Source organism: Mustela erminea, chromosome X (assembly GCF_009829155.1).
Source record: "Mustela erminea isolate mMusErm1 chromosome X, mMusErm1.Pri, whole genome shotgun sequence".
NCBI lineage: Eukaryota > Metazoa > Chordata > Mammalia > Carnivora > Mustelidae > Mustela > Mustela erminea.
In genome coordinates, this window is record NC_045635.1 from 99,192,199 (window position 1) to 99,336,060 (window position 143,862).

General features: G+C 46.7%; 2 protein-coding genes across 10 annotated transcripts; one reads left to right on the forward strand and one right to left on the reverse strand.

Moving 5' to 3' along the window:
• The first annotated feature begins 12,206 nt into the window (after window positions 1-12,206).
• On the forward strand, window positions 12,207-16,179 carry LOC116582985 (cancer/testis antigen 47A-like). Of its 3 annotated transcripts, none has more exons than XM_032330881.1 (4): window positions 12,207-12,835; window positions 13,067-13,643; window positions 14,401-14,544; window positions 15,563-16,179. In XM_032330881.1, the coding sequence occupies exons 1-3, from the start codon at window positions 12,485-12,487 to the stop codon at window positions 14,502-14,504; spliced, it is 1,032 nt and encodes a 343-aa protein (XP_032186772.1). In that variant the 5' UTR covers window positions 12,207-12,484; the 3' UTR covers window positions 14,505-14,544; window positions 15,563-16,179. The 3 variants fall into 3 exon arrangements, with proteins under 3 accessions (XP_032186772.1, XP_032186771.1, XP_032186773.1); XM_032330880.1 differs by having other exon boundaries at window positions 12,207-12,802; window positions 12,902-13,643; XM_032330882.1 differs by having other exon boundaries at window positions 12,207-12,802; window positions 13,034-13,643.
• A 3,730-nt stretch (window positions 16,180-19,909) lies between these two features.
• KIAA1210 (KIAA1210 ortholog) lies at window positions 19,910-90,796 on the reverse strand. 7 transcript variants are annotated; one of them, XM_032331553.1, is made up of 14 exons: window positions 70,688-70,799; window positions 69,765-69,837; window positions 68,697-68,767; window positions 62,525-62,693; window positions 55,843-55,969; window positions 55,384-55,521; window positions 51,846-52,001; window positions 36,827-37,024; window positions 33,909-34,017; window positions 29,548-32,606; window positions 27,048-29,484; window positions 25,949-26,148; window positions 23,995-24,100; window positions 19,910-21,810 (listed from the first exon to the last, which is right to left on the reverse strand). In XM_032331553.1, coding segments are annotated over exons 1-14 (7,017 nt in total). In that variant the 5' UTR covers window positions 70,689-70,799; the 3' UTR covers window positions 19,910-21,637. The 7 variants fall into 7 exon arrangements, with proteins under 7 accessions (XP_032187444.1, XP_032187445.1, XP_032187446.1 ...); XM_032331554.1 differs by having other exon boundaries at window positions 27,048-29,481; window positions 29,545-32,606; XM_032331555.1 differs by having other exon boundaries at window positions 27,048-32,606; window positions 69,765-69,821.
• Between the last annotated feature and the right edge of the window lie 53,066 nt (window positions 90,797-143,862).

A 143,862-nucleotide genomic window follows, 5' to 3' on the forward strand; every position in this document is an offset into this window, starting at 1 on the left:
TGTACTTATATGCTGGCTAATTGAACATAAAAGAAAGAAAGTTAAGGAGGTAGATTGCATGTGGTGTTCTTACCACAATTAAATAAAATTTTTTAAAAAAGATAACTAAAACTGATGTCAACTACCATGCTGGAAGGAAGAGCTTTCACTTTTGTTTTGCTAAAGGTATGCCATTAGTATAACTAAAGAGAATTACACTCTTCGAGTTATAAAACAAGTAAGAAACTGAGATGAAAGTACAGCCTAGGAAATATAGTCAATCATGTTGTAGTAACATCGTATGGTGACAGATGGTGACAACATTTATGGTGGCGAGCACTGAATAATGTATAGAATGATTTAATTAATTTTTTTTTAAGTAACCTCTACACCCAGTGTGGGGCTTGAACTCACAACCCTGAAATCAAGAGTTGAATGCTCTGCCGACTGAGCCAGCCAAGTGCCCCACTGTACAGAATTGTTGAATCAATATGTGGTACACCTGAAAAGCAAATGATATAGTTAATTATACGACAATCAAAAAAAAAAAGGAAATAAGACCTAAAAACAGAAAATTATACTGCAGTCAGAAAGACATTTTCAAAACCACACTACATGGAATCCTGTGTAGAACACGTTGAAAATATGAAGCTACAGAGAACTGCATGAGAACAAAGTATGTGAAATGTTATAAATAAAAATAAGCATGAGACTACATATCTATTGGAATTGCTAAAGTAAAACTTGGTGACAACAAACGATGACGGTGAGGAGGAGTATCCGTCATCTGGGACAGGTGTGGGCTGGAGGATGTCCGGGATCGAGGAATTCTCCCTGGCAGTCACTTCAGATATCGCAGGCCTTTGTATGCTTCTGAGTCTATGATTTTTCCAAATGTAAGGAAAATTGATATTTGATGAAATGTGCAGATAGCTGCTTGGCGGCATTTCCCAGGAGCTGGGATTGCAATAAAAAGCGAACATTTCTAGCACATCCCACGTTGGTTCCACTTGTCCTAAAGGAGCCTGTACAATCCCCTCAAAATTAATTAGTTATCCCACTCCTATGTATACTAGAGATAAATTAAAGCATAAAATTCTTCTTCCTCCCCCAAACCCTTGGATCTAAATTGTATTTCTCCCTCTGTTCCTCCTTCCTAGACTCACCCGGCCTGCCATGAGCTCTTGCTAGGAGAATTCCTCCTGCATTTATGGCACGAGTTCAGATGGCATTTGAAGAACCATGTGATTTTGCATCGTCTTCTGTGCCCGTGTTCTTGCTCTGTTTGCCAACGATTTGCTACCTCCCCAGTCAGTGTGTACACTCCCTGAGAATAAGATTAGTGTCAGATACTTTATAAAGATTTTATTTATTTATTTTGAGAGAGAGCGAGAGTGAGAGAGCACGAGCAGAAGGGAGAGGGGAGGGGCAGAGGGAGGAGGAGAAGCAGGCTCCCTACTGAGCAAAGATTCCTAATGCAGGACCCTGGGATCATGACCTGAGTCAAAGGCAGACGTTTAACCCACTGAGCCACCCAGGCATCCCTAATGTCAGATGCTTTAGCTACACCGCCTCTTCCACCACCTCAATGGGTTAGCATGGTTTGGAACCAAACAAATCTTCAGGAACAACTGAGAACATGCTTGGGGAAGTCACAAACACGATGTCTCTGTCCCTATAAAGCATTTTTAAAATAGCTACAGGGGTGCCTGAGTGGCTCCATCGGTTAAGCATCCAACTCTTGATCTCTGCTCAGGTCTTGATCTCAGGATCGTGAGTTTGAGCCCCGTGTTGGGCTCTGCACTGGTGATGGAGCCTACTTAGGAAAAAAAGTAGCTACAAGAGGGCTCCTACATGAGCACTAATTGCAATTTTCTCCTGACACTAAAGCCATAAGCAAATTATGTTGAGTTCTGTATTTAACCAGCTTGAAGTCGCCCCATCTCCCCTGGACCCTTAGTCAGAGATCAGAGAAAACCCAGCCTCAGATGAATGCCTTGTTGGGAAGTGCAAAGCCGGTGTCCAGGTATTGGTATAGGACCAGCAGCAGGCAGGAGTCTAGTCATCTCTGGAACTGGGGCATGATCAAGATAAATGGAAAATACTTTGCCTGATGGATTGTGAGATTGTGATGGGTTGCTACTGGAAGGCTTTCTCTTGTCTCTGCCACACCTGGGATTGCTTCTGTCATTTTATTTACCATGCTGTGTCATAGGAGCTGGGGCTGCTTTTGCTTCCAGGTTGTCTTCAACTGCTTCTGGGCACTTCTGAAATGAAACGGGGTGGTGGGTGCTGACCCACGACCCTCAATCATTTTAGTGTGGATATCGATGCTCTCTGGACAAAGACTACCAGGAATACACATGTACTGACCGAACTGGATTTAACTCTTGCTGCAGTGAGAGAGAATGTACACCATGGAGAGCTTTGAGGCATCTCAAGAAAGAGGTATCTATACGACTTATTATACTAGGATCCAAGCTTTGGTTGGGTGACTCGGGTGAAGGTCAAAGGAAGCTATGCTTTGCTCTAGATCAGGCGCTGTCTGCAAGCAGGACAATCCCGTGATTGTTATTACTGTTATTATTATTTCTGTGCATTTTATCTGGGGTAAGGGAGGTCAGACAAGAAGGAAACAGAAGTTGCCATTGGTAAAGAAGGAGTGATCACTCATATTATCCGAGAGAGAGAGAGAGTGTTGGTCATTTCTGTGGTTTGAACAATGCTCTTATTTTGTCTGGGTTCAGACAGTATGGAGTCGTCTTGTTTTTGTCTTCATCCATCACAGTCGTGGAGTTGCCCTATCTGATATTGATGTCCTGGGAAATTACTTATGTTCAGCCAAACACCAAGCCCTAGTTTGGTGTTGCTCCTAGAGATGGGCTAGCCCCTGGCGCCACCAAGGCTTAACTGATGATGTCAGGCTAGCTCTTGGATGCTAAGACATGCTCTTCTTTTACTTAGTTAAGTGTTTCAGTAGAAAGCCACGTGCAAGGGGTTCCCATATGCATGTTTCAAATAGGTCTCTCCTCCTTTTTCACCCCACAGGCATTTCTGTCCCTAAGTCCATGTTCTATTGCTTTCACTGCGTCTACATCTACCACCACCGTCTCCATCTACCCAGCCCCTGGCATCTTCCTAGGGCCTACCCCAAGTCCCACCTCTTCCGTGACGCTATCTCTGACCATTCCATCCTGAAAGACTTTCTCACCACTCTCTTCTTGAGGTCTTTATTGTTTGCTTTATTTCATTGGTACTTTTAGAGTTATACCAAGGCTATCTGGCTCACTAGCATGTCTTGGGCCTAACACCAGGTACGTTCTCTATGTGTGGTGCTAAGTGGTGGCATGTACTGTTAATTGCATTATACTGCAGGAGTCTTACCTCTCCGACTGATCTCGAAGCTACCTGAGGGCAGGAATTATGTGCTGAGAGCTCCTTTATACCCCAGACTCTGTTCTGAGGTTTTTGCATTTAACGCAACAGGCCCGTCAAGTAAGAACGAAGATGAGCTCCATTTTCAGATGAAAAGGAAACACGTTTTCCTAGCCCTTTCTGTCACCCTTTCTGCCCTTCCCCCATCCAGGACAGTTGGAGGCTGGTTCATGATGGATGGCAAAAGGCAGGGAAGCAGTAGACATGCATTTTCCTCCCCAAATACTATTCAGGTATAACTCATGTTACGTGTCACACGTTCTTGAAAAATGGAATTAATAAACTGTGCTTGCTTAGCCAGCATAGCTGTTTGGGTCAGGGTAACAATATTATGAGAGTCTATGAAGACACTATGTGCCAAGTTAGATCAATGGGATTTGCACATAGTATCTCCTTAGACTCTCACGATGCTACCCTTATCCTCATTTTCTGGGTAAGGAAACCAAAGCACAGAGCGGTTCCCAGGAAACGAGGAAGACAGGTTAAAGAAGTAAGAAAGAGGTGGGGCACCTGGATGGCTCAGTCAGTTAAGTGCCTGCCTTCAGCTCAGGTCGTGGTCCCCAGGGTCCTGGGATCGAGCCCCATGTCAGTCTCCCTGCTCAGGGAGCCTGCTTCTCCCTCTCCCTCTGCTGCTCCCCCTGCTTGTGCTCTCTCACTCTCGATTTCTCTGTCAAATAAATAAAATAAAATAGAAATTCCGTAAAAAAGAGGGCGAAAAAGTGGGTCTAGAGATCTGATACAATCCTATTAAAATCCTAATCACATTTTTCATAGAAATACAACAAACAATCCTAAAATTCACATGAAACTACAAAAGAACCAAAGTAATCCTGAGAAAGAACAAAGCTCTGGGCATCGCATGTTTGCATCTCAAACTATATTATGAAGTGACGCAAAACAAGACGGTAGTGGCCTAAACCAGATACACAGTCCAATGGAACAGAATCCAGAGCCCAGAAATAAATCCACCTGTATATAGTCATATCATATTTGTGACAAAGGAGCCAAGAAGACTCAGAGAAGGATAGTTTATTCAATAAAAGTTAAGAAAACTAGATATTCACACACAAAAGAAGGAAATTAAATCCCGTCCTTGACATTGGTCTTGGCACCAAAAGCACAAACAACAAAGGCAAATGTCAGCAAGTGGGACTACCTCAAACCTTTTAGTGCTATCATGCTTTTGCACAGCAGAAGTAGCCATTGGAAAAATGCAAAGGCAACCCCACGAAATGGGAGAAAATATTTGAAAGCCAGGTATCTGATAAGGGGTTAATATTCAAAATACATAGGGAACTCATACAACACAATAGCGAAAACAGATCAAAACAAACAAACAAAAAAAACCCTAATAGTCTAATTTAAAAATGGGCAGAGGACCTAACCAGACATTTTTCCAGGGGAGGCATCCAGATGGGCAACAGGTACATGAAAAGATGCTCAACACCACTCACTCATGATCAGGGACATGCAAATCACAACCGCAAGGAGACATGACCTCACACCTTGAGAACGGCTGTCACCAAGAGATCAGAGATGACAAGTCCTGGGGCCGTGGTGGAGGAAAGGGAAGCCTCGTGCCCTGCTGGTGGGAATGCAAGCTGGCGCAGCCATTCTGGAAAACAGTATGGAGTCTCCTCAGAAAGTTAAAAATAGAACTACCCTGTGATTCCAGCCATCCTACTTCTGGGTGTATATTTGGAGTAAGTAAAATCACTGTCTCAAAGAGATAATGTCATCGCATGGTCATGGCAGCATGAGTCACAATAACCAAGATATGAAAATCACCTAAGTGTCCGTCGATGGATGAATGCATAAAGAAAATGTGGAATATACAATGGAATATTATTTAGCCATTAAAAAAAACCCAAGGAAATGATGTCATTTGTGACAACATGAATGGGCCTTGAGGGTATTATGCTAAGTGAAGTAAGTCAGACAGAGATGGACCAATGCTGGAGGCGCTCTCCTATATATGTGGACTCTAAAAAGGCCAAACTCGGGCGCCTGGGTGGCTCAGTGGGTTATGCCTCTGCCTTCGGCTCAGGTCATGATTTCAGGGTCCTGGGATCGAGCCCCGGATTGGGCTCTCTGCTCATCAGGAAGCCTGCTTCCCCCTCTCTCTTTGCCTGCCTACATGTGATTCTCTCTTTCTCTGCCATATAAATAAATAAAAACTTTAAAATATATTTTTTTAAATTAAAAGGTCAAACTCATAGGAACAGAGTTGAATGGTGGTCAGCAGGGGCAGGGGCTAGGGCTGTGATGGGGGAAATGGGGAGATATTGATCAAAGAGCTCTAACTTTCTAAGACGAATAAGTCCTGCGGTTGCAATGTACTGTCTTATATACTTGAAAGGTGCTGAGAGTAGATCTTGAACCTTCTCAGTGGGAAAAGTGGTCATGATGTGATGTGTTGAAAGTGTTAACTAATTCCGTTAGTTAACCTAAGCGAACGTAATCATTTCCGAATACATACCAGCATCCAACCATCCCATTATAGACCCTGAATTTGCCCGGTGCTCTCTTTCAATTGTATCTCAATGAAGTTGAGGGGAAAGAGGTCAAGAGGAGGCCCAGAGGTGAGAAAATGGTGGCTGAGTTTTGTGGGGGTGGGTGAGGAGATGTGAGGGAAGCTCTGGGTCCGTGACCTTTTACTGTGAACCTGGAAGGAAAGGGAGACCCCAAGACTATAGCTTTCCTGAAGGCACTGGCTGGCTAGCCAAGCGCCCCCAGAATGGGATCTGAGTTCAGGGTCGCCTAACAAACACGCAAACAGAAAACAACAGCAGCAAACCGCCCCCCCCCCCCACCACAAAACCGGATTTGTCTTCCCTGTGACAAAGCCCAGTCACTATCCCCAAACACAGTCATACCGCTCCACCCAGTGGCAATCTCTCGACAGGGCAGGCAGCCGGAGCCGGAGCCTCGTTCTCTCCTCGGACTTTCCTTTTCTCTCATCACATGCCGCCCCTCCGTGGGTGATTCTGTATCTGGTGCTGGAGATACGGTATTCCGCGCAACAAACGCCATCCCTGTTCTCACGGAGCTTACAGTGGGAAGGACAGAGAGCAAGTCTGTGCTTTCAGGTGCTGACGGGCCCTACGAAGGAAAGAGGTCTGCGGCTGCGTAGTGCCTGAAGTCAGAGCAGGCCTCCTGGAGGAGGTGACATTGGAGCTGAGACTTGGAAGAAGGAGCAGTCAGCTATGGGAAGAGTTGACCCAGGCCCTCTGCTGGCCGCTACAGTGCCTTTGTTCTCAAGGGAAAAGGAACTGCCCTCTGAACACACATAACATAAATAAATAAATATTATATATATTTTATATAAATATATACCATATATTATATCTAATATATCAATAACATATTAATTATATATTAATATATCATATATTATTACTATATCATATAATATATTATTAATATATCAATATTTGATTAATGTATGATTTAATGTATTGTTAATATAAATATAATATATTAATATAGCATACATTTATTATATACTAATATATTAATTACATCTTTATATATTAATTATATATTAAATGGATGATATATAAGAAAATGTATTTATATATTCTATAATATATAATATAATTTATGAATATATTTTATATATTACATATATTTTTTATATCTATAACTTTTAAAAATCACACTGGTTGTCATGCAGAGGATCTACTGAAAGGAACAAGACCCCTCACTAACAATCCTAATTCTACCTGCACCCTGAATTCCCCTTTGCCATGTAACCAAATAGAGTCCCGGGGTCCCAGGGATGAGGGCACCGCGGCCGGTGGTTATGACGAAAGTCAGCAGATGGAGTCTAAGGCGGGTAAGGAGGCAAAGGCAGAAAATGGTAGGCGATGAAGAGGGAAAACTGGTAGGGAAAATGGGTTGCAGAAGTATCTGACGGCACTGACAAACTGTAGTGCTGGAGGAGAAACTGTTTCACGGCTGTTTCTGGTGATTGGGGAAGAAAAGGCCAGGGTAGGGTCCTACGGTGGAGAAGAGGAGGCAATGTAAGGTTGTCGAAAAGGCTAGAGGAGGTCAAGGAGGTGAAAGCCCAGGGTGAGGAACGGGCAGTCCGTGTGGCTGTTAAGATCACCCGGAAGGCTGAGTGAGCCTCAGTTCGGGGAGGACAGCCGAGCTTAGGACGGCCCACGAGCTAGGGGAGCCTGGGAGGGAAGAGGGGTCTTTGGCCATGCCCCCTCACCCAGGACCAGCAAGGATGGAGAGCTGACGATCCGCCCCACTCCCAGGGCCTGGGCTCCAGTCCCGGGCCTGTGTGGTGACCCTCTTGGGACGGCACAGGCAAGGTCCCCCGTCGCCCCTGGCTTCCATCAGCAGCAAGGGCCACTGGGCTCCAGGCCTTTTACCTGAGGGCTGCAGGTTCCTGTGGCGGGTGGGGGGGGCAGCACCCTCACATGTCTGCACCCCTGGGAAAGGCTCAGGAAGTTAACTGAAGCCCTAGGCCCTGTCCCAAGGACCCCCGGGGCCACATACTTGTCATGAAGAGAGCCTCAGTGTCAGAGCTGGGAGGACACTCTCCTTCAGTTTTGCTTCAGGTCCTTTCCCAAAGGCTCAGCTTTTTCCTTCCTCTGCTGTTCGCCGCTGCTAATTAGGTCTCCCTCCCAAAGACTTGGCGGCCAGCTCCAGCCGCCAGGGGAATCCGCTCGCCGCAGCAGTGAGAGGACAATCTCTTGCAGGGTCCTCCTCACCTCCTGTCATTTCATGGCCGTCGTTTGTCATTGATGGCAGCTCACTCTGTGGCATCCCTAGGGCCCTGGCCCTCCTCCCTGAGCAAAGAGGAGGCTGCAGGCGCCCACGTTCTTTACCAGAGACTTCATGAGCGACAGCCTTCATCACCCCGTGTTTCAACCCCGCTGATCAAGGAAGGAGGCGACTGGAGAGGATATGACTGAGTAGATACAGAATCTTGGCGAATCTGTCACAACGCTGACACTGCGTGCAGCTGGGAAAGCTCGGTTTCCAGAGGTCTTGGCCCTCTCCGCCGCTACCCCAGAGGGGCACAGGAGTGATGATGGGGGAGACTCTAGGATGGGGACCACGGACAGTTCTTCCATCTTTGGGTTGCACGGGTCAAACAAGGACAGGTACGTGACAGTTCCAATGGGACACAGCACTGGAACATCGGAAAGTACCCTATAAATTTGGTAGATGTGTAGATGTGTGATTGCATGATTATAGCTGATGAGTTTAGGTAGGAGGTGACGTGGATGGGAGGCAGCATGCTGGGCGGGAGGGGAAGGGAATGGTGGCACAAAGAGGGATATGTGCTTATAAAGGAAGCAGAAGACTTTATTAGTAATAATTATTTTAGTAATAATTAATTATTAGTAGTAATAATTATTGATAATTAATTATTAATTAATAACATTAATCATTATATTAATTAATAATTAATTATTAGTAGTAATAATTATGGCCTCAATCTGATTTCCAGGCCTATCTGCCACTCTGCCCATGCTGGAGCCATTTAATTCCCTGGACTGGTACACATATTTTCAGACACACACACACACACACACCCCCCACACACACACGCATACCTCTTGTACTATTCATGCTGTTCCCTGCACCTGCAGTGACCTCCCTCCTACTTCCCTTGCCATCCTTCATTGCTAGGTAAACTAATGATCCTTCAGAATCCGGGTGAAATGCCTCCTCCTGGGCACCTTCTCAGGCACCAGTCCACTCCCTTCACCCCCGCCACTAATCATTCTCTCTCCCGTGCTCCCATAGTGCTCTGTGTTCATCCCTGTTTTAGCACTTGCCACCTGTGTCATCGGTGTCCAAGTGTCTGTTCTGCCCCTCTAGACCAGGAACTAAGGCAAGCCACGAAACTTAGGCGTCTGTGAATGGGGACTCACTAGTGAATGAGCATACAGTAGGTGCTCAATACATGCCTGGTGAATGACTGAATGACTGGAGTCTGCAGTTTATGTCCTGAAGCTTCCTGAGCCATCAGATATTATTAATACGGCTAAGTTGTTCTTTATTTGAGGAGTCAATGCTGAGTTGTTGGTGGTTGAGGGTTTTTGTTTTTATTTTGATTTGGGTTTTTTTTTTTTTTTTACACTGTGTTTCTGGGGTTTTGTGACGGACAGAGTGCACTGGACAGGATTGTTTTTAACAATTCCATAAACTATTGTGAGACTTCTCATTTCTGATCATAAGAGGCAGAGAAATTTTCTGATGAACTGGATGCAGTGAAGTACGGTGCTCACTCATGAATAAAGTGCTTACCCGATAGCTAAACTTATTGACAATAAACTGACAAAAAGAAAAGGCAGAAATCACTATGTAAAGGCCAGCCCACACCTTGTGCTTTTCTACCAATAGCGGACATTTATTACTAAGTATTTTGACAGTGGTTTGAGTTCCTTCAATGTCTTCGGTTTAACTGTTGCATGTCCACTGCATACTGAGTGACATAGAGAACGGACTCTGATGCTGTGAAGCCATGTAACAGTTTATTGTTAAATCAGGGTCAGGGGTAAGGGACTTGGAGGTCACTTGGACTCAGAACGGAAGCCCACTTTTCATTGTATGGACTGAAGCACTGTGTTAGCACCAAAGCCTGTACTTGCACTACAGCCCCTTTTGTGTGACTTAGTCACTAGTGACTCAGCTCTGAAATAGCTACTCACGGTAATCTCCAATCATTTCATAGCCATCGTTTTCCAGTGGCAGCTTCCTAATGAGCTCATCTTTGGGATGCCCAGGGGCAGGGCTATGGGCTTTTCTTAAGAGATTTGAGGGGTGTAGCCAGCCAGAGAGCATGATTTACTTTGGGAGAGCTTTGAGTCTCAAGACCTGCCCGACACTGTCCTGACAGGACTTGCACACTGACAAACCTTGTCAAAAATGTCATACTTGCCAATCCCAGGAAACTGGCAATAATGGGACTGAGCAGAGCCGGACTGAGAGGTGGGTGGCTGCTGAGTTTAAAGTGACTGGGGGCGCCTGGGTGACTCAGTGGGTTAAAGCCTCTGCCTTCGGCTCAGGTCATGATCCTAGGGTCCTGGGATTGAGCCCTGCATCAGGCTCCCTGCTCAACAGCAAGCCTGCTTCCCCCGCACCCCCCCCACCTGCCTCTCTGCCTACTTGTGATTTCTGTCTGTCAAATAAATAAATAAAATCTTTTAAAAATTAAAAAAAATAAAGTATCTATGAACAGTCCACTGGGAACTGCTCTGGGGAGAATATTTTTGAAGAAATTGAAAAAACACGTAGGATAAACTGAAATGGAAACTGCTATGACGTGTTACAACTGATGGAGCACAAAAAAGGTTGGTGAACAAATATTCAAAAGCTTGTGAAAATATAAGGTCTTTATCTCTAATGGTTATTCACGATATTATTTATTATTTTACTTTATTTATTATTTTGATGATGCTTGAATGCCTGGTGTGTTACTAAATCGATGGGGAAGTTCATTCACTCTCCTGTATTTAACCATTGCAGTTCTGGGAACCTCTAAGTGGAAGCTGGATATCCTGACTTGCATTATCACACAGCAATTCGATGGCTTCACAGTGGTAAAAGGATGTGTGAGTGTGTGTATGTGTGTGTGTGTGTGTGTGTGATTTTTCTTTTTTTTTGAGTTCCAGGTGGAGATTGAATCATTTTTGATTGAGAAAATTCTCCTGCAACTGTTATAATTGAACAGGGAATGTTTTTGGAAATTAGCTTTTGTTGTGGATTTGGTAATATTTCGTAATGAATTCAACTTAAAACTCCAAGGCAAACAGTGGTTATGTATGAAACTTACACTGACAAAGTCATTTCAATGACAACTAACATTGCTTGAATCAAAGTACGTCAGGCTGCTTTTTGTACTTGCCATGCTGTCAAAAGTTAAAATAAGCGAGATCTCTATTCTCACACAGATTTGCAGTGGATAAGTATCCAAGCTCAGACTATAGTTCCAGCAGCGTTTTTTGGACTGCTATGCAAGTAAAAAGGACATTTTCATATTTCAAATCCACTTAACTGTGCAGTTGAAGACTTCCACGTAAATTTCAAGCGGGAGTGATTAATCTGTAATGTAATGACATGCTAAAGGCAAATATAAAAAAAAAAAAACCTCTAAAAGAATTCTGTAAATGCCTTCCAAGAGATGAATAGGTTCAATGAAAATCATATGTTTGTGAACTGATATCGGTATTTGCCAGTATCTCTGTGAAAAGACATTTCCAAAGGTGAACTATGGAAAACCTCATTAGAGATCAAATGGACATTTGTAATCAATTTTGATGACAGAGAACACTGTGAACCCCAATTAAAATGTTATTCTCCCCAAAGAATTCCATTCTTCTCATTAATAGGACTTTACTATAAAAAAAACCTATGCAATTATTATTATATTTTTAGTTTCAACAATCAAATATTTGTGGAAATTTGTTTTCTCTTTTTATGTAAGTAACTAAATAATGGTCTTATCTTTACTTCTGAGCTTCCCCAAACCCAAATGTTCACTTTCTGTCCCCAACCTAGGTGGTCAATGTATTGGATCACTCTACTTTCTCAGACACTGGTTCAATTAAAGGGACAGGAGTCGTGTGGACCTGAAAGTCACGGAGAACCCTAAGGCCTCAAAGAACACGGAGGTAACCACGAGCAACCCTAGAACCTAAAGGCCTCGGTCACTCATTGGAGGCTGCACATGTCAATCCTCGCTTCTCGACAAATGAGCCCGGGTGTCCAGCAGCGGGACGTAGGCCCACTGTTGACGCTTCTGGCCCCGCCCCCCGTCCCTGGTCTAGGGGCCCCTTTGGAACCCTGTCCACTGTTACCGGAGGGGAGGCCTGGGTGGGCCGTTGGCGACATCCGCCCCCTTCCCTTCCCGTCGCGGGCCTCCTCAGGTACCGCCGCAGACTGTCGTCCCCTCCGTGGACGTCTCCTCGGCCTCCCCGTCCACCTCACGTCGGGCCCGCTGCCCACCGCCTCCCGACAGCGGTGGCCCCCTCGGCGGCCACCATCTTTGCGGTTGGCTTTGCCTCAGCCCCGTCATCGCCCCACTGAGGTACTTCTTGTTGCCATGTCCTCCTCCGGGGATCCCGGCCAGGCCTCTGGCCAGGATAGCCCCGTGAGCGCTGTGGGGGCATGGTCCCTGGAGGCCCGAGGTGGCAACGGGGTGACCCCCGGGGTCGGGTTTCCCCAGATTGAGGTGGCTGGAGTGGCGGGACCCGAGGTGGCCCTCGAGTCCGGGCCCCCCGGGATGGAGGTGGCCCTCGAGTCCGGGTTGCCCGAGATGGAGGTGGCCCTCGAGTGCGGGCCCCCCAGGATGGAGGTAGCCCTCGAGTCCGGGCCCCCCGGGATGGAGGTGGCCCTCGAGTCCGGGCCCCCCGGGATGGAGGTGGCCCTCGAGTCCGGGCCCCCCGGGATGGAGGTGGCCCTCGAGTCTGGGTCCCCCGGGATGGAGGTGGCCCTCGAGTCCGGGTCGCCCGAGATGGAGGTGGCCCTTGAGTCCGGGTTGCCCGAGATGGAGGTGGCCCTCGAGTCAGGGTCCCCCGGAATGGAGGTGGCCCTCGAGTCAGGGTTGCCCGAGATGGAAGTGGCCCTCGAGTCCGGGCCCCCTGGGATGGAGGTGGCCCTCGAGTCCGGGCCCCCCGGGATGGAGGTGGCCCTCGAGTCAGGGTTCCCCGGAATGGAGGTGGCCCTCGAGTCCGGGCCCCCTGAGATGGAGGTGGCCCTCCACTCTGGACTGCCCCCGATGGAGGTGTCCGAAGTGGAGGGGCCTGTGGGAGGCCCCGGGGAGGCTGCCTTGGGTCTGGGTCTGGCCCGTGGCCCGGCGGGCATGAGCGTGGAGGCCGAGGAGGACGACTCGGATTTCGGGCCTGCGGAGGAGGACGGGGAGGAGCAGCAGGAGGAGGGTCTGGACATCCTTGTGGACGCCCACCAGTTCCCAATGGTTGGCTTCCGCTTCATGTTCCTGGACCTGGTGCACTCGCTCCTGCACCGGATCTACCACAACAACCACATCCTTGTGCGGCCCCGCCGCGGCCGCGTGATGGTCCGGCCTCGGGCCCGGCCGCCCGACAGCCCCCGTTGGCACCCCGCAGCCCCCGCAGGCCCACCAGCATGGGCAGCTCCGGCCGCAGCCCACGAGTCCGAGGCCTCGTCCGAAGAGGAGGCCGCCTGGGAGACCGCGGAGGAGCCGGACGAGGAGTCTGAGGAGGGCCCGGAGACCGCCAAGGGTGAGGAGGGACCCGGGTGCCCGAGGGGCGGGGGCGGCGGGCGGCCCTGCGGGTGGCCGGGACGCGGAAGCCGGGGTTCCCCCAAACCCAAGGCCGAGGGCCCGAGCGGGAGCCCCATTCCCTGGGGACCTACAGCTTTTGAGAAGGAAGCGTGCGGCCCTCTGGCAGCCTCCACTAAGACAGCTAAGGGCCCCGGGGCAGCGGGCAAGCCGCAGGCCACTGTCCGCCCGGGGGGCGGGGCGGGGCGGGGCGTGGGCGGGGCGTGGGCGGGGCCTGAAGGAAAAGCGCCAGCCAATGGCACACCTGGTTTCTGCGCGTCGCTTTGAAAATGTCCAGAGTCTCAGAGTTCTTCCCCCATCATTAGGCACTGATGCGCGTGGGCCTAGTACAAGTGAAATATTCAGGGGTTGAGTGAATGCGCTTCGCTATAGAATGTGTCCTTGAGGCAAAACGTTTTTGCGAGAAATTTCTGACGAAACCTTAGAGAAGGCCGCAGACCCTGATGATTCTGATCCCTTCTTCGGGGAAGGGCCAGAAATAGTCAGCTGCACAGGGTGACTGGGGAAGAATGTCACCCTGAAAGTAAGGGATCGAGCGGCAGAACTATCAACCCGGAGGAGGCTTCCCACCTCTGCTTTTCAGAGTTTCTTTTACGCTCCTGCTTCGGGGAGAGGACTGGGTGTCACTGGTCCTTATGCATCGGGATGGTTTTCCCTGGGAATGTCTGCTCCAACGTCTGTCTTATTCTTTACCAAAGGAACAACTAAATTTCAGTATGAGAAGCCTGCCAAAGGGGCCAACGACTCTGAAAGGGAGGAAGAAAAAGACAAATTTAACAAAAAGCAAGAAGGAGCCGACTAAAGAAGATCTGCCCCAGCAGAGAACAGCCCCAGAAGATCAGGTATCGCAATAGCTTTGCACATCACCCCACCTTGCCTGGCATTTACCTGCTACTGACAGTCCTTTCCCCACCCCCCAGGTCTCCCAATAAATTAAGAAGTTCGTTTAGAATTAGTTTAAAAATTCAGTTTTACCAGCTTAGACCATTAACAGAAAACTCATGTACCTAGTAATAGAAAATACAGTATATTCTGAAATATATTTCATGGTTGCTCATTCGTTCTTGTGAGGTCTTTTGTCCTCTACCTGAAAGACTACTAACAAGTGGTAAGTGTCTCAGTAACCAAGAAAAATATTTCTTTAGAGAACGGTTAGCAGAAGCAGTAAGGAAATTGGCTGGCTGGACACTAGTCAGACATTCATAGGAGAGACAGTGCCTTTGCAAAGGTGATTACATACAAATAGCAAAAAGTCAAGAATTCCAAGTAGGACCACACAATGATTAATACCTAAATATTCAGGTGTGGATGTTTGTATTTTATGTGACAGTCCAAAGACACTTAGTCATCGAATGGCTATTACTTATCACTGAATTGGCAATTAGGTCTTGAAGAATATCTTATCTTTGAATATTTGGAAATGATGTACACTTCTTTGCATTTTCACAGCTGTGTATTTCATAATCACAGCCTCATTCTTGTATGGTAGATAGAGAAACTGAAGGTCTGGGAGAGTAAGGGAGTATCATTTGTGGAATGAGCAGAGGCTTTTAAGGTGAAGAGATTTCCACTAATTCCAGAATGGCCTCTAGGGGTGAGGGTGGGGGGCAGGGAGGGATTTATGGTGTCAGGCCAGAGGGAGGCAAGGTTGGTATTATCCCAGAATTGAAGCCATGGGTTGCACGAGCGCCCTCTACACAAGGGCGCAGGTTACAAGAGGAAAGTGTGTTGTCTTCTCCTTGCTAAGATACAGCACACAGATGGAGCCCACGGACACAGGGCTCTGTTCATAGGTCTAGAAGGTCACTGGTGCTGGTTAATGCTGCCTCATGGTTCCTTTTCTCTCATTTCATCCTGCAGTTGGCGTAAAAGAAAGAAGATGAAGAAAAAAGAAAGAACCTGTTGTTTGTTATTTTTAGGTTTTTCATTTTTTAGAAGCCCATGGGAATTTTATTAACACCGATGTCATTCCAAACTGCATCATCCAAAAACTGATATCCAATGAAATGTGACTCTTCGCTTATGTTTGACAGACATATCTGATAGCATTTGTTCAAGTTAAAAATAAGTTTGTTTTAAATGAATGCAATGGAGTGTAGGCAGATTTTGCTTAGATAAATTATCTTGACTCAGATCTCTCTTTTTCCTCTTTGTTTTAGCCCACTGTACCTTCACTGAAAGGTATCACTCTCCACCATTTGGTGAGCCTGTTTTAAATTAATTTCTTACAGCCCCAAATATAAGAAAATGTCAAGTTTAAAACAATTGTTGTAAGGAGAGAGATGTAGGTCAAGTCTTTAGAGCTACACTGTCCACGACATTAGTAACTAGCCATATGTGGTGACCGAAATATGACTAGTCTAACTTGATATGTGCTGTTAAGTATAAACATGTTAAATTAACTCACTGATAATTTCATATGGATTACATGTTGAAACGATAATATATTGAGTTAAAATGTACTATTAAAATTAATTTTCCCATTTCCTTTCACTTTTTAAAAAAGGTTTTATTTATTTATTGGGAGGGGGTAAGGAGCAGAGGGAGAGGGACAAACAGACTCCGTGTTAAGTGCAGAGTCTGACATGGTGCTTGGTCCCATAACCCTGAGATCATGACCTGAGCCGAAATCAAGAGTCCCATGCTTAACCACCTGAGCCACCCAGGCACCCCTCTTCTTACTTTTTAATGTGGCTACTAGAAGACTTAAAATTACACATGTGACTTGTGTTATATGTCTATTAGACAGTGCTGCTCTAGAGTATGGTTTTGTTTTGTTTTAAAAACTTTATCTACTTATTTGAGAGAGAGAAAAAGCTTGACCGGGGTTGGGGGGGCACAGGGAGGGGCAGACTCCCCGCTGAGCAAGGAGCCAATGCTGCTCAATCCCAGAACCCTGGGATCAGGACCTGATCCAAAGGCAGACGCTTAACTTACTGAGCCCCCCAGGTGCCCTAGAGCCTGGTTTTGAAGGAAACTTCCCTGCTGGCTCCACTGGCCTTGAGGCCAGATTGTGCTGCTGAGCCTGGGCCCAGACACTGAGTTAGAGCAGTGGTTCTCGAAGTTCGGTCCCCACAACAGCATCACCCAGGAATTCTTAGGTTCTACCCAAGAGCTACTGAATCAGAAACTCTGAGGGTAAGGCCAGCACTCTGGGTTTGAACGAGCCCTTCAGAGACGCTGATGCAGCTGAGGTCTCGGAAGCACTGGTTAAGAGCCACAGGAGAAGAAGCCGAGACTCATCTATGGTAGAACCAGCCTTCATTCACGGGCTTGGGACTGGCAGGTAAACTGAAAAGGATGTGAGCTGGCTGGGGGGAGGAGGCCAGAACGCACAGGGGGCTGAGACACAGGGGGCCTCCGATGGGGAGATGGCAGCTGAAAGCTGCATAAGGAGCTGTTCCAGAAGGATACAGACATGATACCACATGTATGACGTCTAAGACACATGCAAAATGACCACCAGGTCTGGATTGTAGCTACAGATGTCTGGGGTAAAAAGCACACACAGGAGAGAAGCATACAAATGCAGCATGTGTGACAGCATGCTCAGGAAAAGGCAAAGAACTCATTTAGGATGGTGGCCCCGGGGGTTTGAGAGGAGAGGGCCTATTTCTGCATTTAGTTAAGGCTTCCTGCTACCCCCTTGACAGCACTGATACCTTCTCTCACATTCTGTGCCAGCACATTTCCTATGCTAACTTACCCGAGCATTATTTTTTTTAATCGAGGTGAAATTCCCTCTAAATTAACCATTTAAAAGCGAGCACTTCAAAGACATTCACAATTTTGTGACACCATGGCCTCTTTCATTCCAAAACGTTTCCATGGGCCGCAAACTCTGTACCCATGAAGTAGCCACTCCCCATTTGCCCCTCCCCCAGCCCCGGGGCAGCCGCCAGTCTGTTTTCCATCTCCATGAATTTACAAACATTTCCTAGAAAGGAAGTCACAGGATATGTGACCTTTTGAGTCTGACTTCTTTCACTTGGCATCACATTTTCAAGACGCCCCCATGTCCTACCAGGCACCAAAACGTCACTCTTTTTTTATGACCGAATCATGTTTTATTGTGTGTCTATGCGGCAATTCGTTGATCCATTCTTCCGTCCGGAGAAATTTACATTGTTCCCGGCTGCGGTGAACAGTGCCTATGAACAGTCCTTCTCAAGTATTTGTGCATTATTCATACATGTGTGTATTGACCCCTCCCCAGCTCCCCACTGCCCCACCACAGTGAACTTCCAAATGATTGGGACCTTATAAGCTTTAATCTTCCCCCCACCCCCAGAACCCTAGGCCCTGAGTTTTTCGCTTAGTAGGTATTCCACTACTGCCTGTTAAAGTAAACTGAACACTTTCTCTTTTAACTGTTGTTTTAAAATGGATTCGCACGTGTTCCTTATGACTAGACCCAGGGGGTGACACAGAGGCACAGACGCCTGGTCATCAGCACCTAAACGGAGAGGGCAGGTCAACAGCACGGTGTGATTCGAGGGTCTTCAAAGTGGTTCCAGTTTGTTGGTGTTTTTGCGGTGCTAGCTGCGGTAGACTGTTGCTTTAAGACCCAAGGGAGAGGGACCTGTGTCCTGGGCCCCACTTTGGTCCTCTTCCGGCTACGCCCCCCGCCACGCCCCTCCCTACTGGACCAGAAGCCCAGTCCCTGGGGAACAGGGACAGGGCTGTGTCCCTGCTCGCCCACGCTCCAGGGCCCTGCCCCCGCCCCACATCCCTGGCCTGCTGCCAGGGCCTGTGTGCTCCTCTTGGAGCTGTCCCTGAGTGGGCTGACTGCACGGGGCGGGGCTTGTGTGCTCCCAGGCCTAAGGGGGAGGGGGTCGTGTGCCTGAAACAGGGGATGGGGTGTGGTCTAGGAAGAGGGGGTGGGGGCAGCTCTTCCTATATCATGGGAGCAGGATTTAGAGGAGTCTGAGAATTCTAAATACTTTCAGGTCATTATGGAGGTACTTACGTCGTGGAAGGAGATAAATCATTCAATAAAACGTGCTGATTTCAACATTTCAAATACATAGATACATGGTATGTGGGTCCCCAGCTAAGCTCTTTTTCTGACTTGATTTTTTTGTAAAAATAACATTTTGCAGATGTTACAAATGTTCAGAAAGTCCAGGTTAAATATCTGGCCCATCACCTCTTTCCCCCTCTTGGCTCCGGGGCTGGGGAGGGGCGCTTGCTTCTGAAAGTACTTGTTCTAATAGCCCATCTTGCTAGAAGACTTGGATCTTGTCCCTAGCCCAGGCTGGAGAACAACCACCAACCACCTCCCACCCCTAACCACCCCCCATACCCCTCCAACTGCAGTACCCTCTCTTCCCACTAGTCCCTTTCTTTGTTCTCCAGGTGTTTATACACCACACTTCTCTAATACCCCTTCTTCCCCACCCAAACACCCACCTGCTGGCCATCAGCTTGGCCAGGTGCCCCTGTGTGGAAGTCCTTTGTCCTCCACACAATCTCTCTCTTTTTTTTAAAGATTTTATTTATTTGACAGACAGAGATCACAAGTAGGCAGAGAGGCAGGCAGATGGAGAGTGAGAGAAGGAAGCAGGCTCCCTGCTGAGCAGAGAGCCCGATGTGGGACTCGATCCCAGGACCCTGAGATCATGACCTGAGCCGAAGGCAGCGGCTTAACCCACTGAGCCACCCAGGCGCCCACAATCTCTCTTTTTAAATTGTCCTTTTTATTATTATGTTCAATTAGCCAACATATAGTACATCATTAGTTTTTGATGTAGTGTTCAATGATTCATTAGTTGTGCAGGACGCCCGGAGCTTGGCACCACATGTGCCCTCCTTAATGCTCATCCCCCTGCTCACCCCCGCTGGCCCCGTTACCCCCATCCCCTCCCCCCCCCCCCCTTCTGAAACCCTCAGTTTCCCCACCCCCACCCCCGGAGTCCTGAGTGTCTCCTGGTTTGTCTCCCTCTCTAATCTCTTCCCATTGAGTTTTCGCTTCCTTCCCTTATGGTCCTCTGTGCTGTTCCTCATGTTCCACGCATGAGTGAGACCCTATGATAGTTTTCTCTGCTTGACATACGTCACTTAGCATAATCTCCTCCAGGTCCACCCATGTTGATAAAAATAGTGGGCATTCATCTCCTAACGTTTTGCTTCTCAGACAACCCTGAGGTCTGACTTGTCCGTATCTTATTCGTTTCCCTCCCCACGTGACCAAGACAGACTGCAGAACAAGCTTTATTGAATTTATTTGTGTTGCGTATATACAGTGAAAACCACAAATGCTAAAAGAAGCTGAAAACTTGTAAGAATGCGCATCCAGGCATTAAAAAAACTTAACAAAACTCTGTTTTTAAGTAAGGAGGTTAACTGTGGAGAAGAAATTATTAATGGATAGCTCTCAGAGTGAGAAAAAAAACTAATACTGGTCTACTCTAAAGAAAGGGGGTAGGAACTAATTACCAGGGTCACTGGACTAAAGGGCATCTACCTAAATAAACTGTTCACTATGGAAGTAGAAAGGAAATCAAACTCAATCACTCTAAAACCTAACATTATCAGAATGGCAAAGATACAGTATCAGAAAAAAGAGATGTTTTATCAAGAAAATGCAAAAGCCAGCATATGACTCTACAATGTCATGTTATACCATCAAAACCAAGCCCCAAGTATTTAAATTTGCTCTGGCACCTCACTGCTTCTATGATTTTTTTTTCTTATAGAAGGCAGCACCCCACTCAGAATTTAAAGTTACGGTTAGATGGCAGACACAGTGAGAGGTATAGCGAGAAGAAACTTCTGGATCTCCTAAGAAAATGAGCTAGGGCCTGTCCAGGCATCCAAGGGGAGCGCTCCCTTAGTGTTTGGTATGTTTGGGAGATGGAATAGAGGGAAAGGACTTGGGGGACTGGCTCACTGGGGACAGGGTGTGCAGGGACATATCCAGTCTAGTGAATTCTGAGGTATGTGCCTTCAGGAATGAGGGGAAGTAGAAGCTTATCTGATTTCATCACCTAAGGCTTCCAGTTTGCAGAAAGTTAATTGTTCTCAGGCTTTGGGGTTGCAATCTGGCTTTGGGCTAAAATCTTGTGAAACAGAAGCTGCTGAGGGGGAGAGACTAGAAACTGGGCTATGGGAAGGTGTCTTCCTTAAAGCTGGCATCAAGAGCTCTCCAGGAGCCCGGGGTCTTAAGTGCTTAAAAAAACAGCATATATACAACATTTGGTTATTTCTCAGCAACTAGAGAGTCTCAATGGTCTTGGGATAAGAGGTCAAATACTGATGAGCTAACCATCTAGGGGAGCACGAGAATCATCAAGAAAAGTTCTGCCTCCTAGGGAGGTGCTCACTTGTGCGAAATTGGCAATGTGGGCGTGTGCAAAGAGAGAACGTTCTAGAAGTTGCAGGGATTCGGGGGGCTGTGCAGGGATACGAGGGTGGTGTCTCAAAGGGCAATGGCTAACTGGGGGACTGGCTGTGCAAAACTTTTCTCAGAGACCCAGAATTTTCCGTCCCACCACCTCTTCTCAGGGCCTTTGTGAAGCTTGGAGCAGCAATCAAAGAACGGAAGCATTTAGCCAGGCTCCTGACCTGAAGGCCAGTCCTTGGGCCAGATCATCTGGCCATTTCCATCCGAGGAAATTTATTTGATCAAGGGAAATGACCACCACCTCTCAGTAGCTCTCACAAAATGTTTTTTGCTTCCTCTCTTCTAAAGCTCGCTGTCCAGAGTGAAACATGTCGCATTGCTTTTGTAGAGGAAAGGCTGGGTTTTCAGATGTTGGCGGTGACTGTACCGAGTGAGGGTTAGGCTTTCACGTCATTTGTTATGTTAAAATACTTACTGGCTTTAATTGTGCTTTTAAGGTGCTTTTGCTTAATAGAAAGTGGTTGTAGGAAATAAATCACTACATAGCGTTAATGCGACTATTGGCAACAATTCCTCGCACCGGGAGCTGTTTACTGCAAGATTTCCGATATATGGGTCCAAGCTTTGGCTTTCTCCTTGGCCAGGGAGAACCAGACTGGCTCTTCCGGCTCTGCTGGCGCCTGGACCACAGCTGGGAGAGTGGAAGACCGCCTGGTATCTTTGGCCATGGCAGGCATTTGAGCTATCTTCTGATCTTTGAATCCTGCAAGAACCACAGCGAGTGACACACAAGCGGTAGGAAGCTCCCGAGACAATGGGGGAAGTGTATGGGATACAGTAAAAGTTCTCCTTTCAGGTTTCCTCGAGCTTCTAACAGTCCCGTGCGTGTGGCCTGCTACGTGCGGCCTCTTGAAGGGATAAAATCTACCTGGCTCTGGCCACGGGGGCCTGGGCATGGGAAGGCCCAAGAGAAAATACCAGCCAAGCTTTGGGTGGTTATTACTGGACTGGTTCACACTTATAAATTGAGACCAGAGAGGAAACATAAAATATGTCATCTATTCATTTTTTTTACATTTCAAATCAGGTCATGTTATCTCTGTTTTGCTGATCCTTGTCATGTGAAATGACTAGTAAGGACTCAGTAGATCCACCCAGTACAAGTCTGTGCTAACGAACACTGGACCAACTACTGTGGCCGAACACAAGACCTCCCAGTCCCTGCTTCTATTCCTTCCTTCATCCTGCTTTACTGCTGACTGACTCAGTGCCTTTGACTCAACCCACATGTGGGGGACGCATTAGAATTGCCTAGGGCTCCCTCTCTCTCTCTTTTTAAGCAATCAGACATTTATTTGGTCAATTAGTAGCTCAGGAGACACAGATTTGGGTAAAAGCCTGACTGCTGCTTTACAACTAGAGCTCTTTTTTTTTTTTTTTGAGAATTTATCTTTCTGACAGAGAGAGCATGAGCAGGGGGAGTGGCAGGCAGAGGGAAAGGGAGAAGGAGACTCCCTGCTGAGCAGGGAGCCTGCCGTGGGGCTTGATCCCTGGGATCAAGACCTGAGCTGAAGGCAGATGCCCAATTGATGGAACCACCCAGGCGCCCCAGCTAGAGCTTTTTTTTTTTTTTTAAAGATTTTTTATTTATTTGACAGACAGAGATCACAAGTAGGCAGAGAAGCAGGCAGACAGAGAGGAGGAAGCAGGCTCCCTGCCGAGCAGAGAGCCCGATGTGGGGCTCGATCCCAGGATCTTGGGATCATGACCTGAGCCAAAGGCAGAGGCTTTAACCCACTGAGCCACCCACGTGCCCCCCAGCTAGAGCTTTTATTTAAAACTACCAATGCCCGGGGGTGCCTGGGTGGCTCAGTTGGTTAAGCATCTGACTCTCAATTTCAGCTCAGGTCCTAATCTTAGGGTCTCAGAATCAAGCCCTGCATCAGGCTCCAGACCTAGAGCCTGCTTAAGATTCTCTCTCCCTCTCTCTCTTTCTTTCTCTCTCTCCCTCCCTCTCCCCGTGCCCCTCCCTTCCATCTGCAAAATAAATAAACAAATCCTTTAAAAATATAAAAATAAATAAAAACACCAATGCCCACACCATTTCCTGAACTACAAGAATTAGAATCTTTTGCAATGGCGCCAGGGCCATCTGTAATTTTGTAAATGCTTTAAAAGCTCAGCAGATGATTCGAATGCACAGTTGAGAACCACCTGACAGGAGCAGAGGGTCCGTGAGGTTGTTAACAGCTATCAGCAGGCCAGGCCCCATGATTTCATGGCCAGATCATGGCTTCCTAAGTTCCTGGTCCAATTCCTTTATGAAGGGGATCAAGGCAGAGGACAAAACTGATTCTGTACAAATCCACCCTCCCCTCCCCCTGCTCCTGCTGTAAAGAAAATCCCCCTGGCACACACCTGTACTGCTGAGACCACATTCTATTCTATCCGAGTCCTGTGTTCGCTTGGCTTTCAACATCTTCCCTGCTTAGAAGGTGGAGAAGCAAGCCTCTGAAATAGTGAAAAGGAGCAATTCGATACCACTGGGCCCATAGAGTGGATTATTTTACAGTGTCCCTGGGGCTGTGGAAGGTGAGAAAGTACTGCTTTGCTAAGAGCTGGAAAGGAGCTTGGTGTTTTCCTCTGGAATCACAGCCATGGGAACATTTTAGTGAGTGATCACAACTCTGTGTCTATTCCAGTGTCCTTGATGAGGCAGAGGACTGGGAGACCCTGGGAAAGTCACACAGTGGACCCAGAGTGGTCCTCACAATTGGATTTTCCTGAAACAAGCTAATATCTGTACCTAATGGAAGAGCCATGTGAATTACAAGGCTGATTTGGGGCGGAGGAGGGGTTGGGGAAAGACATATTTTGTCTGAAGTGGAAATTGCAGAAGTTTCCCAATATGCTGCCAGGACTTTTTTTGGAGGGGGGTCGTTTTTACCTGCTTTGGTAAACTTAGGTAGCTTCTTCTCCGCCGTCTTCTCCAGTTTATTGACATCAGAAGCAGAAGTCTTTCTGGACTGGTTTTCAGTTGCAAGGCCACCTCCCTTTAATACAACAATGAAAACAAAAACTTGTTAAGGCCTGACACGGAGGAGTGATTGGTTATTCAGCGGCAAGCCCTGTCCTATTATGAGCTCCACATTAGGCAAAAGGAAAGAGAGCGAGGGAAGGAAATAGCACCGAGAGGAACTTGGCTCAGAATTTAGGTTCGGGGCACCTGGGTGGCTCAGTGGGTTAAGCCGCTGCCTTCGGCTCGGGTCGTGATCTCAGGGTCCTGGGATCGAGTCCCGCATCAGGCTCTCTGCTCGGCGGGGAGCCTGCTTCCCTCTCACTCTCTCTCTGCCTGCCTCTCTGCCTACTTGTGATCGCTCTCTGTCAAATAAATAAATAAAATCTTTAAAAAAAAAAAGAATTTAGGTTCACAAAACCTCAGCTGGTTCAAGTTTACCACTTTTTTTTTTTTAAAGATTTTATTTATTTATTTGACAGACAGAGATCACAAGTAGGCAGAGAGGCAGGCAGAGAGAGAGAGAGAGAAAGAGGGAAGCAGGCTTCCTGCGGAGCAGAGAGCCCGATGCGGGGCTCGATCCCAGGACCCTGAGATCATGACCCGAGCCGAAGGCAGCAGCCCAAACCACTGAGCCACCCAGGCGCCCCAAGTTTACCACTTTTGAGATCTGGAAGAAAAGGTTGTCTAAACATACAAATAGTGTAAACAGGTTAATGTAATCATCTAACTTGAAAACAACCTTCTCCCTAGCACATTACCAACACTTAACAGCACACTAACAGAGTGTGGGGATTACGAACAAATCTTATCAAGGAATTGAAGTGAGTTCCACAGGATCTCACTTAGCAAAACTGTTGACCTCTGACTTGCACTCCTTTTACCAGAAAGAGACGTAGCTACGGGTCTTTCCAGAATTGTACAGTTTAAACTTTTTGAATGCACCTCACCACAACTGGTCTAAATTACTGAGTCTAGGTACCCTAGTGCATTTCCCCCGATGAGAACTTCGACCAAGGCACGCTTTGCCCTTGTATGTCCTACTCCCATAAAAATACTAACGATGAAAATGAAAAAAAATCTTTCAAGGAGAGTTAAACAGATCCTAATGTGATCCCTTGACAGATAGAGTGAGCAGTTAAAAAAGTACAGGAACATAGACATATCTCTTGGTATGTAAATGTGATATGTTTTCTTAGGTCAGGGTTCTGCGATTTTGACAAGAGGGGCTCTCATCCCAGCACCTCCAAAGACATGGCAAATGGGATATTGAAAGCTAGACGCCATCCCGTCATCCCTGATCCACAGGTGGGACCGTTAGTCTAGTTCATCACGTAACTCTGCTTCTTGCCTCTAGGGATGGGCCCCCCTAAAGCGAACCAATAGTCAAAGCGCCAGATATCAAGTGTTACTTTTATAAGGTCAGTCATTCTGGATGATATGGAAAGGTGCCCAGAAATGAAATGTCAAATGAAAAATAGTATGTATGGTTCGATCACATTTATATCTTCTTCAATACACACATATTCATAGGCCTAAAATACCTGTAGGGATAGTTATTCAATTCTTCCCCCAGTGGTTACCTTTGGGTTTTTTTTTTTTCTGTAACTTACTGTTACTGTTACTTTCCTCACTGCTCAACCGATTTCACGGAATCCTGCTCTGGAATAATAATCAGGACAGGGTTTGATGTACAGAAACATCTCATAGCCATTACATTTCACAAACCCTTTCAGAGCATAAATTGGACACGTTATTGTCTGAGTACCAAGCAAGACTCTTCCCCACAAAGAAGCCCGCGCCTTGATTAGTGCACCCAGAAAGGTGGGGAGCTGTGGGCTCAGCAAAGTTTCCAATGCAAGCTTAGCCAACAAACTCTAGTAACCTTCTGGAGTGTTCTGTGGGTTGCCGCAAGTTCTCCCCCATGTCTAGGCTCTTTGGCCTCAGGCTTGGCTCCAGCTTTGTTCTTGGTTTTTGTCTCTTTCTTGGGAATTTGGACCTGGGAACTCCTCTGCTTCTGCTTTACCATGGTTATCCAAGCTGGCTCTGAGGCTGTGCAATCTGAGTGTTGGCCCAGAGCCTTCCCTGAGAAAGGAAGGAGAGCAGTTAGAACAGAAGTGAGGCAGGCAGGGTCTCGAGCCGGGCTGGAGCCCACCCACGTTAATGTACCAGATGGGATCCTTGTTAATTGCCAGATGAAAATGAACAGAGATTCCTTCGAATAGGGTCCCCTTCTTTGGTGCCATCCCCACAACCTGGCAAGGCAGGAGCTCCTCGCATAGATCAGTTTGCGTACCATCCTCTGACTGGCCCCTCGCCCTCCCTTGTCCATCCCTCTTCCCATCCCCAGATTAGGGTAGGAGTGGGGTGGCCGAGTGGGCTGGGAAAACTACCAGGAGGCCAGAGGCTCAGGCTATTGATATCATTCCTCGAAGTCCAAGCAGTATCTTATGATATTTGACACTACATATTCCCTTATACAATCATGTGATTACGTGGGTGTGGTTCTAGGTGTGAAGACCATGGGATGGTCCATGTGAAGGTACAAAGGCTTTGAGAGAGATTAGTGCTCAAAAGATCACCTAGCTCTGGATTCTTAGGCATTTCAGGTGTGGGAAGCAGCTGTGGAAGTAAATTAAGATTTCAAGCTGAGAGTCTGAATGTAGTGTTCTACTAATGAGTTGGCTTTTAAAAAACACATGGTGTTGTGGGGAGAGCATAATATGTGTCTAAGTATTTCGGGAAAGGCATAATATCCTATTGAAAGGGAAGGTGCCCAGAAAGAATAGGCAGATGGTGGTGTGTCCATCACAGAATGTGGATGGATGGATGCCCCCGGGAAAGGGAAGACTCAAAATTAACTATCCCCAAATCCATCAAGCCACAAGCCAGCCCTATCAAAATGACAGCTCAGCAGGCAAGGCTAGAACAGACTTTGATCTCTACTTGGTACCTCCTTGTCCTCCAGAGAGAGAAAGTCTCACCTGGGACCTTGTAAATGGGTTGCTTCTTGGCCATGCTTTCAGACTGGGGCCTGGTCTGTTGCTTCTCTGCAAGGTCAGATGCTGTGCTGGGGTTTTCTGCAGTGCCCTGGAGCCCCTGGGAAAAGCTTTTGATTTGCTGTTCTGTGGAAGATGAAATCGGGCCCAAGGAGAGTGAAGAAAACTTTAAAATGTCATCTTGTTTCTCACTCTTGTACTTCTTCAAGGAAGGGACTTTTCTCAGGCGAACTCCAAAAATGGTTTCAACACCAGTCTCACGGGTGGATTCATATGGATGGCTATTATTTCGATCACTGCTCTTGAGACCTTCTCCCTTGGAGTAAGTGCCCCCCACAGTGGAGGTCTGCCTGGTAGAAGCCGTAGTGAACTTCATGGGTTTGGGATCTCGAAGCAGGGTATTCTTATGGAGGTCTTCAGAGACTTGTCGAAATTTCCTGGTCTTGTTTGGAGAAGCTGGGCCTCTTGAGAGGGACCAGCTTCCTGGATGGCTCTCAGAGGTGGCGCCTACAGCGGCAGCACTCACAGAGCCCGGACGCACCTGTGGCAGGTACTCAGGCTCTGTCAACACCTGGCAAGGGTATCTGCGATGGCGAGGCTGGTGCTCCTCAGACATGTTCCAATCTCCAGGGACGCTAACTGGACCTGCCAAGAAAAGCCGTGGCTGTAATTCAGCCCCCTCCTTGGCTTGGTGAGGGCCTCTGGAAGGCAGTGGCTCTTCAGAACTCTTCCATATTTCAGGAGAGCTCTGAGAGGCTGAGGAGACTTGCTGGTACTCGAGCTTGGCCGGTGCCATGAAAAGGTGTCTGGGGGGCCCCTGCTCCTTGGAACTGCTCTGCTTCGGCTTAGTGGGGACACTTTCTGAACGTGGGAGAACTTCCCTGGGGCCTTCTGGCCTCCCCAAGGGCTGTAAAGGGTGTGCGAGGGGCAGCAGCTTGGAAGAGACGGCTCCCTCGGTACTGGCATTCTCTGGGCCCAAGAAAACTGGGTACTGGACTTTAGACCTCAAGAAAGATTTGGAAAGTTGATTTGTAGATAGAGAATTAGCAGCGCTCTCCGTAAACACTTTTTCTGCCATAAACTTCACAAACGACTGGGAAGGATGCCTGGACACTGGCGGTTTCTTAGCGGATCTTTCAGCAACGGTATTCTCTATACGTGAGGACATCTCCTGAACCTTAGACCTTGATGAGAACTGGGTAGGATATTTGGAAGCCACTGGCTTCGCATACATGGCTGTCTGGGCGGCAACACTCTCAAAATTGTATGATATTTGCTGGACTCTGTATCTCCCAGGGGACTGGGAAGGCTTCTTGGAAGGCCAGGGCTCTGTAGAAGCAACCCTCTTGGTGGCAAACTTTTCTGGAGCTGCGGAGACTTGTTGCCTGACCACTGCCTTGGTCAGGGCCTGAGAAGCCATTCTGGAAGAGAGCTGATCTGTGGAAACGCTCCTCTGGGTCAGGGAGCCGTCTGGAACCAGGAAGGCTGGTTGTTTGACCACTGTTTTTGTCAGAGCCTGAGAATGCATTCTGGGAGACAGCTGATCTGAGGAAATGCTCCTCTGGGCCATGGAGCCCTCTGGAGCCAGGAAGGCTGGTTGTTTGGCCACTGCTTTGGTCAGAGCCTGAGAAGCCATTCTGGAAGAGAGCTGATCTATGGAAACACTCCTCTGGGTCAGAGAGCCATCTGGAACCAGGAAGGCTTGTTGCTTGACCACTGTTTTTGTCAGGGCCTGAGAAGCCATTCTGGGAGGGGGCTGCTCTGTAGAAACGCTCTTCTGGGCCATGGAACCATCTGGAGCCAGGAAGGCTGCTTGCTTGACCATTGCTTTGGTCAGGGCCTGAGAAGCCATTCTGGAAGAGAGCTGATCTGAGGAAACACTCCTCTGGGTCAGGGAGCCGTCTGGAACCAGGAAGGCTGGTTGCTTGACCACTGCTTTGGTCGGGGCCTGAGAAGCCATTCTGGGAGGGGGCTGCTCTGTAGAAATGCTCTTCTGGGCCATAGAGCCATCTGGAGCCAGGAAGGCTGCTTGCTTGACCACTGCTTTGGTCTTAGAAGACCTTCTGAGAGAGTGCTGCTCCATAGCAATTCTCCTCAGGGCTTCTGCGCCCTCTAGAGCCTCTGAGACAGGTTGCTTGACTTTTGTGCTGCCCCGGGACCTGACAGAGCATCTGGGAAGCTTTGGCTCGGCAGGGGCACTGCGTCGTTCTGGAGGCGCGCTCCTTTGTTCTGGAGGAGCACTATGTTGTTCCAGAGGCGCACTCTGTTGTTCTGTAGGAGCACTGCTTAGTTCTGGAGGCGGGTTCCACTGCCCTGGAGGTCCGCCCTGTTGTTCGGGAAGCACGCTCTGTTGTTCTGGAGGAAGACTGTGCTGTTCTGGAGCCGCGTTCTGTTGTTCTGGAGGAGGACTGCGTTGTTCTGGAGGCGCGCTCTGTTGTTCTGGAGGAGGACTGCGTTGTTCTGGAGGAGGACTGGGTTGTTCTGGGGGCGTGCTCTGTTGTTCTGGAGGCGTGCTCTGTTGTTCTGGAGGCACGCTCTGTTGTTCTGGAGGAGGACTGCATTGTTCTGGAGGCACGCTCTGTTGTTCTGGAGGAGGACTGTGTTGTTCTGGAGGCGCGCTCTGTTGTTCTGGAGGCGTGCTCTGTTGTTCCGGAGGCACGCTCTGTTGTTCTGGAGGAGGACTGCATTGTTCTGGAGGCGCGCTCTGTTGTTGTGGAGGAGGGCTGCGTTGTTCTGGAGGCACGCTCTGTTGTTCTGGAGGACTGCATTGTTCTGGAGGCGTGCTCCGTTGTTCTGGAGGACTGCATTGTTCTGGAGGCATACTCTGTTGTTCTGGAGGACTGCGTTGTTCTGGAGGCGTGCTCCGTTTTTCTGGAGGACTGCGTTGTTCTGGAGGCATGCTCCGTTGTTCTGGAGGACTGCTCTGTTCTGGGGGGGCACTCGCTGATCGCCGGGAGTTGGCTCGCTTCACTGCCCGCCTCCTGGGGTTCTGAGAAGTCTTTCTGGGAGGCAGTGGAGGCAGGGGAGCTCGAGGCTCCAGAGAAATGCCCCACTCCAGAGCAGCGCTCTCTTCGCGCTCGGAGTCCTGCTGCTCGAATGAGGAGCTCAACCAGGACCTGTAGACGGTTCTGGGAGATGCCGGGCCTGGCACCAGGGCAGCACCTGGGGTGGAGGCACCCACCGGCTCTGGTGGGGCAGGCTGTGGCGGGACTTTGGGCCACACGGCGGGCTGCGAGGGGTCTCTGGGCGGCAGCTCCGCGGATGCGCCCTCAGTGCAGGTGCCATCAGCCTCCGACGCTTGCACGCCTCTCGCATTGGTCAAGGCCTGAGCAGAGTATGTGGGGAGCAGGGGCTCCATCGAAATGACCTTCTCCGCGGCGGCAGCTGTGGCCTCCAGACCCGAGAACACACTGGGCTCCGCTATGGGGTTCACGGAGGCCTGGGCAAGGCCTTGCGGAGACCAAGGCTCCGCAGGAGTGGCCGGCATTTCTGGACCGTCGGGGGCCTGTTGTGGGACCAGAGGTCGCGTCGGGGACTGAGAGTCGAGTCTGGGGAGCTGTGGTGGCTGCACCAAGGCGTTCTGGTCGACCCCAGCACTTTCTGCTCCCAGGCACACCTGCTGCTCCACGACTGGCCTCAGGACCGTCTGGGAGGGATGTCGGGGAGGCGGCAGCTCCACACAAATGCTCCCCTCGACAGCCGGGACCCACACAGGCTCCTGGAACGCTTGCTCGGTGATGGGTTCCAGCAGCGGGTGGGAATGCGGCCTCGGAGGCAGCGGTGGCAGCAGCTCCGCGGAAAAGAGCCCGACAGCGGTAGAAATTTCTGGACTTTTGGAGACTGCTTGCTCCACCCAAGGCCTCCCCAGGTGCTTGGAAGAGATTCTGGCAGGCAGCGGCTCCGGAGGAATGTCCCACTGTGCAGCCGTGCTGTCGGGGCCCGCGGAGGTCTGTGGCTCTGCCTGAGGGCTCGGCCGGGGCTGGACCGGTTGCCGGGTGGGCGTGGGCTCCACAGGGCTGCTGCTGGGGGCAGGAGGCCTCGCCGAACCCTTGGACATTTGCTGCGGAAGGATCGGCTTCGAGAAGGACAGAGCCAGCCGCTCCACGGACACACCCCACTCTGCCGAGAGGATCTGGGAAACTGAGGCCACCTGTTGCTGGTCTGCGGGCTTCGCCGAGGCCTGGGAAGGGGGTCCGGGAGGCCCTAATTCGTCCGCACTGCTCCACTCTTCAGCGCTGTCGTACTTCTCCACGTAGCCATCGGATTCTGTGGACATTTGGTCTTCAGGTTCCCCCAAGGCCTGGGCAGCCGAGGTGGGAGTCAGCAGCTCATCAGAACCGCTCGAGTTGCTGGAACTTTCTGAGTCTGAGGCTTCTTGGTCATCGTCAGGCTCCTCCAAGGGCTGGAAGGGGTGGCTGGGAGCCCGCTGCGGCTCGGACCCACTCTCCTCCTCCACCAATGCACTCTCTGGATCCGAGGATGCTTCCTCGGCTTCCGTGCTCCCAAAGGCCCCCGCCGAGTATCTGGCGGCCAGCTGCCGCTCGGGGCTGCTCAGCTCCCTAGCCGAACTCTCGGATCCTGTGAAGACGTCTTGGTCATCGTGAGGCTTGCCCGAGGACTGGAGAGAACCCCGGGGGAGCAGCTGCTGCTTGGATCCGCTGTCCTCCTCTGACGGGCTCTCGGGATCCGAGGACCCGTCTCCGGCTCTAGGCTTTCTCAAGACCCAGGAAAGGCTTCTGGGAGTCAGCCTCTCGGCAGAAATGCCTCTCTCGGCCCGAGCGCTCGCCGGGCCTGAAATGCTTGCTGTGAAGGCCCGCAGAATGTTTGCGGGTGACCTTTCTCTGCAGACAGCTGGAATATCTTGAACTGATTCCATCTTCAACTTGATAGTTTGCAGATCAAAGCTGAAAGCCTCCTCCCCTTCTGACTGGAGGTGGGAGGAATCCATAAACACTTGTGCCTCCATAGCCACTGAGAAGATGACATCCTCTGAAGCTGTAGAAAGGCTTTCCGTCCCCGATGAAAGAGGAGCTCTGGCTTCTGGCTGCTCGGCTCCGGAGGCCCTGTCCTCCCTGCCTGGCGATGGACCCCAAACCACAGACTCTGCCCGGGCTTCGGGTAGAGACTGGGACACTGGGGCTTTTCTGGTGTTCAAATCGATGCCAGCCTTTCTCTTTCTCTTGCCATCTCCATCTGGAAGCGGCTCCTGGGGAGGGGTGCGTTGGGCCTGCCGAGTCGCAGGCTGCTCCATGACTTGCCGCTCCAGAGACAGGTTCCGGAGACGGCAGTCCCTGGCATTCTTATTGGCAGATGGGGACCCAGCCCTCTCACTGGGGACAGGCCCTCGACTGGATGGTTTAAACCTTCTTCCTCGGGGCGCACACTCAGTCGATCCTGAAGCACTCGATCCTTGTTTGCTGCGAAGTTTCCCTTGTGCCGCTGACTCCCGGCTCTCACCCCAGGCCCCGCTGGCCCATGCAGCCTTGTCCACTGGCTTCTTATCCTGCATTTCGGTTCTCTTGCTGTGTTTCAGGCTTGAGACACCTGTACCCAGTAGAAATAAGGGAAAGAAAAATATGCATGCCTGGGACATCCTAAAATCAGAGGATTCGCCCCCGCCCCGTGGGTACATAGTCACTACTGAATCTCTTGGTATAAAGAAGCTTCTAGGCAGAACGGGGTCAGGGACTTGGCTGCTATTAGCCTCTACAGTTGGAAATGTTTACATCAAAGCGAAATCCCAATTTTATGAACGGATTACGAGGTCATCTCATCAACCGCCAATCAATGGTCTGGGCCACCGTTAGATGAAACACGATTTTTGAACCCAAGGACACCAAATGGGTTCTATCCTCTGGGTGTAGAACGGACGATTATTAAAGATAAATAAGAGAAAAAGATGAAAAAGAAAGTAAATTTAACTTTTACTTCCATTTCTTCTCTGTATGTGTGTGCGTATGTTTCAGGACAGTTTGGTGGTTTTGTTAGTTTTCATGGAAAACGAATTTAGGGATATCCCCCCCTTTCTTTTTGAACCCACGTGTAAAATCCTTTGTAGCAAAAAATAGGAAAGAACTCTTCAACTTAATTGTGGAATTGGAATTTTGTTTTATCAAGTATCGCTTGAAATTAGGTTGCTGTCAGCGGGAGCCACTATCCTTACACAGACACACACACACACACACACACATTTTTTGCTCCAGTGCTTTGTGTGGCTTGGGGGATTTGGCAACCTTAAAAAAACTAGTTTTGAGGGGCACCTGGGTGGCTCAGTGGATTAAGCCTCTGCCTTCGGCTCAGGTCATGGTCTCAGGATCCTGGGATCAAGCCCCGCATCGGGCTCTCTGCTCGGTGGGGAGCTTGCTTCCCCCTCTCTCTCTGCCTGCATCTCTGCCTCTCTGCCAACTTGTGATCTCTGCCAAATAAATAAATAAAATCTTTCCCCAAAAACCTAGTTTTGGGCTATTTCTGTTATTAGTCTCTGGTTCTGGAGCTCAGGGGATATGGAAGGGGGAATCACTGGTTGCCTCAGATATACCTTAGCCTTAGAGAGGATTAGACAAGCTTACAAACAAATAAGCAAGCACAGCACATCTCTCTGGTTGCAAATTCGTTTAGATAAAAGAGCGATCCAGGCATCATCTTTTACCTTAATCCCACACCAGTGGCAAGGGTACGAGTCGGGCAGTTTGGCTGGAGGAACCCAGACCCCATTTGATATGCATCTTAAACCAAAATCTCTCTAAGGGCCAGGGACAGACAGCAGCCTAGTAAATCTCATTCCCCAGAGCCTGTCACAGAACGTGTGCAATACACCTTTCTGAATGCGGGTAAGTGTGCGCTAACCTGCACCGTCTCTTCTCGGCTTCCATTTGTCTGCTTCTCTTGTCTTGGTTGTACTCTTCTCTTCTCCAGAAGCCACTAGAAGGATGGGCTCCTCTTGCTTTGCTTTCCCCTGAAAGAGGGAAAGAAAGAGCTTCAGACGGAAGTGCTTCCCACCCACCCCTGTGTGGCTGCCGAAGAGGATGACCTCAGGAAAAGAAGTCCTTGATCTCCAAAGGGCTCTGCTGGGAACACAACCACACCGTTAACCACAGAAATGATTTCCGGGGGCATCCATCCCCTTGCCGATCATGTTACCTACTGGAAGTGATCATTTTACTCATTGGGAGTGATTCGCCCAGAATGGAAGCTTCTGATCTCTGAGGGGTTGGCAGAAACAGCCCAAAATCCGCTGAACCACACAAAAAGCCCGATGGCAGTCCTACTGGTGGCAACACCGGAATCCCCAAATTCGTTTCGGCGGATCTGGGAGCCAAACTCAAAACCCATTTGGCTTCTTTTCAGGGAATTTAGTGAAAGCGTGAAGTACGTCTCTCCAGCTCCAGAGAAGGAAGAGGGTTGGGGTTTCGCTGGGAAAGGAGAGAGAAAATGATGAAGGGTCCAGCCCTTCCGCTGAGAGGATTGAAGTTGGTTTCATATAAACAAGGTTTACGGATGATTACGGGGCAGCTTTGGAAATGTCAGAGCAAAGCTGCCCTGGACAGCAGCCGGACACTGCTAGCGTGAGCCTCTGTGACGCGCCTCTGAAGACTAACGTCCTACGCCTTCCGCTCGCACTCACGGTGCCTGTGCAGACTCGCTCAGCACGGAGGGATTCGGTCTTGAGTGAATGAGGTGAAGCAGCCCTGGGTTCCAATCTCTGCTCCTCTCTTCACTCACCACATGAGCTTGGCCAGGTTGTTCGCTAAATCTCTATGCCCACACCTGAAAATTAGGGGTGGGGGGAACCTGAGCAACTCTAAAGTAAGGAGCAAATGACAGTGGCCATCATGTCAAACATGGTCCTGGACCCTTTTACATTCAGCCATGTCTCAGGGGAGTCACATGGAAGATGTCCTGACCTTCTGAGAGAGGGATGCCCAGGTCTTTTCTTCTTCTTTTTCCAAAAAGATTATTATTTATTCATTTGAGACAGATATATATATATATATATATATATATATATATATAGAGAGAGAGAGAGAGAGAGAGAGAGAGAGAAAGAATGAGCAGGGGGAGGGACAAAGGGAGACGGAGAAGCAGACTCCCCGCTGAGCAGGGAGCCTGATGCGGGGCTCGATCCCGGGACGCTGAGATCATGACCTGAGCCAAAAGCAGACGCTTCATGGACTGAGCCACCCAGGCGGTCTTCCTGGGCCTTTTTTTGATTAGGCTATGCAGAAGAAGAGAGTCAGAGGCTCATACTACCTTTCTTTTAGCCAACATTTGCCATCTCCCAGGTTTGTGGTGAGGCCTCCCTGTGAAAACGCATATACAGGGTTTAGTGTTTAGTAATGGACCACCTTCTGCTTGACAACCGACCAAGGAGATCCTCTCGGAGCCACCAGAGGGCACCACAGACCTGCTGTCCTGCTGACTGTTCTTTAACTCATATTTTGTTCTCTTTCTTTTTTAAATACTTTTTTTTTGGTTTGTTTTTTAGAGAGAGAGAGCACACAAGTGGGGGAAGGGGCAGAGGGAGAGGGAATAGTACCTCAAACAGACTTCTTGCTGAGCGCAGAGCCCGACGTGTGGCTCAATTCCATGACCCCAAGATCTGAACGTGAGCCGAAATCAAGAGTCGGATGCCTAACGGACCAAGTCACCGAGGCCCCCCTTGCTGTCTTTTTAAAGCTAAATTGAAGTGTCTGAGCTCGATGCAATGTGGTGGGGTGAAGAGAGTACGGGGTTGGAAGTCAAGACTGGGTTCTGGCCCCAGATCTGTTACCATCAAGGTGTGTGACCTTCGTCAACTATTTGTGCTTTAATGTCCTTCCCTATAAAAGGGTTGTAAATCCTTCAAGAGGCCTGGGAATAAACTCCCACATAGGAAGACCTTTTAGTGTCTTCCAGCTCTGAATACATCCCTTAACTTATAGCCCAGAGTCACTGAGGAATTGGGTGTTTGACCCAAGTGAAACTTGCAGCTAACCGACCCATCTTTTTAAACACTGACATCCATCTTCAGTAAATTAAAATTAAACACTAACGTTTTACCTTTTGCTAAAAATCTTTCCCAAAGACGTTACTTCCCTCTCTTCTTAAACAGGTATCAAGAAACACAGGTAAACATTTCTTGATAACTTGGATAAGTAATGAACACGATCTATCACATTGGATTGTGATAAGGTGTGGCCCTGAGGGATTTACTGAGGTGTATAAGGTTTTGGAACCCTCTGCTCCCAAACCATTTCTGCCCTCTTTCTCTGCTATCAATGGTCCCATCGCTCTGTTGTCAGATCTCCCAGTCTGGTGGCCATGTTTTTAACATAAATGGCCAGCCTCGACGCAGCTCTGGCGGCTAGGAAATCATGTGACACAACTTGAGGACATCTACGAGACACTGAGAGATCTCTGGGGGTAGACCAACAGGCTTCTGGACCACGGTTGAATATCTTCCAGGAGGAGGGTGTAGTGGATTCCCAGATGTTAAGCCCAGAAGCAGTTCCTGGGGTTCAGGTCCCTGCTTCTGCTTTCTTCAGTCCCTTATGTGTAAGTTCCACATGGAGAGGACATCCCACCTGCTAGACGCAAGTTTGCTCACCTCTCCAGGGAGGGGTGGGAGGTCGGCATCAAGCTTGGGACAGTGCCCTTGACTTCACCATCCTGACTTAGGGCCTGGATTCCTCAAACCATACCACTCCCCTAGCAGCAGTTTGGGAAGGTCGGAACTCATCTTTTATTATATGGGAGCTTATCCCCAGGCCTCTTGAAGGACTTACAGTGGCTTGAGGATTCTTTCTCTTCTTTTGTTTCCGGGAGTTTAAGGCCATCTTGTGTCGAGCTGGTGAGGAGTCCAAGCAGGTGCTGGCTGGGCTGTTGAGACTCATGGGCAGGTGAGTGCGGCTGGGAGAGGCAATCAGGGCATACGTGCTCATGCACTGTGAGCGGGTGGGTCCTGGTGAGGGCTCAAAGGAGCTCTGGAGAGAGGGGGACAAAAGCAATGGGTCAACTCCCTATGCTGCCACTGGTTCCGAAAGCTGGGAACTTCTCTGGCTGAAGGGCTCCTGCAGAAGAAATCCTTGGGGCGCCTGGGTGGCTCTGTCGGTGAAGCGGCTGCCTTCAGTGCAAGTTATGATCCCAGGGTCCTGGCATGGAGCCCTTCACCGGGCTCCTTGCTCGGCGGGGGGCCTGCTTCTCCCTCTGCCTGCTGCTCCTCCTGCTTGTGTACACTCGCTCTCTCTGACAAATACATAAATAAAAAGTTGCAAAAAATTAAATAAAGAAGAAATCCTTCATGAAGTACTGTCCCTTGTCCTCCAGCAATATTGACCCTTCTAGTCCATGGGCTCCTTAGAGGCAAAGTGCACACTTCTGCTGGGTTCCTTATAGGTGAAAAACGAGAAAGAGGAAATCCGGGTTGCTCCCCTTCTTAGAAAGGACTCAGGGGCTCCCCTTTGCCCTCAGGACAGGAAATCAACCATTTAATGGAGTTTATAAGGGCAAAGGATTTGTGTTTTCTCTTGTCCCCTATGCCCTTCTGATTAACTGGAGGGTCCTGCTGGGGTGAGTGGCACAGTGTGGGTCAGGAAAATCCATCAGGGCTGTGAGGTTTCTCCATAGGAGGGCTGAGTGGAGGGGAGAAAATCAGGCCGGAAGAGGGCTTGTGCATAATCTGCATGTGCATGTGGCAAGCACTGGGTGTAATAGGCAACTGATGAGTTATTGAACACTATGTCTGAAAGTAATGATGTACTATATGTTGGCTAATGGAATTTTTTTTAAAAAAGCTACCTTTATTTCCGGTTACTCTTGAAGCACGCCAGGCTGACGTGATGTGCCCCCATCTCCAAGGAGGTGGGGAGGAAGCCCGTCACCTTGTCCTCATTATGGCTGGCCTCCACCTCTCCAAACAGTCTGGTCCCAGGGCTCCCAGTTCAGTTCCTCTGTAGGAGCTTCAAACTGGTCTCCTCTGGGTATCTTGACATAGCACTCTGTACACCTCCAAGACACACCCCAGAACACGTCCCACTCATGAGAAGCTCCCAGTATTGGTGTCAGGAGAGCCTCCTCAAAGGCCAAGGGATAAATCATCTCTCTCCTGGACAGCAGTGGCGAAGGATGTAGATTAGCAGGTGGACACAATCTCCATCTCTGTTTACACTAGCTCATTCTAGCTTTCCACAACTCCAGCGGGTCACCTGTGGCATTTGCAGCTTTGACCTCTCTCCTCAATTCTCCACCACTGTTCGGTGATAACCTCAGCTACTATCTTGGTTCCAACTGTGGTTCTTTTATGGCCTGGGATTCCGAAGCCTGACACACAACACGGTGCTAATGGGGCCAGTGAGAGATCCAGGTCCCTTCTCTGTTTGGGGTCCTAGGGAAAGGGGAAGGAATGCTAGTTATTTTTGGTGGGGTCAGTCATGCAAAATTAGGAGTGGCCCCCAGGCCTCTTCTAACTTCTTCATGCAACTCTCATCTGTGAATTTAGAGAATACCTCTTCTGGGCACTGTATATTTGTTTGTGTTAATCTGGAGGAGTTGTTCATTGAATACTTAGTCTACAGAGTAAGGTCTCTTGTTCTGTGGTTCCAAAAGGTGCTCATGCTTCGGGGCAGGAGGGTCGCACAGTTCTGGTATTTGGGGACTGGATGACAACGTTATACTCCTACTAACCTCCCATGATCTGTCTCCCTGTTGTCTCTGTGCCTGTGTCTCCTGTGACTTTCTGTTGCAGACACACTGCTGGTTTGCTGTGCCTCAAACATGGCATGCGTGCCTTTCCCTCGGGGCATCCTCACTTGCTGTTCCTTCTGCCAGGCATGCTCTTCCCCCCTCATTCGTGCGGCTTCCTCTCTCACTTCCTTCAGATCATACACAAGCCATCTTCTTCTTCTTGCCAATCCCTTCCCTGGATAACCCAGTCAAAGCTTTAGCCCTTCACCCTGACAAGTCTTCCTTGGGCACTTTGATCACTAATATACTGTGTATTTTGCTTATTTTTCTTGTTTATTGTCCATATCCCCCATGACAACTATAAACTCCATGAAGAAGGGTTTCCATTTGTTTTATTTACTACAGGATCCCTAACACCTAGAAACGTGCTGGTACATAGTAGTTGCTTAATAAATGTTTGCAGAACCAGTGAATTGATTATGTTAAAAGCTTCCACCAGATGTTGCCTGTCTGAGAAATTGCCAGAGAAATCTCTTTGGTTCTCTGTTATCATTTTACTCTTCCTGAAACCTTCCTAGCTCCACCCAAAGGTAAATGGAAAGAGTCAAAGAGGTCTGTGGCTCCAGAAACCCTAAAGGGACCCCGGGGCAACTGGCTTTCCATAAAGATGAACTTATGATGCCTAGACAGTAAGCAAAGATACACTGAATTTAAAAATCTCTTCACTTTGGTTGGCAACCTAAACCTTGTCGGGTAAACACTATAGACAAAAACACTGTTTAGGGAAACTCACTTTATAGCAAAACAAAGAAATCAGGCTCAGCAAACTTCTGGCCAATGGTAGACTGAGTGTGTGCAAGACAGAACTTAGCTGTTCACAGCCACAGCCTATGCCAAGAGTCCATCAGACTTAAAAATAGCCACTAGTCTCCCTGTGCTTGAATGACTCTCGTTAAGGAATCTCTGGGTATTAGCTCTAAACACAGACCCACAACTATCTTTGAAATGGGGCTAAAATCAAGAGAGCAAAGCCATCAAACATTCTTCCCACTGAACTATGGCGCCCCAGCTCAGGCACAGGATTCGAAACAGCCCTAAGAGGATCTCTGTTGTTTAGGTCAGAGTATGTTGTATGGATATAGAGTATGTGTATATTTTACGATTTCCCTGAAATTCAGAAGTGAACTGAATAAGCAGCTCATTAAATAAATGATTCAAATAAACTGTCTGGAACTCTGGGCAGTGGTTCTGTGAGTATGGTCTGGGATTCCCATAATGACCAGCATCAGAATCATCTGGAGAGAGTGTTGAAAAAAATGTGTTTTAAAGGACACATAGAGACCTGATGAATAAGCCTGTCAGGGGAGGGTCCTGACGGTGGCTCCGTGGGCCTCTCCAAGTGAGTCTTCTCGGTTGTGACTCACTCCTCACTCTCTGGTGTGATGAGAAAGGCTCTCATTTTCAAACAGAAGCACAGCAAAATCCTAAATAACCCCACCAGTTGCCTCAAAACAGGAACCATTCATATCTGGATTCCCTCTGGGAAGTGGGGCCCTTTCCTGAGGCACTACACTTTCGTTCAGCCATATTGGTTAAGAGAAACCTAGAAGAGTCACCACAGGAGCCAACCGGAGGATTTTATGAGCTACCCAGGAAAAGCAAGCCTAATCCCTTCTTGGCAGGTTTCTGCAAGAAAGTCAAGTGAAGGAAATGGGACTCCTTTCTCTACTTTTTCTTCCCCTCATGCAACCCCTGGCCTCCCTCCCTGTACTCTGAGAGCTAACACACCTGCTGTCTACCCAGTGCGCATTTTATTAAGGAAGGACAAGATGTTTTCATTCTTTCTCCTGGGTTTTAGAGGGGAGTTAGCACAGACAGCTTCGGAATAACAGCTGGAGTTAAATGAGCTCCTTTTGCCTCAACATCCGGGAGAGGTGCCAAGCCTGGCCCCTACTAACCCAGAATCTTCCTGGGGAAGGAGGCTGGGTCAGGCCTTGGGTCAGAGGAAGGGATCCTTCAGCATTGGTGGGTAGTGGTGCCAGATACCCCTTTGTATTAGTTCAGATAAGGGCTGCTCTTCGGAAAATTAAAACACATTTCAGTTCCCCTTTTTCCCTTCTGTCAAGTTTCTAGACCCAGTGCAAAATAGTTCAGTCAATAATCCACCCTTTTGATGGTTTCTTTATCTGTTGTATAACGCTAGCTTCTCCCCCCTTTTCTTTTAACTATTGATAAGAAACACTTGAGGGAGGCTAGAGAGCACTTTGGCCGATTCTCAGAACAAAGGAGAGCCCCCACGGTTACATCTTATATAAGGGCATGAACTGGTGGCTCTTTAGGCCCAGATTTCATCATCCATTGGGCCCCCCAAACTGTCATCCTGGGGAAAAGCTGCCTCTGAGACTGCCAAGGAGGTTTTGATACTGGGACGTTGGAGAGCTGTGTTCCGTGTGAGTCATTCAGCCAAAGGCTGGAAAGGCAATTATCCATTGAGAGCTCTCCAGAAGGAGCGGCAGCTCTTGGTGGAAACAGTGGTTCTCAGTGGGAATCTTCTCTACCAAGACGTACTGGCACAGGGTATGAGACCCGATATTGGCCATTGGGATATTCATTTCCCAGGTGTGTCATGGAGCTTCTGTGCCCATTCCTGAGAATTCCTGTGCAACTGTTGCTTCATTCAGAATCTCTGTTTCATAAAACCTGTTGTGGTCGGGGCACCTGGGTGGCTCAGTAGGTTAAAACCTCTGCCTTCGGCTCAGGTCATGATCCCAGGGTCCTGGGATCGAGCCCCACATTGGCCTCTCTGCTCAGCAGGGAGCCTGCTTTCCCCTCTCTCTCTCTGACTGCCTCTCTGCCTACTTGTGATCTCTGTCTGTCAAATAAATAAATAAAATATTTAAAAGAAAAAAACCTGTTGTGGTCATGATTTTGCCAACTAGAAAGTTCTGGGAGGTGGACTTCCACATATTCTCTGCAGCCCCCGTTCTCTGCCTGTCTCAGTTTCTTAACTAGCATGGAGAAGGAAGAACATGAACTTTGGAAATGAATAGGCCTGAATTCGAGGTCTTAGTCATGCCAGTTATTAGCCCTTTGACCTGGGACAAGTTACCTGACCTCTCTGAGCCTCAGTTTCTATGTCTCTACAACATATCTTTATGTCTCTGAGAGGGATGATAATAATATATAATTCGGTGTGCTGTTGGAAGGATGGAATTCAACAATCCAAGGGAACTGCCTTTCACAGAAGAAAGTCTCAGTAAATGTGAGTGGCTATTGCTGTCGTGGGTGTTACTTGTACAAATTTAGAAAGCTGCTAGAGTCCACACGGTTTGGTGAAAAGTCCTGTGAATTTAGGCAGGACTCCTGGGTTTGAATCCCAGCTCTCTCTCTCTCTCTCTCTGGTTGGCTTTGTAACCTTGGCCAAAGTAATTTCCTCTCTCTGAACCTTTTTTTTTTCTCCTAAAACAAGAACAATGCAATCTTTCCCCATCTATCTTACAGAGCTCCTGAGACCTATAGATACAAAATCACTTTGTAAGCTATGAATTCCTACACAACAGTGGTGAGGGGGGCACTATGCTCTCCTTTGTTGTATCAGAGACTGATCTGTAGATAACAAAGGTGAATTATGGAGTAGGCCGCCCAGAATAAAGAAAGAGACATGACAAGGAGGCAGCCTTACGGCGATCTAAATGAACTCTTCAGCAGCCAATACGACGGGCTAACTAGGAGCTGTTTTTTTTTTTTTAATTTTTTTAAAGATTTTTAAAATTTTATTTATTTGACAGACAGAGATCACAAGTAGGCTGAGAGGCAGGCAGAGAGAGAGAGGAGGAGGAAGCAGGCTCCCTGCTAAGCAGAAAGCTGGATGCGGGGCTCGATTCCAGGACCCTGGGATCATGACCTGAGCTGAACGCAGAGGCTTTAACCCACTGAACCACCCAGACGCCCCTAACTAGGAGCTGCTTAACCCCTACCATGTTCAAAAGTGACATTTGTCCTGCAGGAGAACCCTATGGGCCCAGGAGTTCAATCAGCTCAAATTTTAAGCACTAAGTAGCTGATACATCCCTTTCTCAAGAGTGAAAACTGATTGGGTTGCATGTGCATGCCTTCTTTCCCACACAACTATTTTTCCCCATGAAGAACACTACTGAAGCAAAATATCTGACCTGCTCATTAGGGAATACAGAGGAAGATGAGTTGGGTTGGGAAAGTGGGAGGGGTGGGGGAAGGGCTAAGTAGGAGGATCCTCTGGTCCAAGGGTGGGCTAAAGATGGCCGGTGGGGTGGATGAGCCAGGCCCTGCTAAGGTAGACTGCCTGCTGCGGGAGCCCTGGGCTTTCGCGTCTCTCTGTGCAGAAAAAGCTGAAGTCGAGCAGAGTCACGGTGGCTCGTCAGGGCACACACGCTCCGCAGGGACACCTGTTCATCCTCAAGGCCTGTCTTGCCTGTACTCAGAGAACTGAAGCCCCTGAACTGGGACAGAGGCCTGGGACGCCCCCAGAGGAAGATCACTCAGGGAAGAAATAGCAAGTTTTGCTCAACCAAAACTCAAAGGGGGAAAAATACTCAACTCTTCACTCAGGGAAATGGGGAAGGAAGAGGCGGAGACAGCAAGGTTTCTGGCAATCCTTCCTATTCTGCCCCCAGGAGTTTGAAAGAAAAAGCGAACCTAGGGTAAAAGGTGTTCTGTGTCCTTTTAAAATTCTCTCTTTATCGCTATTTTATGCCATTTTAATTATTACAGGTCTTAGTTCTTGAAAGAGAACGTGTTTCCTCCTGCCACCAGCAGGGGGCAGCAGCTTAGAGAGGAAAATAAAATGGGCAGCTTGGAAAGACACCCTCCCGACACGCCCTCAGCAGCCTGCCCCAGCTCCGGGCACCCACCCAGAAACTCAGGTATCTTTCAGTCTGACGTCTGTACTTGATGTGGTTTTGCGCCTAGCTCCCTAGTTGATCCTCAGCGAGAAGCCAGTTGGAGCTGGGTTTGTGGGAAAGCCTCTGAAGATAGACTACTTGGGGGTCATAATTTATGGGAAGCTTAGACTAGCATCTGGGCCAGCACATCTGGTTGGGATACTGATTACAGTTGCTTCTTGGAATGCCGCTGTTGCTGCTGTTGCTACCACCTGCCCCCTCGTGTTCACCATGATGAACAAATGAACCAGGGAGCATGGTGGAGGCAGCTGAGAAACGCTCGTTCCTGGGGTGGGAGGGGTTTGACCATACCACCCAGGAATAGACTTTCTGCCTGGCAGCCCAACATGTAACCTATTGCAAGAAAACTGAATACTTGAATTTATTAATAGAAAGTTGGTTACACCACTCTGGAAAACAGCATGAAGTTTCCTCAAAAAGTTGAAAATAGAGCTACCCTATGACCCAGCAATTGCACTACTGGGTATTTACCTTAAAGATACAAATGTAGTGATCCGAAGGGGCACGTGCACCGGAATGTTTATAGCAGCAATGTCCACAATAGTGAAACTATGGAAAGAACCTAGATGTCCATCAACAGATGAATGGATAAAGAAGATATATATATAGAGAGAGAGAATAGAATACTATGCAGCCATCAAAAGAAATGAAAGCTTGGGGCACCTGGGTGGCTCAGTGGGTTAAAGCTGCTGCCTTCGGCTCAGGTCATGATCTCAGGGTCCTGGGATCGAGTCCCATATCGGGCTCTCTGCTCAGCGGGGAGCCTGCTTCCCTCTCTCTCTCTCTCTCTGCCTGCCTCTCTGCCTACTTGTGATCTCTCTCTGTCAAATAAATAAATAAAATCTTTAAAAAAAAAAAAAGAAATGAAAGCTTGCCTTTTGCAATGACATGGATGGAACTAGAAGGTATTGTGCTGAGCGAAATAAGTCAATCCGAGAAAGAGAATTATCATATGATCTCACTGATATGTGGAATTTGAGAGGCCGAGTAGAGGATGTGGGGGGTAGGGAAGGACAAAATGAAACAAGATGGGATCAGGAGGGAGATGAACCGTAAGAGACTCAATCTCACAAAACAAACTGAGGGTTGCTGGGGGGAGGGGGGGGTAGGGAGAGGGTGGTTGGGTTATGGACCTTGAGGAGGGTATGTGTTATGGTGAGTGCTGTGAAGTGTATAAGCCTGGCGATTCACAGACCTGTACCCCTGGGGCTAATAAAACATTTTATGTTAATAAAAAATTAAAAAAGAAAGAAAGTTGGTTACATTCTAATAGGGCAAATGTTTAGACTGAGGCTTGGAAATGTTGACTATAAATAATTTAACTCTGTTTTTGACCTAAAAATACATAGCCTACTCAAATTCCGGAAAGAGAAAACCCTATGTCTTCAAATGTTACCTACTTTTAAAGACAAGAATTTAAAAGTACAAGAAGAAGGAAATAAGGGAATGAAAATAAGAAGGGTGCACTGGGGCACCTGGGTGGCTCAGTCCATTAAGTGTTTTCCCTCAGCTTAGGTCATGATCTCGTGGTCCTGAGACAGAGCCCAACATTGGGCTCCCTGTTTGGTGGGGCATCTGCTTCTCCCTCGCCCTCTGTCTCTGCCCCTCCCCCTGCTTGGGCTCTCTTTGTCTCTCAAATAAATAAGCAAAATCTTAAAAAAAAAAAAAAAAGAAAATGGGTACCCTAAGACAAAGCAATTAAATCCAAAAGAAGGTAGCAGTGGAGGAGCGGAGGAACAAAAGAAGGTATAAGATACACAGGGGAAAAAGAACAAAATGGCAGCAGTAAGCAGTTCTTTATTAGCAATTACTATGAATGTAAATAAATTAACCCTCAAATCAAAAGACAAAAATTTGCAAGATGGATTTAAGAAATATGATTTCTTTATATGCATATACAAGAGACTCACTTTAAATCTAAAGACACAAATTAGTTGAAAGCGAAAAGATGATAAAAGATATTCTAAGCAAATAGTAACCAAAAGAGCCAGGTGGCTACACCAATATCAGACAAGATAGACTTTAACTTCAAAATTGTTATAGGAGATCAAGATAGATTGGATACACTGATAAAAGGGTCAATTCATCAGGAAGCTAGAACAATCATAAACACATACACCCCAAACAACAGGCTCCCCCAAATACATGAAGAAAAATGGACAGAATTGAAAGGAAAAATAGTTCTACAACAGTAGTTACAGACTTCAGTATCCCATTTGCAATAGTAAATAAACAACTAGACAGAAGATCAATAAGGAAATAGAGGACTTGAAAGAATACTATAAACCAAGTAAACCTAACAGATATATATAGAACATTCCATACAGCAAGAGCATAATGCATATTATTCTGAAGTACACATGGAACATTCTTCTGGATAGACCAGGTGTGAGGCCATAAAATAAGTCTTAATAATTTTTAATTATAAAATTTTATAAAATTAGTATATATTATAATTATATAGAATTATAATAAAATTATAAAATTTTAATAAATTTTAAAAGATGGAAATCATATAAAACATCTTTTTAACTACAATGGATTGAAACCAGAAAACGTAAGGAAAGCCAGAAAATTCACAAATAGGTGGAAATTAAACAACACAGCTATAAGTAACCAATGGCTCAAAGAAGAAATCAAAAGGAAAGTTAGAAAATACTTTCACATGAATGAAAACTAAAACACCACATAAAGAAATGTATGTGATACAATAAAAACGGTTCTTGGAAATGTATAGATATACATGCCTATATTAACAAAAAAGAATGTTCACAAATCAATAACCTAACTCTCCACTATAAAGAACTAGGAGGAGAAGACTAAACCCAAAGCTAGCAAAAGGAAAGAAATAATAAAAATTAGAGGCAGAGATAACATAAAAGGGAATAGAGAAACAATAGAGAAAATCAATGAAACCAAAAGTGGGTTTCTTGAAAAGTGAAACAAAATTGACTAATCTTTAGCTAGATTTACCATGTTAAAAAAAAGAGAAGTCACAAACTACTAAAATCAGAAGTGAAAGGAGACAATCACTAGTGACCTTAAAGAAACAAGAATTATAAGACAATACTATACATAATTGTATATCAACAAATTAGATAGCCTAGGGGAAGGGATACATTCCTAGACACACCCAATTTGTCAAAATTGACCCAAGAAGAAACTCTGAATTCATCTATAACAGGTTAAGAGAATGAATCAGTAATCAAAACTTCCCAACAACAACAAAAAAGATCTGGAGCAGATGGCCTCACTGGCCAAACTTTTAAGGAATAATTCACACCAATCCACACCAATAATTCACACCAATTCACACCAATTGAAACAAATATTTCAAAAACAATGGAAGAGAGAATACCCCAGTTCTGTGAGGCTAGCATTGCCATGATTTCAAAGCTAGATAAAAGTATCACAAGAAAAGCACACTATATATCCTTGTACACACTGTATATTCTTGGACATATAAACTTATATGGACTTATATCCCTCATAAAAACACATGCAAAAATGCCAGCAAACCAAATCCACCAGCCAATTAAGTCAATTGTACAGCATGACCAGTTGGGATTTATCCCAGGATTGCAAAGAGGTTTGCATATGAAAATTACTCAATGTAATATACCATATTAATAAAATGAAGGGAAAAAATAACATAATCATCCTAATGGATACCAAAAAACATATGACAAAATCTAAAACCTTTTCATGCCAAAAACACCTAACAAACTAGGAATAGAGAACATATGTGAAAAATGCATAGCTAAGATCATACTCAATGGTGAAACAGTGAAATCTTTTCCAAGATCAAGAATAAGACAAGGACGTTTGCTCTTAGCATTTTTTTGTTTTAGCTTTTACCACTTTTATTCAACATTCTATTGGAAGTGCTAGCCAATTAGGTAAGGAAAAGAAACAAAACCATGCAAATTGGAAAGGATGAAGTAAAACTATATCTACAAATGACACGATCTCATATGTAAAAAATTATATATGTACATATAGTTGCAGTTAATATAATTATAATAGGTAGTCAGGTGGGGAATTTCAAAGAGAAATGGAAACTATAAAAAAAGGAACAAAATAGAGGGCGCCTGGGTGACTCAGATGGTTAGGTCATGACTTTGGCTCAGGTCATGATCCCGGGGTCCTGGGATCGAGTCCTACCTCAGGCTTCCCGCTCAGTGGAGAGCCTGCTTCTCCCTCTGCTTCTCTCTCTCTCTGTCTCTCATGAATAAATAAATAAAATCTTTTTTAAAAAGAAACCAAATAGAAAATCCTAGAACTTAAAATTACAATGTTTGGGGGGAAAATCCCAGATAGATTTGTATTCTCATAAAAGCAGAAGAAAATACCAAGTGAATTTATACAGAGAAGTCAATAAACAAGGCAAAATATGAAGAGAAGAAATTAAAATGTTAACAAAAAATAAAATTCTAAAGAATCCCCATAAATCTAGGAGAGCTAATAAATGAATTAATCAAAATTAAAAGATACAGAATCAACACACAAAAATCACTAATCATGAGCAATCAAAGAAGGTAATTAAGAAAACACTTCCACTCACAAAATCATCCAAAAAAAAAATACCTAGTGTTCCTGGGTGGCTCAGTTCATTAAGTGACTGCTTTGGGCTCAGGTCATGATCCTAGAGTCCCAGGATCAAGTCCCACATCAGACTCCCTGCTCAGTGAGGAGTCTGCTTCTCCCTCTGACCCTCTCCCCTCTCATACTCTCTCTCTCTCTCAAATAAGTAAATAAAATCTTAAAAAAAAACTTAGAAATAAGTTTAACCAAAGAAATGTGAGACTTGTACATATAAACTACAAAACAGGGGCGCCTGGGTGGCTCAGTGGGTTAAAGCCTCTGCCTTCGGCTCAGGTCATGATCCCAGGGTCCTGGGATCGAGCCCCGCATCGGGCTGTCCGCTCCGCGGAGAGCCTGCTTCCTCCTCTCTCTCTCTCTCTGCATACTTCTGATCTCTATCTGTCAAATAAATAAAATCTTTAAAAAAAAAACTACAAAACATCACCAAAAGAAATTAAAGACCTAAATAAATGAACAGTCATCACACGTTCATGACTTGGAAGACTTAATGTTAAGATAGTGATACTCCCCAAAGTGACCTCAAAATTCAATGCAATCCCTGTCAAAATCCCAATATGCTTTTAAAAAAAAAATTTAAGATATTATTTACTTATTTGAGAGAGAGAGAGAGAGCATGCACACAAGCTGGGGGAGGGGCAGAGGGAGAGCAGACTCCCCACTGAGCATGGAACAAAATGTGAGGCTCAATCTGAGGATCTGAGATCATGACCTGAGCTGAAGTCAGACACTTAACCCACTGAGTCACCCAGGTGCCCCTCCCAATGTGAACTTTAGAAGATATGGAAAAACTTATTGTAAAATTGATATGGAATTGCAAGAGACCCCAAAAAGCCTAAACTATCTTAAAAAAAAAAAAGAAAGGAACAGAATAGGAGAATTCTCACTTCCTGATGTTGAACCTTACTACAAAGCTACAGTAATCAAGACAGAGTAGTACTGGCATAAGCAGAGACATACAGATCATTGGAATAGAATTGAAAGTCTAAAAATAAATCCATTCTTCTGTGGTTAACTGATTTGCAGTAAGCATGCTAAGAACATTAAGTGGAATAAATAATAGTCTTTTCAACAAATGGTGCTGGGACAACTGGATAGCCATGTGCAAAAGAATGAAGTTAGACCCTCACTCATGCCATATATAAAAAAGGACTCAAAATAGATCAAAGACAAATATAAGAGGTAAAACTCTTAGAAGAAAACATAGGGGTAAATCTTCATGATCTTAGATTGGGCAATAATCTCTTTGACATGACACCAGAAGTACAAGTACCAAGAGAAAAAATATATCAATAAATTGGACTTCATCAAAATTAAACTGTTTTTTAAAACATTATTCTTTCGAGAGAATTAAAAGACAACTTACAGAATGGGGGAAATATTTGCAAATCATATATCTGAAAAGGGTCTAGTATCCAGAATACATACAGGACTAATAACTCAACAACGAAAAAAACAAGCAACACAGTTAAAAATGGGCAAAGGCCTTGATTAGACCTTTCTCCAAAGAAAGATATGCAAATGGATAATAAACACATGAAAAATGCTTAACATTGTCAGCCACTAGAGAAATGCTAATCAAGACCACAATGAGATACCACTTCACAGTTGCAAGAATGACTATTTTTTTTCTAAGTGGAAAATAACAAGCATTGGGCAACTTTTGCAGATATTATAACCATTACACCTAAGCAGGGGGGAATATAAAGTGGTGTAGCTGCTGGGGAAAACAGTTTGGTGGTCCCTCAAAAAGTTAAATATAAAATTACCATCCCATCCAGCAATTCCGCTCCCAGGTATGCACACAAAAGACTTGAAAACAAGTGTTCAAACAAAAACTCGTATATGAACCTTCAGAGAGCATTACTCATAATAACCAATAGGGAGATAGGACCCAAATGTTCATCAGTTGATGAAGAGCTCAACAAAACACGGTATATCCATACAATGGAGAGTTATTCAGCACAAAAATGATTGAAATACTACAACATGGTAGTACAACCTCAAAAACCTCAAAAACTTGGTACTAAGGGAAAGAGGCCACATGCGAAAGGCCATATACTGTGTGATTATATTTCTTTTTTTTAATATTTTATTTATTTATTTGACAGACAGAGATCACAAGTAGGCAGAGAGGCAGGCAGAGAGAGAGGGGGAAGCAGGCTCCCTGCTGAGCAGAGAGCCCTATGTGGGGCTCCATCCCAGGACTCTGAGACCATGACCAGAGCTGAAGGCAGAGGCTTTAACCCACTGAGCCACCCTGGCACCCCTGTGTGATTACATTTCTATGAAGTATCCAGAATGGGCAAATCCAGAGGCAGAAAGCAGATTGGTGGTTGCCAGGGGCTGAGAGGAGAGAGGAATGATACATAGGGGGCTTCTGTGTGGGGGAACCAAAACCATTCGGGAACTAGATAGTGGTGATGGTTGCACAGCATAGTAAATGTACTTAATGCCACTGAATTGTATACTGTACCATGATAAGTTTTGTTATGTTTATTTTATCACAGTGAAAATGTTATCTTAATTCAATCCTTCTACCAAATCAGACTAATTTGTCTGATTTAGCGGTATTCTACAGAAAATACATATAGTCTAAATCCATAAATCAGTGAGCATCCATATCCCCCTACCACCTGCCTGTGCTTTAACTTTGTTCCTAACTTGATTGTTTTTTCTTCTTCTTTCTCTAAAATGATTACTTCATTCCATAGGATCTTTTAGCATCAAAGCAGTTCTGTGCTAACTGACCAGTGATCTTTATTATCAATTACCTATCAATTCCCAAGGTTAATTGTTCTAAACTCTACTTCACTTTAAAAGTCCTTTCAAATTTGGGATGCCTGTTGGTTCCATTGGTTGAGCCTCTGACTTGGTTTCAGCTTGGTTCATGATCTCAGGGTCGTGGGATCGAGCCCCGGGTTGGGCTTAGCATAGGGTCTGCTTGTCCAGCTCCCTCCCGCTCTGCCCCTCTGTCTCTCTCTCATGGATAGATACATAGATAGATAGATAGATAGAGAGAGAGAGAGAGAGATAAAATCTTTTTAAAATTCTTCTCAAGTTCAACAACAACCAATTAAATTAACCACATATTAGTTTGAGAATGGAAGTATTGATATGGGCACCATCTATTAATTTTTCAATTGTTGATGGATATTATTTGGTTGACCAACCTAGATGTATGAAATGTACGTGTCAAATAGTTATTCTTATAGGTGTGTGTCTACCAAACAATACTACATGGCCCAACCTTTGAGATTTTGGCATTCGCAAACATAGAGGCTTTACTTCCACAAAAATCTCCATTGTTTTCTTCTCAAAAGAACTGAAAACATCTGCAAACTATTATTGCTTTCTGAAATAATGTCTTCCGTTGCTTATAAACCAAAGTGATGATTATTTCATTTGTAGAATTGGACAGAAAATGTAAATCACCATGCAAATCAGAAGTCAAAAATGGCTGCTCCTTCCTCAAGTGGCCCCCTAGTGCTAAGCCACAGCAGAAGAGAGCAAAAGGGATTATGCTTCTGACCTGGATCCCCCAACCAAGCCCACCACTTAGAATGTGCCTAACACTCACCTTCCTCACTGACATAATCTTGATTGGTAAATCTTTCCTCTGTGGGATCTTAGGTGACTCCTCATCAACAGAGGTTTCTTCAAAGTCAGCAGAGGTTGTGTGAGATCGGATCAGAGGGGGACTGCTGCTTGAGTGGCGTCGGCGCAGTGAGGGGAACTGGGAAGGAGGAGAGTAGAAGGAAAATGTTAGAACTTGTGTGCTTCCCTTCAAATTACTGGTGTTCTCTTGTTGCTTAATGGTTGAAGTACCAAGACCCCAACATGAAAAAACAAGCCATGGAAAGAATCTCCTTCCTCCCTGTCCTCACTTTTTGACCTATGCAGACCAAAGACCAATAAGCTTGAGTCACTCTCTGGGCTGCAGCACACTTTTGCCAATCCCCAAACAAAGACAGAAGCTTCGAACTGCTTGTTTGATCAAAACCAGAATTCTGGGGGCACCTAGGTGGCTCAGTGGATTAAAGCCTCTGCCTTCAGCTCAGGTCATGATTCCAGGGTCCTGGGATCGAGCCCCGAGTCGGGCTCTCTGCTCAGCGGGGAGCCTGCTTCCTTCTCCTCCTCCTCCTCTCTCTCTCTCTCTTTCTCTCTCTCTCTCTCTGCCTGCCTCTCTGCCTACTTGTGATCTCTGTCAAATAAATAAATAAAATCTTTTTTAAAAAACCAGAATTCTGGTGTTCTCTCTCTCTGTTGCTAACTACAAATCTTCTTTGAGTCTGATCTTTGTTTTCATTTTGTCCCTGTCTTCAGAAGTCTGGTTCTTATGGAGGTTGAGTTTTGGGGGTAAGATCTAGGCTTGGCATCCTAACTATAATCCTTGCTCCTATCATTCCAGGAATTGTCTGGATCAGATCTTGACTCTGTTGGCTGTTTATCTTAATCCTGTCAAGATCGATCTTCTGGAATTATTAGAAAATCTACAGAACTAGCCTTGCTTAGAACTAATTTCCTAACTTTCCTAAGAGGATGAAATGGATCATTTGGGTTTCCCTTGGACTTCAGCACACTAATTTAGTTCATTCCAATTTGAATCTCATGATACACTTGAATCTGATGTGCTGGCCTCTGCCATGGTCATTTGGATGTGGATCCAAATCTCTTATTTGATCTTTAACAAATACTGCTAAGCATCAACAGTGGGCCATACTCCATTCTAACTAAGCATTGGGCCTATAGCAATGAACAACACAAAATCTTTCTTGTCTTGGTGCTGACATGCTTTTTTCTGTCTCCTGCTCAGGACAGATGGGTTTCAAACTCTCAAAGTCAAAGACTAGAGGCCCCGAGGAGGGTTTGTCCAAGGTTCTGCCCCTGGATCACTCCTGGCTAGTGTCTAAAGTGCCCCCTTATCACCACCAGGCCCCACTGGGAACTCTTGAGAAGAAGTCTTGGAGCTTCACTAGCGCCAAGCCCAATTCTAATAACGATACTGCCAACTCACCTTTACTGAGGGCTTTACTCTGCTTTAATCTGTATTTTTCCTTCCTTCTGCTAGCTTTGGGTTTTGTTTGCTCTTCTCCTTCCCATTCCTTCGGGTGAAGGGATGGTGTTTAGGTAATTGGTTTGAGATCTTTCTCCCTGCCAGGCAGGGAATGCCCTTTATAGATGCATGTCATGCAAACCTTGTGACGATTCTTTGAAATACCTGCTCTTTCCAGATGGGGAAGATCAGGTCTGAGAGATGACATGACTGGCCCTAAAGTCCCCGCTGGCCTAGCAAGTGTCGGAAAGGTCTGCTTGCCTGTGAAGCCCATGTTCTTAATCTCTGCACACTCCTGTCTCCTAACTGTAAGAGCCAGGAAGGGGGGATGTCCCATACTCAAGTTCAGGGACTTTAAAGGCAACAACCAGAAGAGAGGGTGTGCCTCCTTCCTTAAGAAGGGCTGCAGAGGGAGTGTCAAGTCTGTGAGCAGTAAGAAGACTGCTTTGCAACCTTTGCAGTCTCTTAAATTACTCAATTCAATTTGATTCCACAAGAAGGTGTTCACAACCTGCCAGTATTTCTTATCTATTTGTTCTCAAACAAAAAGAACATGCAACATCTCGGAGGGTCATCTAGGCACCCACATTCCTAACACTTCAGATAAGACAGCAGGTGAATATCTGGTAGGGAATAAAACGCGGCTCAGCCTTGGTATTTCTAACAGAATGATATCCTGGAATTTCCTCTCCCACAACCTTCCAGCTGCTCAGAAAGTCACATAATCCATTATGGATCCTGACTCTTCGAGAACCCCAGACATTGGCCATTTCCATTCTTGCTCAGTGTCTGTGGGGCACTGGGGCGGGGGGGAGGGGCGGTCAGGACTCTCGACTTGATGCTATCAACCACCCTATCATTTAGGGTTGTGACCTTGGCACTTAAGGGAAGTCTCCCATGCAAAGGTTGATCTGGCAGTGGCTGGCTTAGGTTCCATTGACACCCAACCCTGTCTTCAGCCCTGTTTCTCAGAAGAGGGACTATGGAAAAGGCCAAAGATGTGAGGACTGGGCCCAAACCAGCCAGTTAAGAAAACTTGTCTTTGGGCTGTTGTGACTTTCCTTAGCCCCCTCTTTGAGGCTGGGACTAAGAGAAGAGGGTGAGCTGGAGGCTTCCAGGACACAGGCTTCTCCTTTCTGCAGACGAGAAATAACCCTCTAGCATTTGGTCATGTGGCGAGGGAGTGTCGCTGTGGAGACAAGCAAAAGCTGGTCCTCGTGTTCAAAACCGAGGACTGGAAGCGACTTTTCCTGTTGTAGTGTGAGAGGACAACAGTCTGCTGACCTAGGGGCTGCCTTATAGCCGTAAGATCGGTCCCACTGGTGACCATCTCAACATTTGCTTGTCGACCCTCCATGGATAATGTAGCCCATGGAACTTTCACATGCAGGATAGACCAGAGTGAGAGATAGGGGGTCTCACAGACATGTCACGAATAAGCCCCGGTTACCTTTTGCCAAATGCAAACTAATCAGCTCCTCAATGGAAAAGGGTCTCCCCCCTTGTGTGGCCTTCTCAGTTACTCAGGGATATCTGGGTGTCATCCCACCCACAAGCTGAGAGAAGGAGGAAAGGAACCGCTCAGGGTTTTCTCCCTGGCAATGCTTCCTGCTCCCCGCTGCGAGATTTCTAGATTAGAGCTCCATATGGGTCGATCTGAGCAATGGTTAGGGTTATCCAGAGGTGAGACTGTTCTAAGCATATGCATAGACCATTCTCCCTGTTGAGGCAGGCACAAAGAAATGGAATATCTTAAAGCCTGGGATATTGGGAAGACTGGGTTTTGAGGTCAACACATCTGGGTCAGATTTCCAGGTCTACCATTTACTCTCTGGGGGAGATTGAGCAATTTCTTTAACCTCTCTGAGTCTTTTTTCTATCCTCACAAGCAACAGTCTGAGGTAGATATTAATATTATACCCGCTGTTGGTGGGGGAAAGGAAGGCTCAGAGAGGTTAAGCAACCAGCCCAAGATCACAGAGCCAGTAAGTAGCAGAGTGAGGATTCAAGCATAGGTCTGTCCCACTCGGCTGTCATACTTGGCACAATTCCACTCTATTACCTCAGCGACCTTGGAGCCCCCAATCCAGATTCCACTTCTGGGCACATATTTTGGCACAGCTCCAAACACAAGTCCCGAAACACCTCCATGCACATCACTAGTCCCAGATCTAGGCAGAGTTCTGGAAGCTTGAGATCTCTGTAGAAGAACGAAAGAACATGGTGATTGGAATGCTTGCACATTAACCAACAGTGGGATGTCACCATCCTAAAACTTAGCTCATTCTTGGGACATGTCTAGTGAATATGGTAATGCCAGCCAACGTCTTGTGCTGGGCACTAGGTCAACACATTACATATTTCTATATTCTCCCTTCTTTATGGTAACCCTGTGGGGTAGAATCAGCTGGGGAGCAAGGCCAAATTCCCCACTCTTTGTTTTTTGGCAGTTGGGGTGGGGGGTGGGGAAGATGAAAGAGGAGGGGTCTAATCAGGCACTGATGCTTGAGTTCATGGTTACCTGTCGAGGTCTGCCTCTCTGGCGCTCTGGAGAGGGGCAGATTCTATGCACTGATATTTCAGGCTCAGGATCCAGCATGAAGATGCTGTCATGGGACAGGGCTTTGCTGCCCATGCTGCTCTTGGCCCTGAACAGGAAGGAAAAGGTCTCGTCAGAGCAGCCCAAGGGCCGTAGGAACTGAAGACATGGGTATATCCATAACATGACATACCAGACACCTCAGAAAGGAGGAAAGGAGGCACATGGGCTGACAGAGATTTTCCATGAGATATTAAGTGAAAAAATAAGGAATAGTATGGTCTCATTTAATATAAATAACCAAGGGCACCTGGGTGGTTCAGTCAGTTAAGCATCTGCCTTTGGCTCAGGCATGGTCTTGGGGTCCTGGGATCCAGCCCTGCATCGCGTTCCCTGCTCAGCGGGGAGTCTGCTTCTCTCTCTGTCCCTCCCCCCACTTGTGTGTGCTCTCTCTCTATCTCTCTTGCTCAAATAAACAAATAATTAAATAAATTATATGTGTGTGTATATATATTATATATATAATATATGTGTGTGCATATATATGTATATTACATACATATGTAGTTTATGTTCATAGATAGCCACCAAATAATTAGTGGCAGTTCCCTCTGGGGAATGGCACTAGGGGCAGGGGGAGGAACCTTAATTTCCTACTTTATGTAATTCTGTATAATTTTGATTTTTTTTAAATTATCAACACATAGCTTCTTATATAATGGTTTTGAGTTATGGTTTACATACCATACAATTCACCCATTTCAAGTGTACAACAGTGGCAACAGGAATGGGAGGGAAAACCCTAAGTCTTTCTGTTGTTAAGGTAAGAGTCATAAAATATCTTTCACACCCAAATTTCTCTCTAGTGGTTTTGTTTTTATTTAAAATACCAAACATCTGCCCAGATACTGGAGACTCTCATTCACTAGATATTTTCCTCTTTTGCACAAGGGTTCTGGGATACATCTGGCTCATTTTTAAGCCATCTTGGGCACCCATCCCCCCAACCCCCCCCCACCCCAGCTTACTAAACCCAGAAGGAAATACCTTCTGACTGGGAATTAAGCCAGGTTGATGACAGTTAAGTGCTAAGGCAAATCAGGGAAAAGTTAGAAACAAATGAAAAGCTGAAGGCACAAAAGACTCCTTTTGGAATGTGGGAATATATTTTACTTGTTAAAAATTTCAACCAAAGACATCACAAGAAAAGGAAACTACAGACTAATATTTCTTACGAAATAGATGTAAGAATCTTCAATAAAATACTAATAATCTGAATCCAGCAACATAAAGAATTATACACTATTAACCAAGCAGAACTTGCAAGAAATATGATGTTATCTTAATATGCAAAAATCAATTAACATAATACACCATATCAACAGAATAAAAACAAAAACCGTGTAGTGATTTCAATAGATACAGAAAAAGCATTTGTAAAATCCAAATACATAATAAACACACTTATGATAAATACACTCAACCCTGACAGAGGACATCTGTGAGAAACTCTCAGTTAATGTCATGCTTAGTGATGAAACACTGAATGTTTTCTTCCTCAGAGTAGGAAGAAAGAAGACGAGGTGTCTGCTGTTGCCACTTCAATTCACCACTGGGGGTTCTAGCCAGGGCCATTAGGTAAGAAAATTAAATAAAAGGCAACCATATTGGACAGGAAGAAGTGAAATTATCTCCAATCATAGATGACACAATCTTGTGTATAAGACTCCTAAGGAATCCAAAAAAACTACTAGAACTAATGAATGAGTTCAGCAAAGTTAGAGGATAAAAGACCAATATACAACAATTGATTGTCTTTCTATATACTGGCAATGAAGAACCTGGAAATGAAATGACAAAAACACTTCAAATTTTCAAACTTTACAAATAACCAATAAGAACAAAATGCTTAGGAACAAATTTAATGAAAAGTGTGTAAAAATTATACTCTGAGCATTCTAAAACACTGATGAAAGAAAATTAAAGAAGAAAACCTAAGTAAATGAAAAAGCAACCTATGCTCAAAGCTCAAAAGACTCAATCTTGTCAAGATGGCAACAGTCCACAAACTGATCTACAGATTTAATGAGATTGCTATTGAAATTCCAGCCGCCTTTTTTATTTTCTTTGGCAGAAGTGGACCAGGATGATCTTTAAATTCATAGTGAAATGCAAGGGGCCACAAACTGATGACGCAATCTTGAAGAAGAAGAAGAAAGTTGGAGAACTCACGCTTGCCAATTTTAAAACTTAATACAAAGCTGCCATAATCAAGACAGTGTGGTACTGGCATGAAGATAGATAATAGATCAATGGAATAGAACTAAGAGTCCAGAAATCAACTCATTCATCTATGGTTAATTGATTTGCAAAAAGAGTGCCAAGACTGTTCAATAGGGAAAGAAGAGTTTTTTCAACAAATGTTGCTGAGGTAACTGGATAGATACATATAGGAGGGAGAAGTTAGACCCTATCTCATACTGTGTAGAAACACAAATTCAAGATGGATCAAAGACCTAAATAGAAGAGTTAAAACTCTGAGAAGAAAATATTGGGGGAGCGTATATCTTCATGACCTGAATTTGGCAATGGATTCTTAGACTATGACTCCAAAAGCTTTAGCAATTGAAGAAAAAAATAAATAAATGGATTTGATCAGAATTAAGCTTTGAGGGATACTAGCAAGAAAGTGAAAGGACAAAACACATAAAGGGGGGGGATTTTTGGAGATTGTAGATCTTTTTTTAAACGATTATTTATTTATATATTTCAGAGAGAGAGAGTGAGTGAGTGAGAGAGAACACGAATGGAGGGAGGAGCGGCAGAAGGAAAGGGAGGAACAGACTCCCCCACTCCAATCAGGAAGCCTAATGTGGGACCCAATCCTAGGACCCTGGGATCATGACCTGAGCTGAAGGCAGATGCTTAACCCACTGAGCCACCCAGGGGACCCCGAAGATTGTATATTTGATAAAGGATTCATATTTAGAATACATGAGGAACTCTTAAAATTCACTAATAAAAAGATAAATAACCCAATTTTTTAAATGGATGAAGGATCTCAGTAGATATTTCTCTAGAGAAGATATACAGATAGCCAACAAGCATATGAAAAGATGCTCGACCATTCATTAGCCAATCAGGAAATATAAATCCAAAACATAATGAGATGCTCCTTTAGACCCACCAGAATGGCTAGAAACAAAAACTCAAATAGTAACAAGTGTTGGCAAGGCTGGGGAGAAACGGGAACCCTCATGCACTGCTGGTGGAAATGTAAAATGGGGCAGGCATTTAGAAAAATCATTTAATGGTTCCTCAAAAACTTAAACCTTTAATTACCATATGACCCAATACACTCCTAGGTATATACCCAAGAGAAATAAAAACATATATCCGTCCAAAAACTTGTACGCAAATGTTCATAGCAGCATTCTCCATAATAGCCAAAGATAGAAACACCTAAGTATCTATCATCTGAAGAACAGATAAAATGTGGTGTATTCATACTCTGGAATACTATTCAGTAGTATGAAGAAATTATCTATTGGACTCATGCTACCACCTGGATGACCTTGGAAAACAAAAACATGCTTAGGGAAACAAGCCAGTCACAAAAGACCACATACTGTATGATACCATTTATAGGAAGTATCCAGAATAAACAAACTGAGAGAGACAAAAACTAGATAAGTGATCACCTTGGGCTGAAAAGGGGATAGGGAAGAATGGGGGCTGACTGCTAATGGGTCCATGATTTCTTTTACGGAGGGGTGGAAATGTTTTTAAATTAGATAAAATAATTGTTTGAAATTTCATATACATTTTTTGTACATATTACCTTCATTATGAAACATTTACTGTAATAATATAGGTTAGTGCTTTAGAAAATAATCTTTCTTTTCTCCCCTAAGTAAGGCTCCATGCCCAACGTGGCGCTTGAACTTGTGACCCTGGGTTCAAGGGTTGTGCACTCTACTGAGCCAGCCAGGAGCCCCTCAAAAATAATCTTTTTTTTTTTTTTTGAGAGAAAGAGAGTACAAGAATGAGTGGCAGGTCAGGGGGCAGAGGGAGAAAGAGAATCTTAAACAAGCTCTATGCCCAGTGTGGAGTCTGTCCCAGGGCTCAGTCTCACGGCCCTGAGATCATGACCTGAGCTGAAATCAAGAGTCCAACATTCAACTGACCGGGGCACCCAGGTGTCCCCCTAAAAAACAATCTGTAAATGGTACCCAGAGTAGCAGCTCGGGCTCTGTAGGACTAGTACCCACCCCATCATTGTGAGCCCATCTGACTGTGGGATGTGCGCATGGCTAGATCTGATCACAACACACTCTGAGGACGATCTGGTGTTACGGGGATTAAAATGGCACCCATACTAAGGTGGCTTGTAGGTCCACAAGAAGAGAGGAGGCAGATGCCTTTGTTTTACCCACTTTTTCCCTGTAAAACTTTGTTACCCAGGTGGCTCTGGTGGTGAGGGCAACATGCTCTGTCTTACCAAAATGGCAGTCCTGCAGAAAATTCACCGGACTCTTGCTAAATGCTTAATGATGACACAAGACTGATGCGGCATTGAGAGAGCAATGTTCCCAGACCCTCTCTAGACACACTTTCCCTCATTTTGCGCACAGAGATGCTGTCATTCACTGTTGCTCTACGACCCGCCAGCTCAAATCAGGCCTGGGACCAGTATCGTGGTCCCACAGATGTCCCAGCCTTAGGACCATCTGTGACTACCTGGCCTCCCCTGCTTTGGGCAGAAAATCTGCAAGGAAATCTTGGGCCATGGGTGGGCTTAGAAACCGTCATTTCCAGCCAGAGTGCAGCTGCTGAAGTGGCTCTGTAGAGCTAGACCCTCCCTGAACCAAGGATTCCTGTAGCTCTGGCTGTGGCCATGTTTGTCAGAAACTAAATCGCCCACCCGCTAAAACTATCTAATACCTACCGATTGGCTTCCTGGGGGCAAGAGGAAGAAAATGCATCCAAAACTCCAAACAAAACCTTGGCCTTAATTAAAGGCAATAAAGTGCATTATGTCAGCACCCATTAAAAAAAAAAAAAGTCAGGGGTGCCTGGGTGGCTCAGTTGGTTAAGCCATTGCCTTCGGCTCAGGTCATGATCCCGGAGTCCAGGGACAGAGTCCCACCTTGGGCTCCCAGCTCCGTGGGGAGTCTGCTTCTCCCTTTGACCCTCTTCCCTCTCATCCTCTCTCTCACTCTCTCTCCTTCTCAAATAAGTAAATAAAATCTTTTAAAAAATATCAAAATGGCAGCATGAGGTCTCTCTATTTTATCAGATAGGGCTTAATACAGACTTAGAAATGGATACAGTTCCTATCGTACAGGCGAGGGGAAGGCTGGCTTTACGTTTTGTTAGCTTCCACAGATAGAGGCTGATTTTTCTTCCCAACTCCTGAGTGACATTCTCCAGGGTTTTCCCCCTAACACGTGAGGCAAGTGACTGGGGTCAGGGGTGATTGTCAGTACTCCTATATTATACTCTTAATTAATTTATGCTCCTTGCCCTCTTTCCCCCCCCAAAAAAAAGACCTATTTCGGACCCTTAGAAAAACACTCTTCCTCATATATCAATTATTTCACACACTTCTGTTCACCCCTTCCTCTCCTTTTTCCTGTCCCCCAACTCCCTCCTGCCCTCCCCACAACCTGCAAGCTGTGTGTGCACCTGCCTTCTTAGTGTGGGACCAGTTGGCCACTTTGGAGGCAGAGGGACAAGTAGGAAGGGGGAAACCCAAAACTTTAGTGGAGATGGCCCTTGCCAATTCATGGAGACAACGCAGAGTAGACCCAAACTCCCCTCCACCCTCCTCCCTGCTCTGGTCTATATCATGGCATGATTTGTGAAGTATGATACAAGCCTCTCTGTCCAATACCACCCCCCACCAGCAAAGCTGTCTGAAATTCCTCATAGTCAACCCACTCATGAAGGACCTCCTGAAGGAAACCAAGGTGCTGTCAGGTTTGCTGATTGTCCCATTCCCAGCAGCACAGGTGAGCTCTGTGGGCAGCACAGGTAAGTCTGGAATGTTCGGGCCAGGCGAACAGGCCAAAGGGGAACTGCGCAGAGGAGGAAGCTGATGGAACCAGGAACACCCGGGGGTACTGGATGGTTAGATACGGAAATGGGGGCATCACAGATGAAAAGTGGGACAGGGGTCTTACCCGTTCTGGGACCAGTTAGAGCATCTCCCTCTCCCCACCCCCATAACCCGCCTGTCTCCTGGGAAGTTGCCTGATCCTTTCTTTGTTTGTTTTTACAGTAACACAAGCGATTTCAGGCTAGACTGGCTTCAGCATCTGAGATCTGAATCCCACATTAGGAGAAGGAATTGCAGATCTATAGTTTGAGGGCCTGGCAGGCAAACCAGGCCTGGCTGCCTGTAGGAGGCAGGCTGCCTTTATTGTAATGGAGGGAGGACTCCAGCTCCTCCTTAGGGAGACACCTCGTGGGTCAAGTTCCTTCAGCTGTGACACAGGAGGGACACCCTGGTCTGTCTGTAGCCAGTGCTCTCGGGGTCAAGGTCCTGCAGCTGCCCACCTACTGAGCCGCATGCCCCAACAATAAGCATTGGTGTGAGCATGGAGAAAGGCCCCCAGGCCCCGGCCACCCCAGGCAGTGACTGCCACCCACTGGCCTTTACCTGGCCTCGTTGCGCTGACCTTCCCGAACCGGCTTCAGAGAAGAGATGTTAATACTGCCGCTGGACAAGCTTGCCTTTAGCCTCCTCCCTCCCCGGGCACCCTCCGGCTCTTTCTTCTTCCTCTTGCCAAAAAAGTTCTTGAAGGCTTTGAATTTGGATTTCTTCTTTACTGGAAGTTAAGGAACAAAAGCGAGGCCGAGTGTGACAGTAGAAGGGAAGATGGGGAGGAAATGGGGTCTTTGGGACAGGAACAAGGACCGTGATCCTAGGTAGCCTGCAGACTTGGCTCTCGTCCCCACCCACCCCCCACCCCGCCCTGCCCCATACCCTTCCCTGGGCCCACGACACCATGACACCATGCGTGTGGCCTGCTCCCTTTTTTATAATTCCATAGGACCCAGTGTCTGAGTTTCTGGGGGAGACTTCCTGACCCAAGAAATTCACTCATCTACAGTAATTACTGAGCCCACCTAAACAGAGGTCACCCCCCTGATTTCACATGAGCTTCTACATGCAAGAAAGCCCCTCAGGACCCCTGGAGTTGCAGGTGGGATCTGGGACTGCTCAGATTTGTGTGCTGAAAGGATGCAGATCTATGGGGTAAGGGCTGTCCGGGCGGTGCAGTCAGGGAAGCCGTCCTCAAGGAGGGGATTTGGGAGCAAGGGAGAGGGCTTGGAATTGGGAAGAAAGGGCCATGGGGTAAAGAAGTTATCCATGCAAAAGGCATGACAGAATCAGATACCAAAGTGTTTTGCAAGGAGTGCGTGCGTGCATGCGTGAGTGACTGTGTGCATGTGTGAGTGCATGTGTGTCTGCATGGGTGCGTGCATGCGTGCGCCATGTGCACTATGTGTGTTCTTTCATTATTGCTGTTTTGTCTGGATCAGCTACCGCCCTCTGCACCTGCAAATAACTGCAAGTTTGCTCCATCTGCGTGAACCACCAGGGCAGAAGTGAGGCATGGGAGCTTTAAATGTTCCTAAGGCTCTGTTAGGGCATTTCTTAGTTTCCTAACAAGCACATGTGTCTTTAGTGGGGCTCAGCAGAAGAGGGGCGAGGAGAGGGGAGCGCGTATTGCATTCTTCAGAGGGAAGAAGTCAGCTCTGACTGCTTTCACATGCAATAATTTACCAGCGTAGGTGTCTCATCCGAATTCCCAACAGTTTGGTCTCTGAAAGGCCTCTTGCCAACACAGCAATGCTGCACTGGCAGGCAACGGCCCAGGCAAGGGAGTTGCCAGTGGGGCAGCCATTACAAAGGCTTAGCGGTATAACAGAGAGTACCACCCAAGAGTCAGAACAGTCTGGAATCCTCGACTTGGCTCTACGAACAATTAGCTCGATGACTTTGGGTAAGTCATTCAACCTCCTGGAAGGAAGCAGGGCAATGAAGGGATCACACAAATCAACATCTCCCAAAGTGTGTTCAGAGGGCTATCATTGGTCTATTGAATGAGAAAGGGATCTGCAGGCCAGTCATTCTGAAAAATGCTGGATTGAGCAAAGTTTAGGTCTCTGCTTTCCAATAAGACTTTTCTGGAACTTCAATATGCCTGTGTGAACAGTGATGCTCTAAGATACTGGGCAGCCATGTTGTCTCCCAAAATCATGTCAGCAAAATATCTGGCAAAACACACTTTGGGAAATGCTGAGCTAGGGTTCCTTCTATCTTGGAATCCTATGGCCTATGAGAAAGGTTTCTACACTTCAAGGCCTACCTTCAGTCCAATGTCCACCAATCACAAAAATCAGCCCTTCTCTCTGCATGCCTAAAACTTGACTGTTGGCCTTTCAAGTTTTACATCTGAATGCCCTCTAGTCTGCCCATCCATTCACCAGTCCTCCATCTACCCATCCATCCACCAATCCATCCATCTATCATCCATCTATCCATCCATCCATCCATCCATCCATCCATCCATTTACTAGTCCATCCATCCATCCACCCACCAATCCATCCATCCATCCATCCACCAATCTATCCATCCATCCTTCCATCCATCCATTCATTCACCAGCCCATCCAACCATCCATCCATCCACCCACCAATCCATCTATCCATCCATCTATCTGTCCATCCATCTATCTATCCATCCATCCACCAATCCACCATCCATCCATTTATCCACCCACCAATCCATCCATCCATCCATCCACCAATCCATCCACTAATCCTTTCATCCAACAAATATTTAAGACCAAGCACTTACTATGCTTTGGGTATCAATGAGGAAGGAATAAGATACAGTTCCATGTCTTAGCTACTGTCCCCCACATCAAGGCTGTAGGCAGGCCCTTCACATTCCCTTCAGCAACCAGCACCACGAAAGGCATACACCCAAGGGACATCTGTCGCTTCCCTTAAATTGAGGTCACCAAGCAGTCATCCTTAAACATCCAGTAATTTAAACACTGGCCCTTGTGAGGATTCATATAAGTTGTAAAAAGTGTAGGTAAAGAGCTTAGCATAGGATCTGGCATGGTACAAGTGCTAGTAACTGTGAGCTAGTACTAGGGCATCAATAATCACTCAATTCTTTAAAAAATTGTTTGTTTGTTTGTTTGTTTGTTTGTTTTCACATAAACTCAAAGCCCAATATGGGGCTTGAACTCAATACCCTGAGATCAACACACTGCAAACTCTATCCACAGAGTCGACCAGGTGCCCCAATAATTTCTTGTTTATTAAGACCAGAATCAATTATATCTGGACAATTGGTCTATCAGTTCTATTTATCTATAAATAAGGAGAAGCAGCCCCATATCTATCAGTCAATAGTGATCTGTACAGTATAATGATTAGAAGCAGAAGCTGATGTGGGGTGGGGCAATATAAGAAGATAGAGGACTGTGTGCTTGACAATCTCTTCTTAAGTAATTCCTGTTTGGGATGGGTTGAGCCATTTCTCATCTACCAGGATGAATCTAAATAGGATCATGATGGGACCAACTTGGCAATTCTACCTGCAGATGGAAAGATTAAAACACGAAGACACTGAAGGAAACATATTTTTTTCAAGTTTCCTTCTGTAATTTTTTTCAGGAAAAATTCAACTAATTTCTATAATGATAAATTATTTAGAAAGATGCTGGGGTGGCTCAAAAATGATTGAGAAGTGGGGCGCCTGGGTGGCTCGGTGGGTTAAAGCCTCTGCCTTTGGCTCGGGTCGTGATCCCAGGGTCCTGGGATCGAGCCCCACATCGGGCTCTCTGCTCCGTGGGGAGCCTGCTTCCTCCTCTCTCTCTGCCTACCTCTCTGCCTACTTGTGATCTCTGTCTGTCAAATAAATAAATAATTTTAAAAAAAAAGATTGAGAAGTTACTCTACTGTACTGGTACAATTGAGTCTTTGCTGGAAAAGATTTATCAACTGGATATCTTGCAGGAAGTACCCTTATCTGCAGTATTTGCCTATTTCTCTGGGGTACAAGTCCCGGCCAGTTTTCACCCAGAACCAATAAGATTTATTGATTCTTGACGGGTGGTCTCCTTCCAGTTTTCTAAAAGAGGAACAACTTTATGCTCAGTGTTTAGAAACATATTGGTTGTTGCCCCTCTTGCTTCAAAATCCCCGACTAGATGGGAGGAGGGCAAACCTGCTTTTCACAAACCAGCAAAGGCAGAGAGGAGAGCCTCAGTGGCTAGTAGTTGCACTTAGGATGCAATCTACAAACATTTAATAACGGAATAAAAACACCTCTAATAAACATTCGGTCTCTAAAACTGAATGTACCAAGCATAAGCATTTTATGGGCAGACAAAATTAGGCACCAACACCTTTTTATGTCCCTAAATCAGCAAAATGGCTAGTGACTTTAGAACTCTACCAGGGACTAGACTTAATGATGCATGTATTTCAATTTCTGTCCCCCTGCCCCCAGTTTTCTATTTTTGCTGACCAAAACCAACCTATTTTCCCATGAGGATGCAAAATACCTTAAGTACTCTTAAGTACTTATACTTAAGTACCTTAAGTATCTCTTTCAACCGTGGGCGTTAGAAGGAAAACAATGTTTCCATTCGTCCCTGGGGGATAGCTCTGAGTACTGGGGCTGGACCAGGTTGGGGGGTAAGAGCTTTGTTGGCAGAGATGGTTTTGGCTTGGGAGACTCCGGAGCCCCAACCACATCAGACCCCATGTGTGAAGATGGGCCCTGGGAAGTAGCTACCTGTCCAGGCAGGGTCCACACGTTATGTTTCCTGAAACCCCACTGAACTCTGAGACGGTCGCCCTATATTGGAGAGTATGAATTGCCTTTCAAGCTCTCTTTTGCAAAAAGTGTGTCTTTAAATCATCAGCAGCTGAGCCCCGCCCAGGCTGGTTGTCAAAAGCTGCTGTAGTCCCAAAGGCTAGATAGACTTAAACAGCCAGTAGACGTAGAGGTCGCAGCCCACGTTTGTATCCAGCAATGTTTATGTAGGTCACCTCCACACTGGGGAACTTGTGCCGCCTTCCCCCAGACCCCAGGCACCGCAGTAGTGGTCAGTGAGGTGCCCACTGCCAGCTTCTGGAATTTTCCTATAACAAAGCCACTGAATTCCCTGTCCAAGTCCGAGGACTACTTATTCCCAAACAGGCAGGAGCTCTCAACATCCTCATCCAATGAGGACAATGTATCACATGCCACAACAAAACACAGTTAACTCCAATGAAGAAATCATCACTGCTGGGTCGTATATTTGCTTACCCACCGCGCACATAGGCAGCCCACCTGGATTGAACTTGATAGGCTTTAAAAATGCGTGACAGTGACTTTGTTCTCTTGCATCACTGCTTAGAAAGAAAACATTTCTAACTGGCCTTTCTCTCCATCAACCTCCAAACAGCCATACTATCCTCTGGCCAGCAACAGTTAGCTCTACAAACATACCCAACTGTCTGGGCTTTTAAACAACAAAATCTTGCAAACAGAAAAGGCATTTCCTTACCTTCACTCTTCATCAAGAAGTACTGCATTGCCACCTTCTTTTGTTGCCATCTGTCTAGCTCATAGCCAAAACAATAGGTCAGTTGGTTTGGTAGGGGTCTGCCTTGGTGAAGAGGCCCATCATTCCTTTTTTAAAATCCATTCATTGATTGAATATTTGTGGTGTCTAAGGTCCCTCTGTCTCTGAGACCCAGTACTAAACAATGGTTGACACAGAAACGAAGACCCAGGCCCTGCCCTCAAGGATCCATGCCCCAGGTTCAACATCCCCTCCCCCCCACCCTGACATCAGCCCCACCTCAGCAGTAAAATCAGGCTCTAGGAAGCCACAAGAAGGTTCCATTTTGTTCTTCCAAATCAAGTCTTCCACATCACGCTCTACTTTAATAAAAATTGAAAACAGGGCACCTGGGTGGCTCTGCCTTTCGCTCATGTCATGATCTCAGGGTCCTGGGATTGAGTCCCGCATCAGGCTCTCTGCTTGGCAGGGAGCCTGCTTCCTCTGCCCTCTCTCCCTGCCTCTCTGCCTACTTGTGATCTCTCTCTGTTAAATAAATAAATAAAATCTTTGAGAAAAAAATTGAAAACAACCCCGTGAACTGTTGCATTTAGTCCTCTTTAAATTCAAATTAAAGTCTTAATTATGCCTGATGGTTCCTTTGCAGTGGTGGGGATGGGGATGTCAATGAGGTTTATCATTGTCTAGTGACTTTTGCCTCACTGAACTGATATTCACTCACAGTCACATATCAGTCCTAGGTGGCCCCACAATTTAGGGAATGGGCACACGTCTGAGTAAATTTTACAAAAAGTTTTGTAAATTGAGTCCCACTTAACAGAGGCCTACAGTGACATCTTTTTTTTGTATTTCCTCTTTATTCTTCAAACCATAAATTTGTTGGTTAAATCTGGATTATATCTACAGTAAAACCTCAGTTGAATCTCTCAGATCATGGTTCTGCTCCAATTTTTTTTTGGCTGATTAAGCAGAAATGCTTTTCCTGCCTTAGTAAGTAGAAACTGGTAACCATCCCCAAAGTAGATTACAGGGCCTCAAACAAACCTTGTGACATCAGAGACGGATCCCCCAAAAAAGAGACCAAAAAATTGCGAAGTAAATGCAGACTGAGTCTAATGTTATTAGAAATTTGATAGGAACTTGCTTGCTTGTGACTTCATTTTTTTTTTCCTAGGGGTTAAACACAGTAAACAAATCTAGTTCCACGATTCCACTGGGCTACTTACCCTCATCATTGGCCTCCAGAACTTCCAGACTTCCAGAAACCTCACTAAGGGATTCAGCCATAGTAGGATCACTAAAGGAAAATATTGAGTGAAAAAGCAAAAGATCATCACTTGATATCCTGGGCATAACACACTCATTTTACCTCACTCCTTATCCTTCCATTAGATTCTTAAACCATTCCAGGAAAACCAGACCAAAAGAATTGCCATGAGAGAGAATTACCCTTCTTTAAAAAAAAGATCATGACTTCATGTATATGAAATGTCTAGAACAGGCAAATACACAGACATATACATGCAAGAATTCATCACTGCATCATTTTAAATAGCCAAAAATGGGAAGCCATCCAAGTGACCATCAAAAGGCTAATTCTCCCATGACTCTGATTCTATGTCATGGGAGAATCAACCGTCTCCACCAGTACAGATAATCGATTGAGCATCGGCTGTAAATTTTCCCTTCAATCTAACCTTTTAGCAAAAGCTTGGGGTGGCTGACAGGTCTAGGGAAACCTGTCTGTGGATAACGAGATCATTAAAAATCAAAGCTGAAATTTTTTATGGGAGTTTATGTGGATTGGGGAGGGGGAATCTGAGCAGCACCCTAGCCCAGACAAAGGATGCTATATTCATGGGAAGCTGTAGAGAGGCGGGCAGAGACTGGCCTCATAAGAAATCCCCCAAGGGTCTTGATCTGACTAGCTGAAGGACCATCAAGTAGGGGTTAGGTAGTTTCTGGAGCCCCTTTCCCACCCCCAATCTGCTCAGCCCCCAGACATAGTCAAACTGCCACTGCTATCTCATGGATGGATTTCAGGCGGGTCCTGTCCTGCCCCCAGCCACATGCGCCCCCACCCCCCACCCATACATCTCCGGAAGTAGAGAGGGATGCCCGTGGGCTCTGAGGTTAAGGCCAACTTGAGAGGTCACCAGCAAGAGTGACTGAGGCCTTGGAAAGCGAATGCTTCCAAACCACGGTGAGGGCTGACAGGGCCCTGCTGTCAAGATGGCTTCAGACCCTCTCACTTTGAAGTCCTGTGATTTCCCAGGGTGTGTGTTCTTTCTTACCGTGGTGAGTAATAAACCCAACTCGTTCGATGACAGGTGTGTCTCGGCCGGCCTTGGCTGAAAAGTATTGACACTATGTTCAAGTCACTCAAACTCTATGAACCAATATCACAGTTCTGCCTGCAGATGACTTAATCCCAAGCCCATACAACAGTCACAAATTCTCTATCTCTCTCTTTCTCTTTCTCTCTCTCTCTCTCTCTCACACACACACACACACACACACACACACACACACATGCACACACACGTTCACCTGGAGATTTGGGAGGAGCAAAGGGATGGAGAAATTCAGAATTGCCTCAGAAATTCCAAGGGAGGACTGGAGAATTCCTTGGGCCAGCGGCAATTCATCATGGGTGAGCTCCTGGGCCAGTTTAAAAACATACCAGCATCCCTCCCCCCAACCAAGACTAAAGAAGGCTTTTTAGTCACTGGGGAAATAAACTCTTTCTGAGCTTTGGAGAAGTCCATAGAAAAGGAGCATGTTTTCTGAGTTACCAGACCATGGTCCTGGTTATTGTCCTTAACCCAACACGGGCAGGGGCAGAAGACAGCGAAGCAACAACAAAGAGAAAAGTACAGAAGCCAAGAGAGAGAACAAAGCAAGAGGACATCTTGGCAGTATCCGAATCCCTTAGAGCACTTAATAGAATTTCTCAATTTGACTAACCCTCAAGGGTAGACCGTCTCCCATCCTTCTTGGCACCCTTGCTTCACCCTCTTAAGTGAATCCCAATGGCACTATAGACAACACCACCATCAGCTGAGCTGTCTCCCTGTCTCAACCACCCAAACAACCAACAAACCACCACAGCAAAACACACATGCCTCCCCTTGATTTGAAATTCTCTTCCCGTTACCACCCCATTTCTCCCTGTCCCTTTTAAGGAAAACTTAAAAGTTGGGTCATCTATACTTACTATCCTTATGTCTTCACTTCTTAGTCTCCTGGGCTCAGAGAGTGAATTCAGGCTTCCAACCCAAACTCCTTCCAAAGGACTCTACCAAAAGGGCTCTTACTGAATGCCACAGTGGGTTCCCAGACTTCCCAGCAACATGTGACACTCCCTCTTTTTTGTACAATTTTATCACTTTGCCTTTTTGACCATCATACTCCTTGATTTTCCTCCAACCTCATTGGCTGATTCTTCTCAAACTCCTTTGCTTTATCTTTCTCCTCTCCCTGGATCTGAAATGTTGTAGCCCTTAAAGCCTCTGTCCTTGGCCCTCTTTATCTGTGACCTCTTCCTTGGTAGAAACCTGAATGTGAGCCACCACTGCAAGCCACATGTGTCATTGCAGAATTCCTAGTTAGTCGCATTTAAAAAGTAAAAGAAAATGGGGGGAGGGGTTACTTTGACCTCAGCAGAGCCCAAACATTATCATATTTTATTTAACTCAATAGAACCAAAATAGTAGTGGCTTGACAGGTAATCATCATAAAACTAATAGCAAGGGAATATTTAACGTTTTTTTTTTCCATGCTAATTTTTTGAAATCCAGTTAGCATCTCACACATACGGCTCATCTCAATTCGAGCTGGTCAATTTCAAGTGCTCGACCGTCCCATGTGACTAGTGGCTACCACATCCTAAATGATCTCATTCAGATGTGAAGTACCATCTATACACCTCTGTACTGCATAGCCCTATAACCAACTGCCAAGCCAACATCTGCATGGAACTCTTGCTTCCCCTCATACTCACTTTTCCCCCCACCCCAGTTTTCCCCAGCTCTGAAAAATGCCACTAACTAAATGCTCAGACTGAAATTTGGGAGCTCTTGATTCCTCTCTTTTCCATCCTATGCCCCATCGAATCCAACAGCAAACCCAGAGAGTCCTCCTTGCACGTATTTCTGGAATCCGGTCATCTCTGGCCCCGTCTGAGCCACCATTATCTGGTTGCTGCATGGTGGCAATGACCTAATCCATCTCCCGGCTTCCATTTTTGCCTCCTTACTTTCCACACGGTGGCCATGTTAGTCCTACCAGCCCCCTGCTTGAAACCCCCCAGTGGCTTGCCAGCACGCTCAAAGTCTCAGCTCCTTATCCACCTCCACCCCTGGACTTTATGTGATCTGGCCCCATGCTCGTGCCCCCCTGACCACCAATCCTGCCACCTCCCTCCTTCCTCCCTCTGCTGCAGCCTCACTGGCCTTCTCACCCAACATACCCAGCCCCTTTTGATCTCAGGACCTTCACACTTGCTGCTCCCTTTGCCCGGAAAGCTCTTTCCCTGACTAGTTCCATGGCTGGCTCCTTTGTAGCTTTCAAGTCAGCTCAGATGTTCCCTCCCAGAGAAGACCTCCATGACTATCCTGGCTGGAGCCTATGGTTTCTCTCCATCACATGGTTCTTTATTAACACCTTTACAGCCCTCAGTGGTACTTAAAATCATATTCTATAGTAATTCACTTTCTTGTCTGTCTTCTCTAGTAGAAGGTAAATTCCAAAAGGTCAGGGACCTTGTGTATTTTGCCCATCACTGGATCTCCCAGCCCCTAGAATGGTACCCAGCACACAGCAGGCACTCAAATGTTTGGTGCACGGATGCCTCAATTCAGTAAAAGAAAGGGAAGTAACACAGGAGCCATCTTTGTGGTCAGAAATGTCTTAGAAGTAGAGGCGTGCTATAGGAGCACTTATCCGGGGGGAGGGATCCCCTTGTCTTCCCAGCTTTGCAGGGCCTTCCTTCTCGCTTAGTGAGGTGGGGCCTGCTCCTAAGTTGTTTATCTATGTAGAACCAAGCACGCTCAGGCCCCTCCTGTCCTCAGTGTAGAGAATCCACTCCTACATGTCCCAGCCACAAGAACCCTGGATGGGGCTATGTAGCTGGGCTAAGCCTAGGACCTCACAGAGGAAGCTTCAGGAACAGATATCCTGCCTCCTCCTACTTAACAGCCCTCCACCACGGGCAAAAGTCCTTTTTGCTCGCCCTCGGGCTGACCTTATTAACCAGAGCTTTGCTTCCCAAGTACCCCCCACCCACCCACAGAGGCATTATGGTTTTTCTTTTTATTTTATTTTATTTTATTTATTTATTTGAGAGAGAGATAGTGAGAGAGAGCATGAGAGGGGAGAAGGTCAGAGGGAGAAGCTCCCCATGAAGCTGGGAGCCCGATGTGGGACTCAATCCTGGGATTCCAGGATCATGACCTGAGCCGAAGGCAGTCGCTTAACCAACTGAGGCACCGAGGCGCCCATTGTTGTATTTGTTTCACGTGTCTTAGGACAGCTAATATAAATCTAAGGTGTATTGGTTCTTTCATTATACCAAGCCTCTTTAAGAGCGGCCTTTGGGCCACCTCCTCTGCTCTGTACTTTTGTGTATGATATTTAGCAAAAATGCTATCATTTCATTGGTTTCTCAAAAAAGTCACAATGTTTGGTCTCAGATACCAGCTTGACCGTGAGCCTCCCTGGTTTCAACTAGTTCATCAACTTCCTGCTTCCGGCAGGATGGGAGCCAAGTCCTTGACTCTTGAAGTCCTCGGCAATCTGGTGTCCCCTACCCCTCTTCCGTTGTACCAGAAGTCCATCCCCCACTCATACCCTCACATCCAGAATTGCCCGTCATTCCCCAGATGCACCATATGCTGTCAAGTTCGATGCTCTATCCACTTGGCCTAGAATGTCAATTCTTTCATCCCCACATCCTTAAAATCCTACCCTTTCCTCCAGACCCAGCTCACAGGTCACCACCCGTGCCCCATGCTCGTGGCCCTTTGTGCATGTTTCCATCCCACCTGATATCTCCTTGAAGATAAGGACCATGTCTTGCCTCTCCAGATGTCACCAACACCTAGAACGAGGCCAGGTGCACGGGAGGCGCGCGCTGCGTGTTTTTCTGGATGGGTGAACACTAGAGCAGCCAGTAGGGGGTGCTGCCCCGACAAACAGGAAATCAGTAGGGAAAGCGGTCCCCTTTTTAAAACACACTGGGACAATACAAAACACACTGTGGGAAAAAATCCCCTCAGCACGAAATCCATGAAAAAGCTGGCAAGTTGAATAGGGAAAGATGAAATAAAGGACATTTTTATCCAGTAAATGAGAGGCCTTCAGAACCACTTCCAGGGAGCGTAAAATCATGTAATAACGGTTGTCAGGAAGGCTGGCCCAGCAGGGATATAAAGTTTCATTATCGGTCATCGTTTAAATGCTTACCTGCCAACCCTGGAAGCTTAGGCCTCACAGTTCTCTTTTGCTTCTCAGACTGTCTGACTTGGGGGCTAAACAATGGATCTATGGGGGAAAAAAAGGAGAGAAACAACAAGGGACTAATGCCTGTCTTCCAAGGTCATTGAAATTTTTTAACTACAGCCTAGTTCAACTTCAAGGGTTCAGCAGATTTTTGCTTGACAGCTTTGCCACCTTCCCAGTGTGGGGAATGCTAATGGAAAGCAGCTGGCCTCACTTTGTAGAAAATAATCGAGTAGGCTGAAATGCTTTTCAGAAGTAGAGTCTGTGGGGGCGCCTGGGTGGCTCAGTGGGTGAAAGCCTCTGCCTTTGGCTCAGGTCATGATCCCAGAGTCCTGGGATCAAGCCCCACATCGGGCTCTCTGCTCAGCAGGGAGCCTGCTTTCTCCTCTCTCTCTCTGCCTGACTCTCTGCCTACTTGTGATCTCTGTCTGTCAAATAAATAAATAAAAATCTTAAAAAAAAAAAAGAAGTAGAGTCTGTGGTGGGCAGAATTCTAAGTGGGCGTGCCCTGTCTGGGTGGGCCTAACCTAATCAGGTAAGCTCTTTTTAAAAAGTGTGTCCAGAGGTCAGATAGAGAAGTCAGAGATTCTAAGCCATGGGAGACACTCTCCTGTTGGGTTTGAAGGAACAAACCGCTATGTCATGGGGTGTGAGGACCACGTAGCAGGGCCTAGGGCCCCCAGTAGCTGAGAACAAGCCTCAGAGGACCTCAGCCCTACCATCTCCAAAGCCTAAATTCTGCCACACACCAGCCCATTCAGAAGAAAAGCTCTGACTTCAGATGAGCCCTCGGCCATAGCCGAGGCCCTGATGTACACAGTGCCGGCACACCTGACTCCCGGACACCAGGAAGGGGTACGTCCATGTTGTGCAAGACCCGGAAACGCAGATGACTTGTTCCACAGCAATAGAAAATGAATACAAGCCAGCTCTAGTTGAGGAAGGAGGCAGAAGCAGGGTAGGTTTAGAGCCACAGAAGATGAAACACAGAACTTGGTAAGCAGCCCTCGGGATTTTCTGCTCCCTTCCTCCAGCCCAGTTAGCTCTAGAACTTCTGCTTGCCTATATCCTGGGTGGAGGGAAACAATCCTGATGGCCATTTAGTCTGGCTCAGAGAGCCCTTGGCTGGAGAGCGGCTGGAAGCAGGAAGTGCGGCATGGCTTTAAAGGCAGGAAGCCTTAGGCCACCTTCAGTGACATCTTCAGTGACTTCCACAAAGCCATGCCTCTGAGTGCCCAAAGGTGTCAGGAGGAAGACAGATGAGGGATAGATGGTTACTTCTCTACACTCCACACCCATGCCTACAGGCGTATGACTGCCACAACTGTCAAACAGATGTCTAAACATGCTCTAGGGGACTCCTGCCAAGGACACCTGCTCTAGAAAAACTGTCACCCAGGCCTTTCTCCCACTCAAGGAGGCCAGAGAAAAATGCAAGCCTGCCACCCTCCGCATCCCTACCGTAGATAGGGAAGTCTGTTTCAGGAACATCTCTTAGCACCCTGATCATCAGCCTGGGAGTGTGGAGCTTTGTCCCAGAGACTGGAGGTGGTCCCCCAAAACCAGGTGTCTCAGCAGGAAGACTGCTCAGAATTTCTGTGGAGATACGTCCTACCACCAGAAGACAGCAAGAGGAAAGATGCCCCCCTTATCCTAGGGGAACAGCTACAACAGCTGCCCTGGATTGCAACTTCTCCTCCTCCTCCTCCTCTTCTTCTTCCTTCTTCATGCCTTGTCCTCCTCCCAGGCTTCCATTTAAAAGCTCTTTACCTTGCCTCCATGTCTGCTTTTCCTCCCTCCCCATGGTGCCCCACCGCCCCCCTCCGAATAAGCCAGTAGGAGCTCAGAAAGACCCAACCCAGGCCACCCCTAACACCTTCCAACCCCACCCAGGGTTGCAAATGGAAAGAGCTCGGCCAGAAAGCTTCTTTCCGCCATTTGTCCAGTGGCCCCAGAGCCTAACTGACGGGGAGTCTCATTATGTCTCGTCAGCCCACATATCCTACGATTAAAGTCTCTGTTCTTGCAGTCAGGGGCAAGTGATATTACACAGTTAGCCTTGGGTTAATGAAATTGCGGAGCCCTACTCTGTGCCAGGTAAGCACTGTGAAAACTGGTTTTACGTGCATTCTTTACTAAAGCCTCACAACAGCCCTGTGAGCTGGGCACTGTTATGTCCCTTCCTGTTTCCCAGATGGGGAAACTGAGTCTCACTGACATGAGGTCATCTGTGCAAGGTCGCACAGGGAATAATAGAACTAGGACTCAAACCCAGTTCTGGAAGATTCCGGGGAGCCTGAAGTTCAACCACCACCCTCCCCTTCCTCCAAACTTGGCAAAATCTGATAAACATTAAATGCACCCCCCCACCCCTGCCCCCAGAGAATCTCACATGCTGGCCTATGACAGAACCCAAAACTAGGACAACTAGCTGAGTCACCCTCCGCCCCTAACATCTGGATCAAGATTTGTGGGCCAGTTTAACAACAAAGAATCCTGCCCCCAACGGCTCACTAGCCACACATATTGCAATGAGCTCTCGCACGTGCTGAAGGGAACATGTCTGTTGCATGGGCCCCTGGGCTGCCAGGCTGGAGTAGGGTACCAGCCAGGGGACCAGGAAGCATGGGGGCCCTGGGGGACTCAGGGGAGAGCCAGGATTGAGTCAACGGGCCCCAAGGATGGATTTCACAGCTTCAAGTGTGTGTTGGACGCCAAGGGCTCTGCACCCGACCTCTCTGTCAGCGCTCAAGCCCATCCCAAGCAGAGTGTGTCTGTGGCTTTTTATTTTATGAGGTATTTGCTGCAGTTGGTATTAATACAGCTGGTATTAATACAGCTTCTAGCGATCCATAATCCATCAGTTTGGGGGGGGGTGAAAACTCTCCAAGTGGGGGAAGGAAGGCAAAAGAAGAAAGGAGGTGGTGGCCCTGGTGCAGGGAATGAGCTCTCCAGGGCTGGTTGGAGCCTGTGGGCTACAGCCCAGAGGCTTCCTGACCTTTGAATTCGAAAGACCCCTAGAAGATGAGACACAGGTAGTCATTTTTTGCAAGGGGTGGGGGAGGAGGTAGGAGAGCTAAAGGGGGGAGAAAACCAGATCTCAGGAATAAGCCCCCCCATGCCAAGCTGCACCATCCATACCTTTGACGAAGGCAACTTGTAGCTTTTTGGTTTCATCTTAAGGCCCTTTAAGCCCACTGGGTGGGGGCCAGGGGACGCAATCTCAGCTTTGCCTCATGGTTATGATAACTAGCCCTGGCCTCCCAGTTCTGAAGGGCAGGGAACAGAGGTCTCTGGAAACACTGTGCCTTAACGGGGAGAGGGTGGGGCCTGGGGGGGAGGTTGCTGTCCCCGAAGGGTACATGCCCCCTGAAATAAAGATGCACCCAAGAAGCTGAGAGCCCTGGCCATTCTTGATCAAGGTGATATCTGAGAGCCCGAGACCCCAGATTTCCTTAGCCCTTAACCCCGCAGACAGCCCTACAGCCAGGCAGAGGCAGCTGTGCACTTAGAGTCACAGAAGGGGTTACCTGAAGTTTCCCTGATCCCCAAGTCTCTCCTTTTCCCCTAGCCATGGCATTACCTGCTCTTTCCACATGGCCTTGAATCCCCACCATTGGAATCACTCCCAGGCCACAAAGTCAGAACTGTCTTTCCCAAAGCCCCTCTCTTTGCTACCCCAAAGTCTTTTTGCAGACCTACTATGGGTTCGGAGTTGCAGTGACGAAATACAGAAGTTAGCACCTACGGAACAGTTAATGTGGGCACACATCAGCTCATTCGATCCTATGAGGTGGGTACTATTGGTTACTATTGATTCCTGATCCTCCCCATTCTGTGGGGATGATCCCGAAAGGCTAAGTAACTGCCGAGGGTCACGGGCAAGTCCACAGGCAAGGCGAAGTCGTCTGACTCCAGGGCCCATGTGATCTACATAAAATTACCCACTCCCTGTTGACGAGAAACAAGCACACGTGAAACATTTGAGAACTGTCTCTGAGTAGGAATCAGAAGGCCTGGATCCTGATTCTGCCCTTCCAACAGATTACCTTTGTGGCCTCAGTTCCCACACTTGTAACGTGAGGAGGTGAGACTAAATTATCACGTGCTCTCTTGTGACGTTTTTATGACAAGGACCCGAAGGCTAAACTCTAGAGTACTGACTACATAGAAGAGAGGTCTGTAGGCCCCCAGAGTCTGGTAACAGGAAGCTCGAATGTGCATTGCCAAGGGGGGAGGGGAACAGCAAAACTAAGCCAGAGAGCTAAGATCTCGAAGTCAAAGAACAAGGGAAGATGAGAGGGAAGGGAAAGAGCAGGTGGAAGAATCCGGGAATGGAAAGTGGGTAGCCATAGAAAGTTCTAGAAGGTGATTTTGTGGGTGGCTCCCTTTAAAGTAGCACAAGGCTGGAGGAATCATGAAAGGCCTGAGAGATGAGACCCACCTTAAGACGGGCCTTCTGCTGGGCAGAATAGTTTGTTGTCAGCTTGAGCGCTGAGGCACTTATTTGAAAGTCAGCCTAGGTGAGTTGGGGGTGGGAGTGGGGGCAGGGAGGACAGATGACAGCCACAGACCCTGGGCCACCGGAAAGAGCCTGAGAACCCTGGCCCAGGAAGATATGCTTGGGACAATGAGGCATGACGGCCCCTGTTCCCCTTACATCCCTTTTGCCCCAGGGTCAAGTCTGCTCTCACACCTGACTGTCCCACCTCTTTGGTCCAGCGCCAACAAAAGAAGTCAGAAGCTCCTAAGACCAATACCAAGGGGCCATGGGAAGAGGTGCTGGAACCGGGGACACCAGACAGCAACTGACTAGAAAATACAGTGGCCCAGAGCCTGGCACTATTCCAGACACCAGGAGGGCAGAGGAGGTGGGGATCTCCTGAAGGAGCCGGGATCTCCTGGCTCTCCTGGAGCCATGCCAGGCCAGAAGGCTGCTAGTTGAGGAGGGGAGAAAGGCCCAGATGGCCAAGGGCAGAACAAAGTTTCCCAGTTCCCTTCTCCTGTGTTCACTTTTGGCCGCAGAAGCAGAGAAAACGCACAGTTTTCTCAAGACATTCGTTCCCTGCCACCCGCCACGCGCTTCCCTGGCAGGGAAAGGAACAGGGTTGCCACTTGGAAGAAGTCAGTGAGGTGCGCAAAGCTCTTCCCAGTAGGGTCACCACCTCAGGGGAGAGGAGAGTGGCAGTGAGAAACTGGAGAGCAGCTATCTCCCAAGTTTCCTTAAAATTGAAGAATTTGGGGTCAAAATGGCCTAGGAGAAGAAGAAGGCCCACTGAGGGGAGCACATGGGAGGAGCCCTACAGTGGGGGCGGGAGACACCTGGCCCCTCCCCGCCATGGACACCACTCTGTTGCCCACTTGAGAGTGACAGAGAAAGACCCAGCCAGCATCTAAGGAATGAAGGAGATACTGTGTGCAAAAGAGCGCCGTGCCCGGGACAAAGGAAATGCCCACTGAACAGTAGGTTTTTTAAAACAACTACAACAGGTAGGGGTTTGGGTGTGAGAAATGGGCTTGAATCAACATCCTGTCTGTCAAACAGGGATACCTGGGCCCTCCTCAGCCCCGGGGACTCTCACTCCTCATTGGCGGCAGTGGCAGGCCCAGAGAGAGACCTGCTTGCTTTCGAAGCTCCCAGGCAATCCTGATGTAGAGGGTCCAGGCAACCCCTTTGAGGGAAACACTACGGTGAATCATATGGGATACTGGGCACGACTGGGACAGAAAAGCCATAGCGGGAAGCCATAAGACATTGATGGCAGGACCAGATGGTGAAGAAAAAAGCAACTTGAATGATATCTAGAGAGAACTGTGACCACAAAGGAAGGTATTTAGTTCTTCTAATAAACATCTCTAAAACTTGACCCTTTAATGAAGCCCGCAGCAATTTTTGGAGAGTTGATGTCCTAGCTCTGCTTGAGCCCTGAGGCCTAGGCATGTTGGGTGCTTTCTCTGGGCCTGTTTTCTCACCTGAGAACTAAAGGATTCAATTAGACTTGGAGTCTAGGATTCCTTTTAGCCTGGGCATTCTAGGATTTTATGATTCATTGAGATAATTGATGAAAATGCCCAGTACATTCCTGGAGAGGCCAGAGAGGCCCATCTAAGCCGAGCTTGAGTTTGCCAAGAGGGGACCAGCCTACAGAACAGACCCTTCAGAATCCTGTCAATATTTTCAGAAAACTCTCCTACTTTCTGATTGTTTAGAAACGATTTTTAGAAAACAATTTTTTTCTTTTCTTTGTCTCTTACTTAAAGATTATTTATTTATTTGAGAGAGAGCAAGCAAGAGAGAGAGAGAGTGCATAGAGGGAGGGGGGGAGCAGACTCCCCACTGAGCAGGGAGCCCAACATGGGGCTTGATCCCAGGACCCTGAGATCATGACCTGAGTTGAAGGCAGTTGCTTAACTGACTGAGCCACCCAACTACCCCCTAAGCTATTTTTTTTCCATTTAAAAAAGCAGAAGCTGTGGAAAACAGTATGGAGTTTCCTGAAAAAAAAAATCAAAATAGAATTACCGTATGATCTAGTAATTACACTACTGGGTATTTACCCAAATAAAATGAAAGCACCAATTTGAAAAGCTACATGCACCCCTATGTTTATTGCAGCGTTATTTACAATAGCCAAGACACAGAAGTACCCCAAGTGTCCATCAATAAATGAGTGAATAAAGAAAATGTGATATCTGTATCTATATATACATATATATGTATACACACACACACACACATATATATATATGTATATATGTGGAAATAATAGCTGTAAAAGAATGAAATATTGCCATTTGCAAGAACACGGATGGGCCTAGAGGTTGTAATGCCAAGTGAAATAAGTCAGAGAAAGACAAATACCATATGATTTCATTCATATGTGGAATTTAAGGAACAAAGCAAACGAACAAACAAAGAAAAAACGAGACCAAAAAAATCAGGCTCTTAAATACAGAGAACAAACTTGGTTGACAGAGGGAAGGTGGGTAGGGAAATAGAGGGAATTCAGAGCACACCTATCACGATGATCCTTGAGTAACATACAGAATTGTTGAATCACTATATTGTACACTTCAAACTAATAGAACACTGTATGTTAATTACACTTCAGTTTCAAAAAAACAACAAAATAATTGCACAGGGTTGCAGGAGATTTGACTTAAACTTCCCCACTCATTCTTTCTGCCCCTTCAAAACATATATTTTTGAAATCTTCTCAAGTCAGAAACCCATCCCTATAGGGGAGCTAACTACCTCATCCCAGAGACCTTCCTGCTTTCTCCGAGTCTGAAAGAGAGAACGTAGGCCATCTCTGCATAAAATAAGGTCTTAGGTCTTTGACACTTGGGCTTCTGAAGCCACGGGCACAGTGGAAACATTCCGCATATGTCAAAGTAAAACTATATTCTTCAAAAACAGGGGATGGAGGCTTTGTGGGGATCTCCCTCCGCTTCTCTCCCTTAGAGGGTTTCTGGAGACACACTGTAAGTAGCACGCATGAAGAGGGAACTCACATAGAAAGCTCTGTCCGTGTGCTTTATGCAAACTCAGGGGGAGCGGACTCTTCTACCTCCTCTTCTGGGCTCTGCTTAACCTGTGGGTAGGCAGATGCACCCCGGCTCCCAGGGCCCTTTCCTTTCCCCAACCCCCACGGACATCAGAGGAGACTCCCCCTTTGACTTACTTTTCTCTCCATTCGTCCAGAACGCTTGAGCTTAGGGAAAAGGGAGATCTGAAGCAGCGAGAGCTGATGCAGGGTAGGGAACTAACATGACCCATAGCTTATAGGATAGGCTGGTCCTTGGCCGCTGAGGTCCGCAGGACAGAAAATAAGAGATAATGACCCTATTGATGGAAGAATGCAACATGACTTGAGCAATCTTTAGTAGCAATCTTTTGTGAGACACAGTGCCTGCTGCTTTGTTGCTCTTTCCTAATCCATATCTAGACATTCCCATGCCCTGTATCTCTTCTTTTTCTCCCCTCTTGTTTCCATTCCTCATTTTGAACATCTCCCTTCTATGCTTTAGTGGATAAATGAATTATATTGTTATAATCTTGTCGTGTTTGTAACAAGGAATACAGCTTCAAATGTTCAAATCAGATGAGTGAAATGGTTTATGTTTCTACTTTCAAAAGAAAAGTCAAGTAAGCTGCTTTCATAGTATGGCATCCTTTGTTGATTTTTTTTTTTCCCATTTAGCCTTGGCCCCAATAGATGAAACTCTTCCTCTCCCTCTCAGGCTCTGAGCCTTTTAAAGGACAGAAATGCAAACTAATAATGATCTTCACAAGCTGTGTGACCTGGGACAAATTGTGTAATTTCTCCATGCCTCAGTTTCCTTAGCCATGAAATGAATCTGTCTTGGGACAGAATTTGGGAAGTGGAGGGAGTAGGTAGCTTGAAGGTATGGTGGTCACAATGTCGTGTTTTTCTCTAACGTTCTTGATTCTGTGATTCAGTAGTGTCCATGCAGACCTTCCTTTCTTGCAGAAAGAGAAATCTGGCACCTTGACCTTCTGAAGAGGAGGGATAATGTAGTTGCAAAAGGGTTTGGCTGTGGAGCTACACAAATCCAGCTTTGAATCCTGCCTCTTGTCAGTTAGTTGCTTGTGATCTGGGGCAAGTCAGTGAGCTGTTCAAAACCTAAACCTCCTTATCCGTGAAGTGGGGCTAAGGGTAGTGCCTTTGTCCTACACCACCTGTGAAGACTCATTCATTTTAGAAGTTTCTTGGGCACCTGCTGTGCACTAAGAGATCAGAACAGTGCTCAGGAAAGAGAAGGGTCCGGTTCTCACAGGTGATTTGGTAACTAACTCATAGAGAGCTCTCGGCATGGGGCGTCACACACAGTCAGCCCTTAGGACCTGTTAGCTATTCTCAACATCATTCTCATCCCATGGCATTGATGACCTGTGTCCCCTGTTCTCCATCGCTCTCCCAAAAAGTATGGGATGAGACTTCCTGCAGTTAGCTATACTCTCTCTGGTGGCCCCTGGTGGCGGGCTTTGTAAAATGGCGTGGCGTTGAAGGCTGGGGCCCGGTGGCCACGGGAGTACAAAGTTTGCTGGGTCTAACATGTGCCCTTTGCTCATGAGCCGCCACTGGATCGGCTTGCCATGAATATGGCTGGAGTTTAAATTCCCAATGCTGGGAAACCCCCTGTCCCCAGAAAGCCCCTCTCTGGGCACACAGAGCATGGGGACTTCTTTCAGGGCCCTCCCAAGTTCAGGCAAGGCTGCTCAGTCTCCTCCTTAACACTGTATTTGTGACTCACTCAGAGCCCCGTACTTTCTTCCTTTGCCCTCACCTGTCCCAAAAAGGTCCACACTGCTCTTCTGCCCTTCCTCCTCTCCAGAAAGGCCTAAACAGTTTTCCAGGGCCCTCAGCCAACACTTTCACTTTATTTCCATCCCAGAGGAACAGAAAGGGGATGATTAAGTGGCTAACATTTGCTCATCAGACAGCAAAGGAACTCGTGTTTACTGAGGGCCACATATGGGCCCCATCAGTTACCTGATTCAATCCTTGTGACAACCCTGGGAGGTAGGAATCCTTATATCCATTTTACAGAGAAGACAACTGAGGCTCAGGCAGGCTATGGCCTTCATTCACCCACAGCCATACAGCTAGCAAGTAATACTGTGAGGATTCAAACCCATGTCTGGCCCCAAAGTGTCAGGTGATTTCCACTCTATGGTGCCCAGGATTTTCAGAGTGTGTGGCTCTCAGGCTAGACATTGTGCTGGTCATGCCCTCAGAGGGCATGGCTTGAATGGCCCGCTGTGAGCTGCTTCAAGGCTCACCTGCTCCCCTAGGGCCGGATGCCCTGCTCCTTCTTTAGCAGCCTGGGAGCGTGACATTGTGAGGAGCTCCTGGTTTCCCCGCTGCTCTCCAGTGCACCTTCCCCATTCAGGCACCCTTGTTTCGAATGCATGACAATTCTCCCAAGAACTTCCCAAGTTCTCCCAAGAACTTCTGTGCCGACTCTAAGTGAAAGCATTCTTGCGTGTAAACTCAGAGCATAAATCTCACACTTATAGGGGCTCTGTCCTCTTCAGACCACCCCCCAGAGCCATTTGGTCCTCCCAGCAATTGAGGGTGAGGGAATTAGCATATCGTGACGATCGCGTTTCTTATTCCCATTTCACAGATGAGAACAGCAAGGCCCAAGGAGGCACGCCTGTGGTCACGCAGTGAGAGCCGAGAGTTAGGGCTCTGCCTCTGAGGTGGCCTTTCAAGTATATCGCAGGTGACATCTTGTTTGGAAGCCCTGAGCAAGTCCCACTTACATGTCGACCATTACTATACTGACCACAGGTCACAGGCAATGATTAACATCGTTCAAATGCTTTCTGCACTGGGCACTGCGCTACATGCTTTCTTGCAAGAGCAATATTCATTATTGCATGGAATATTCATCAGCTTTGAAGGAGTAGGTCGCATCATTACCCCCGTTTTACAGATGAAGAAACTGAGGCTCGGAAGGTTTAGATGACTCAAGACTGTCAAAGAAAGTGGTTGGTCCGTGAGCACAGTTTCAGGACTGTCTGGCCCCAGAGCCATGCACGCCTAGGGCTACGGAGTTACTGAAGTTGGTCACATGGAAGCCACTTGGCACATGTGTCTGTTTCACTTTAAATCTGTTTAAGTGAAATAAAATAAAAACTCAGTTCCCTGATCACACCAGCCACACGTCAAATGCTCAGTAGCCACACGTGGCTACTGGTTCTTGTTACTGGGCAGAACAGCCCAGAAACTTCCATCATCAATAGAAGCTTCTATTAGATAATGCTGGTCTGAAAGCTTAGGGTGCTCGTCTTTGGACTTCCACTTGGGCAAACCATTATTAGTGGAAGGCAGCGTTTCTCAGTCTTGACACTAATGACATTGGGGACTGGAAAATTCTTGGTTGGTGTTGGGGAGACTCTTCCCAAGCACTGCAGATGCCCAAGGGCCTCCCTAGCCTCTGCACACTAGATGTCAGTAGCACACCCTCCCCCTAGTCGTGAGAGCTAACAGTGTCTCCAGACATTGCCATGCGGTCCCCTGTGGAGCAAGATCAGACCCCATGTCCCTGCTGAGAACCTCTGGCTTACGGTTACCAGTGTATTTGTAACCAATCTTTCACTAGCTTAACCTCACCGTCTGAAAACAAGCTATTTCACCCAAACTCATGTCTCCTACTGAATCAGGGTTTCCAGCAATTTGCATTGAATGGGTGATTTTAATTGGAGACATCATTAAAAGAGTAAAGGCATTGGAAGCAATAGAACATGAGTGAGGATGCCAAGAGAGGATTGCTGGAATGTCCTGTTCAATTAGGTCCTCCAGTTTCCTAGCCACCAACCATAAGTATGAATTTGTAAAGGAGGAAGCCATCTAGGTGGCTCAGTCGGTTAAGCAACTGCCTTTGGCTCAGGTCATGATCCCAGGGTCCTGGGATCGAGTCCCGCATTGGGCTCCCTGCTCAGTGGGAAGTCTGCTTCTCCTTCTGCCTCTGCTCCTTCTCCCTGCTTGTGTGCTCGCTCTCACTCTCTCTCTCACTCTCTGACAAATAAATAAATAAAATATTTTTTAAAAAATTTGTAAAGGAAAGATACAACTGGATTGGTTTAAAAAACTAGAAGAATGTTAAAAGAGCAAATCAGTTAGGAAACGACAGGAACAACCACATTTTGGCTACCGATTTCCAGAAATAACAAATGACAAAAATTGTGCCCCTTGAGAAATTAACGAAAGAATCCCCCAAATGCTAAAGCTGGCTCAACACAAAATGGACTTTCCGAAGGCTTCAAATGACACCCGCCTGAACATTCTCATATAAAATGCTGAAATTTTGGTTCCTGACAAAATAACACACGTTTCCACATTTTTAAGTGTATTCTCGAGGAAACTCAACCTCCCTACAGCAAACGGAACACGCAGGACACTGCTAATGACCAAATGAACCAAGGCAACGACATCTTCAGAGAGATCTCCAAAAGCTTAAAAAAAAAAAAACAAAAACAGCTTTAAAACAATTTCCTCCTAATGAATTTTTATGAGTAAAAAAGTTTACCTATATTGGGGCGCCTGGGTGGCTCAGTGGGTTAAGCCTCTGCCTTCGGCTCAGGTCATGATCTCAGGGTCCTGGGATTGAGCCCCACATCGGGCTCTCTGCTCAGGGGGGAGCCTGCTTCCTCCTCTCTCTCTGCCTGCCTCTCTGCCTACTTGTGATCTCTGTCAATTAAATAAGTAAAATCTTTTTTTAAAAAGTTTACCTATATTGTAGATAGTCCAAAAAGGCAAACTTTTGGTAAACCGGTTGATAGGGCAAGTAGTTTATTCAAGAACTTGCCCCTGGTGAGACTGGGGCACCTAGGACAGTGCCTCCCCAGAGGCTGGGAGACTAGAACCCGCCACTCTACCAGCTCTCCTACAGCTTCCATGAATGGAAATTGCCTCGGGCAAATGCCACAGGGAGAACACAGATTAGCAAAATGCAATACCCAGGCTGTGCCCTTTGCCAGGGAACTGGACTTCCCAGCTTTTCTTCTAAAGCAAAAAGGAGGAGGAGGAGGGGGTGGGGAGGAGAACAAGAGAACAGGTTGAAGGTGGATGGGGAGCAGCTCCAAAACCATCAGCTACTGGAAGGACCTGCGGGTTGAGACCTCCTCCAGCCTCTGGGTGCCAGGGGCCTCCGCAGGGCAAAGAAGGAACGCATTGGTCCCCTGCATCTAGAACTTGCATCTAGAACTCATAAAAAGTATTAGTAGCCTCTGGTCTCCAGCAGCAGTACGTACTGGTCTGCATCAGGGAAGGTCTGCAGCCAAGGGGAGCCCGCTGGCCCATCCACTACAATACCTACACCCCCGTTGGCTGTCAGATGCCTGTTGCCAAAGCACTAAGCCTCACCATCCTGAACTCGGCTCTTGAGTCGGAGAAGCCGACTGGCACGATATGAGGGGCCCACTGCCCTGGCAAGCTCCCCGAGATGGCCACCAAGCATCAGAGTGGCACAGAAGCATTGAAATCCTATGGAAACGCACATTGTCAGGAGGAATCCAACATTGCAGGTCAGTTTGACTGAGATCCAGCCCCCAGAACCAAGGATGCCAGGGTGTCAGCCAAGGGGAAGTTCACAGCCTAGGGACGGCAGAGGCTTAGAGAAGACTGGCTGGGAGGGAAAGGAAATGTTCAGGCTCAGAACACCTGGAGTGGGAAGGGGGCCATAGTAGGAAAGGGGCTATAACTGGAGAGATTGGGGTCACCAAGAACAACGTTGCCCTAGCTCACTCTTTTGCCTTGGGCTCGAGCTGCCTTTGCAGCAGCCCCAGCCAGATCCCACAGCATCCTGGGGTGGTGGGGACGAGGGGGCACATGCTTCTGGTTCTCTGCTCAAAAGATGATCCTTCCTCTAGCACATGCTACACACCACAGCTCTATGCTGCAAGTCAGGGTACTCAGGATTCTGATCTTGGAATTGTGGTTGACTGTGTGGCCCAAGGAGAATCACTGAATGTCTTTGGGGCCCGATATCCTCACTCTTAAAATAAAAACATTTTCACCCATGCCACCATTATAGGATCTTGCCTGGTTAAGAAAGTTCTTTTGCTTGGAGCACCTGGGTGGCTCAGTCAATTAAGCAGTTAAGAGATTAAGTGCCTGCCTTCGGGTCAGGTTATGATCCCGGGGGTTCCTGGGATGGAGCCCTGCATCAGGCTCCCTGCTCACTGGGGAGTCTGCTTCTCCTTCTGCCTCTGACCTTCCCCCTACTTCTGCTAGCTTTCTCTCTCTCTCTCTCTCTCAAATAAATAAATAAAACACTTTTTCAAAAAAGTGATCTCTGTCATCTCCTCATGTACTGGCACATAATTACTGTGGCACATAATTCAAGACCACTAGTATTTTTGTCCCTTCCACCAATAAGCATATTCATAAATCCCTTGATAAATTCCTGCCGTCCCCTGCTGTCACACCATGTCTGTGAAAATAACAGGACTTACTGGCTAGTTACCTCAAGCAAGAACTATATCCACCATAACCAGTTCAGAATTTAAACACCAAAACCGGTCGCCTTGGGACAAGCGAACAAACACCTCCAACTCATCAAATAACCGTCCACACCTGGAAAATCTGGACCGCAAGTGTGATCTGCAGAGAAAACTGAACCAACTTGTGTTTGCACCCTCATTTCGACTTCCAAGTCCTGCCCACTGGGGTTCCTTGAAAGGGCGCTCCCCTCCTGATATGGCCAAGCTATGATTCTAGGAGCCCCTCTTGTTGAAGGTGCTGAGGGGATGGAGGCTGGGAGGCTGCATCTTGTAGAGCTTGGAAGAAATTTCGAAACCTCTCCCGGACTGAGCTCATACCCCCCACCCCTCTTGCAGACCGCCCTTTACCGGGCTGGCCGCTCCCTAAGCAGACAAGCTTCCCAAGGGTATCTTGGTTCAGTCGACAACACGCCTTCACCAAATGCTTGTGTCAGACACCGTGCCTGCTTGGCTGTGGGAAAGGAAAGCACGCGTTCCTCCCGCAGTGCTGAGCACACGGCTTCCCAAGGAGCAGGTGCGCCATGTTTTTGAAGGTCTATGGGTCTCTCTCCCCGTTAAGTCCCCCGAGGGACTCCCATCCACGTACTTACAGAGACCGTGGTTCCTTAACCTCCTCAAATGCCTTCTTATGGTGTCTCCCATTCCTTCAGCCTTGTTTCAGTAAACGGTCAGATGAGCTCAGGCCTTCAGCCGGGGTGACAGGAAGAGCCGCTGGTCCATGAGGGCCGCTTTTCCACCCCAAAGGCCTCAGGCTGCCCTGGATCCCCTCCATGGAAGGCAGACATCAGAATGAAGGGGCCCTGGGGAAGGCCCCTGGTTCAAGCAGGAGAATCTAATACTCTTGGGCCAGGGAAGAAGGGCCCGACGCTCACCTGGGAGCGATAACCTTGCCCTTACCACTTCCCACAGCAGTGGCTCCATCTCCCTCGCCTCCCAAGGCCTCCACGGCCAACCTCTCTGTCATCTGGTGCCACAGTGAATTACGTAGAGAAAACGCCCTCATTGCCACCGTGTGTGTCCAAGGCCAGAGGCTAAGGGCACGGCAGTCAGGTGAGCCCCAGAGGCGGGGTTTTCAAAAAGATGCCAAGGGCACTTTTCACAGGTAGACACTCCAGGCCCAACAGGAACAGCCTACAGGGCCAGTTTTGAGGCAACAGCGGAAAGGGGCAGCCAGTGTCCCCACCCTTCCTGCCCGAACCACCTCCAAAGGGGGACGCCCCGGAAAATCACATCAGAGGCTGCCAGTCTCTGTCTGTCCGGTGCTTTGCCATGAGAGGAGAGAGCAGCGGGGGCCATGTGCTATTGGAGACCTGCTGTGATCGAGGTGAGTTTCTGGCCCCGATTCAGAAAGTGACAGCTTAATGAATGGCGCTGGAGAATAATCACGTACCTCGCACTCCCGCTAATGAGCAGTACAGGTGGGTGTGTCTGGCTTAATATCTTTTCCTGTTGTCACTGTCCGCAGTAAGTACACATGACACCCCAAAATACCCCTGTGGGTGCAATGCGAGTGTAAACCGTGTGGTGTCCGTACCCACCCAGTAACAGGGAGCCTACAGCTTGCACAGCTGGCACCAAATTTAGAAAATGAAGACAACTCAGAAAAGTTAAAGTGATTTTTCTCCACTCATCCAAATTCTGCGCTTTCCGTCCCTCTTTCCTTCCTTTGTCCTCTCTCTTCTTCTTCTTCTCAGTCTCTCTCTGTCTCTGTCTCTCCCTGTCTCTGTCTTTGTCTCTCTCACTTTTTGCCGCAGCGTCTCCCCAACACCACCTCCCCCCCATATCTGTATTTTCAGCCCAGCCAGCTGCTGACTAGGGCCAGAACCAACACTTCGGTGTCACTGAAACCCACGATTTCACTGAATGAATAATCACCGCGAAGGTCATTTGAGCCGTGTCCCTAGTCAATGACATTAGCCTTGTAAAATCCCAGTCCGCTGGGCGCTTTGTTTGAAGGGGACGCACGTTTATTACACGTGCACGTGGGAACCTGTAGCTTGGCCCTCGTCTCTCTCTCTGGCTGCGCGCCCGCCTGGAATAGAAGCATCCTCGTGGCGCTGCTGTCCCTTCTCAGACCCTCGTGTCATTTGTCACGTGCTCCGGGGAGGCTGCCCTGGTGCTGCGGACGACCCTGGCCCTGGGAGAGAGGTAGGGCCTCCTGCGGTGCGGGGCTGGGGGGTGGGGGGGGGACCCCGGGTATAGCGGTACTCCTCGGTCCAACTCTTTTGCTGCTTGGCCACCTCTTTCCTACGCGGTGGCCCTCCTTCCCTCTGCGAGGCGACCAATCGACAACCACAGCGGCCCCAGCGAGACGCCCCGCCTCCCCCGCCCGGCCCCCTCCGCCCGCCCAGGGCAACTCAGGTGAGCCAGGTGCTGCGGCCGTGGGGGGGGGGGGCAGAGAGTGCGCCCCCACCCCGCTACCCCCCATCCCCGGCCTGCGCCGCTTTCCCACGTCCACCTGCGCCCGGCTCCCGGCGCGCGCTGCCCCAGGGCGACGGGTTCAAGCCCCGGCTTCCCGGGCGGACTCCGGGCTGGCCCCTCCGGCAAGGAGCGCCCCACTCTGGGCGGGGGAGAGACCCCAGCGGCTGCGGCCAAGCGCTCCGCCACCCTCGGCTCCCCCGCGACTTACTCTTGATTCTTCAGGCAGGCATAGAAGCCAGCCATGGTTCTTCGCAACCGCTGCGCCACCCCGGGGCGGGTGCCGCGGGCATGTCTGCGGGACAGCTCGGCAGCCAGGGGTCCGCACGCACAGCCCACGCCCGCGGGCCGGTGCACAAACCCAGATAAAGTTTCTGCTCGAGGCCTTTCGCTGTCTTCTGAACTAGGTCCAAAAAGGGCCGGGCTTGTTCCTTACAAGGCTGCGAACTGTTAACTCCCCCTTTTCCCCTGCCTCCGACTTCCCGCTACTGCAGCATCCTCAGTGCAAAATACCAGATGCTCGGTATTAGCCCGTTTGTATCCCAGCGTGGCTAAGGAGTATGCGGAGTCTCAAGGTGGGAAGCCCTCTGGGCTTAGCCGAGACCTTTACCCCGGGGCAGAGAAGGACACCCATCGGCTTGGGGAAGGCCATGTGAACAAGTCACTTTCTGGCATTTTAGATTCTGCAGGCTGGGGGGAGGGGGGAGGGGCGTGAGGGGCAGAGCGGAGAAGAGAGAGGCCAAGCGGATTTTAAGTAGCCCTGTTGCAAACATTCCGCCCTCAATCTGGACACTGTTTTTGACCCCTCTGAGCTGTTCTCGTTCAATCTTAAGGAAAATGATTTACACCCTAAGGAAGGCTGGAATCATAAAGCCGAAAGAGAGAGGGAAGGGAAAGACAAAGGGAAAGGGAAAGGGGCACGACGGTCCTTAAAGTTATAAAATCTCAATGCCCTTTGGATGGAAGTCCCCAGCAAAGATCATGTATGCACAGTGGATCCCCATTATAACACAGTTTGCATTAGGTGGATTCAGAGATACCGCTGATCGGGTTGCACCTGCGGAAAACCAAGAGAACTGGAGAAAGAGCAAAAGTGCCACCTAAGGCTTGCAGCCTGAAAGACCCAGTGGGGGCCTCTTTCCCAGCCCCAGTTCAGTAAAAAGGGGTCTCTGCCCTGGCATCTGAGATGTGGAGGCAACATCTGATTTTGCAATATTTTGATTTGCAAAGTGTCTGGTGACCGTGTGAAAAGCCAAGGAAACGTACATGCGGGCTTTGGGCTTTTTAAAATGACTGTGAGAAATCAAGGGCTTTCTAAAGGTCAAGGTTTCTCCTGTGTGCATGTTCAGGGGGGTCATTAATCTGACGGCCTTTCTAAACAGGGCTTCTCCGTGTTAGAAGAAAAAAGAAAACCAAGTCCCCATCCCTCAAGGGGTCTTAGCCAGTCTGTAGCAAGGGGCCTTCTTTTCCCTTCCATCCGCAATAGGCAACACCCCGCTTCTGAAATCTCACTGGGTGGGCAGACGCCGCCCTCTGGAACAGAGCAGAGCGTAGGCCCCTCTCCTCTGAACTTGGTAGTTGAGGGGGAACACAACTGCCCAAGGAATAGATTTACACCTTGCATGCTTAATCCTCACCCATGGCTAAGATTTCTAGCAAGAATTCCTGCCTAGCTAGAATTCATGGTCGGTTCTCTATGATTCACATGTGGCTTGCCCACTTAATGGATTTTCTGCAATTATGGTTTAATCAGTGCATAACTTCTGTCTACCCCAACTTGTCATGTCAGCGGGTTGTTAGGAAAGACTTACTTTATTGTTTTTATCATTGTTATTATTATTTTTAGGAAAGACCCATTTTAATACTGGCCAGAGAAGAAGCTAATTAGGAAGGATAATCCATGCAAATCCCTCCCAATCAAATAGAATGCACTCCAAAAACCACAGAATTTTTTTAAAGGATTTTATTAATTTATTTGGCAGGGAGAGAGAGAGTGAGTGCAGGAGCAGGGGAGGAACAGAGGGAGAGGGAGAAGCAGGCTCCCCGCTGAGCAAGGAGGCCAGGGCAAGGCTGGATCTCAAGACCCCAGGGATCTCTAGCCAACCAACTGAGCCACCCCGGCACCACTCTCAGATTTTTGTTTTTTGACTACACGTGTTTTGTGATCACTTAGCCAGCTCCTTTCTTCCATTGCTAGGAATAATCAGGAGTCGAGGGTCCACAGAAAATCTGGAATTCCCAGACTGCACCGATGGCTTCTTCTACTGAACTCCTGTCTCGCTTGTGGTCGGGGCTCTGGAGCCAGAGCAGAGTTCAAATCCCGCCTAAGTTTCTGCCATGGGATAGCTGGATCGGGATTTGGTGAGAAAAGAGGTTCCGAGGAGGTCCGTGTTGAGGGATTCAGAGGGGAATTGTTATGATGTCTGCAATTCACGCTCAAGTAGGTCCGGAAAAGAAATGGGTAGGGATGTGGGGTGGGGGGGCGAGACAGAGAATGCTCTCTAGAGAGAGCACATGTAGTAAGAAGTGGACACTTGGTGACTGGAGGGGGATGGTATGGACCTTCCCTATGCTAGTCTTCCAGCTTCTGTGGTAGTTTGGAAGTGTTTCCAAAATTAAAAGTTGGGGATAAAATCTTAGTTCCGCCTGCCCTGATCACCTGTGGTAGCGGATTATTCACTCCTTGCAAATCTGAGTTTCCTCGGCTTGAAAATGGACATTTTAATAGAACCTCCCCATGTAGGGTTGTTTATGGGGGTTCAGTTGGGAGAACAGATGTCATGCCCTTCATGGGGCCTGTCCCTCCAGAACTGGGAGCAACTGCTGTTATCATGCCATCATCATTTCACCTGTGATCATATACCGTCTCTTGTTGTCCTCACGTGTCTCACATGCAAACATCCTATATCCTTCACTCCGATTTAAGCCTCCAGAGGGCAAGATGCATTTCTTTTTTTTTTTTTTAAGATTTTATTTATTTATTTGGGGGGGGGCACGAGAGGAGGGAGGGTCAGAGGGAGAAGCAGACTCCCTGCTGAGCAGGGAGCCCGATGTGGAACTCCATCCTGGGACTCGATCCTGGGACTCCAGGATCATGATCTAAGACGAAGGCAGTCGCTTAACCACCTGAGCCACCCAGACGTCCCCGCAAAATCCATTCCTAACACTTGTTCTTGTATCTAGGGTCGTTGCTGGCACGGCCCTGAGTAACCCAGAGCTAGTGAGAGGAGTACCTCGTTAGTTACCGTTCTGTGACATCTGTGGTCCCATAGCGTTACCTCGAAAATTATCACATGCCCAAGGGCCAGCCATTCCTGACAACAGACCAGTAGAAGAGAATGTCAGCGTCGCATGGTGGACGCTGGAGAAGAAGGCAAGCTACCAAGACAATGGCTGGGGAGCAGGTTTCTAAAATTCTTCAGATTGAAGGTCAATACCTTCATGCACCACCAGACTTTTGGAAAGAGCGTCCACTTTTTTTTAAATCCCAGGAGGATTTACATTCTGCTGCTTGGCTTGCCGGATGAGGAGGAACTCGACTAAGCAAGTTGGTCAGGTGCTCCCTCCCAACAAAGGGGAGAGCACAGACATTGCGAGGGACCCTCCACCCTCAGGCCAGCTCGTGGATGAATGCCTCCATTGCCTTTGGAGGGAAGCTGATCTTCCTGGCTCCAACCGTTGATTCCAGTGAGTCTAAAACAGGCAGGGTAAATTCAACTGCAACCTTCAGGACCGACTTCAAAAACCCTGCCAGGACTTTTAAACATCTGGCTCTTGAAAAATCTCGTGAGCACAAGAGCCTGAAACGGAGAATGGTGAGATGCCCTCATTCTTGAACAGATATAGACCATTCCAGAAGGTTCCTCTCAGTCCGTGCCTCTCTTCCCTTTCCTTTTGGTTGCTCTCTTCCTCCTTCCTCTTTCCTTCTCCCCTCAGTCGCACCTCCTGAGGCTCGCTGAACAAGTTCCCTTCCTGCTAAAGGCTGGCAACGAAGCTGTGCATTTAGGGGCTAGTCGTGAGAGAGACAAAGCTGTTTAGTGTCAGCCTCCCTGCTGATTGCAGCACCCACCTTCAGCCAGACAGAGTGACATCTCACGAAGCCCAGGAGGACAAGCAAGAGAGCTGGGTTGTGGCTTCTATGGAACCATTCATTGGGACATCTCAGCTTGCCGCCAGAATCTCTGCCCGCACAACCCACTAGGGAGTCTGCAGGACAGTGGGATTCAGGAGTTAAAGACCCACAGAGCCAGGAACTTCTCTAAGAGAGCTGCACTGGGGAAAACTACACTCTTCAGGGCAAGGACTCCCCCCAACCCCCAACATTTATAAACAGGTCAAGTCTGACGTAGATTGGCATTCAGGGTGGAGGAGGTAGGAATGGGGAGGGGGAACCTGGTAACTGGGGAGGGGCAGGACGCCTCCCCGGGGTTGGAGGGATTCAAGACGGAACGCTTACATAGCAGAGATTTGCTAATAGTAGTTCCCAGTCTTGCCTACTTCCTCCTCCTCCTCCTCCTCCTCCTCCATCAGGTGGTTTTCAGAGTCACTGAGTATGTCCTTCCTCCTGGACACCTTGGATCAGGGAGGGGAGGGGAACACCAGGAAAATCACCATCACTCACCATGTTCTAGGCTTGTCCTTGTGGTGAAAGCAACCAGATTTGAGGAAGTCCGTGGTATATAGAATGTTTAGAATGTCGTTTTCTTACTCTTAGGCTATATATCCAATAACACGAACTTGGCTCCAGGTGTGGGCCTGACTGAACAGACAGAGAAGAATTTGTAAGTAAACACTGTGCAATGTTTCTAAAGCCACACCCATCCATCCGCCTGCCTGTTTGGTTGACCCGTTTTCAGAGTCTCCTTTTCTTGAGTAGAAACTGGAGATCTGACGGGGCCAACGGTGTTGGGAGTGAAGGTGGAAGAACATGGAAGGTCCTTGCCAGCTCCTTGCTGGATGCGTTCATTTCCTTTCCCCTGGCCAGGCAAGAATGATGCGCTTCACTCTCCTCCTCTCCCTGGCCCTCCAAAGCCTGGGCGCTGGAACAGTGCTCAGGAAGGAGGAGCCAACATTCTTTCCCCTCCCCTTCAGCCGTGGCCAAGCTAGAAATCCCCAACCTGCAAATCACCAGGAAAGAGAAAGCACATGCATTTAACCTTCACACCTCACTTCGTCCAGAGCCGGGAGGCCTGAGGCCACTGTGGGGACAGCTGCCTCCTCCGTGGTCAGAGACCGCGCCAAGCATCACTTCCCCTACAAGCAGCACTGCCCAAAGCCTGCACGCCCCCCTCTATCCAACCATCAGCCCAGGGAACAAAGGCCCAGCCACGAATGCCACCCCTGCCGGAGAAGGGAGACTTGCCTGGCCCAGTAAATGGGTTTTTACCTCCTAGTCAGGCACTGAAGAGTTCTGGCTTCCTCACCCAAGCAGCTGAGAGGCAAGCAACCCCTAGGGTCTGGAATCAGTGATTCTCATGGTCCTACCCGAACAGCCTCCTGCTGTCATTTGATCCCCTCCATTACTGAACATCCTGGAGAAGGAGTTCCCAGGACTTCCTCCCAGGACTTTGGCATCCTGAGTTGAATGACTGGTCAGTGGGACAAGGAAAGGCATATAGCCAGGGCAGCTGGCCTCTAAGAACTCCCCAAATAAGAAAGAAAACAAATGGTTTAAAAATTCTAATGGCATACAAAGGTATAAAATAAACATGAAATCCCCCTCTCTACCCTTCATCTCCCAAAGCCTTGGGTTCCTTCCAGGGAAGAAAAAAGGTGTATGGGTACATACATATGTGTCCATGTGTATATATTGGGGTTATTTATGTACAAAAACAGAAATGAAACAAACAAATCATGCTTTACCCTTACATTTGCTTTTGTTCTACGGAGTGTCTCTCTCTCATACTCACCATCAGAGTCTCGGTCCTGCTTCCTCAGCACTTCAGATGAGCAAGTTCTGGGGACGTGATGGATGGACACCATGGTGACTCTAGGTAATGAGACTGTATTCTATACTTGAAAGTTGCTAAGAGTAGATTTTACACGTTCTCACCACAAAAAAAATAGAATTATGTGATGCAATGAATGGGTTAACTAACTGCATTGCGGTAACCATTTCACAGTATGTGTGTGTATTAAATCACCATGTTGTATGCCCTAGACTTATACCGTGATATATGTCAATTATATCTCAGCAAAGCTAGAAAAATGTGCAGTAGAACTTCTAGTTTCCAGTTCTGCATGTACAAGCTTGGAAGTCACCACTCTGTCTTTTTTTTTTTTTTTAAGATTTTATTCATTTATTTGACAGACAGAGACCACAAGTAGGCAGAGAGGCAGGCAGAGAGAGAGAGAAGGAAGCAGGCTCCCTGCAGAGAGCAGAGAGCCCGATGCGGGGCTCGATCCCAGGACCCCTGGGACCATAACCTGAGCCAAAGGCAGAGGCTTTAACCCACTGAGCCACCCAGGCACCCCTCACCACTCTGTCTTAATGACAAGTGAAAAGCTTGAAGAGACTGAAAAGTCAGCAACTCTTTTTGGATCTATAAGAGAGGGGAGCACTTAGGGCAAATTGTGGTCCCTAAGACTGGAGAGACAGACAAACAAATACAGGGACACAAGGCTTCTCAAAGCCAGGATTCACTGACAGAAGCTGCCACAGGAACTGGTGTCTGGGTTGTAAAAAAAAACAACAAAACCAACAAACCAACAAACCCTGAACTATAACGAACTGATGGAGACTCAGTGTGGCCAACTCTAAGAGTCAAAAACTAGCCAGGCTAACTAAGAATAAAAGAGAAAGGATACAAATGACTAGTATCAGAAATGAAAGAAGGGACATCACTACCAATGGTATGGATATTAGAAGGGTAATAAAGGAATACTATGGAAAATTCTAAGCCCACAAATTTGATAACCTAGATGAAATGGACCAATTCCTTGAAAGGCACAATTTGTCAAATTCACACAAGAAACAGACTATTTAAATAGGCCCACATCTATTATAGAAATTGACTATTTAAATTACTTATTGACATAATAATCTTCTAAAACAGAAAACAACAGGCCCAGATGGGTTCACTGGCAAATTCTACCAAAATTTAAGTAAGAATTTATACCAATTCTCTACAATCTCTATAGCAACTATTTCTTAACTCACCCCATGAGGCCAGCATTACCCTAAAACCAAAACCAGATGATGAAATTACAAGAAAACTACAGAACATTATCTCTCAAGAACATAGATGCAAAAATCCTCAACAAAATTTTATCAAATTGAATCCAACAACTTATAAGCAAATGGTATTTATTCCACAAAATGGTAGGCATTCCAGATATATAGGGCTGGTTCAATATTCAAAAATCAATTGAACAGGCTGAAAAAGAAAAATCATATGAATATCAATAGATACAGAAAAAGCATGTCACAAAATCCAACACCCATTCCTGATAAAAACTCTCAATAAACTAAGAATAAAAAGAACTTCCTTAACTTGATAAAGAATATGTTTTTTAAAACTTAGAGTTTACATCATTTTTAAAAAAAAATTTTATTTATTTGACAGACAGAGATCACAAGTAGGCAGAGAGGCAGGCAGAGAGAGAGGAAGGGAAGCAGGCTCCCTGCTGAGCAGAGAGCCCGATGCAGGGCTCCATCCCAGGACCCTGGGACCATGACCTGAGCCGAAGGCAGAGGCTTTAACCCACTGAGCCACCCAGGCACCCCAGTTTACATCATTCTTGACAAGAAACTAGAAGCTTTCCCACTAAGATCAGAAACAAGGCAAGGTTGTCACTCACCACTTTTTTCCAACATCCTATTGGAAATCATAGCTAATGCAATAAAAGACAAAAAAAGAAATAAAGGTATACGGATTGGAAAGAGGGGAAAAACACTGCCTTTGTTCACAGGTGATATGATTGTCTATGTAGAAAATCTGAAAGAATCAACAAAAAGACTACTAAAATTAATAAGCAATTATGGCAAGTTTGCAGGATACAAAGTTAATCCACAAATGTCAATCACTTTCCTATATGTCAGCAATGACCAAGTGTACTCTGAAATTAAAAACATAATACCATTTATATCAGCACCCCCACAAATGAAATGCTTACCTAGAAATCTAACAAAACATGTACAAGATTTTCAAATTTCCTATGAGGAAAACTACAAAACTCTGATGAACAAAATCAAAGAAGATCTAAATAAAGGGAGAGCTATCCCATGTTCATGGGTAGGAAGACTCAATATTGTCAAAATGTCAGTTCTTTCCACCTTGATCTATAGAGTCAATGCAATCCCAATAAAAATCCCAGCAGGTTATTTATTTTGTGGCTATTTACAAAGTGATTCTAAAGTTGATATGGAGAGGCAAAAGACCCAGAATAGCCAACACAATATTGAAGGAGAAGAACAAAGTTGAAGAATTGACACTACCCGACTTTAAGACTTACTATAAAGCTACAGTAAGCCAGACAGTGTGATATTGGTAAAGAATAGCCATAGATCAATGGAACAGAACAGAAAGTCCAGAAATAGATTCATATAGATATACTCAAATGATCTTTGATGAAGGAACAAAGGCAATACAATGGGTCATTTTTAACAAATGGTACAGGAACCACTGGACAGCGACATATGAAAAAATACATCTAGGGACATCTGGGTGTCTCAGTCGGTTAAGCGTCTGCCTTCAGCTCAAGTCATGATCTTGGGGTCCTGGAATAGAGCCCTGCATTGGTCTCCCGGCTCATTCTCTCTCTCTCTCTCTCTCTCTCTCTCTCAAATAAAGAAAAATCTTTAAAAAGAAAAAATTAATCTAGACATAGATTTTACACTCTTCACAAAATTTAACTCAAAACAAATCATAGACCTAAATGTAAAACACAAAAGTATAAAGCTCCGGGAAGACAACATAGGAAAGAACCTAGATGACCATTGTATGACCTAGGTATGGTGATGACTTTTTAAACACAGCCCCAAAGGCACAATCCATGAAAGAAGTAATGGACACGCCAGACTTCATTAGAATTAAACATTTCTGCTTTCTGAAAGACAATGTCAAGAGAATGAGAAGATGAGCCACAGACTGAGAGAAAATTTTTGCAAAAGACACATCTGCTGAAGGACTGTTACCCACAGTATACAAAGAACACTGAAAACTCAGCAGTAAGGAAACCAACCACCCGATTTAAAAATGGGCCCAAGACCTTCACAGACAACTCACTGGAGAAGACATACAGATGGCAAAGAAACATATGGAGAGATGTTCTGCATTATATTTCCACACACAAAAAAAGTATGTGCAGAAGTTTATACCCGTTTTATTCATAATTGCCCAAACTTGGAAGCAACTAAGAGGTCCTTCAGTATGTGACTAGATAAACAAACTGTGGTATATACAGACAACGGGATAGTATTCAAGCACTAAAATGAAATGAAATACTAAGATACAAAAAGAATGGAAGATCCTGGAATTTGCATTGCTAAATGGAAGAAGTCTACTGTGGCCTGAATGTTCATATTCCCCTAAAATCCACATGTTGAACACCTAAATGCTCAAGATGATGGTATTAGGAGGTGAGGTATTTTAGAGGTGATTAGGTCATGAGAGCAGAGCCCTCATGAATGGGCTTAGGGCCCTTAAAATAGGGGCCCCGGGCTATCCTAGTCTTCCACCGTATGATGGCACGCTGAGAACCCAACAGTCTACACCCAGAACCCAGAAAAGGGCCTTCATTCACCTGACCATCTTGGCACCCTGACCTTGGAGGAGTTCCAGCCTCCAGGACTATGATAAATGTCTATGACTGATCAGCCACTTGTGCTACAACATTTTGTTATGGCAACCCAGACAAACGAAGACAGAAGCCAATCTGAAAAGGCCACATGTAATATACCATGCATACTATAGGACATTCTAGAAAAAGGCAAAAGTGTGGAGACAGTAACAAGATGAGTGGTTGTGAGGATTTGGGGTGGAAGGATAAATAGGCAGAGCACAGAGAATTTCTAAGACAATGAAAATCCTCTATGTGATAGCATGATGATGGATACGTGTTGTTATACGTTTGTCCAAACTCGTAGAGTGAAACCTACTGTAAACTATGGACTTGGATGACAATGATGTCTCAGTGTGGTGGGGGATGTAAGTTGTGAGGGAAGCTATGCAGGTGTGGGGGCAGGGATTGTATAGGAAATCTCTGGAACTTCCCCTTAATCTTGTGTTGAGCCTCAAACTGCTCTTAAAAAATGAAGTCTTTACCAAAGTTAATTAATTTAAATAAGTGGGAAGAAAAGTCACGGAGAGGCATTGCATGGGGAAATGAAAACTGATTTGTTGCAACGGTGCTCTGAATGGAGGGCCCCAGCTGGAAAATGTCTTGGAGCCTTCTTCATGCCCACCTCACTTAATTTTGGGGTGCTCACTCCTAAGTGCCTTCCTCCAATCCCTAGCCTAGTCTCATTAGACTGAGCAGAGCTCCAAAAGCCCAGATACTCCCTGCACTCCCCAACACCAAACACAGCTTTTATCTGACATCTCTTCTCCCATACACAGGAAATTGCTTTGTGATGCGGGCCAGTGACAGGCACATAAGGGTCCAACAAAATCAACCCCAAAATGCAAACTCCATTAGGGTCTGTGTTAAAAATCTCCAGCATCAGGGCGCCTGGGTGGTTCAGTGGGTTAAAGCTTCTGCCTTCGGCTCAGGTCGTGATGGATGGAGCCCTGGGATGGAGCCCCACATGTCGGGCTCTCTGCTCAGCGGGGAGCCTGCTTCCTCCTCTCTGCCTGCCTGCCTCTCTGCCTACTTGTGATCTCTGTCTGTCAAATAAATAAATAAAATCTTTTTTTAAAAAAGTCTCCAGCATCGGGGCACCTGGGTGGCTCAGTCATTGGGCGTCTGCCTTCGGCTCAGGTCGTGGTCCGGGGGTCCTGGGATTGAGCCCCACGTTGGGCTCCCTGCTCGGTGGGAGGCCTGTTTCTTCCTCTCCCACTCTCCCTGCTTGTGTTCCCCCTCTCGCTGTCTCTCTCTGTGTGTCAAATAAATGAATAAAATCTTTAAAAAAAAATCTCCAGCATCACAGCACCTTAAGTCTGTGGGAAATTACATGTATTTTTAAGAGGCTTGGGAAATTTTTTCATCCTTTTTAATTCTCATAATGGCCAGAGCAATGGTTCAGAGCAATGGTTCTAGCCAAGGGCACGCTGCTGAGCTCAAAAGTGAGCAATAACCTGCAAAACTTTGATGTGGGAACCACGAGTCAGGCTTCTGTCCAGGTCATGGGGAGGCAAACGCACCCGGCTTTTCCTGTCCGTTTGGCCTGCTGGTTGGGGAAGGGATGGGCACTTTTGATGAATGTACAAAAAATAAATTTAAGAATGAAGGAAAAGATTCAAGGATTTTTTTTTTCTGACTTGCCCACCAACTGGGGCTTTTGGCAAGGCACTTAAGGTTCCTGGGTCTCAGTTTTTCCCATCTGTAAAATAGTAACAATAACCCCTACTCTTCCTGGCTGGCTGGATCACCTTGTAGATCTGAGGGAATAATGTGTGGGTGACTATGTTTAATTTTCTAATTATACAGGTGCAAGGAAGTATTCTCAGGAGACAAACACAATGGGATCCTGGCCAAGGGAGGCCACAGGAGAAGAAGCATATCTTCTCATGTCCTTTGTGTTTGTGGCTGGGCTCCAAAGCCCGCGGTCCACACCAAGGGCTCTGTCCCTTGAAAAAGCTTCCTCTGAATCCTCATGGTCCTTGTGTGCCAAGAAGTGGCTTATCCACATCACTGAAGCTTCACTGTTCTCTGAATATGCCCAGCAATGCAAACCATCTCTTGTCTCCCTATGCACTTAGCAGTTTATAGGCCTGCCTCACACTGTGGCTCATCCCCAGAGCAGAGTAAGAGAGGCAGCCCAGTGGAATGGGTGAGCCCGTGGGTTGTAAAACAGCTCCTCGGTACATTGCAGCTCTGACACTGGCTGGCTGGGTAGCCTTAGACAAGTCACAAACTCTCCTAACCCAGTTTCCTCATTTATAAAATAAAGATGCAAATAAAATAGTACCTACTTCGCAGCGTTGGTGGGAAGATTAATTAAGTCAATATGTGAACACACTTAGAGTGGTGTCTGGCACTTAGCAAATGCCTGATGAATGTTTGTTATTGTTATCATTGTGCAGCGTGGAGTGTGTTATCCCCATTTTAGCCAATGGTAGAGTTAGGGCCATAACTGGGATCCTTGTTCTAAGAAAAACCATCCTATGAAAATGAGTGCACCCATGGAATGGAGGAAAGTATTTGTGAACCATATATTTGATGAGGAATTAATATCCAGAATATATAAAGAGCTCCTACAACTCAACGACAAAAACCAAACAACCCAATTTTTACAAAGGGGCAAAGGACTTGAGTAGACATTTTGCCAAAGAAGGTGTACAAATGGACAACATGTATCCAAAAAGATGCTCAACATCACTCTTCACTAAGGAAATGTTAATCAAAACTGCAATGAGATACCACATCGCACCCATTAGGATGGCTACTATAAACCAACAACAACAACAGGGGCACCCACGGGGGTGTGGTCCGTTAAGCGTCTAACTCTTGGCTTTAGCTCAGGTCATGATCTCAGGGTTATGAGATCAAGCCCCCCATCAGGCTCCACACTCAGCACAGAGTCTGCTATAAGAGGTTATCTCTTCCTCTCCCTCTGCCCCTCCCACACCTGAAGTAAAGAAATAAATCTTTGGGAGAAAAAAAACAGAAAGCAATAAGTGTTGGTAAGGACGTGGAGAAATTGGGACCCTTGTGCCCCATGGGTAGGAATGTAAAATGGTGTGACCACTATGGGAAACACTACAGAGTCTCCTCAGAAAAATTTTTTTATTTTTATTTTTATCCCACCATAGGATCCAGCAATCCCACTTCTGGGTACATACTCAAAAGAATTGAAAGAAGGGACTGGAAAAGAGACTCATATACCCATGTTTATAGTAGCATTATTTGCAATAGTCAAAAGGTGGAAACAACCCGAACATCTACCAACATAATGGATAAACAAAACATGGTGTATACATATAATAGAATATTAGCCTTAAAAAGGAAGGAAATACCGACACATACTACAACACAGATGACCCTTAAGGACATTTTACTGACCAAAATAAACCAGTCTCCAAAAGACAAATACAGTGAGATGCTGTATGTGAGGTACCTCAAGCAATAGAAAATAGAGACAGAAATTAGAATGGTGGTTAGCAGGAGCTGGGGGACAGGAGAATGGGGAGCTGTTGTTTAATGGGAAGTTTCAGTTTTGTAAGATGACGTTCATGTGGATGGACGGTGGTGATACAGTCCTATAATGCGAATGTACTTGGTGCCACTGAATTCCACACTTAAAAATGGTTAAGATGTGGGCTCCTGGGTGGATTCAGCCAGCTGGGTGTCCGACTCTTGATTTCAGCTCATGTCATGATCTCAGGGTTGTGGATTGAGCCCCACATTGGGCTCCACTCTGGGCTTAGAGCCTGCTTAAGATTCTCTCTCCCCATCTCCTCCATGTCCCCCCACCTCTCCATAGGTAGGCACATGATCTCTAAAATAAAAATGGTTAAGAGTCAGTGGAGCAGTAGGTGATCTCAGGGTTGTAAGTTCAAGCCCCACAATTGGATGTAGACATTACTTAAAAATAGAATCTTTTAAAAAATGGCTAAGGTGGTAGACTTTATGTCATGTATATGTTACCACAAGAACTTCCTGTGGCTCTTAATATAAAGATCAAATTCTTTAGCTAGGTCTTTCAAGGCCCTCGCACTGTTTGGCCTTGGGGCCCTGCTGACTGCAGCTGCAGCTTCTACTGTGCTTCCCCTCTCTCTGCCCCACCAGACTGGCCTTCTTGCAGACCTACCACGGGGCCTTTGCATATACAGATGATCTCTGACCTAGGATGGCTCGACTTACAATTTTTTAACTTTATGATGGTGCAAAAGTGACACTCAATAGAAACCGTATTTTGAATTTTGAATTTTGATCTTTTCCTGGACTAGTGATAAGGTGGTATGATGCTCTCTCGTGGTGCTGGGTGGGGGGCAGGTGGGGAGGGAGGCCACAGCAACCAGTCAGCCATGCCATCATGAGAGTCAACAACCAATACACTAAAACCCAATCTTTATCCACACAACCATTCTATTTTTCACTTTCAGTATAGCTGTCAATAAATTACGAGATACTCAACACTGCATTATAAAGTAGGCTTTGTGTTGGATGGCTTTGCCCACCTGCAGGCTAATGTAGGTGTTCTGAGCCCATCTAAGGTAGGCTAGGTGAAGTTATGATGTTCTTCTGTAGGTTAGGTAAATTCAATGCACTTTCAACTTATGTTGGGTTTACTGGGAGGTAACCCCTAGAGCATATAACTCCCCCTTCTAGAACTATCTGCAAGTGCATTTTAACATTCATTCCCAGGATTATGTGCTCAAGACCCGGCTTGGCAGCTAGACCATAAGTTGCCTGAGGGCCGGGACCATGTGCGGTTTTGCTCCTCACTGTGACCAGCACAGTGCGTGGTCCTAGCAGACAGCTTAACAAATATTTGCTGCATAGATGAAAGAACAGAATGAAATACTTATGAAAATTAAAATAGTATAAAGTCATGTTTCCAAAGTATAGATCTTTGATTTTAAGAATCCCACATAAAGAAGAAGGAGCAAGATGGCAGAGGAGTAGGAGATATCACTGGGTCTCAGGAGTTCAGCTAAATAGTTATCAAACCATTCCAAACACCTTCAAACTCAACAGGAGATAGAAGAGAAGAAGAGCAGCAATTCTACGAAGAGAAAAGTGACCACCTTCGGGAAGACAGGACATGCAGAGAAATGAATCCGAGTTGACAGGAAGATAGACCATGGTGGGAGGGGCCAGCTCCCAGCAAGCAGTGGAGCAGCAGAGCACAAAATCAGAACTTTCAAAAGTCTGCTCTACCAAGGGACATCTCTCCAGAGGCTAAGCAGGGTTGGAGCCTTTGTGGGGACAGTGTGGTCTCAGGACCCACAGGGTCACAGAAAGACCAGCAGTGTCTCATTGTGGTGGAGCTGCCAGGTATTGGACCAGGGAAGTTGGCTGCAAGGAGGGAGCTCTAAGCTTGAGGTTGCCTTAAACCATGATTCAAGGCACAGTTAGGCCACTGCTCTTCAAGCAGGGACCCCACAAGTGGCAGATCCAGGGAGACTCATCTTCCTCCTCTGGGGGGAGCAGTGTGGAAGTGCATGGCAAAAATCTGCTGGGTTTGGAGACTCCAAACGGGGCTGTGTGCCAGGGATAGAAATGATCGGTCACAGGCAGGGTGAGCACAGAGTGCGGCTAGAGACCAGAGAGATGGGAGTGATAAGAGAGATAAGTGATACTATAAGATGAAACAATGTTAGAATAATTGGGATCCCAGTAGAAGAAAGAGAGGGGCAGAAGGTATATTGGAGCAAATTATAGTAGTGAATCTCCCTAATTTGCTGAAGGGAACAAGCATCAAAATTGAGGAGGCACAGAGAAACCCCCTCAAAATCAATTAAATAGGTCAACACCTCATCATCTAATAGTAAAACTTACAAGTCTCGGTGACAAAGAGAAAATCCTAAAAGCGGTTTGCGAAAAGAGGTCTGTAACCTACAGTGGTAGAAATATTAGATTGGCAGTAGACCTATCCACAGAGACCTGGCAGGCCAGAAAGAAGTGGCATGATATATTCAGAGCACTAAATGAGGAAAATATGCAGCCACAAATACTATATCTAGCTGAGCTATCACTGAAAATAGAAAGACAGATAAAAAGCTTCCATAACAAACAAAAATTAAAAGAACTTGCAAACACCAAACCAGCCTTACAGGAAGTTTTGAAAGGGGTCCTCTAAGCAAAGTGAGAGCCTAAAAGTAACAGACCAGAAAGGAACAGAGACAATATACAGTAACAGTCACCTTACAGGCACTACAATGGTACTAAATGCATATCTTTCTCTTTTTTAAACTTTGTTTGTTTGTTTGTTTGTTTGTTTGCTTGACGGGAGGGGGGAGGAACACAAGCTAGGGCAGTGGGAGAGGAAGAAGCAGGCTTCCCACCAAGCAGGGAGCCCAACGCAGGACTCGATCCCAGGACCCCAGAATCAGGACGCAAGCCAAAAGCAGATGCTTAATGACTGAGCCACCCAGGCACCTCTCATATCTTTCAGTAGTTACCCTGAATGTAAATGAGCTAAATGCCCAAATCAAAAGATCCCAGGTATCAGAATGGATAAAAAAACAAGACCCTTCAGTTTGCTGCCTGCAAGAAACTCATTTTAGACCCAAAGACACCTTCAGATTTAAAGTGAGAGGGTGGAAAACAATTTGCCATGCTAATGGACATAAAAGAAAGGTGGTGTGGCAATCCTTACATCAGATAAATTAGATTTTAAGCTAAAGACTATAATAAGAGATGAGGAAGGACACTATATCATACTTAAAGGGTATGTCCAACAAGATGATCTAACAGTTGCAAATGTCTATGCCCCTAACATGGGAGCAGCAAATTATATGAACCAATTAATAACAAAATCAAAGAGACACATTGACAATAATACAATAATAGTAGGGGACTTTAACGCCCCCTTACTGAAATGGACAGATCATCTAAGCAAAATATCAACAAGGAAATAAAGGCTTTAAATGACACACTGGACCAGATGGACCCCACAGATACATTCAGAACATTCTATCCCAAAGCAACAGAATACACATTCTTCTCTGATGCACATGGAACATTCTCCAGAATAGATCACATCCTGGGTCACAAATCAGGTCTCAACCAGTCCAAAAGATTGGGATCTTTCCCTGCATATTTTCAGACCACAATGCTTTGAAACTAGAACACAACCACAAGAGGAAAGTTGGAAAGAACTCAAACACATGGAGGCTAAGGAACATCCTACTCAAGAATGAATGGGTCAACCAGGAAATTAAAGAAGAATTGAAAAAATTCATGGAAACAAGTGAAAATGAGAGCACAACTGTTAAAAATCTGTGGGACACAGCAATGGCGGTCCTGAGAGGAAAGTATATAGCAATAGAAGCATTTCTCAAGAAACAAGAAAGGTCTTGAGTATACAACCCCAACCCAACACCTAAAGGAGCTGGAAAAAGAATAGCAAAGAAAGCCTGGCAGCCTTTCCAAGATTTATGTTAGGCCAAGGTTTCTGAACCTTGTACTATTGCCGTTTGGGACTGCACCATTCTCTGTGGTGGGGCCATTCTATGCATCATAAAATGTTTAGTAGAATCCCTTGCCCCTGCTAATATTGTAGCAGCTCAAAATGTTCCCAAACATTGGCAAATGTCCTCTTGGAGATAAAATCACCCCAGTTGAGAACCCACTGTACCAGGTTGAAGAGAGCCATCTTGCTGGAATCATGCCTCCTTCACGGGGCAACCTGCATCTAAAAATGGAGCCCAAAGTCTGAAACTAACTTGGGACAACCCAAAGGCTCATTCCAGCCTCAGAGTCCCTATAGGTTGGCCGAAGTATTCTTCTATTGACTTTTGTACAGCCCAACCTTTCCTTCTGCCCAACCTTGCTTCCTTCCCTTCCCTGACAGGGCCTGATCCCAGTAAGATGTCCCAATTATTTTACACACACATCTTCAGGCCTGAGTTTAAATCTGCAATCATCTTCCACTTCCTTGGAACCTGCCTTTATTAAAATAAATTGTGCAATTTGTCTTTGCTGTACTACTTTCTTGATGACAATATCAGCACTTCCTAGCTCACCTTTATGGGTTGATTCAATAAAAACATTCAACAATTTAAAAAAAAGATCAGAGCAGAAGTCAATGACATATAAACGAAAAAGGCAGTACAACAAAGCAACGAAACTAGAAGTTGGTACTTTGAAAGAATTAATAAGATTGATAATTCCCTGGCCATACTTAGCAAAAAAAAGAGAGAGAGATAAAGAAAGAAAGGACCCAATTAATAGAATCATGAATGAAAAGGGGGAGATCACAACCAACACCAAAGAAATACAAACAAATATAAAAACGTATTATGAGCAACTATACACAGAAAATTTGACAATCTGGAAGAAATGGATGCATTCCTAAAGACATATAAACTACCAAAACTGAACCAGGAAGAAATAGAAAGCCCAAAGAGACCAATAACCAGTAAGGAGATTGAAGGTGTCATCACAAATCTACCAACAAAGATCCCAGGGCCAGACGGCTTCCCAGGGGAATTCTACCAAACATTTAAAGAAGAATTAATACCTCTTCTCCTGAAACTATTCCAAAAAATAGAAAGGGAAGGAAAACTTCCAAACTCATTTTATGAGACCAGCATTACCTTGATCCCAAAACCAGACAATGACTCTCTTCAAAAAGGAGAATTAGAAACCAACATCCTTGATGAACGGGGTTGCAAAAATTTTCACCAAAATGCTACCCAATAAAATCCAACATCCTATGTTGGATCAACATCTGCAAATCAATCAATGTGACACAATACATTAATAAAAGAAAGAACAAAAACCATAGATACTCTCACTAATGCTGAAAAAACATTCGACAAATTACAGTATCCTTGATCAAAACTCTTCACAGGGTAGGGATAGAGGGTACATTCTTCAATATCATCAAAGCCATCTATGAAAAACCCACAGTGAATATCATTCTCAATGGGGAAAATCTGAGAGCTTTTCGCCTAAGGTCAGGAACATGGCAGGACTGTCCACTATCACCACTGCTATTCAACATAGTCCTAGAAGTCCTAGCCTCAGCAATCAGACAACAAAAAGAAATAAAAGGCATCCAAATCAGCAAAGAAGAAGTCCAGTCTCACTCTTTGCAGATGATATGATGCTGTATGTGGAAAATCCAAAAGGCTCCACTTCAAAACTGCTAGAACTCATACAGGAATACAGTAAAATGTCAGGATATAAAATCAATGCACAGAAATCAGTTGCATTTCTGTACACCAACAGCAAGACAGAAGAAAGAGAAATTAAGGAGTCAATCCCATTTACAATTACACCCAAAAGCATAAGATACCTAGGAATAAACCTAACAAAGAGACAAAGAATCTGGACTCAGGGAACTATAAAGTATTCATGAAAGAAATTGAGGAAGACACAAAGAAATGGAAAATGTTCCATGTTCATGGATTAGAAGAAAAAATACTGTGAAAATGTCTATGCTACCTAAAGAAATCTACACATTTAATGCAATCCCTATCAAAATACCATCCATTTTTTTCAAAGAAATAGAACAAATAATCCTAAAATTTATATGGAACCAAAAAAGACCCCAAATAATGAGAGCAATGTTGAAAAGGAAAGCCAAACTTGGTGACATCACAATTCCAGACTTCAAGACTTATTACAAAGCTGTCATCATCAAGACAGTATGGTACTGGCACAAAAACAGAAACATTGATCAATGGAACCGAATAAAGAGCCAGAAATGGACCCTCAACTCTATGATCAACTAATCTTTGACATAGCAGGAAAGAATGTCCAATGGAATAAAGACCATCTCTTCAACAAATGGTGTTGAGAAAATTGGACAGCCACATGCAGAAGAATGAAACTGGACCATTTCCTTACACCACACACGAAAACAGACCCAAAATGGATGAAAGACCTCAATGTGAGACAGGAATCCTTCAAAATCCTTGAGGGGAACACAGGCGGCAATCTCTTTGACATCAGCCAGAGTAAATTCTTCCTAGGAACATCGTCAAAGGCAAGGGAAGCAAGAGCAAAAACGAACTATTGGGACTTCATCAAGATCAAAAGCTTTTGCACAGCAGAGGAAACAATCCACAAAACCAAAAGACAACTGACAGAATGGGAGAAGATATTTGCAAACAACATATTAGATAAAGGGCTAGTATCCAAAATCTTTAAAGAACTTATCAAAGTCAACACCCAAAGAACAAATAACCCAATCAAGAAATGGGCAGAGGACAGGAGCAGACATTTCTGCAAAGAAGACATCCAAATGGCCAATAGAAACATGAAAAAGTGCTCAACATCACTCATCATCAGGGAAATACCAACCAAAACCACAGTGAAATACCACCTCACACCAGTCAGAATGGCTAAAATTAACAAGTCAGGAAACGACAGATGCTGGCAAGGATGTGGAGAAAGGGGAACCCTCCTACATTGTTGGTGGGAATGCAAGCTGCTGCAGCTTTTCTGGAAAACAGTATGGAAGTTCCTCAAAAAGCTGAAAATAGAGCTTCCCTATGATCCAGCAATTACACTACTGGATATTTACCCTAAAGATACAAATGTAGTAATCTGAAGGGGCACATGCACCCGAATGTTTATAGCAGAAATGTCCACAAAGCCACAATGTAGAAAGAGCCTAGATGTCCATTGGCAGATGAATGGATAAAGAAGAAATGGTGTGTGTGTGTGTGTGTGTGTGTGTGTGTGTGTGTGTGTGTATATATATATATATATAATGAAATACTATGCAGCCATCAAAAGAAATGAAATCCTGCCATTTGCAATGACATGGATGGAGGGTATTATGCTAAGCAAAATAACCCAATCAGAGAAAGACAATTATCATATGACATCTCTGATATGAGGAATTTGAGAGGCAGGGTGGTGGGTTCCTGAAGGGTAGGGAGGGAAAAAATGAAACAAGATGGGACCAGGGAGGGAGACAAACCATAAGAGAGTCTTAATCTTACAAAACAAACTGAGGGTTGCTGGGGGGCGGGAGGGGAGGGATAGGGTGGCTGGGTTATGGACAGTGGGGAGGGTGAGTGCTGTGAATTGTGTAAGACTGATGATTCACAGACCTGTACCCTTGAAGCAAATAATACATTATATGTTAATTTTAAAAAAGAGAAAAAAGAAAGAAATTTTTAAAAAAATTTAAAAAAAAGAATCCCAAATAAAAGCAGTGGAATGTTTCCCTGGGTCTTAACTCTCTCCCTTCAAATGACTATATTCTGATTAGGTAGGACGGGTTCATGGAGACGAAATCCACTTCCCTCCCTCCGTATCTCTACTTGCTCTACCCCATCCTACGGCCCTCAGTATCACCTCCCCATACATCAGGGGTGTGTTCTGTTGGTGTCCATCCTCTGTGGGGCAACCTTTTAGCCCAGTAAGTAGAAAGCAGGAGCCAGGGAGGGTCAGTGTGAGCCACAGCAAGAAGACAGCAGTTCCTTTGAGCTGCCCACTCAAAGCTGAGAGATAAAAGCCAAGGATGGATGGAAGGAAAAAGTACAGCATACCCACTCTGGAGCCAAGGACTATACATCCTCTCGTCTCCACACAGCCCCTAAGCCCTGACTGACTGAAGGCAGGTGGGATCTGCTGGCAGATTCCAAATGGGAGTCGGAGAAAGAGAAGATTTTTCCTCCATAACTTGGCACCCTGCTCATCTGCAAAGATAAATACAGACCCAGCCGAAAGGGTTGGGTTCTGATTTATGAGGACAGCATGAAAAGGTAGTCTGGAAGCCAAACGCATTGGGATTGTAACCCCCACTTCTTGATGTCTGTGGAGCAACATTTCTGTGGGAGGAGATGGGAAGTCAATTAATTTTTGATACCATGTAAAAAACTGGTATTTCCTGACCAAACACAAGGGCAGCCAGAGGGTTATAAATGAGGACTCTATGGTTCCTTTGTTAGAGAATATGTAAGTTATTGTTGGAATTAAAGCTTTAGTTCCTTATCAGAAATGTTCTGTGCTGGGTAAATAGAAGCCAGAAGCATGTTCCACGGACAGTATGGCTTCAGCATGAGCAGGCCAATGATCTGTTTGCTGTCAGCCTGGGCTGCAGAGGCATGTGACAAGAGCCAACCACACACCATCACCACAGCTGAGGGAAGCCCATGGAGTCGGTGGAAATCAAACAAAACTTCCTAGACTCTGCTGACGTGCATTCCAAACAATTGGTTTTGTGGCTCCTCCTGGTCTGATTCTTCCCTGCACAAGACCTCTTAGCACCTTTGGGTCTTTGCTCATGCTGGTCTCCCACCTCCCCTGCCCCAGAGAGAGAACCTTGCTAGCATGTCATGAACCCTAACCCAGGAAGGGTCCCATTCTTCTCTTGCTATGTTTCTTCCTCTTGGAAATGAGAAGTTTGGGCCAGAATCTAGTAACCAGATGTTTTCTATGGTCCCTTCACCCTCCAATGACTTCTGAGTTGTCCTGATAGGAATCTAGCATGCCTCTTCCCATCTGTCTGTCCCTTCCTTCTAGATGGGGAAAGAGCCAACACTCCTCTCCTCCAGGAAGCCTTGCCTTATTATGAATGCCACCCAGTCCTAACCCCAGAGAGCATAATCTCATTCATCTCCTGGGTGTCTTTGGCTAGGTAGGTCCTTGGGTACAGGAAAGGTGCTTTCTATTCTTTGGTCTCAAACCCCATCTTCAACATGTAGCGTAGTTGTCCTTTAAAACTGGTATGCAATCTTAGCTATTGATTGACTAGGTGACAAATCAGGCGGTTACATACTGAAGATAAAAAAAAAAAAAAAACCTAGAAGACCTACCGAAAGAAAAGCAATACCAATTACCACCAAACAGCCTTCCTAAGCAGGACATTATCATTCAACCCAATCCATCACTACCATCTACAAAACCACCAGAGGGAACATTCTGAAATTCCAAAATTCCCAAGTCTATTCCTGCTTTCAATGCCCCTCCCTGTCTCTCCAGGGCTCTGGGGTGAAGTGTAAACATTTGATAAGACACAAGCAATGACCCCAGCTCAATGGTACCCATCATTCCCTCTTCTCCTGGGGGCCTCAAGGGACAGATTATAGGGCTCTGAACTGACCTACTGCATTACTGGTGTATACTTCTCTTCCACCACTGCCTAGAAAGTGCTCTCTTCTTCCTCTCCCAGACTAGTGGGAGTCTAGACTGGTGAGTCTAACCTACCTCCCCTGGGAGGTCTTCCCTGTCCCCTCCCCACAACCATAGCCTCTCTTTTGTGCACTAATATTTCATAGAAGGCCTTGAATACACCCATTGCATGGACACTGTCTGCTCAAACTGAGGCCTCTCGGGACAGGAACAGTATCTTACTCATCGCTGTATCCTTAGCATACAACAAAAGACCTAGCCCAAAGGAAGCATTCCATAAAAGTTTGTGGAATGAATTAAGGGCCTCACTAAGTCTCTATCCGCAATAACAATAGGTCAGTGCCCAATGAGGGTTCCTGGACTTGGGCAGGCATAAGATCTAAGAAATATCAGGGGATTTGAGCTCAGGCCTCGGCTGGGACTCGGTGTGACTCCTTATCCTCAATTCAACTTCTCCGTTCCACACCCCAGATAAGAAGCACAGAAAGAACTGGAGACGCAACCAAATGGCCTTGAGTCCTTAGTAGTAGTATTCCTCCACTCTCTCCAAATCCTTCCTTCATCCCTGGAGGCCTAGTTTGGAACTTATCCATGGGCAGGGTGGGGCGGGGGGGAGCATTCTCACCCCGGCCAAGCAAGGGGGTTCTCTGCCTCTGAACTTCTGGAAGACTATTTGCCTGCACAAGTCCAGTACCCATCATGGACAAGCTTGTTGGTTTAGTTTAGTTGGCTTCCCAGGGAATCCATAGACGGCAAGTGTGCTGGGGAGTGTGATCAAATAGGTCCCTGCCCCCGCCCTTCATCCGTGAAATCAGAATAAGGGTGTAGAGGGTATTGGTAGAGGAATCTGGGCTGCCCTATGTTACATTTGTGTTGTGTCTCCTCAACAGGTTTACCAGAAGGCACTAGATGGCAGAACCTTGCTCCCTAGCTTTCTGTGTCTTCCTTAACATCAAGTACAGGGGTGCCCTACAAAGTTTTCTTCAATCAGTAGCCTCTGGGCTACTTCCCCATGAGAAAACTCAAATGAGCAAAGAAATCCAACTTGAAGTTAGTCTATCTGAAAGCACCCAGGAAGAGGTAGCTTTAGCCATAATCCCCAAAGTCTGCCTTCTGACTGATTTTCCCAGAGCCAAGGTCATCCCTGACCAAAACAGTTTTAGGCCAAAAGACTCTATTTCCTAGGAAAATAAAGATTCAATGACTTGGACCCTCTCAAACATTTTTCTTAACTCCCCTTTTGGGAGAAAAAAACCAACATTCCAAAGCACACACATATACACAAACAAATGCACACAAACACATGATTACCCAGACATCTACTGGGGTCAAAATCTTACACTCTGTTGGTGTGTATCCCCAGCCTTGGCGGTGATCCCAGACAATCAGGAAGCTTACTCACCACCCAAAGGCCTATGACAGTCACAGGTTGAGCTCCTGAAGGCAGGAAGGTGGCCTCAGACTCTTTGGTAACTCTTCCAACAAAGAGGATGACAAAATATGCTTTCTGCTTGAGCCTCAGTTTCCCAGAAAATCCCACTGAGCCCATCCCCCAAGATTCTGACCGGTCAAGTCTTCCCTCTGCAAAGACGGCCAGAAACACCTCAGGGCCTATGTCCCCACAGGCTCCATGACCCTGCAGCCAAAGTCTTCTGGGAAGAAAAGTGGCCTCCATGCTTGTCAAGCATCAGAGAACAGATACAACAGTCAGGCCTCAGTGTCCCTCCATGGCCAAAAGGCCACTGTCCTGTCCCTGGATCTTTGAGCACAGTTGGACAGGTAGGCCCACAGGCTAGAAGAAGGAAGAGTCGCTCACTCCCTCATTTCGCTGGTCATACATTTGTAGTGACCTGCACAGCAATTGCCCTCTGGAGCCCGTGAGTACTCATTTCCATCTATAGCTTGTCCTGTCACCCCTCTGGGGGCAGAGGTGACCAGGTAAGCTCTGCTGAGCAGGAGCCCCTGGAGTGGGGCCATTACCTGAAGTCCCCCCAAAAAGTACATGCTGTCTCCTGGGAGACCAGAGGGTCTGTGGGGTAGGGGACAGGGCAAGGCCACATTCAGTTGTTAATGTCCAAGGGCTAGTACAAAGCCAGCAGCAAGAGGTAAGACCTGAAAAGTCAGACACCAGGTAGATCCTGGGGTGGAGGTTGGACTGAAAAGCAGGAGCGGCAGCAAAGTGAGAACATCCAACTACCTTGGAAAGGGCTGAGGTAGGGAAGCTGTAAACATAGGCCTCAGGGTTCACGGGAAGATCATCCTAGATTAAAGCCACGGGGACCTGGATGGATGCTACAGTTTTCTGGTGGGGCCTAGCTAGAGAGGACCTAGTCCTCAGGGAGTCTGAAGTCTCAACACGGCCTGTCCCTCCTATAAAGAAATCCAGACCTAGCACGGGTGCCTTCCAGTCCTGGGTTCCCCCAAAGACCACCACAATTTTGAAGCTAGAGAAGGTCAGCGGGTGACGGTGAGCCCTGGGGCATGGAGGGGATGCTAGCTAGTGGCACTGTCCCCGCTCCCCGGAGAGCTGCACATGCGCTTTGGGTCCTTTTCCTCACGAGGGAGATTGGGCCACATTTTCTCATGGAGTCTTCACAGCAGCTAAGGAAACATGCTTGCCAAATGGGACAGGCTTTGCTATCGGAAGTTTTCTGACGGAGGCACCCTGTTCCCAACAACTGAGATAACAAGACCACCAGTGTCCGGAAGGCACCCAGGGAAAGAAACATTCCAGTTTCTCTCTGGCCCATGGAGCTTCACAACAGGACCTGAGCCCATCAGTTTTCTGCGTGTCATTGCTGTCAGCAGGAGCCAGGAGCCAAGAGGACCCACAAATCAGATAAGCTTTCTGATACTTTAAAAATCTCTTCAGTTTTATGAGAAAGACAATAAACCCTTACAATCCTGAGGGAGAGAAAACAGAGCCCTTCCAAGTTCTTTTTAGTAAGGATGGCTGTCCCACTGGGCTCCAGTCCTCATGCAAGGCGCTATGTGTGTGCTTTACATGTATTATTCATGCTCTTTCTTACAACAACCCCAGGGCAGAGCAGCTATTTATAAGAAGGCGCACTTCACAGAGAAGTTGAGTGACTTGCCCAAGGCCACACAGCTAATAAGAAGCAGAGCCAAGATTCAGATGCCAGGCTCTGAGACTCGGAGACCCATGCTCTTAGCTGCTGTGCCTGCGGTTCTCAAAGCAGGAGCTTAGATACAGGAGAAGGTTGCCCACTGACAGGATCCTGAAGGGTGGGCCCGGGAATCCCAGAGCTCAACATCACACGCCGGGTGTGTGGAGGGGTAGGGTGGGCTGTGTTCTGAGGCACAGGGAAATTTTCAGCCCTGGTTGATACCCTGCTGCCTCCTGAGTTGGGCCCAGGGTACAGGTGAGAATGCTAAAGGCTCCGTGTCAGCCCCCATGCTCTTAGCAGTCTTCTCTGGGCATCCACTGCTCAGTCCTGGTCCCTGAACACCAGGGCTCTCTCAGTCGGACCCTTCACCCAGACCACAGATTTCAGGCCTTTTATGGGGATCAGATACCACTCGGAGAACTTGTTGAAAACTCTGGCTCTTCCCCTTCCTCCCCTGACCAGGAAACATATACACAGAGGCCTATACTCCCTTGGTGGCCCCCTTACAAATACACACACACACACACATACACACACATTTTCATATTTTCAGAGGATACACAGGTCATCTAAAGCTCCTTTATGAACTGCCCGCCTGCTTAACCCAAGAACCCCACATCCCAGAAACTTTTGCTCTAGAAATCTGGACACAGACTATGGCCTATGGTTGTGGTTTTGGTTTTTTTTTTTTTCTTCTAATCCCATCTGTTAGAGATACACACTAATGACTTCTTGGCCTTTTGGCTACAATCAAGTGTAGAGATACACACTAGTGTGTTAGGGAAAATAATAAGTTGTCTGCAATTTGTTTCAAAATATTGTCATTTATGTGGGGGTGAGACACCTGGGGAGATGCAGGACAGACACACAATGGGCCACAAGTTCTTCATTTTTGAAGCTGAGAGTTGGGTACAGGGAGATTCAGTTTACTGTCCTCTCTACTTTTGTATATGCTTAAAATTGTGCATAATGAAAAACTATCAACAATTAGGTTGAATTACATGTTATGTGAATTATATCTCAAGCTAGGGGTTTTCTTTAAGATTTTTTTTTTTTATTTTAGAGAGAGAGAGAGAGAGAGGAACACAAGGGAGGAGCAAAGGAAGAGGGAGAAATGGACTCCCCACTGAGCAGGGAGCCCAGTGTGGGCCTCCATCCCAAGAGGTCATGACCTGATCGGGGTCATGACCTGAGCCAAAGGCAGATGCTTAAACGATGAAGCCACTCAGGTGCCCATAAAGCTGTTTTTTTGTTCTGTTTTGTTTTGTTTTAATTAACATCCTGTTCTGGACTTATGTAAGTCTGCCAGTGGACACACTAAAGTCCCAGAGAGAATCACCTGTTCTCCTGACTGCTATTCCTTAAAGTCACAGCAATAATCAGAACCTCTTGGTCTCTCTAAGATGACAGGAGCCCTCCAAGCGGGCCTCACTGGAGCATCAAGACTAGCTGCGGGGCGCCTGGGTGGCTCAGTGGGTTAAAGCCTCTGCCTTCAGTTCAGGTCATGATCCCAGGGTCCTGGGATCGAGGCCCGCATCGGGCTCTCTGCTCAGTGCAGAGCCTGCTTCTCTCTCTCTCTCTCTCTCTCTCTCTCTCTCTCTGTGCCTGCCTCTCTGCCTGCTTGTGTTCTCTGTCGAATAAATAAATAAAATCTTTAAAAAAAAAAAAAAAGCAGCCCCTTCCTGCCCCTAATTACTGGAGAATGCTTTGGGAGAAACTGCCGCTGTCCGAGCAGCCACATCCGGTGTGATCTCTGCATTTTGAGGTAGGGGCTCCGTCTCACCATGGGGCCCTGAGGGGTTAGAGAAAGGACTGGTTGAAGGGGCTAAAGTCACATTTTTTTAACCAACCAGCCAAGACCTCAGCCAGGGGGCCATCTGGAAGGCCTCCATGTGAATTCCCTGATGTCAGGCGCCACCTGCAGGCTGCCGGGAGTATGGCGGACTCCCTCAAGAGGCCAGGGCCGCTGGTGGGGGCCTCCCCAAGCCTTTGGAGGCCTCAGCATGATCCAGTTGAGGTAGTAAGGTCCAGGCCATGTGTGGGGGCCTCCCACCTGCCTCTCTATGCATCCGTCTCAGCACCTCATCCCTCAGGCAGCCAGGACCATTGGGCTGACTGAAGCTGATGGCTTCAGTTTCGTATGATCCAGCAGTTCTACTCTTGGGCACACATCCCAGAGGAATGAAAACTTAAGTCCACACAAACACCTGTCCGCAAATGTTTGCAGCAGCTTTATTCATAAGAGCCAAAAGCCAGAATGGGCCCAGATGTCCTCCCACAGGTTCAGCAAACAGGGTGCTATGTCCATACCACAGAAAACCCCTCAGCAGCAAAAAGGAATGAAGTCTTGACCCATTCCACAGCCCAAATGAACTCCCAGAGAACTTGCGTGAGCGAAAAAAGCCAAAGGTTACATGGTCTGATTTTGCTCAGATAACCTTCTTGAAATGATAGAATTAGAAGAATGGAGAACAGATTAGCCGTTGCCAGGGTAGAGGAGGAGGGGTGAGGTGGGAGGGAAGTGGGTGTGGCTGTAAAAATGCAACCGGAGGGACACGTGCAGGGATGGAGACGTTCTGTACCTTGGCCATACTGATGTCCACACCCTGGCTGTGACTATGGGCTATAGTTTTGCAAGATGCCACCACTGGGAAAACTTGGATAAAGGGTATTTCTTCTCTCTCTGTGCTGTTTCTTACAACTGCATAGGAACCTAGGGCAAAATAAAAATTTTAGTTCCAAAAGAAAAGAACTGGGGGCACCTGGGTGGCTCAGTTGGTTGGGCATCTGCCTTCGGCTTAGGTCACGATCCCAGGGCCCTGGGATCCAGTCCCGCATCAGGCTCCCTGCTCAGTGGGGAGCCTGCTTCTCCCTCTGCCTCTGCCCCTCCCTCTGCTTATGTGCTCACTCTCTCTCAAATAAATAAATAAAATCTTTTTTAAAAATCTCCAAAACTTATTAAAAAAAAGAAAAGAAAAGACCTCTCTGTTCCACTGTTTCTCCTCTTCTCTTGGGCCCTCCTATAGTAATCCAGGCAGGGTGCTAGTGGGTAGCAAAGGCACTGATGGTATCTGCACTTCCTACCTACCTCAGCAGGGGTTTCCTGGTGATCACAGAAGGGCAACAAGAAGAAATTGCCTTGAATTTAAAATCAGGTTACCCTGAGGCCTGGTCTTCCTAGGCTTTGTGACCTCAGACAAAGTGCTTGGCTTCTCTAAGATTCCATCTCATCCCCTGTAAACAAATTTTAAAGAGTAAGTGAAAACACATGATAAATTGTAAAGCGGTACACCAAAGAAGGTCTTTCTCCTTGTCTCCCTCCTTCCCTGTCTGTATTCCTTCCAGTCCGAGGACGAGACTATATCTGGAGCCAGTCTGATGTTCTCCCGTATTCCCAGGGCTTAGCCCAAGTCCCTGCCCCTGGAGATGCTTGGAAAGTGCTTGCTCATGCTGATAATGGCAGACTCTTTGAAACCAGGAGTCATCTGTAATGCGGGAAAAGAAAGGTTCAGCCCCGCGGTGGGACACAGGCCTTGGCCGTGTCTTCGGCTGAGACATTGAAGAGCCCTTGGTAGCGTCCCATGTCAACAGTTCCCTTCCCTGGGAGTGTTTCACTCAGAGACATCATGGGACAGAGAGGCAGGGCCCATGGAACAGCCCTGCCATTTGGGGGACCAGAGAGGACTGGAGAGAAGAAAAGTGTCTCCCTTTGCCCAAGAGCTTTGCTATTCCTTACCACCTTTACTTGTCCCCGTGCTCCTGAGGCAGGCAGAGCAGGGGGCTTCCCCATTGTCCATGTGCAAACACTGAAGGAAAACAGGGCTGAGGCCTGCCCAAGGCTCTCACTCACAGCGAGTGAGTCAGTGGCACAGCTGGGGCCAGACTCCAGAGCCAGAAACTTTTCCACAGCAGGGACGGTGTCCAAATGGAAACACTAAACTGTGTCCAAATGGAAACACTAAGACAGAAAAAATGTAACTCTTCCCTGCCCCAACCAGAGCCTCTCCTGAGGGAATTTCGGCCAGGCCTCACCATGTCTTTCCAACAGATGTGCTTTCTGAGGGAGCTGCTGTCACAGCAGGCCTGGCGGGGGGCTGTCCCGGGCGGGCGATGGCTTCCCTCCCTTTAGGCTCTGAGCTTTTGGTGACCTATTTAAAGACAGAGAAACCAGTTTGGGGTTTGGGTCTCTCTCATTTTCAGGGTGCCTCTCACAGGTGGCTCCCCTGGGCCTTCCTGGGCCCCTCTTCCTGCTTCACCTCAGCGGTGACCACTAGGGGTGGGGTAGGGAGGGCACTTTTCTTCTTCCCTGGCCCTGAAAGCCCACAGTATCCTTAGAAACTCCGAGACTGAAGAGAGCAAGTCAGGGCCTTTCTGGAAGGTAGGCTGAGGAAGGGGTAACCACCACAGGCACCCCCGTTTCCCCAGTCTGAATGCTTTCCCCAGGGGCCCCTTCTCCCCACGGCCACCCACACCAGGTCTCTGAGAAGACTGGAATGCTTGGATTCGGTCACCCCTTAGCAGGTTGCCAGCTTGGAAAGCAGAGCGCTCCGCAGCGGCTGGGAAGTTTTAAATGGGGGAGTCAGAGGAGGTGGGGTTGCGGGGAGGACTTTGGAGCAAGCAAGTCCGTGCTGAAGCACCCCCCTCTCCGTGCCTGGCCCCGTGATGGGCCCCCGGGTAGGGGGGCCCTGTGTCTGCCCTCATGTTGCTTTCTGTTTGGGATGAGGGGCCAGAGCTCCCAGGGAAGGCCCGAGGCAGGAGGTATGAAGGCTCAGGCTAGGCAGTCTTGGCTTCCAGGCAACTCAGGGACCTTTCTGGCAGCCTGCCTCACCATTCATTTGTTCATTCATTCATTCGTTCATTAACCATTTCCCCACTTCATAAATACTTATGAAGTGCCCGTTCTGTGTTGGGCCCCGGAGAACAGCGGTGGACAGGGCAGGCTCTGTGCCTTCTGGAACTTACAGCCGCAGGGGGTCGTGGCGGGGGAGGGGGGGAACTCCTTTAGATGGGGTGGTTCAAAGAGGCCCCCCCTCACCATGAGGCCACACCCTACTTCATAAGGATCCACAGATGCTTTCCAGGCAGGGCTGCCAAACCTGAAATCCAAGTGTCCCGTTCAAACTGCCAACAGTCTGCAGACAGAAAAGACTCAAAAATGGGTCCCTAGCACCTCATAAAAACCTTCTCCCTTCTCGGGGCCTCTCACCCTGTAAAGGAAGGTTTGAAGAGGGAGGAAAGGGGCAGGCGAGGCCCCTTGAACAGCCGGCCAGCCCAGCCCGTGGATCGAGTCCGTGTGTCCCTCAGCAATCTCCTCCTCCACGCCCGAAGTCCCTCCCCCGTCTTTTAAAGTCACAGTAACTTAGGACCAGTCAGTTCTGCTTCCCCTGATTCTTGTGCTCGACAAGAATCCAAAGCGTGGCCACAGACCGCAGACACTTGTCCGGCAACTGGAGCTCTGAGGGTCAACTAAACAGCCCTGGGCTCTCTGGAAGCTTCCAGTTCCACCAGTGGACGTGACAGGAATGAATGAATTTCATGAAGAAAGAGTTCATTACAGTTATGCTGAATACTTTGGAAGAGACTGAGAGGAAGTCCCTTTGTCAAGGCAGGGCTCGGGGCTGAGGAGGTGAAACCCCAAAGGATGGGCAGGATTTTGATGAGGGAGCAAGAGGCTGGCTGAGAACAAAGCAAAATTGAAGCCCAGAAGGGCTGTCTCTCAGAGGACATGGCAAGGGGGAGCCCAGAGGCCCCATGGCGGGGTACTTTCAGCGAACACAAAGCAGGCCGGGGCTTGAAGCTGAGCGGAGTCAGGAGAGAGAGGCTTAGGGGGGCATCTGGATGGCTCAGTCCGTGAAGCATCTGCCTTCAGTTCAGGTCATGATCCCAGAGTCCTGGGATCGAGTCCTGCATCAGGGTCCCTGCTCAGTGGGGAGTCTGTTTCTCTGTCTGCCTCTTGCCCAGCTCCTGCTCTCTCTTTCTCTCTCTCTGTCTCTCAAATAAATGAATAAAATCTTTAAAAAATATATATGCATTCTGGGAGATAGGCAAGGAGGGGCCAGGTGAGCAGGACCTCATGGTCCCTGAGAGGCATTTAGGTTGCAGCCTAAGAACTTCAAGGTGCCACTGAAGGGCTTTGGCAGGGGACAGAATCAGGTTGGCATTAGCTTTGGGGGGGCAGTCAAGAGTGGAAATGGGAAGACAGTTGGAAAGCGGCTTACAGTCATTCAGGTGGGAGGTGAAGAAGGGGCGGGGAAGACGGAGGCCAGTGGAGGAGTCCAGACACACTTACAAAGTGGAATCAACAGGACATTTGGGGGGAGCTTTGGCTGCGGAGCTTCAGTTTGTTCCCATTATCCGGAGTGGCAGGTGAGAACACATGGGAGAAAATATCCAGAACCAAGGGCTTGAGAGAGTTCTTTTTTTTTTTTTTTAAGATTTTATTTATTGGGGCGCCTGGGTGGCTCAGCGGGTTAAGCCGCTGCCTTCGGCTCAGGTCATGATCTCAGGGTCCTGGGATCGAGTCCCATATCGGGCTCTCTGCTCAGCAGGGAGCCTGCTTCCCTCTCTCTCTCTCTCTCTGCCTGCCTCTCTCTCTGTCAAATAAATAAATAAAATCTTTAAAAAAAAAAAAAGATTTTATTTATTTATTTGACAGAGAGAGAGATCACAAGTAGGCAGAGACAGGCAGAGAGAGAGAGAGGGAAGCAGGCTTCCAGCCAAGCAGAGAGCCTGATGCAGGGCTCGATCCCAGGACCCTGAGATCATGACCTGAGCTGAAGGCAGAGGCTTAAGCCATTGAGCTACCCAGGCACCCCGAGAGGGTTCTTACACAAGACACCACAGCACTGCCCATAAGTGAGAAAACAAATTGAACTATGAATACACGCAATGACTTGGGAGGCCATCAAAGGCATTATGCTGGGGGGAGGGGGCGGGAATCCAACCTCAAAAGGCTACCTACTGTATGATTCCATTTATGTAACATTCTCAAAGTGACTAAGTGATAGAGAATGGAAAACAAATGACCAGTTTCCCAGGGTGAGGGACGGAGGGCGGGTGTGACTGTACAGAGTTGCTCAGGGGAGAATTTCGTGGTGACACTGTAGTTCTGTGCCTTGGTCATGGTGGTGGCAATTACACACATGGTGAAATGGCAGAGAGCTACACACACACACACACACACACACACACACGGTCCCAGGGCCAGTTTCCTGGTTTTGATATTGTATTATAGTAACTAAGATTTAACTACTGAGGCAGACTAAGCAAATAATGCGTGAGAACTTTCTATGCCATCTTCACAGCTCCCTGTGGCTCTATACTTATTGCAAAAATGTTTTTAAGTTGGGAGGAAGAAAGAGACAAAATGCAGTGTGTGGCATAGAAAACATTTGATGAAACGTAATTACTATTAAAATAGATGTTGCCTCTCCCCCGCCCCGCCCAAGTTTTCAAGGAACCTCTAACTCAGGCCTGTGGGGGAAGTAACAAGGCCTGTGGCTATGGTGACATTCTGAGTTGGGGTTGGGGGGAGACTTAGGATGTATTGAATAGAAGGGACAGAAGCTGGACAGAGCAGATAAAGGAATCCATAAGGGCTTTTTTTTTTTAAATCAAAAATACAAATTAGACAGGGACGCCTGGGTGGCTCAGTGGGTTAAGCAGCTGCCTTCGGCTCAGGCCATGATCCCAGCATCCTGGGATCGAGTCCCACATCGGGGTCCTTGCTCGGCAGGGAGCCTGCTTCTCCCTCTGCCTCTGCCTGCCATTCTGTCTGCCTGTGCTCGCTCTCTCGCTCTCTCTCTCTCTGACAAATAAATAAATAAAATCTTTAAAAAATAAATAAAAATAATACAAATTAGACAAATTACAAGTTGAGGTAAGAGAAGGGGTCCCCTTAAAGGTCTTTGAAAGACCAGCCTGCATTTATGAATTTGTTTACAGGTCATTAACTCTTTAAGGAAATTCTGAGGAGCAAAGGGAAATCTTAGCAGGGAATCTTGGAAGTCCCACTGGCGACATGTCATTGGCAATGACCACGTCCTACTGGGACCATGTTACTTCACGAAGAATACTTCCTGAACCAACTCACATTTTTTTTAATCAAAGATTTTATTTATTTATTTGACAGACAGAGATCACAAGTAGGCAGAGAAGCAGGCAGAGAGAGAGGAGGAAGCAGGCTCCCTGCCAAGCAGAGAGCCTGATGTGGGACTCGATCCCAGGATCCTGGGATCATGACCTGAGCCGAAGGCAGAGACTTTAACCCACTGAGCCACCCAGGCGCCCCCAACTCACTTTTTTCATGTGTATACAGTAGGCTAGGATTCGGGGGTCAATGAGGTGAGTCTTTCCCATCCAGATCTTTGCCATTTACTGGTTGGTACTAACTTCACCCTTGGAGTTTCATTCCTTTGGCTTAAGATCAGACTCCCTGTTACAACCTTAATTGTAGCTAAGAGTAGATTTTAATGAGAGGAAACCTCACCACCCCCTTATTCACTGCTGAGAGATCAGTTGAGCATAGCAGAGCCAGCAGGTTGCTGATGATGACGGCAGTGGTGATGACAATGAGGGCTACCATGTTTTAAGTACCTACTGTGGGCCAGGAACTATACATGTATTTTCTCTCACTTTCACAACAAATCTCACAAAAAGTGTGCTATTTTTTAGCACCTCTTTAAAGGTGTAGAACCAGCTTCAGAGAGGCCAAGGGGCTTGGTATAACCAGGTTAGGAACCCAGGTCTTGTCTGGCCCCAGAGGACTGCCTTGAAAGAGACGGTGATAGGGCAGACTTCATCCAATGGAGGAGTCAGGGAAGGCTCTAGAGGAATCATCCAAAAAACAGTTCTCCAGACATGCCCTCCAGCCTTGGGAGTCAACCAGCACACACTCACCCACAGCTGCTGGGCTCCCATTTCCCTGGTGACAGTCTGTAAGATGGAGATCAGCTAACAAGTCATGGCACAATGTGGATCCCAATTTGGTCACAAGTTTGGCTTCACACCTCTTGTTCCATCAATCTGAGTGTCCCCCAATGTTCAACTAGAAACCTAGGTGGCCTCAAATCTGAATGGTACCATTTTAGGATGCCTGTCCCTCCCCTCATGTGCTGAACCAGAACTGCCTCCTTCCTTTAGGGTAAGGCCTCCTTTCTCCTGTGTGGGGTAGGGACCAGCTAGGTCCCCTCAGCTGCCAAAATGCCATCTGTCCCTCCGGCCCCGGCCCCTGGAAGGACCACAGGCTGTGGTGTTCTCACAGTGAATCTCAAGTAGGAGAGCACTCTTGATGCACATGGAGATAAAGACAGGTGAGCAAGTTGGAAGGGAGAAAGAAGACCATGGGGTGAGGGCAGAGCTGAGAAGGATGGTGGGGGTGGGCTCGCGAAGGCTCAGACTTAGCCGATGTTCCAGAAGGCAAGCTCAGTAACCACATAGTAGGCTTAAGGTCTTTATGCAAAGAAAACCAATAAACGAGGGATGCCTGGGTGGCTCAGTTGGTTAAGTGTCTGCCTTTGGCTTAGGTCATGATCCTGGAGTCCTGGGATGGAGCCCCCCTTCGGGCTCCCTGCTCAGCAGGAAGCCTTCTTCTCCCTCTGCCCCTCCCCCTGCTCTTGCTCTCTCTCTCTCTCTCTCATTCTCTCAAATAAATAAATAAAATCTTCAAAAAGAAAATAAAAAAATAAAACCACTAAATGAAAAGCAGGGCCCTGACGAAATGAGTGGTGGGAAGAACACTAAGTTAGTAATAGCTGAGTCTGGTATGGGACTATGGATAAATATACACATATATGTGTGTGAGAGAGATATGCTTAACATAATATATAGACTAGAATACACTGTAATGCGCTGAGAAAGAGAAAAGCATCCCCCACCAGCCAGGAGCTGTCCTGGCGAGATCAGTTAGGCCTAGGTCTGGCGAGCTGCTGGCCCTGCACTCATCGGGAGGCCCCGGCGCTCTGTCCAACAGAAACAATTCCACAAACAGCAACTTCAGACAAGGCCACTGGGTGACTGTGATGGACCAAGGCCAAAGCAAGACCACTCCTTAATCATGCCTCAACCCAGACAAAACATGACAGGGGTCCAAACCACGGTGGTTGATCAAACGGCCCCCTCTCCTGGCAACTACGGGAACTGCTGCTGCTTTGCCCATTCCAGCTCTTGTCTGCCCTCCTTCAAAATAAGATTTATAGAAATACGCATTCACAGACGTGGCCTGTATCCGATCTAGAGCAAGCCACGGCTTCCTTAAACCCTCCCAAAGTCACAGAACCGAAGCCCAGACCCCTGTGAGTGCTTTCTAGCACCCTTTTTGTGAGATGGCCAAGGTTCTCCATAGTGTGCCTTATTCCCCACTGCTGGAGAGTATGGAGTGTGGGGCGTGTGTGTGTGTGTGTGTGTGTGTGTGTGTGTGTGCGCGCGCGCGCGCGCGCGCATGCGCACACATGTGAGCTCACTAGTTAAAAATAGATCAGTGTAGGGGCACCCTGGTGGCTCAGTTGGTTAAGCGTCTGCCTTCAGCTCAGGCCATAATCCTGGAGATCCGGGATTGAGCCCTGCGTCGGGCTTCCTGCTTTGTGGGGAGTCTGCTTCTCCCTCCGCCCCTCACCCGACTTGTGCTCTCTGTCTCACTCTTTTTCTTTTGCTCTCAAATAAATAAAATCTTTAAAAATATATAGAGAGATATTTGAATCAATGTAGATATAAATATATCTCATACACCTATACTCTTTGGCTACATGATTTGGTCTTAGCTTTAAACAGCCACTCAACATTAGGATGGGACCTTGGCTGGACATCCAGAAAAACGAACAAAATCTCATTAATCGAAAGAGCTGTAATTCACAGTACATGAGGAGTACAGGCTGCAGAAGTTCACCCTTTTAAAAAAAGAATAAGATATGAAAAATAAACCATCTGAATAAAAATGGCCTCAAGTAGATCAGAAGCAGCCTCATTTGCGTGTTAATCATATGCTAATGGATTTACTTCACATATTCATTAACACAAGTCAAAGGCAGGTGTTAGCTGGCTCAGTGGGCAGAGCGGGTGACTTGATCTTGGGATCATGAGTTTGAGCCTTGTGTTGGGCAGAAAGATTACTTAAAAATTTTTTTAATTGCAATAATTTTTAAAAAGTCAAGGGAACCTCTACTTACTCTCATGCTGTTACATTAGTTGGAGTTACTGTTTTACTTGAAAAGAACTTCTTTGTAAACAGTCTGTGAATGGGACTTTTGTAGGGGCCTTTACCTACTAATTATTCAAAATCTCTGAGACCAGCTACCCACTGCATACCTCCAGGGTTGTTCAGTTCCCTCCTGGGGCTGAACAACCCTGGAGGTATGCAGTGGGTAGCTGGTCTTTTTGGCAGACAAGTAATTTGATATCTCTTTCACTTCCAGGCACTCTGAGCCCCATGGGTTTCTCAACCTAATCTAGGGCTTCTCAACCTAGAATTATTGACCTGGGGCTGGATAATTCTTCGTGGATGAAGACTTTCCCTTGCCTTCCAGGATGTTTACTGTACCCTTGCCCTCTACCCACCAGCAGCTGGTAGTGCACCTCCCCACAACCCCCATGTAAAGATCGAAATGATCCCCAGACTTTGGCAAATGACTCCCGAGCATCAAAATCCTCCAGTTAAGAATTACTGTTCAAAGGCCACAGTTTCGTTAAACGGCTTGCACTTACCTCTTGAGCCTCACCTCCCCATTCACTTCAAACAGACAGTGAACAGTCATCTGGAATCTTGCCCCAGGCTTATTGCAGCCTCCAATCAGGCGAAAGGACCACACAAAACTAAGGCACAACTGGGGGAATGAGGCTCAGAACAAATTCCCAATGGAGCTCCTTACTGGAGGAGGGTTTCCAGGAGTCTATCTGTCGCTAGTCCCTTGGCCTTGGAGGGATTTCCACAGGTTCCCACTGCTTAATTCCCTTCGCCCTACAGTTGTTGGAGGGACCCCTTGCCTCCTCGCTAAGACCTAAGGGTTGGGCAACTGCTCTGTTGGCCCTACCCTGGGTTAAAGAGATGGCTAAGGGGTGCCTGGGTGGCTCAGTTGGTTAAGTGTCTACCTTTGGTTCAGGTCATGATCCTAGGGTCCTGGGATCAAGCCCCACATTGGGCTCTCTGCTCAGCCAGGAGCCTGCCTCTCCCTCTTCTTCACCCTCTACCTCTGCTGCTCCCCCAACTTGTGCTCTCTCGTGCTCTCCTCTCAAATAAATAAATAAAATATTTTATTTAAAAGAGAGAGAGAGAGAGAGAGAGAGGCGCCTGGATGGCTCAGTGGGTTAAGCTGCCGCCTTTGACTCAGGTCATGATCTCAGGGTCCTGGGGTCGAGCCCCACATGGAGCTCTCTGCTCAGTTCATCTCTCTCTCTCTCTCTCTCTCTCTCTCTCCCTTCTTCTCTGTCTGCTTGTGACCTTTTTTTGTCAAATAAATAAATAAAATCTTTAAAAAGAGAGAGAGAGAGAGAGATGGCTAAAGTGGACAAGTAGCAGACAATCCCAATGCAGTTTGACCAAGGCTCTGAGAGAGGAAAGCCCAAGGAGGCCATGGAATCCCCAAGAAGGGCAACTGCCCCAGCCTGGGAGGTCAGGAAGGGGTCCCAGAGAAGGTGACATGTAAGTTAAGTTACGAAAAAAGAATGGGAATTTGCAAGGCAAAGGCTAGGCTGGGCTAGACTAAGGCCAGAGAAGGGACTGGAACAGAGGGATGGGGTAGCATCTTTGTTTGGAAGGTAGTGGTAACTCCAAGTTGCTGACCATTTCCCCAGCTTTAAAAGCGAAGAGAGAAAAGGTGAAGACAGAGTAAACAGGGATCTGCTAATGAAGGGTGCTGTGTGCCAAGCTAAGAAAAGCGTTCTTTATCCTGAAGGGTTGTAGATCTTGAAACATCCCCAGAAACACTGGGGGTCAGAGAGGTGTGAACAATTCAGATTTCTTGCTTCTGTTCCCAAAGATGCTGATAAGTGATAGAACCCAGCCATCTATATTTTCTTCTTTAGACTGTTAATATGGTGGATTACATTGATTTTCTTTTTTCTTTTTCTTTTTTTGTTCTTTTTTCTTTCTTTCTTTCTTTCTTTTTTTGAGAGACAGAATGTGGGGGTTGGGGGCAGAGAGTGAAATAACCTTAAGCCAACTCTGTGCTTAGTGCAGAGCCTGACGCAGGGCTCGATCTCACGACCCCACAAGTATGACCTGAGCTGAAACCAAGAGTTGGATCCTTAACCGACTGAGCCACCCAGCCGCCCCTGATGTTTAAATATAGAATCTGCCTGGCGTTAAATTATTGGATAACCCCACTTGGTTGTGCCATATTATTCTTTTTATATGTTGCCAAGTTCTATTTGGCAATACATTGTTGAGGATTTTTGAGTCTATATGCTCAAGGGATATTGGTCTGTACTTTGATTGATGTTTGGACCATATTTGTCTGGTTTTGGTATCAGGCTGATGCTGGCCTCATAAAATAAGTTGAGAAGTATTCCTTCCTCTTCTATCTTCTGACAGAAATTATGTAGAACTGGTGTTATTCTTTTCAGTGTTTGGTAAAATTCACCAATGAAGCCATCTGGGCCCGTGCTTTTTTTTTGGAAAGTGTTGAATTACTCATTCAATCTCTTTAATAATTATAGAACTATTTGGGTTATCTAGTTCTTCTTGACTGAGTCTTAATAGCTTGTGATTTTCAAGGAATTGGAACATTTCATCTGAATTGTCGAGATTGTGTGCAGAATTATTGGTGGTGTTCCCTTGTTACTCCTTTGATATCTACAGTGTCTGCATTGATATCCCCGATTTCCCTCCAGATATTAGTCATTTATGTCTTCTTGCTTTTTCTTTGTCAATCTTGCTAGAGGTCTGTCATTTTCATTTGTATTTTCAAAGAAACTGCTTTTGGATTTCATTGCTTTTTTTCTTCTTCTTTTTCTTTTCTTTCTCTGTTTTCAATTGCATTGATTTCTGCTCTTTATTATTTCCTGGCTTCTGCTTGCTTTGGGTTTATTTGGCTCTTCTTTTTGTAGTTTCTTGAGGTGGAAAATTAGATTATTGATTTAAGACCTTCCTTCTTTTCTTACATAAGCATAATGCTATCCGTTTCCTTCTCAACACTGCTTTAGCTGCACCCAACAAATTTTGATATCTTTTACCTTCATTTTCATTCAGTTCAAAATCTTTTCTCATTTCCCTTGACTCTTCCTCTTCGACCCTTGGATTGCTTAGAAATCTGAGATTGAGCTTCCGAGTATTTAGAGATTTTCCTTATATCTTTCTGTTATTGATTTCTAGTTTGATTCCATTGTAGTCAGAGAACATATTCTGTATGATTTCAATGCTTTTTAAATTCATTGAGGTTTGTTTTATAACGTAGGATATATGATGAATATTCTTCATACACTTGAAAAAATTTGTATTTTGCTGGAATGGTTGGAGTGTTCTGGAAATGTCAAATCTCTTTGGTCGGTAATGTTATTCCATTATTCTCCATCCTTGCTGATTTTGTCTCAGGCACCCACATTTTTAACCATATTTGGGGAAATGAAGTGCAGCCCTCGTATTTTTTTTTTAAGATTTTATTTATTTGACAGACAGAGATCACAAGTAGACAGAGAGACAGGTAGAGAGGGAGAGGGAAGCAGGCTCCCTGCTGAGCAGAGAGCCCGATGTGGGACTCAATCCCAGGACCCTGAGATCACGACCTGAGCCGAAGGCAGAGGCTTTAACCCACTGAGCCACCCATGCGCCCCAAGTGCAGCCCTCATATTAAACCCCACTGTTTTGAGGACCAAAAAGGGAATGGTGAAAACCTGATTTAAAGGGCACAAAGTGGGATGCCTGGGTGGCTTAGTTGGTTAAGCATCTGAAGGAGCAGGAGGCTGGCTGAGGACAAAGCAAAGGCTGGCGCCTTGCACCACCCCCCTACACCCGCTCCCCTCCATATGTGTAGCATTCCTCAGGCACCCCTGACTGCCATAAAACGATAAATAGTTAACTTGCAGAGATCACAGTCCTGCAAGGTAGGAGTCTCCCTTGGTTTGCAAATGTCCTTGAGATTTACAACAAAGAAGTTACCTTATCAATAGCCCAATTTCCAGGGACACAGAACTCAGTTCCTCAAGCCCTAATGTCACCCTCCCCTCCATGAAAACGGAAGGAGGCGGAGGTAGAAGGAAAAGTAAATAAAGTTCAATTTCTTCTAAACCTAAATCTCATTAACAAGGATGCTTGATAGCAGGAATGTAACATTCCACCAGGAGACTCCCAATTGTCTTTACTTGATAAGTAACCAGGCCTTCAATATCCTGGTAGTGCTTTTTTCGCATGCGTGGGCTAACCGGCCAGTTCTGCTTCTGTAAGATTGCTTTGTCTGCTTTCGCGCGGGGTCCCCTGACCCAATCCACTGACGCCAAGTATGCCTGTTCTAACTATCAATCAATCAGCTCAGCCCCACCCGAAACAGGTTTGTATCTGTCTATAAAAATCCTGCACCAACCCAGCTCTGGACCTCTCGGCGTTATCGGCAACGAGCGCCACAGAGGTCCAGGTTCGAACCTGCAATAAACGACCCTTGCTGATTGGCTTTGACTCACGTCTCTGGTGGTCTTTTAAGGTGGGGGTAATATTTAATTGGCATTTCACATCCAACTCACGGTTTTGACTCAGATCATGATCTCATGGGTCATGACACAGAGCCCCGTGTGGGGCTCCATGTTCAGGCAGGAGTCTGCTTGAAGAGTTTCTCCTTCTGCCCCTTCCCCCCCTCATGTGTGCATTTGTTCACCCTCTCTCTCTCAAATAAATAAGTAAATCTTTTTTTTTTAATTTTAAAAAATAAAATAAAATACATAAAAGACCCCAGGAAAAAAGGACTCTCTGACCCCAAGTCTTTCCCACTCAGGTGCAGGATGTGAGGATTTTCACTGACCTAAAGTTCCATGTTGCCTGGGACAAAGCACTAGGGATCAGCTGATTAATTCTTTTCCACCTCCAGAATGGGATTTTGAGATTGGTTGGCCCGCAAGGAAATTTTGACTAGGACATCACCACTAAGGGCCACAATTTTGTCCTACTGTTTTCTTTGCTCCAGCCCAAGGAGCACACTATTCTCACATCCTGTCCAAGCATGAGCTCCACAGGCCCCCAGCCCCACACTCCCTACTGAAGTTTTCTTTGGGGAACACTGAAGTGTGGATGAAAGTGTAAGGAATTGGAGGTACATGGAGAACCCCCAGTTTTAGCCAGATTTCCTCAGTCCTCCTCTCCCATACTTTCAAAGTGTGGCTGAAGCACCAATTTGGGCTCCTGAGGGGACCGAGTACAAGAAGAGGAAGGGGACACCAGAAGACAAAGCAGTCAAAGGCAGTGGTTCTTAACTATCAGTGGGTCTCAGAATCTTTTGAGAATTTGAAATAGTTTTGGACTTTATTCCCAGTAAAAAAAAAATGTCGTTGGGATGGGCCCACAGTTAGGCCCCCAGTTTTGGGGTGTTTGCAATTCCCTGAGGAGCATTCGTGGTGCCCCATCCTAAGAACTTCTGTTTTAGAGAAAGTGGCAACCTATATGTCCTTCTTCTCCTTCAGATGGCAGAAAGCCTCCTTTGTACCCCAAAGCTTCCCCTCCATCTGCTTTTTTTTTTAAGATTTATTTATTTGACAGACAGAGATCACAAGCAGGCAGAAAGGCAGGCGGGGTGGCCTTTTTTTTTTTTTTGACTATTTTTTTTTAATTTTTTTAATTTTTTATAAACATATATTTTTATCCCCAGGGGTACAGGTCCGTGAATCACCAGGGGTGGCAGGGGGAAGAAGGCTCCCCATTGAGCAGAGAGCCCGATGCAAGGCTCAATCCCAGGACCCTGGGAATCATGACCTGAGCCAAAGGCAAAGGCTCTATCCCACTGAGCCACCCAGGGGCCCTTCCCCTCCATCTTCTTGAGTGGCCAAGATTTCTTATTGCTATAGCCAATGGCAAAAGACAATAAGCAGAATCTTAAGGGATCCTGAATAGCCAAAACAATCTTGGAAAAGAAAATCAAAACTGGAAGACACACTTCTTGATTTCAAAACTTATTACAAAGCTATAGTAATTAAAGCAGTGTGGCACTGGCATAAAGACAGGCATATGGACTGATGGAATAGAATAGGGAGTTCAGAAAAACACCCTTGCATACAAGGTCAAATTTTTTTGGCAAGGGTGCCAAAACTATTCAATGGGGGAAGGAATAGATTTTCAACAAATGGTCCTGGGAAACTGATTATCCATATGCAAAATAATGAAGTTGGGCCCTTACTCAAAGCAGATCAAGGACCTAAATGTAAGACCTAAAATAAAACTCTTAGAAGAAAACATAGGACAAGAGCTTTATGACATTGGATTTGGCAATGATTTCTTGGATATGACACCAAACACACTGGTAACAATAACAAAAAATGGACAAATTGGATGTCATGAAAGTTTTAAATTATTGTGCATCAAAAGACACAATCAGCAGAGTAAAAAGGTGGCCCCCAAAATGGGAGAAAATACTTGTAAATTATGTATCTGGTAAGAGATTAATATCCAGAATATATAGAAATCTCCTAAAACTCAACAACAACAAAGCCATTCAAAAACAGGCAAGAGACACCTGGCTGCATCAGTCGGTGGAATGTGCAACTCTTGATCTCAGGGTTGTGCATTCAAGCTTTACATTGGGCATAGAGTCTACTCAAAAAGGGGCAACCCACAATTGCACTCCTGGTTATTTATCCCAAAGATACAAATGCAGTGATTCAAAGGGGCACCTGCACCCCAATGTTTATAGCAGCAATGTCCACAATAGCCAAACTATGGAAAGAGACCAGATGTCCATCAACAGATGAATGGATAAAGAAGATGTGAGATATATATATATGATGGAACACTATGCAGCCATCAAAAAAGGAAATCTTGCCATTTGCAACGACATGGGTGGAAATAGAGGGTAGTATGCTAAGCAAAATAAGTCAACCAGAGAAAGACAATTATCATATGATCTCACTGATATGCAGAATTTAAGAAACAAGGCAGAGGATAATAGGGGAAGGGAGGGAAAAATGAAATAAGATGAAACCAGAGGAGACAAACCATAAGAGACTCTTAATCTCGGAAAACAAACTGAGGGTTCCTGGAGGAGAAGGGGTAGTGAGGTATGGGTGGCTGAGTGATGGACATTGGGGAGGGTATGTGCTATGGTGAGTGCTGTGAGGTGTCTAAGACTGATGAATCACAGACCTGTATCCCGAAGACAAATAATACATTACATGTTAATAATAAAAAAAAAAAGGAGGGGGGCGGCAAAGGACCTGACTAGCCATTTCTCCAAAGAAGACATTACAAATGGCCAAAAAGTACATGAAGAGATCCTCAACATCACTAATCATTAGAAAAATGAAAATCAAAACCACCATTAGATACCACTTTACATCCATTAGCATGACTACTACAAAAACAAACAAACAAAAACCCAGAAAACAAATTTTGGCGAGGATACGGAGAAGCTGCAACGCTTGTGCATGGTAGACAGGAACATGAAATGGCGTGGCCATGGTGACCATCAATATGGCAGTTCCCCAAAAAATTAAAAATAGAACTACCATAGGATCCAGCAATTCCACTTTGGTATATATCCAAAAGAATCAAAAGCAAGGTCATGAAGAGATATTGAACGTCCATGTTCATAGGAGCACTTTTTCATAATAGCTAAAGTGTGGAAGCAACCCAAGTGACCATCAGGGGGTGAGTCAATAAAAAAATGTGGTGTGCCCATACAATGGAATATTATTCAGACTTAAAAAGAAATTGTGCACTATGTTATAACATGGATGAACCGTGAGGACATTATGCTAAGTGAGATAAGCCAGTCATTAAAGAGACAAAGACTTTATGATTCCGTTTATATGAGGTACTTAGAGCAGTCAAATTCATAAAGACAAAGTAGAACAGTGGTAGCCAGGGGCTGTGGGGAGGGGAGAACAGGAAGTGTTGAATGGGTGTGGAGTTTCAGCTTTAAAAGACGAAAAGAATTCCAGAGCCGGACGATTTCACAGCAACGTCAATGTATTTAACATCATTTAAAATAGTTAAGGGCATTAATTTTATAGTAAATGTATTTTACCACAATTTTTTAAATTTTTTAATAGAACTTATTTATTTATTTGATAGAGAGGGCAATCACAAGTAGGCAGAGAGGCAGGCAGAGAGAGAGGGGGAAGCAGGCTCCCCGCCGAGCAGAGAGCCCTACGCAGGGCTCGATCCCAGGACCCCGAGATCATGACCTGAGCTGAAGGCAGAGGTTTAACCCACAGAGCCACTCAGGTGTCCCTATCACAATTTTTAAAGATTTTATTTATTTAGAGAGAGAGAGCATGAGCCGGCGGGGAGGAGTGGAGAGGAAGAGAGAATCTCAAGCAGACTCCACGCCCTGCACAAAGCCGGACCTGAGGCTGGATCTCACGACCCCAAGATCATGACCGGAACGGGAAGCTTAACCAACTGAGCCACTCATGTGCCACAGTTTTTTAAAAAAGAAAACAGGCAGAGACATTCAGGCCACAGTACTAGCTACTCACTTAGACCTTGAACCCCGGAGATGATCGTCCCTTAGTCTCAAGTCCTTCAGCCCACATTGGATCTCATTGATTCGTGCTTCCAGTCCCTAGGCAGTTGGGCTGTTCCAGAATGTGAACATCACTCATCTTCTGGGAATCACGATGTCTAGAGACAGACTATGATGACTAGGTTCTCTTCTCTGACTTCAGATTTGTGCCAAGTCCGATATAAGGAGTAAGTACGCAGGTGAAAGAGTGCTGCAGACTTGAACTTGGTTGCAGCAGCACTGTGGGAACTCAGAAAACTTATAGGTATATAGGGCTTGGCGGGGTGAGGGCGGAAAAGAGGGCTTGGTGGGGGCCCTGAATCCCTGTTCAAGTAACTTCTATTTACCCCCATGGGGGTACAGAGTGGACCCTGAGATCAAAAAGCATCTTGCATCATTTTATGATGTCAGTTCCTTTATAGTCGTTAACTGATTTATCACAGTCTTTCTCAACCAAGAACATCCTTTGATTGCTTCATCAGGCCAGGGGAGCACAAAATTTGACTTGGTTCTCCTACTCCACCTCCTCTGTCAGCCCAATGACTGATGCATTTTCTCTGGAACATTCCCAGTAACTGCTGTCCCAAACACTAGGCTTCTCCTGCTCTGGCCCAGACAAACATTAATAGCTGTCTCCAGGTAGCTCTAGCTCCTGGGGCTAGTACTGCCCTCTGGAGGTAAGAGAGGAATCCAGCTTCCTGCAGATTGGCTGGCTGTTGAATCAGATTCCTCCCCTATATTTGTGTGTTTCTGCCACACGCTGACTTAGGGGCTCTCAGGGCTCCGAAGGATAAACAAATCAGGGGAAGCAGCTGGATACGGCGGCGGTGCTCTGCAAAGTTAGGGATGCACACCTTGCGTCTTAGGGTACTAGCCTCAGACCCCGGAGCCAGATGACGCACAATGGGCTCCATTTGCAGAGCAAGAGATGAAACCATCTCAGGACAAGAGCCGAAAACGATTACCACGCTATATCTCCTTCAGCTGGGGTTTTTCTTTAAAAAAATTTAAAAAAAAGCTTAATCTTCACTGACTTTTGAAATTGTCTGGGTAGTTCCGTGGTTCAAAACTCAAAAGGTGTAAAAAGGCATTCAGGGCAAAACCTCTTTCCCACCACCATTCCCCCTAGGCTCTCTCACTGGAGACGGGCTCTAATAAGCAGTTTCTTTTTTTTTTTTTTTAAAGATTTTATTTATTTATTTGACAGATGGAGATCACAAGTAGGCAGAGAAGCAGGCAGAGAGAGAGGGGGAAGCAGGCTCCTTGCTGAGCAGAGAGCCCCATGCGGGGCCTGATCCCAGGACCCTGGGATCATGATGTGAGCCGAAGGCAGAGGCTTTAACCCACTGAGCCACCCAGGCGCCCCTAATAAGCAGTTTCTTCTTCTGTCCTTCCACCAACACTTTTTTCATTCTTTATTACCTCCTCTCCAAGTTTTAATTGGAGCTTTTTTTTTTCAGTGTTTCCACCAAAGTGCTTTGTTCTCCACTTGTAATCAGAGATCACAGAACCTGTCTTTGCAGAACACTGCTACAAAATTTGCTATTGCCTGGATTGCACTTTAAGCAATTCCTTCCTATTCCACAAGACCTAATCCTTTGCGCCCTGCTCTGGGCCCTGAGAGGACCCCAAGATGAGTAAAGCCTTTGCCACTGCCCTGAGGGAACTTCTTTGTTAGTTAGGGACCCAAGACTAGGCATCCAAGATAAATGGCGATAAACAGCTAGAGCAGATGGCGTGCACTGGGGATTCATACGTTGTCTTATGGAAAGCCTTGAATGCTGGGAGACGTGTGACCTCAGGACTGTTGGTCTTCGATGACCTGGTGATTCAAGGTCCCCAGGGTCCATAGATCTAGGCTCCAACTCCAGCTCCAGCACTCCAGCAATTTCCTTGACCTCTCTAAAGCCAGTCACTTCCTCTGTTAGATGAAGAAAGTGTTTGCTTCCAGAGGCTTGTGGTGCGGGGTAAGCAAGATGAGGATGATGTGGCGCCCAACATGCAGGGGGTCCCCCGGAAGTGGGTTGGTTGTGCTTTCTTGTAGGGGAAACCCCATAAAACTTGAGCCCATGGTTGGGTGGGTGAGTGTGTGTAAGTGTGTGCAAGGGGGTGTTGTGAGTGTGTATGTGTGAATGAGTGGGGAGGGAGTGTGTGTGTGAGGGGATGTGGGGTGTGTGGGGGTGTGGGGTGGGTGAGGGGGTGTTGTGAGAGTGTGTGCGTGTGAGTGGGGGGAGCATATATGTGTGTGAGTGTGTGAGCGGGGCTGTTGTGAGATTGTATGCGTGTGTGTGAATAGATTGCGGAGTGTTGGGGAGTGAGTGTAGTGGAACATGTAGTGGAGCTAGTAATAGTGACAGGTTCATGAGCTCTAAGAAGTGGGAGCAGGGACGAGGCAGAGAGAGACCAGATGGGGACATTACCCACTGGTGGGAGCTCATACTGCGTCCATGGGGTTGAGCTTCCCAGTTGACTGTTAGGGTTGGCAATGGTAAGGGTGGGGAGCAGGGGGTCTTTGACACTTCATGGGTGTGACCATGACATGCTGAAAGTGTTTGCCAGCGTTCATACAGGAGCAGCATGGAGGCTGATGTGGAAAGAGACAGGCCTAGAGGCATAGGGACCGGTAAGGACAGCGTAGAGGGGACAGGTTCTGAGAGCCGGCGCAGTGGTGGGTACAGAGGAAAGGGCTGAGTTCCAAGTGACCATAGGGCTTCTAGCCGGCAGAACTGGGGCTATGATGTTGCCTAAAGGAGAACGAGCAAGCAGGACTCAGTTCGGAGGAGGAAATAGTGGTACATGTCAGCTGTGTCCTTAGGACAGCAAGACACCTAGGGGAAGCAAAGCATCCTACTGAAGTAGGTGGCTTGATTCCACTTTCCTATGAATGAAACAAGGGCAACTGAAAAGGCTGCATACATATCAGTATGGAATATCGAGATAGAGCCAATCGCATGGGGCCAGTTCACTGGTTTCCTGATCCCTCAATGTTCTCAATGACAAAGAAAAAAATCTGCCTAAAAGGAGAGAGGGAAAAGCAGAATGTAGCTTTAGATCTTGACGTGAGATTAGGGACTGTCTGGATGGCCATGCTAATGAGGACGAACAGAATGCTTTGGCCATCAGCCATATTTTGGGGTTGTGTTCCTCTGTCCTTTTTGGGGACAAAGGTTCTGAGCAGCTTGATTTGCCCAGTAGTGTGAGTGGCATGAGGGACAGATGTGGAAGGGCTCAGCTACACCATACTGTCTGGTAAGCACCTGTTCTGGGGTCAGCACCAAGATTCCACCATCCCAGGTCTCCCAGGGCTGGGGGAGAGATGACCTTCATGCTAACAACTTTTCAGGTCTTCATTACTCTGGGTACATTCCTAACTCCCCTGTCATGAGCCGAGGGCATCTTAGCTTGGTGCCAAGGAGATGACCTAGACGAAAGCGCTCAAAGACTAATAGAAAGGGTTCATTACCGGGGCATGACACAGAAATCAGAGGGGCCATGTACTGTCTGATTCCATTTGTATGAAATGTCCAGAACAGTCAAGTCCATAGAGATGGGAAGGAAGCAGGTTAGTCACCAGGGGTGGCCGGATGGGGGCGGAGGAAGTGAAGGGTGACTGCTGTGGGTCAGGGTTTCCCTCTGGAGTGATGAGATGTTCCCGAATTAGATAGTGCGGAGAGCCGAGTAACTCTGTGACTATTCCAAAACCTCTGAATGATACACTTCAAAGGAATGAACTTTATGATACGTGAATTCTATCTCAATAAAGCTGTTATGTAAGAAAACAATCAAAGTAAATGTCTGCATTCATGTCTCATGTGAAACCCACAAATATGTACACACGCTGAGGTATAGCTGCCTTTTCACTGACAGATCACAATTTTTAAAAATGTATTACTGAAGGAGAGTTGACATACAGTTATATTAGTTTCAGGTGTACAACATAGTGATTCCACAACTCTATACACTACTCCATGCTCGCCGCACTCGTGTACTCACCATCAGTCACCATAGCATGTTATCATAATATATTTTTAAAGATTTTTATTTATTTGACAGATAGATCACAAGTAGGGAGAGAGACAGGCAGATAGAGAGAGGAGGAAGCAGGCTCCCCACTGAGCAGAGAGCCCAATGCGGGGCTCGATCCCAGGACCCTGGGATCATGACCTGAGCCGAAGGCAGAGGTTTTAACCCACTGAGCCACCCAGGTGCCCCATAATATTTTTAATTAACATATAATGTATTGTTTGTTTCAGGGTACAGATCTGTGATCCATCAGTCATACACAATACACAGTGTTCACCATAGCATCTACCCTCCCCAATATCTACTACCTAACCCACTCCATTTCCCCCCACCCCCCTCCCCTCCAGCAACCCTCAGTTTGTTTTCTGAGATTAAGAGTCTCTTCTGGTTTGTTTCACTCTCTGGTTTCGTCTTATTTCATTTCCCCCTCCCTTCCCCTATGATCCTCTGTCTTGTTTCTCAAATTCCTCATATCAGGGAGATCATATGATAATTGTCTCTCTCTGATTGACTTATTTCACTCAGCATAATACCCTCTAGTTCCATCCACATCATTGCAAATGGCAAGATTTGGAGGGTTTTGATGGTTGCATCACACACACACACACACACACACACACACACACACACATATGCCACTTCTTTATCCATTCATCTGCCAATGGACATCTAGGCTCTTTCCATATTGTAGCTATTGTGAATATTGCTGCTATAAACATTGGTGTGCACATGCCCCTTCAGATGACTACTTTTGTATCTTTAGGGTAAATACCCAGTAGTGCAATTGCTGGGTCGTAGGGTAGCTCTATTTTCAACTTTTTGAGGAACCGCCATACTGTTTTCCAGAGTGGCTGCACCAGCTTGCTTTCCCACCAACAATGTAGGAGGGTTCCCCTTTCTCTGCATTCTCGCCAACATCTGTCATTTCCTGACTTGTTAATCTTAGCCATTCTGACTGGCGTGAGGCGGTATCTCACTGTGGTTGTGATTTGTATTTCCCTGATGCCAAGTGATGTTGAGCACTTTTTCATGTGTCTGTTGGCCATTTGGATGTCTTCTATGCAGAAATGTCTGCTCCTGTCCTCTGCCCATTTCTTCTTTGGGTTATTTGTTCTTTGGGTGTTGACTTTGATAAGTTCTTTATAGATTTTGGATACTAGCCCTTTATCTAATATGTTGTTTGCAAATTATCTTCTCCCATTCTGTCCGTTGTCTTTTGGTTTTGTTGACTGTTTCCTTTGCTGTGCAAAAGCTTTTGATCTTGATGAAGTCCCAATAGTTCATTTTTGCCCTTGCTTCCCTTGCCTTTGGCGATGTTTCTAGGAAGAAGTTGCTGTGGGTGAGGTTAAAGAGGTTGCTGCCTGTGTTCCCCTCAAGGATTTTGATGGATTCCTGTCTCACATTGAGGTCTTTCATCCATTTTGGGTCTGTTTTCGTGTGTGGTGTAAGGAAATGGTTCAGTTTCATTCTTCTCCATGTGGCTGTCCAATTTTCCCAACACCATTTGTTGAAGAGACGGTCTTTTTTCCATTGGACATTTTTTCCTGCTTTGTCAATAGAGTTGAAGGTCCATTTTTGGGCTCTGTATTCTGTTCCATTGATCTATATCATTATATCATTGACTATATTCCTTATACTGCAACTTTCATCTCATGACTTATTTATCTTATAACTGGAAAACTGTACCTCTTAATCTCCTTCACCTACTGCTCATAAGACTATTAATACTCAGCAATTGCATTTATGTTATCTTGTTGTGCCCGAGTTTTCATGTCTGAGAGACCACCAAGGAGACAAGCACCAATGCAATCGCATGAGGGTTTATTTGACAAGCTTAAGCTTGGGCCCAAGTATACCTGACACAGTTGAGTAGGGACTTGGACCCTGAGCCAGATTACAGAGTTTTTAAAAGCAGAGGAGGGGTGGACTCAGCGGTGGGTGAGGAGGACAAAGGGGGTGTTCAGAAGGGCTATCAGGGTAAAGAAGACTGTCAGAATATTGAAGGCCTGGTTAGTATCAAGCCAAGGTTGTTTTTCCCTTTAATGAGGCACTAGCATGAAGACAATTAGGAGTTTCCGGGTGGAATGTCACATTCTTGCTATCAAACGTCCTTGTTAGTGAGATTTGGGTTTAGAAGAAATTTAACTTTATTTACTTTTCCTTCTACCTCAGTCTCCTTCAGTTTTGTTTATGGAGGGGAGGGTGACATTAGGGCTTAAGGAACTGAGTTATTTGTCTCTGGAAATTGGGCTAGACTCGAGGTGGGTACAGCCTTGTTTTTCTTGGCCTCCACAATCTAAACTATCCTTTGCTAAAACTCAGAAACCCCAGGGATGGGGTAAATGTAGGTGGGTGGAAGGGTGTTTTCTCTGATGATGAGGCTACTGGGTTAAAAAAAAAAAAGGCCTAAACAAAACCCACCCAAACAAAACCAAAAGTCCAACAAACCACATGACAGTGATTAGTGCTTACACTTCAGATAGCCTAAGCTTTCATCAGCCTTGGGAGTGCTGTGGAGGAATCTTGACATTGGAATGAACTGTGCTCATCCCCTTCCCTGGGACTCAAGGCATGAATGTGTCTTCCTCAACATCTGGCTGATATTTGATTCCCTTCCTCATTTTGAATGTGCTGTTGTGGGTGTTTTCAATGCACGGTTCAGTACGCATTCTCATCCACACTGCAATGAATACTTCCCCTTAAAACTATATGAAACTCAGTTCAAAGTGAATGCCCACCATTCACAAGGCATCATAAGAAGAACAAGATGGCCCATGAGGCTATCTCCTCCCCCTGGCTGCATAACCACACTGCTGGGTCCAACGGAGAGCACTGAAATGCCTCTGTGGGTTATAGTCCACGGTCATGTATGGCCACTCTCATGACTTCATTTTAATTTATACCCAGGAAATGTGCCTGACCAATCATTTTGACACTGCCGTCAACACTAGGGTCCGCCCCAAGAGTCCAAAGAACCAAGGCAGGACTGTAGGTGTGTACCTTTGGGGCCCTAGGCATGGCTCTGCCACAAATTCAACGTGTGGCCTTGGCAAAATCACACCCCTCTCCCCTTTCTGGTACATTTCCTTTGTAAAATGAGGGAGACGAGTGTGACAAATTGTTATCCAAGGGTCTTTCCAGCTTGGCCATTTTATGGTTTATAGAACCATAGCTAACGGGGTGTGTCAACTTAGAGCAGCCAGGAGGGGGTTAATGCTGAGATGAGGATTGAGAATCAGTGGGATGCTTCCAGAGGCCATGAGAAAGGGGGCAGGAAGCAAGAAGGTGTGGCTGATTCTGTTTCAAGTTTATATAGGCTGATTTCCACAAAGAAAGAAGCCAGTGATTTGAAGGGTATTTGTGTTTGTCCTGGATCAAGAAGCAAGCCAAGGGACATGGGGGTTATTTTGGTGATTGGTTAGGAGATTTTCTTAAGTTCAATAATGGTTAAAATAACTCCAGGAGGATGGACCTTAGAAGTCATCTCCATTTAGGAGTATGGGAAAGAGAAAGACTCCTTTGCCCCCATCAAATACCTCTTTTCCCATTTACCATTACAAAACCAAACCAAAGCAAAGCAAAAAGCCCACAGACAATCAGTAGATCTCATTGATCAGATTTACATGAAGGAGGGAGGGGCTTACAGTATACTGGGCTCTGTACTGGGAACTTTATTTCCATCCAATAATTCAACTTATTCTCTCAACAATGCCATGATGTAGGGGCTACCACTATGCCTATCCTACAAATGGGGAAACTGAGGTACTTCACCTTCACTCCGCACTCTTCC

Bases quoted from the DNA above. Each gene is read 5' to 3' on its own strand.
- LOC116582985 (XM_032330880.1), top strand. From the start codon at position 12,485: ATGTCCTCCTCCGGGGATCCCGGCCAGGCCTCTGGCCAGGATAGCCCC. The intron at 12,803-12,901 runs GTGGCCCTCGAG...CCCGAGATGGAG, and splicing joins CCGGGCCCCCCGGGATGGAG to GTGGCCCTTGAGTCCGGGTT. The intron at 13,644-14,400 runs GTGAGGAGGGAC...TCTTTACCAAAG, and splicing joins GGGCCCGGAGACCGCCAAGG to GAACAACTAAATTTCAGTAT.
- KIAA1210 (XM_032331551.1), bottom strand. The intron at 62,694-68,696 runs GTAAGTAGCCCA...CTTAACTTCCAG, and splicing joins TCTGGAGGCCAATGATGAGG to TAAAGAAGAAATCCAAATTC. The intron at 32,607-33,908 runs GTTAGCGCACAC...TACTGGGTACAG, and splicing joins GCCGAGAAGAGACGGTGCAG to GTGTCTCAAGCCTGAAACAC.